Here is a 144,179-nt window from a genome sequence, read left to right on the forward strand (position 1 = left end):
TTGTTTAAATAGTCTGATCATAGCGTCCGTGCCTACATGAGTGTCTCCATGATACATTCTTGCCATTTGAGAGAGCAAGCAGTCTGGCATGACTGGTCTGCCATCAGGGTACACCCACACGTCATCTTCTGCCCTTCTTTCACAACCTGATTTTATCCAGTTTTCCTTTTCACTCACTTATACCTCATCCTGCAACTGTCTCACCTCATCCCTTGTTTCGAAAGATGAGAATATCGTAAGTTGGCAGCTGATTCCACTTGTTTCAATTTTCTTGTTTAGTGACATCTTATTTCATGCACTGTATTGAGAAACCTGGTCAGTGTTTCGATTACCAACTGCTACATAGTCATCTCCTGACTGGTGAGCAGCACACTTGACTACTGCTATATCCTTGGGCAATTGTATTGCTTCCAACAGTTCTTTCACAAATTTCCCATTTCGTATGGGGGATCCTGAAGAAGTCAGAAATCCCCTCTGCATCCAGAGCGGGCCAAAGTCATGCACAACCCCGTAACCATATTGGCTATCAGTAAATATGGTCACTTTCCAATTTTTCCCAATTTTGCATGCTTTTATTAAAGCTATCAATTCAGCTACTTGTGCAAACTTGACTCCCGGTAAACAGGATGCTACAATGATACCAGATACTTTGAAACAGGATAAGCTGCACTCAGCCTTTCATTTTCAAGTCTTAAACAAGAGCCATCAACAAATAGTTCCTGGTCTGGCTCTTTCAAAGACTCATCCTGTATGTCAAGGCGAGACTTAGTACCCATTTCAGTTACAACTAAGCAATCATGATCTACTTCATCTTTCACTGCTTCACAAAGTGAATCTGGCAATAGAGTAGCAGGGTTCACCATTGTGCACCTGATTACTGTCCCATTTTCTGCTCCCAGAATTATTCTTTCATACTTAGTCATCCCACTAGGAGTAAGTGCTGTGTTTGAGTTCTTGTTAACAGAATCTCGACTGAATGTAGAACATAGACTTTTACTGGTTATCCCATCACAATTTCTTCACTTTGTGCTAGGCTCATACATGTAGCAGCTACTGCTTTTAAGCAGCCAGGTAATGCTGAAGACACAGGATCCAGAGTGGCAAAAAAGTATGCGATTGGACGTCGACTTAACCCATGTCTTTGGGTTAGGACTGAAAGCGCACAACCTTCTCTTTCACAACAGAACAGTGCACATTTTTTTAAATAATCAGGCATACCTAAAGCAGGAGCCTCTCATAAACAATTTCGCAATTTTACAAAGGCTTCCACAATTTCATCATCCCAGACTATTGGATCCTTTACTCTCTTTCGTGTCATCTGAATCAATGGTTTCGCAAGTTAGGAAAAACCTACAATTCATTGTCGACAATATCCCACCACTCAGAAAATATTCTGATCTCTCTTTGTGTCTGTGGTAGCTGCATTTGTTTGATTATTTTCATTCTCTCAGGGGTCACTTTCCTCACTCCCCCTTTCTCTCTGGTGACGCAAGTATAACTCCTGTTCGGCAAAATTGTAATTTCTCTGGTGACACTTTATGTCCTCCCTCAGCCAAATGATTTAGCAATGCTATTGAATCAGTACCACAGTCTTCTCTGGATTTCGATGCCACAAGTAAGTCATTGATATATTGCATCAAAACTGAATCACTGGGCATAACTAACTTCTCTAACCACTTTTTTAGTAGTTGATTTAAAAATCGAGGAACTTTCTGTTCCATACCAAGATACGATCTTCAAATTTAAATGAAAAAAGATACTGGCTGTCTGGATGTAAGGGAATTAAGAAAAGGCTTGGCACAAATCAATTACGGTAAACTAGCCTGCATTCCAAGGGATCTGATAAAGAATCACTGCTGGATTTAGCACCACAGGACAACAAGGCACTACAATGTTATTAATCTTTCTCAAATCCTGCACTATCCTGTATTTTCCACTAGGCTTTTTGAGTCCTATTATAGGCGAATTACTAGGACTACTCATTATTTCTTTCAAAATGCCCTGTTTAATCATACGGTCAATTTCTGAAACCACTCCTGCTTTCACTTCAGGACTCATTTCCTATTATCTGGTATTGGGGTAAACTGCACCGTCTTTTACTGTCACTTTCACTGGGTCTACGTTTGCCATTAGCCCAATTTCTTTTCCCATGAAATCCTATACTTCTGGATTCACAGTTGTTTTCAGCTCTTCTGTTAAGTCATCTTTCGTCATCAATGAATTCTTCTCATCTATTTCTGTGCCTTGTTTAGCTAACATTATCTTGTATATAATATCTTCATCAGGGGTTTGAAGAGCAACACCATTCGCATGCAATAAATTGTACAATTAATTTTGCACAGCAAGTCTCTTCCTAATAAATTCTCTGGACTAGAATCCCACACTACGAATCTATGCATGTCTTGAAATTTCCAATATGCACTTCCATTGGTTCTGCAATTGGGGTTCTAATCTTTTGATTCGAAACATCGACTACTTGGATGGCTTATCCAGAGAGGGGTAGGTTTGGGATGTCTGCTGTTCTCACAGTAGAACAGGTAGCACCAGTATCCAACACAAAAGTGATATCATGCCTTCCACTTTCACATCAATAAATGGACCTGACTGATCTACCGGCAAGGATGCTTCAAGTACGCACTCCTCTTCCTCCCCCCTCAGGCACCGCCATTGCTTATCTTCACTTTCATTGTTATTAAGTAAAAGGTATTGTGAAATCCCTGCCAACCCAACATGTGTTGTTGAATCATCTGACTAATTTCTGGCTTCAAACCATACACAAAACGATACACAAAATGACCCATATCTGTATCTCCAATGTTCTCAAAGCCACTACACTGTTTGAACACCTGCAGCAATCATTCATAATACGAAGGAACAGACTCATTCGGCTCCTAGGTTGTTCTGTCTATCTTTACCCAATCTGTTTCTTTAGGAGGAATTTTCCCTTTCAAGAACGTAATTACTTGGTGATATTTCTTCATCACATCATCAGAGGGTGCTCCTGTTTTCACATCTCTTTGATACTCTTCACTTGGCCAATCAACTGTGATCTTACATTCTGTCCATATATCAGTGGGTACCATTATATCAAACAGACCATCCAAGTCTTTCAACAGAACTTTCAAAACCTTCACAAACCTCTCAACCTGTTTAAACCATTCAACTGGTTTCTCTCTCAATTTAGGAAAATCATTTGTAAATGACAAAATATCTTGTCAACTCCATGGAACATGAACATATCAACCACCAGTTACCTCTCTCATGCGACACAATCTTCCTACTTTTCCTGCGTCTTTTAACAGATATGCAGTAGACACTTCTTTCGCCTGTGCTTCCTCTTTTTTCCTTGTTCACCTCGTTCTCAACTCGTCAATGTCTCCCCACTTTTGCAAAACATTCATCATCTCCTTTACTTGTAACTTCTTTCCAGACACATTCATATTTTCTAAATCTTTGTCAGTAAACTCCACTCAATATGGTTTCTGCAGCACTTTTGATCTCCCTATCTCAATCCCCATTTCAGAGGCAAGTTCTGTCAATTTCTCATGAAACAATCTCACATTTCTGGTTATACTCCTGCATATAAACAACAACTCTTCCTCATTGTAAGTGTTTAATCTTTCTATTTCCACATTCCCAGCTATCATTTCTTCCAATTCTACTTTCAGTTTGTAAATATCTAATATCTTAGGGTTGAACTTTATTTTTCTATTCCCTGTGCCCCTCTCTCCAAATCTTCTGGAGTTACTGCTGTTGAACTTCTGGCTTCAGAAGATACCACTGACCTTCCATCTTTTGAACTACTGGTTGTAACTCTTTTTTGGGGTTTCACTTACTGATTCCCTTATTGGTAGATCCATTAGGGAAATTACTGAATCGCACTCACTGGCTTGATCTTCTGTTATTACAATTTTTTTCTGGGATTACTCAAGAATGTCGTTACAGCTTGTGGTTTTAGGCAATTTATTTTGTCTCCATACAATGGATCAACAGGACATATAGTTACTGGTATTGTCAATGCTTCAGGGTTCAAATTTAATTGGCCTATCTTCTGTATTAATTCCTCTCTATTTTTATTTAATGCCTCTTTTTCCCTATCTTGAAGTATCCTATTAACTGAGGTATCATGTATGATTTGTGGAATTACTGGTACACTCGGGGTTGCTTGACTTGGTCCTTCTTGATACGGTCGAGGGTTTTTAGTTAAAATGTCCTCCATTAATTCATCATCTGATTCACCATATCCTGTCAATTTTAAGTGCTTTGTTTTCTCCTTACACCTGCTCCCTGACTGGTCCTCTGCCATTAATATTGGATATAAACCTTCCGATACCATTGCTTTTCTCCATTGCTTCATCTGACCCTCATGTGACTCACGCAAATACCTAGGAAAATGACCCATATATCTTCCACTCCAGTTTTTCTCTTGTTCATATGATTCAGTCTCCCATTCTTCGAATGCCTCATACTGTGTTACCTAGGTCTCGGATCTAAATCATTCATCCGCATCCTCAAACTCTGCAAAATTCTCCCATTAAATGTACCATGTTCAGGAAGAGCTAAAACACCATCATCTTTCATATATTCTATCCAATTCTCCATCCATACACATGTACGATATCCTCTCTCCATCATCATAAATGAAGCAGGTGTTTTAGGTGGCGGAATAGGAATTCCCTCTCTAGTCAATACAGACTTATCTTTCTTAAAGAAATTCTTAATTTTCTTTATAAATGGCATTTTCTTTCTTCTCCATACATACTCGACACTCCGTACATAAAACAATATTCCACAAATCCTCAAGCTTTTCTGTCAGGGCGACTCACACTAAAAGGCAAATGTGAATCAAGTATACAAAATTTTGTCAACCAATCCAAAATCAGTTTTTATCCAATCTCCCAAACAGATTGCGGCTCACGCTCCTGATCTAACGAATGCCAGTGGGGCCTTTTCGATGTCATCAGTTCTGCTCCTTACTACTGACCCCTTGTTAGATTTGGGGGTCTCTAGTTGGCACAGGTAGGTACTTGTGACAAATAGGGACCCTTGCCTCTAGTCAGGGTAAGGGGGTACTCTCCTAAAATAACACCTGCTCACCCCCTTGGTAGCTTGGCACGAGCAGACAGGCTTATCTCAGAGGCAGTGTGTAAAGCATTTGTGAACACATACAGTAATCAAGTGACAACACCACAGATGGACACCACACAGGTTTTATATCAAAAATAAGTATTCTTTATATAGATTTACCACAAGACCACAAACAACAAAAATCCACAATACTGTACTTAAAATGGTAGAATTAGCTTAGTTCTCTTTAGTTCTTAAAATGCGACACTTTCAGTCAAGGTACCTTAAGATGTGACACGCAGGGCAGCAAAAGTGTTGCAACGATGGAAATGCTGCAAAGATCCGGTGCAAAGAAATAAAGATGGCACTTTTCCTTGATGCAACACGCTTCCTGTTGATGCAACGGCATCTGCTGCAACGTCGAATCCTCTCCCCCAGCGATGCGAGATGCTTGACACGATGCGAGCCGTGACAGGCCCTGTGAAACGCTTCCCAGTGATGGAGCGGCGGAATCTGCTGCGACATCGATCCTCTCTCCTGGCGATGCGAGTTGTTCCACAACGATGCCAGCCGCGACAGTCCCTGCGACACTCTTCCCAGTGATGCAGCGGCGTCTGATGCGACGTCGATCCTCTTCTCCAGCGATGAGTTGCGACAGGCCCTGCGACACCCTTCTCGGAGATGCGGCGGCGTCTGATGCGAAGTCGATCCTCTACTCCTGCAACACGCTTCTCGGTGATGCGGTGGCATCTGCTGCAACATCGATTCTCTCCTCCGTTGATGCGAGGCCCTTCGTGTTGTGAAGCAGCAGCGGCAGTTCTGCGGCACGCTTGTTGATCTTGAGTCACGCTTCCAGCTCCTTGCGACACGCAAGTCCCCCAAAAAGTCCAACACAACTGCAGGCACTTCAGGAGAACTCTTGAGGAGATGGTGGGTGAAGTTTGTTGTCCCTGAGACGTCAGCAGGAGGCAAGCTCTGTTTCAAGACCTTGGAGATCCTTACACAAGTTGATGAAAGTACACACAAAGTCCCTATCTCCTTTCTTTGGCAGTCAGGCAACCATTTCAGGCCAATACCCCAAGCAGCACTTCAGCCTAGGGATAGCCTCTCCTCAGTTTCTTCAGGTTCCTCTCCTCAGCAAAGGTTTCTTCTTGTTTGTCCAAAAGTGATCTAAATTCTTGGGATCAGGGTCCCAATATTTATACCCCAAAATCCTTTGTCCTCTGAGGGCAGAGGGGCCCTTGCCTAGTCCAAACCAGTTCTGGAGCACTCTGTTTACTTGACTCCTTTCCTTTCAAAGTGCAGGGCAGAGACATCAGAAGCACCACAGAAGGTGGAGAAAGCATTCTGTAGGGAAGGCACAGCCCTATTCAGGTCCCAGGTGCAACACCTCCCTCCCATCTAGATGCATATCTCTCTATTCACCACTGGGCTGACTCGTCCTGTCTCCTGGAATCCCCCAGCCCTATCACTCAAGCTCAGGGACAAGGAATACACAACCTAGCAGAGGCAGGTTTGGATAGTTAGACAAGAAAATACCTACTTTCTAAAAGTGGTATTTTCAAACACAGAATGTTAAAATCAACTTCACTAAAAGATGCATTTTATCCTTTTGAGTTCAGGCATACTAAACTCGAATTTCTACAGTGTTCCCTGAGTCAGTTAGGATTATAAAATGTAATAATCTAACTGCCCATTCTGGCCTATGGAGAACAGGAAGCCTTGCAATAGTTGAAAATGAAAATGGCTGTAATTCACTATTTGGACATGCCAGGAAACATCCTTTACAACAAAACGTTTTCCATGCAGTACCTTTACAACGCAGGAATTACAACGCAAGTCGTCACAACGACTTGCGCTGGAGGGCGCTGTAGGATAGGGAATAGTTTAATTTACTATCCAAAACCTTTCCTACTATCCACGGGGACTGGAGTTGGAATAGTAAATTAAACTATTCACCATCCAGCGCCCCCCAACGCAAGTCGTTGTAACAACTTGCGTTGTAAAACCAGCATTGTAAAGGCATGCGTGGAAAAAGCATGCGTTGTAACGACATACATCCGGACATGCCACACACCCCAGGGCTTGTCCTACATTATACTTACAATGCATTCTGCAATTGGGCCTACCATAGGGGTGTCTGATATAAAGAAAAGGGAAGGTTTAGGGACTGGCAAGTGGGTGCACGTGCTCAGTCAACATTGCAGTACCAGACTGCACACAGGCTCTGCAATAGCAGACCTGAGACACACGTTTACAGGCTGCTTCTGTGGATGGCACAACCAGTGCTGCAAGCCCACCAGCAGCATTTGGTTTAAAAGCCCTGGGCACTCCTGGTGCACTGTACTAGGGTCTGACAGGTACGCCAAACCAGCCAATCATGGAGTCACTAATCCATACATCAATTTTGCAATAGGGAGAGCATATGCACGTTAGCACTGATCAGCAGTGGTAAATTTCCCAGAGTCATAAAACCAACAAAAACAGGTCAGACAAAATACAGGAGGAAGGCAAAAAGTTCAGGGATGACCCTGGATAAAGGGCCAAGTTCAACACCCCTCCTTAACAATTTGCATCAGTCCCACACCCGCTGTTTCAACCTATCCCAGCGCGGCTCTCTGTGCCGTCAGTGCAACTCCGGCAACTGACCCTCCCTTCACAAGGTAATGTGAAAACATATTACTTTTACTCTTCCTTTAACTGAATTCCGTTAGTGACAATTTAAAAACATTTGCTACTCTGCCTGTTCCACTAAACAAAGAATAGGTTTTGACTTATTCTGGAGACTCAAAATTGCTTCTCTTTCACTGCGAGTAAAAACCTGTTTACCCTTCATTCGAGCTCAAGAGAAACTGTTACTCCTTCAGTGTTACCCTTTTTAGGTGATATTAGACCAAAGTTTCACCAGCGAACCTATCAATCATACTCAGCTTTTATAAAAAATAGTCCCTAATTTAACACTTCCAGCCCTGCGTAGCTTCTCAGAACTATTCCAACAGACGAGTAACCTCACTGCAGTATGGCTTCTATCACCACCCACTATTCATTCCCCCTGGTGATTTTTACGGACAACATAAAACGGGACATCAGCTCTTTTGTTAAACATAAATCAATAATCAATCATCAACACTTATTACCAAACTAACCAATAATAACCATAGCTCTGCTACCAGAAAAATGATCCAGTGGCTCACCAGCAAGAGGTACTCCAATACCGTATCCTCACCTGGGCCCATAAACACACTTACACACACAAACAGCCAGGCAATAACGGCTGGAGTCAAAGTTTATGATTTTATACCATTTCAAGATTAGTCACCTCTTATTCTCAACTATTCTTTCACTGATCAAAAACCTCTTTCCTTCGGTCAATGGACCATTAGTTGAACTAGTTGATGGTGAAATTACATAAAAATAATCGTCTTACCTTTATGAAATGGCCACAGAGTCTGGAAATATTTTTAAACTTCAACTAAAGTAATTTCATGTGAACCACTTACAAAGTACAGTACAGTCTCCGTCGCTCACAGGAAAATTCAATTAATCATCAAACTCATACTTTATATCTTGCAATGACTTATGCTCAGAAAGGAGAGGACAGAGAGAAAAGAACATCTGCACATTCACGGAAATAATAGTTACCTAGGATGGTGTGAAAATCAACCCCCTGGCCAAGGAGCTGGGAGGGGCCCCCCGGGAAAGTACAGGCGACAAAGGCTTCAGGACAGGAATCAGGACAGGATAGATGCCCTCTCTAACACCGACGCTTGTGTAGCACCCCTCACTGACACGCTCTTCCTCCTCGAGATTCTTCAGCGATCTTCTTCTAAATCAATTAATTTAAGCTAAATGGTTCTGCATTCGAGTGTCGTCACTCCGACAGCATCCCAATCTCATGCATTCTAACTAACTAGAGCTACCTCAATTATACCTTTTCACTCATCATGTACCACCCATTAATGTTTCAATATCGGAAAATACTAACTCTGATTGATGAGGCAAGTGGGGAGATTATCACACCAGCCTTCATTTCCATCTTAATCTATCAGTCTATTGTTCATAAATCCAACCCATTAATTATTTATTCAAAGTTTTTATTCCCAACCATCTTCACATCTTATTAGAAACAAATGTTAAATTTTCCATGCATGTCTATTCATTCAGGAGTCTTCGATGCTAGTTCCCAGGGTATGTATCTTTTGTGTCCTTGGATGGCGTTCAAGAGTCTTGTCAATCTTCCGGCTTAATCTCACTAAGCAGAGGTCAGGTGGTTAACAGACTCTGGACTCATACCAAAGGCACAAATATGCACTAATAAAAGAGTCAGAAAGACAAACTTTAATTAAATAAATCAATGGGCTCGCTGTATACCACCTATCTCTGCTCTAATCCCATTAATTTATTAATGCTTTCCCCGCATTAGCATTAGTAAAATAGCTTGTGTTATTTTCAGCAAAGCAGATACCAAGCATGTGCAACAAAAAGAACCTACAGCTGACTATATGCTGAGCACATTGTGAGAAGTTGGCCTAGTATATGATGTTCACTATTCTAGTGAGCACCTTGCACCAGTCCAATCAACCCTTATGGTGATGGTTGTAAAGTCAACCTTATAGACCAGCTATCCTAGTGGTAGCATGGACAAAAGCAGTCTTAGGCTAAACTCAAGAGGGCATGTGAAGCCAGCTGTTTTACCATATGCAAATAGTTTAATACCAAATGAAAGGACACCACACAGGTTATATATTCAAATTATATATGTATTTATTTCTAAATTAATACCCTTAACTCTTTATGAGCACAGGAGCACAAGCATATAACAAGTAACTTACTATAACATACAAAAGTTGCGCAAATATGGATAGGCCCTGGTGGCCCGCTAAACCATATACTAAAATAGTGGTATAAGAGCCACGTCACGAACAATGGTAAGGCCTAGGGCCTTGGGAATCGCTGGGGCTACACTGGACTAACAGCAGTTAGGAAGTGGGAGGCCCACGGGATGCGGGTGCAGTGTCTAAATGCACACGCGTGCACACATAGAAGTCAATGGGTGCGCAAAGTTAGAAAGTTAAAGATTTAGGAGTCTTCCGACTGGACTAGAACTAAACCACTTGAAACTAGGACACTAGGAGAGTTACTCTTTACAGGAGCACTGCAGTACTCGCGTTACCTCACCCACAGGAAGCGGGTGCATCGGTGTCAAAGTGTGTCGGGTTTCGTCTTGGAGTTCTATGAAGCATTGGAGAAAAGATGCTGCAGGCGACCAGGAGAGAAGAGTCCGGTTAGATCCAAGGGTGGATTGAGGATGAAGAGTACCTGAAAGCAGAGGGGACAGAGTCTGGGTCACTAGCCTGTGACCAGGAAGGAACCAGGAAGGAACCAGGCGATGTCGGGATGCGATCAGGTGATGTCGTGAAGCTTGTCTCCACTGCCACGTGGACCAGGAGGTGTCGATGACAACCAGGGGCTGGATACGGACTGCCCCACAAAAGCTCCCGCTGTTGGCAGTGTCGGATCTCGATTCGGAGTCAACAGGCCTTGGAAAATGCAACCCACGCAGGAATAAAAGATGGCTTCAGGATCAGACCAGCAAGGTCTGATGGGCTGCTCCTTTTCAGGGGAGCAAGGGCCAGTCTTGAGCAACCAGACCAGCATTGAAAATTCAAAGGTTCGTCGTCACAGAGGCCACTAGCCAACGGGCAAGTGACCGGACAGATGCGTCAAGCAGGAAAATGCAAAAGGGCCCCACGCAGCACTCGGTGAGTGTGGAGGGGTGATCTTAGGTGCAGTTGGTGCTCGGGGCTGGGGCTTCTCAATCCCCAATGCACAACTTCGAGGGTGCCTCAGAAGTTGCACGGAAAGCGATTCACTGGCTTTCCAAGATGGCCGGTCCCACATCTCTCGTCAGCTCCACAGGTGTCAGCTTTGCTGTGGCTGTGGATTGGGCTTTTGGATGTCTGGAAGTCTGGTTCTTGTCAGGCTCAGTGTTCAAGCTCCGGCAGGAGCAACGAAAAAGCAAACTGTTGAGCGCTTGATGGTGCCTGCTTGCACAGGGTGGTCACTCCTTGACCACAAGGGAGATTCTTCAGTCTTCTACGTTGAGAAGGATGTCGAAGGGTCCAGAGTTTCATATCAGAGTTTCAGTCAGGATTATCTAAAGTCTAAGGACACAGCTCCTACCTTTATTCCAAATCAAGGGGCTGGATTACCTGCTAGGTCCCTCCTATGGGTGGGACCCAGGAAGGGGGTGGTTACACCCCTTTTCCTTTGTCTAGTTTCACGCCTGAGCTGGGACTGGAGTGCCCCAGCACCGGTTTTGAACTGGCCTATGCATGGGACACCTTGTGTGCCCCAGGCAGTGTCTCGTTTCATTCAGCCCTCCCTGCCCCAATCCACTATCTCCTGTCTGGGGTGGTGCTAGCACCTCCCTGTGAAAGAAAACCTATTGTCCAAGCCTCCCTCACTGGAAGGGCTCCCAGCAGCAGGTGGTCAGACTTGTGTCTGTGGCAGCAGCATCCATTGTGTGATGCTGAGGCTCTGGTTACCTTTAACCGGGATTGATTGAAGTAACATGTCTTCTCCCTCTCCCTCTAGAAGGGTGGAATGCTACCCCCATCGCCAGAACTGGCGAGGGGGTAGTATTCCAAAGAGTATGACACCTTACACGACATGTTTTGATAAAGCCAAACCAAAGTTAGCAATAACCGCGAGGATTATAATGCACTTAAGAGTATATGGTATGACAATATCCTAGAACAGCTATAAGGACATTGTTCCGAAAGCTGCAGACAGGTTCAGCTTATGCTAGAGCACCATCTCACATAAAACCAAGCACTCTGCCTCCAGTATTGTTAAGGCCTGCCATAGGAGTGACTTATAGGTGCATATGTGTCCAGATATAAGGTTACGATAATTCTGTTAAGGGTGAGGGATGCACACCTAATTTTCAACACATTTCATCAAGCTTCCTATTTTTATTTTTTGATAGCGTACAGATTGGTAATGTGGCATGTCCAAATGCCACCAGGTATGACCATGGTAATTACAAATGGGACATGTTCATGCCCCACCCAAATGCACAGCTTAGTGCTGTCCTTGCGACATTCAAAATTCTGTCAGTTTTACTCCAAATTTGCATTTTTAAACTTTGACCGTTTTCTCCTCTTTGACATCATTCTTCAATCACTTATTTTAGAGTCCACGTGTGGAACGTATGCCTTTTTTTTCAAATTTCTTATATTTACTCTGTGCCCATCCGGACCTCTTGAATAAATACGATTAATACCTGGCTCATCTCAAGCAGTGTTTATTCCATAAAAACCCAATGCATTTCGGGCGACGCAGCGCCCTTCTTCGGGGGTCACTGCCGTCTGAGTTGAAAAGCCTCTCCTCTAAACCAACGGTTGCACCATGGTTGCACAATGGTGCAACCGTTGGTTTAGAGGAGAGGCTTTTCAACTCAGACGGCAGTGACCCCCGAAGAACGGCGCTGCGTCGCCCAAAATGCATTGGGTTTTTATGGAATAAACACTGCTTGAGATGAGCCAGGCATTAATCGTATTTATTGAAGAGGTCCGGATGTGCACAGAGTAAATATAAGAATTTTTTTTAAAAAGGCATACGTTCCACACGTGGATTTTAAAATAAGTGATTGAAGAATGATGTCAAAGAGGAGAAAACGGTCAAAGTTTAAAAATGCAAATTTGGGGTAAAACTGACCGAATTTTGAACGTCGCAAGGACGGCACTAAGCTGTGCATTTGGCCAGATATAAGGTTAGACATAGGAATACTATATCTAAGCAAGGGGTGATTACACGACCTTGCCCCAGCTGAGTGATCAGCCAGTTGTGTCAGTTTGGATGGCCAGCCAGGGGTGGCAAAAGATATGCTGCATCCCCTGGTAGGCCTTTGGTGCACCTATGCCCTGGGTACCTATGGTACACTGTACAGGGACTCATAAGAGTGACCCAAATCCCAATTGGTGATGTACCTAAAGTACATGGTGTGAAATTTAGAGAGAGAACAGAAGGGCTGTGGGTCTGATCAGCAGGCCCACAGTCACATTAAGTCTAAAACCAGTGAAGCAAAAAGCAAACAAATGGGGTGACCATAAGATAGCAGACCCTACTCTCCTACACACATCAATCATAAAGTCCCTTGTTAAGTGTAGTCCTGTCATCAATACAACAAAAAACCTCCATCCCAAATAAGACAGTCTGAATGAATGTACACACCACTAGTGTATATCACTCACCAGATAAGCCCTGTTCTCATCATTGGCGGTCATCAAGTCCAGAAATAAACGTGTCCAACAGAAAATAATGATAATAGTAATAAGTGCAGTGAACCTATCAATTTAAAAAGCGAGGCTGGCTGCTAAACATGCATACCAGTACAGCCAGCCTCGCTTTTTAAATTGATAGGTTGCACGAAGTTAAAGAATAAAAGTGACAGTAATGTGCATACCTATGCATTTTAACTACACTGCTTGAGACTTTCTCCTTTTTCTCACTTATTCACTGCACTTATTACTATTATCTTTTTTTTCTGTTGGACATGTTTATTTCTGGGCTTGATGACTGTCAATGATGAGAACAGGGCTTATCTGGTGAGTACCTATCAGGTATCCCGATGGTGGTTCGCCCGTGAGGGGTCATCTCGCCTACACACATCTTTTCCACATTAAATATACACTAGTGGTGTGTACATTCATTCAGACTGTCTTATTTGGGATGGAGGTTTTTTAAGTTGGCAAGTAAACGTAGTACTCTCTACCCCAACTGCATATAAGAAGGGGGAGATAATTGTAAAATTACAATATGTTGTACACGTTTGAATTTATGTAGAATTGCCTCTAAGGACCCGGTCATTGTTGTATTGATGAATATATGAGTGGAGGGCGACTCGGGTTCTGTCTGTTTTCCCTCTTTGCTCCTAATTGTGTATAAAGAATAGTCCTGTGCCAGCCCACCATGGGACCTGCTGCAGTTCAGTCACACTGGAAATCCAGAGACAAAGATCAATACAAGAGTGGAGGCAGCACCAGGGATGAAGTCACAAACTGGTCACTTAATTTCAAACATGTTCTTTATTTATCTTCATAAAAACACTCGACAACAGCCAACACGTTTCGTTTCTGTGAAAGGAACTTCCTCAGGGCAAAAAAATGTATGGATAGATTCGTAGAGTGGGCCCAGAATGTGAGCTTCCAAGCCGTCATCTTAATAGAGTCTGCTCATGCGCAAGAAATTCCCTCCAAGCGACAGCTCATCATACTGCGTAGATGCAGTATACGCATGTGCAATAAAGATTTCCCGTTAGAAGCCATTTCAGAATTTTGCTCAAGTTATTTATTAGTAAACACGTGGGCAAGCTTCTCTGTCTTTTGTGTTTCAATGTGGTGTGTATTAGTTTTACACAATACGTAATTAATATACTATTAGAAGTTAAACGAGAGGATTGCTTCTGAGCAAGTCTTTTTTCTATGAGTACTTGCTTCATCAGTACCCCACAGAAGGCATTGTAGGGACTGCTAGAACGCCCATGGTGCAGTTGTGATTGGACTCTTGTTTCCACTCCCTGGGATTCAGGGAGCCCCAATGATCTCTCCCTAGAATTCAGTTTTTTTATTATTTGTCATGCGCAAGAACATCAGAGGAATAGCTTACAAGCTGATTGTGTGCAGGAAGGGTCGGGGTGTGTGGGGGGTAATTGGGGAAACCTTAGTTGACCCTCTAAGGCAAGGAAAGGACAACTATGGCCTCCACTGTTGCCCTGTCTCAGCAACGAAGCATGTTGCAATCAGGTAACAAGTATGGCCACTCCATTGCAAGCTTCTAGAAAGAACATGGATTCTGACATCTAAATAGCAGAACAGCTGTATCTAATCAATCTTATAATTGGGGGCCCAAGGCCTGAATCCTCTGTCAATATCTAAATAAGGAGGACTTTTGTTTTAGAGACAGGGTGCAGGGTCATGGATATATGAGTGTACACTCACTGATCTGCTACATATCCAACACATGAGAGTGGCACTGGCCAACAGATGGAAACGGATATTTTGAAAAACATTTTTTACAGGTCATCTCTAATATCTTTCACTGCCTATACCCAAAAATGAATAACTGATAGCAAATATTCTGGAAATATAGCGTTCACGCTTTAAAAATGATGTATTTATATTTTGACCTATAAATGATTGAATTGAATAGGAGGGAAAGAATAACAAAGGTTTTTTTTTTCCACTGAGTTTTTTATAGAGCGAACTTGACCTGAAGCAATCAGGTATCAGAGCACTTTACACGAGCACCTGTTGCGTTACATGAGGACACATTCATCTTTAGTAGGCACGAGGAGATTAAGTGATTTGCCCAGAAACACAAGATGTTGTGTGCCGCAGCCGAGACTCGAACCTGGTTCCCCAGCTCTGAGATCGACCGCCAACAAACCTGCAGATCATACAAACAAATTTCATTGGGAGTGGCATTTAACTCATTGGCCTTCTCTGAGGAAAGTCTCTATTAAAACTAAGATGGAGGAGATGAAGTGAAATCACCAGAAGAAGGTGGTGGAGGCGGTAAAAGCATTGCTGAGTATGGAGGACTCTGAAAATGTGGGGACTGATGTGGAGATAGTAGTGGAGGCATTGATGAGAATAATAGTGGCACGGATGAATATGAAGGGTTACATGAGTAGGAAGTTGAAGTAGATGGAAGCAGTGGGGTTGATGGAGGGGCAATGATGGTAGTTGATGTGTGTGCAAAAGTTGATGAGTTGATGGAGGAATTGTTGAGAATTGGTGGCTATGGGATTGTTGATAAGGTCTTTCTGTTGCACATATTGGGGCTAAAGGTGGTGGATGGTGTGGTGGTGCAGGAGGTGGTGGAGGCACTGAGTACAGTTGACTATAAAAAATTGGCATGTTATGCTGTGGCCAAACCATGCTTGTATTTATAGATGGGGTAGAACTTTGCCTAACCAGGTGTGGTAAACAGTCTATGAAACAATGTGGCAAATTATTTTGTTCTTGCTTTATTGTAAATCCTTGCCGATAATGTGGTGGCCACATATTGGGCCTCTGGTTCTACTTGTTGGAAGGACAATCTCTTGAACATTGCAGTTTCAAACTGCCATATTGGTGTGAGGAATATGAACTGCTCTGCTGTCTAGATTAATTTTGATTCTGACACTTTATAATTTTGAAATGTTTACGCATACTAACAGTCTCTCCCCAGATTTTGCCTCATTAGCACCAGTGTAACATACAAATGCAGCAGTGAGAAAGGTGACCTGTCAAGCTTTGCAAAGGGCAGTCTACTTCTTAGCAACACAAGTTAGATTATTTGTAACTTTCGATCCGTTTGAGCTACAAATAATTTAAGTTAAAATCATCATTTTATGCGTCAGATGATGTATTATGTGGCAAATATGGCAGAGCCATAATTATGTGGAAAACATTTGCAAACTAGGATATTTTGTTATTCATCTTTAAACAGCTCTTGCGGAAAAAAGGAGAAGTGCTGATGACAGAAACTTCAAGGTTCGGAGACAAATGCTTGTGATTCCTCTTTTAAGTGAATTTGGGACATTCTATGAATGGAACACATCCCACTTTGTGAATGTATTTTAATGCCAAAAACCTTAAATTAACTTGCATATCCATTGGATCAATTAAATAACATAATAAGCTGTAACTGGTCAGTGAAATGGCAAATTCTAAAAATTGGGATGTATTATTCTTTCTGGCCACACGTTTCACTCCGCCCACTGAAAAATCCCCAGCATTCTCCACCCACAGTTCCCCTATGTTTTTCCCCCACTTCGACCACTGATCACAGGGATTATGTAGCTTTCAGGCTCATACCCAGGGCTTTAAGTGGGCCGGGTCTCGCCGGGTCTGAGCACCGGCAGGTTTTTAAAGAAGCACTTGAAACTGGTCTCTATCGGGCTCTGTTTTATGCCCTGGCACAGGCGGTCCGTTTTTTTCACACTGCAGTGACAGCAGGCACATCATGTGGCGTGCTCACACTGCTCACTTCTTACTAGTGGGGAAGTTACAGTATGACGTCATGCCAGGGGAGCGTTGGAGGGGAAATCCAGAGAGAAAATGACTCTCTTTAAAGGATTTCCCTTCTCTTTTTGAAACTCAGGAGCAGTAGCTTTGTTGTGGTGTCACCAGGGCTTTAATTGGAAGCGTTTTCAATATTATATACAAGCCATAGTTGCTGCTTATTTATCTTATGCAACTAAAAACCATTGACCAAGCCAATAGTCCTGACTTGTTGTTGATATGATGTTACTTGTTCCATCATATATCTGGATGCAATGACAGAAACAGCAAAATACAAGTCGGGCAGCACAATTTTTAGCTTAACGTGTTTTAGATACTCCCTTAATTACATTGGCCACACCCTTTGAGAGACCCCCTAGTTTTTTCATCCCACTTAAAGCCCTGCTCATACCCGAACCTTTCTTTAACGTATTTGCTGTATTGGGAAGTGTTCCCTGGTAACTAGGCTGAAGTGAAACGGAACCCAGAACGAGGACTTTAACAAGGAAAGGGCGGGTGTAAAAACATCCTGCTCACCATTACACAGCACTTTTCTCACTCAAAGTCGACTCGCTACTGGCCGCCTCAGGCAACCTAGCCTGGCAGACATTTTACACGCTCCCGCTGCCAGGTCTCAAGGCTGCGCCAGGTGCGGATCTCTTTGCCCATTCAACAGTACGGGCACGGTGGGTGTGGCCGGTGTCAGGGGCACGCGGCAATAGGGCTGGGGCGATGACAGTTTTCAAAGTTTGTTTGTAAAAGCAGAGTGGGTGCCACAAACTAAGGGACGTTGAACTCATCAGTAACGAAACAGACATTTGTATTTAAGTCAAGGCTGGTTCGGAGACAACCTGGCTCGCTTGACATCTGTCCCTGCTGCTAGCGCGCTGTTGCATCTAGCCTAAAAGGGTCATTTATTTCGCTACTGCCAGGCTGATGGAGAAAAAGACTATTCAAATTAGACCCTTAGCCCCGCCAACTCATTCGTAACCACCAGACACGTCACCACGGAGACTGTGCTGCTCTACTACGAGAGCAGGAGCAGGGAGTGTGTGTGTCTGTGAGACTGAAGGCGGCGTCTCTCCAGTTCCCGCCCAGTCTCAGCACACCACGCTCTCTCTGGGGATAAAAACCCTCTCTGGGCTGGGCACGTTACTATTAGCTGCTGCAGCACACTGCCTGCTCCGGCTCCTCTTAGAGCTAATTTCCTCTCTCCGCTAACGCCGCTCTCCTACCGCCGCCATGGTGAAAATGATAAAGAGTATGGTATGTCTTCTGCTCCATATCTTGTGTCTAGTGGGGAGGCGACGTAACAGGGTGGAACAAAAGGGCTTGTTTCTGTGTAGGGATTAAATACCGATAATTTAGCAAACCTTCTGTCGCCCTCCTCTGATTCTCTCCCCTGCGCCTCCATTCCCCCAGCAAGTCGTGCCAGGAACATTAATTACGCTGATTACTCATTCGCCTTAATTAAAATAATTTAGGTGACTTCATCGTTGTTTGGTAGCAATGTGGAACAAAAACTGTATCAAGTCAGCCAGCCGTGAATACTTTATCATGCTGACAGTGCAATTTGCTGCTTTAAGGTGTTGCAAGTTACTTAATTGCTTATCGGGGTGTTGCAAGTTACTTAATAACTTATCGGAGAACTTGTGTGTTTTTTCCCTTTCATCTAGCTGAAAACGGGTAGATGAACACGTGGAGGGTTACAACCTATCATGGATGTAGATTGGCAACTTTTAGCAATTCACAAACAAAACTCAGGTTACGCCTTGAAGAAAAAAAATGCGGAAGTAGCAGGCTTCCAGGTGTACTTCAACAGAAGTTTGTGATTTGTATTTTCACAAGAGTAGAGCAAGTATAAACATGTGCATCAACTTATGTGAACATCTGCTACTTTTTTTCTCCGCAATAAAAATACATTTCCCTGCTTTGAACTCCGTTCCCCCAAACCCTCACCAGTTTTTGGGGTGTCTGTTCCCAGCATCTCAAAGTATGTATTCCTAAACTTGCCAAGAGTATCTTTCCAGCAATTTCTAGAGTAGGAATGAATTATAATGGAGTTTGTGAATACTCACAGATGTATGTTTCTGGGTGAACTTTCAGCCGTTCCCGCGCTGGAATTCCCTCTACCTTCCCATTATTTGATAGTATCATTGTTTTATATAGAGCTTTCCATAACTTTTCGATAGGTACATTGCGACTTCCTATGCATCATTTATATACCACTTTGTAACTGCAGCAAGGCCACGACCGCTCTGGCTTTCATTGACTTCCAGGTCACCCTATGGATGGACACTGGAATTGGGGGGAGGGGAGGGGTGGTTCCCATCTTGGTCTGTTAGGTAAAATTGGGTGCAGTAGGTGAGTTTAGGAGGCAGTGTTTGGACCTGGAGGTTAAGGATTGTGTAAGTCGTCAGGGCAGCAACAAATTCAAGTACTTACCGTCTTTTCGTAAAAATTGTTATGAGAAATGGTACTCCTTGATGGAATCTTTGCAGTCCGCAGGTTTGTACCCTGTATAAGGCTATGAATGGTTGTGGAAAATAACTGGATCCTCTGTTATTTATTGTCTTGCCCAGCAAGTATGCCATTTTTAGGGCCGAGCATGCGCTAGCACATGCGTTTCACTTGTGAGACACTCTTGTATACAAAGGGCTTGCAGCCCGCCCATTGCTTACTCATGTGTTTACTTGCATGGCACTCTTTTTTTTTTTTTTTTTACAGCCTCGTAATTGTCACTGTAGGCCTAACAACATTTCCATTCAACTCAGTGGAGCAGGGACTAAGCACTGATTGATTCAACTTAATCAATGCCCGTCCGTGACTCCTGGCGTGATTGAGGTATTATTTTGTTCTTTATACCTTTTAGTGACCTGCAAACAGACAGTGTGTGTGACTGGTGAAAAGATGCCCACCAAAAATAACTAAATTGCAAAGATTTATTTTCTATAATTAACTTGCTTTTATTTTGCCAAGTCTTCTTTTCTCACTTTGCACTCCATGTTTTCTTTTGTTTTTGCCTGTGGGCGCTGTTCTCAAATAAGGATCATTTTATTCTACAGCAACGTTGTCTTTCTTATGTGTAAAATCTGAAATTGTGCTTTAATACATAATTTTACAGTACACCACTATCGACCCCACTTCATCCCATCCAAACCACTCACCCCAATTCAATCCACCACACTCCAATCCTCCCAACCCACACCTCTCCAATTCATCCCACTCTGATCTAAAACAATCTACTTCACTTCAAAACAATCTGCTCCACTCCAGTCTGCCCCACTCAATCCAAGCAATCCAAAATAATCTGCCCCGCTCCAATCCATCCCACTCAAATTTGCTCCACTCCAAGCTGCCCTGCTCCAATCCAAAGCAATCTGCCCCATTCCAATCCACCCCTTCCAGTCCAGTCCAAGTCACCTCCCCCACTCCACCCTAATGCACCCTACTCCAAACCACCCTACTCCAATCCACATCTCCCCATTTCAATATACCCCATTCCGCTCAATCCAACCCACTCTACCCAATCCAACCCACTACCGCAATGCACTCTACCCTATTCCACACTACGCCACTGCACTATACAACACTCTCTGCCATTAAACCACCGAACCATACTCCCCTCCCCTCAACTCTACAACATTCTACCCCCCCCCCTGCTCCACTCTGATACGCTACTCCCAAAAATCCAGTCTATGACACTCTACTGCCCCCATTCCACTATAGGACACTCCATGCATCTAACATTTAGCCACGCTGAACAGCAGCCATACTGGTGTACAACATGGGGGAACACATTGCCAAAGCCAATAGCACTTGTATAGGCGAGACCTGTTGGCTTTGCCAATGCTTGTTATGTTTGCAGTGTCATCTTCATTTTCTGTATGGCTGATACTTTGGATGTCTCATATGGAGCATTAACCAATCGCTTACCGAACTAAAGATCCTATGTAGTCTTCAATGGGTTAAGTCATATTTTGACAAATGGGTAAGTCTGTATTGTTTTTCTGAATTCTAGGTGATTACTGATTGTCCCTATTTACTTCCGAAAGGTGCCGCATAGTTTGCAGGATAGTATTGGGAAAGGTAGGAAGAGCTGCAATCTTCAGCTAAGGGTCATCCGTTGAGTAGAGTTTGGATCTGGATTGTAAAAAAAACAAATAAATCCTATGGCTAGACATGTGGGTGATATTAGGAGCTCTGAAAGAGGTTCTTCTAGGAACAGGTAGACTATGTATGGTACTGGTGATGTGATCCAGTCTATTCAAGTTTAGCGCTCATCTGGCGGTAGCATTCTGGATTCTCTGGAGTTTGTTGATTAGGTGCTTCGTAAGTCTCATGTCTAGCCCATTGACATTTAATAGTTGTGATAGCACTAGGGGAGTGAGGCCTGTACCCTTTCAGCGAGGGGAGTCTTGCTAGGGGACTGTCTATTGTAATGTTCTTATAGTGTTTGAGGCGCTTTGTGTCACATTGTTCGCCTGGCTTCTGAGTAAGAGTACATACACAGATTTTACTTCTGTTGATGTACTTGTGGAACAAAAGTGGGTGGTGATGGACGAAGCATCTGAACCAAGCATCTGAACCAATCAAACACTCACACCCAGTCAACAGATCTGGGTTTAATCCATCACCGTTCTTTGCCCACTCTGCCACCCAAGTTCAGACATGGCCATATGCAAATCAGTCTGACCCTGTGCCTCATGGGAACAGTCCAGCCCGAACTGCCTGGACCGGAAACAAGCTTCCGAGCACCGGTTTCTGGCATTTCAGCCGTCTTCAGCCCGGCTTGCTTGAATCCAGTGGCAAAGTGAGCAAGGGACTCACGTCTGAGCATACCCTGCCAACTTATGGCAAACAAAGTGGTACAAAAGGGGGGTGATGATGGACGGAGCATCTGAACTATCTGAACCAATCAAACACTCACACCCAGTCAACAGATCTGGGTTTCATCCGTCACTGTTCTTTAGCCCACTCTGCCACCCCAGTTCAGACATGGCCATATGCAAATCAGTCTGACCCTGTGCCTCATGGGAACAGTCCAGCCCGAACTGACAAGCCATGCCTTCCTTGGACCGGAAACAAGCTACGTAGGACCGGTTTCTGGCACGGTGAAAGGTGATGGATTTAACCCAGATCTGTTGACTGGGTGTGTTTGATTGGTTCAGGTGCTCTGTCCATCACCACCCCCTTTAGTACTGCTTTGTTTGCCATAAGTTGGCAGGGTATGCTCAGACGTGAGTCCCTTGCTCACTTTGCCACTGGATTCAAGCAAGCCTGGCTGAAGATGGCTGGAATGCCAGAAACCGGTCCTAGGAAGCTTGTTTCCGGTCCAGGGAAGGCATGGCTTGGCAGTTCGGGTTGGACTGTTCCCATGAGGTACAGGGTCAGACTGATTTGCATATGGCCATGTCTGAACTGGGTGGTAGAGTGGTCTAAAGAACGGTGATGGATTTAACCCAGATCTGTTGACTGGGTGTGGGTGTTAGATTAGGTCAGGTGCTCAGTCCATCACCACCCCTTTTTTTTATCTCCTAGAACAAGCATCCAGAAGAGCAACCCAATGTTCTTCGTCCCAATCCCTTTTGACCTGGAATTGTGCTGCCTTATACGCAATCCTGTTTTTACTGATTAATTCCCTATCTTTTGCCCTAATCGCTTCTGCAAGGGTTCTATATGCAGTGCGACACGATGAGTTGTACCAAACAGCTGCCTTATGGCATGCGGGTTTGATTGTTTTTTTGTTTGTAATGAATTTTTTTTAAGTTCAGTAAAAAGGTGCTCGTGGACTTGAACGGCTCTATAGCTGTTTTCTTCCTGCGCAGCGTCTGCCTGTAAAGTGTCTATAGCGTTGGCTACCAACCCACTCATTTGGTTCACTTGCTCTACTTTGCTGACCACTTTAGCCCATTTAAAGTGTCGTGTATCATTAGTCAATTGGGCCTCTACAAAGTCTAAGCGCACTGCCGACTCTTCTCCATAGTTAAAGTTCAGGTATCTTAGGGAGAGTAGCAGGGGGATGTGGTCACTTTCTGGTCGGTCACAGACCACCATGTCCAGTAGGCTAGACCATAGCTACTTGCTGAGCATAAAGTCTATACTACTAGCACGTTGCCCACTGATATAAGTGGCATCCCATTTGTGTCTGATCTGGTACGCCCATTGGCTGCTCTCACCCCATGTTCGAGGCAAAATACTTTTAATTGAAGTGCTGCACTGGACCACTTTTTTATTACGGGAAGATCCAGCGAAGGAATAAACCACTGTTCATCCTCTTCTACACTACTGAACATATCCTGTATGTCTAGGGGTTCGATAGTGCAATTAAAGTCGCCGGCTATTAATATAATATTCTGGCTTCTCTGGTTAATTAAAAAGGTGTCTAAAAGTGCAACCGTGTTGGAGGCCTTGCCTCCTTGCAAGCCACTGGAATAAACATTGATAAGTAGCATTTCTGGAAGACTTCCCTGATATGACCGAATGATAAGAATGTCCCTGCAGTCGATATGGATCTCCTCGGACTTGTATTGATGACACTGCCTAACCCAAGTTGTCAAACCCCCTTTTGGTCTGCCCCGCTGACCCTGTTTGGCAGCTTTGGAGAAATTTAAATATCCTGGGCGAAATACCTGATCCACGGCCCATGTCTCCTGAAAAAAGACAATATCTTGCTCTTCAATGAATGAAGACCATGCAGTGGAAGCTGTTTAGCTTACAAGCCCAGCAATGTTCCAGGAGGCCAGTTTTGGACCAGTGGTGTCACTATTTAGGTCACTATTACTTAACTGGGGGCAGAGGCCACACTTAAGCACATGGGAATTAGTCTTGTTTCCAAGATGGTTCTCTAAAGGGTCCAAGCCCCCTTTGGATACCCTAATGGTTCCAAAGGAGCCTAGGTTTGTACCCAGTGTTAACCCATTGGAGGTGTGCGGGGTGAGACATTGCTTGGGGTTGGGCCTGATACTGACTGGTTCACCCTCTCCCAAGTCTGCCATTAGTGAAAAGATCTTTGTGGAGCATAAAGACAACTCAGTCAGTCTATTTCCACCAAACTTGATAGGAACTCCAAATCTATTGTGAACAGATACGTTAGTCATAGAGACTCTGTGTGTGAGGCATGTCCCTGTAATCGCCCCTACCGAGTGTTTGGGTACATGTTTCGATAGAAAAACTCCAGTGGCAAGATACAAATACAATCCCTGCTCAAATATCTTGCACATGCCTTATCTAGGATCGTTTTCACAATTAGGGGAGACCCAAAGTTCAACACCACACAGTCTCCTCTGCTAGATTTTGGAGATTTCCCAATCCATGGAGTTCTGTGGATCATTTTAAATTCCTGAAATAGGTGGCTACCCAGCCCTGTTCGGGTGTTTAGTAAGTGGAGGGCCTTATTTCTGAGTGCTGGCCAATGTTTCTCAGAACCAGGTTGTAGGGGTGGCACATTAGTAAGTATAATAGTGTATGGCGTGGCTTCAGTTGGTAAGTTAACGAAATCTTTACCCCCAGTTGACTCCCTCGAGGGGCCCGCCTTTGCTGTTTGCTTGCAAAATGGAGGAATTTACTGGAGCGGCATGCGCTATAGTGTTTGTACTAGCTACAACGTCAGAAAGAGTCGTCTGTGTTGCATGCACTATTACCGACCCAAGTTCGTTAGGGCCACTAGAAGTCTCATTACATATATTACATTTTGGGAGAATAAGGTGTTCAATTTTATTTAGTCTTGAGTCGATATCTGTCAACTTAGTTAGTACAGGCTCAAGCATTGCTGCAAATGTTTCCTCTAGTTTGGCAAGCATACGATCTTCAAGATCACTAGCTGCCTGACACGGATGGACAATTGCCCGTTGAGCTAGAGATGCTTGTGTCTATTCCCACATGGGAGCTACTTTTGTTACCACTGGACGCCCCTCTAGTTTTTGCCATTTTATTAGCCTGATGTGGGGCTGGAGGCAAGGCACCCACTTTCCTTTTCTTTATTAGGTTAGCCTGGACTGAACGTTGCTGATGTGTACAAATCTGTCCGAGAGGGGAAGGGGTGGGGATGGGAATGCTAGGAACGTTAACTAAGGACGGTGAATCATTCACTAATGGTGTTGGGGCCATGGAAGCTACTTGCTATGTACAGTCAATAATTGGATCTGGAATTGGGGGCCAACTGGGGGACTTCAGTAGAAACTCGGCGAGGTTCTAAAGAAAGTCTCCTTTGGGTGAGCTCAATTTCGTGAATGAGAACAGACTCCGCCCGCAGGAGAAATGTGTTGCGTGTTCCCACGCCCCCAGGACCCCCTGCCCCCTTGCGGTTGCCCTTACTCATAACAGGTTGCTATCAATTCAATACAAAAGGTCAACCATTATTATAAGAAGTCCAAAAAAAAAAGAAGAAAATAAAGAAAAACCACTGACCAAGTCCTTGGCAACTCTGGGCAACCGAAGAAAGGGGGGTGGCCGTGCCCTGCCTCCTCCTGGCTTCGACGTGCGCGGACGGGCCCACCCTTGGCCCTGCTTCGCCCACACGCGTCCCACGCTGCGGGATGCCGAAGTGTTTTTAGGCACCTCCTGGTGCTTGGGTATGACGCCAGCAGTGTGCGCCAACCAGGGATGCTGGGAGGCGTAGTCCGTGCCTCGGGTGATGGTTCTAGTCAGGAGTGGCAGCGAGAACGTTGCAGTCCTCCCGGACTGATAGCGGGTGAGACCCCCACAGGGCAAGCAGCGTACAAGAAGTGTAATCCATATTCTATGCTAAAGGACACTCTATGTATATTGTTTGTTATATGCTTATTGGTATTGACTGTTAGAAGAACGTGTATTTTTATTTGGAGTGGGCAGTCACCCACTCCTAGGAGTAATGATGATGATGAAGACAGATTTATAAAAGTGCACAGATGCTACTGGCCAGTGACACTAACTTCTCAGGGTGTAACCCAAAGGCATCAACATAAACAGAGTTCAACCTCCTGGTAGCTATGGACCACAGCAAATAGGATTTACTTAGAGCAATGTGTAAAGTATTCGTGCAGTAATAAAAAAAAAAAGTCAAAATACAAAACAAAAAAAAATCAGATTAGAACAATAGAATTAAATGTGTTAATCAAAATTACACCAGAACTACGAGAATCCAATAAGGAGAAACCCAAGATATGAATTTCTAATGCTTTAAGTAAAGATAGCGCCATAAAAGCTCAAAGTGCCTATTGTCTAAGGAAGTTGTAAAATAGGACCTAGTCACAATTTCAGGCTGAACGTGATAGCGCACAGGTCAGATACACCAAGCGGGTTCACCCATGAAAGAGATACCTTCTGACTTTTTGACTTTTTTTATTTTTTAAGCAGCTCAAATTCCTCCAGCAGGCCAAGCCTGAAGATGCATCCCAGGATGGTGCATCGAAATCTGACACACTTGTCACAAGATTCTCCTGATGGTTCCTGAAGTCTCAACTTTTGTGGTTTGTAGAGCAGCTCCTCAGAGTTTCTTCTAAGGCTTCAAGAACCTCAGGGATAGCGGTTAAGGACCAGAACTCACTCATGCAACTGCCACCAGCAAAGTTAAGTCCACATATAGAAGGTACTGGGCAATGGAATACTTAAAGGCTTCTTGCAGCTAGTTGCCACACAACTGACCATTGGAGCCCACTCTTGTCCTGGGTGCAAGAGGGAGGCAGGTCCAGTCCTTCAGTGCTCCACTCGGGTTGTGTCAAGCATGGTCCAGTCCTGTTCTGATCGTTTGCACATTCAGAAAGTGTTCTGAGGAGGGCTCCTTGGAGTGCAACAATGATGGCTGGTATTAGCCAGTGGGCAAGGAGACTCCTTGATACTCCCTAACCAATGGGGAAAAAATTCCCATGGACAACACTACCCGTGTTTTCAACAGTTCCTGTTTGCCCTACTGCAAACAATCCCAGTATCCCTCACTCCTGAAATCCAAGATGGAGAAAATCTTCCCCCCTTTTGCACAGCCTGTGTTCCCACCCAGCGGTGTTTGCAAACACAACAGTGCTGGACAGAATGTGGATCAATGTCACACATTGACCCCAGTCCAAAGATCTGGGCCCAAATCCATCGTTTTTCCACTCCACACCACCCTGGGTTAGACAATGGCGATATGCAAATCAGCACTGACCCTGTGCCCCATGGGAACAGTCCAGTCCGAACTACAAAAGCCATGTCCTTCCCAGAACGGAAACAAGCATCCGAGGACCGGCCTGGTTTCGAGGTAACACCTCATCAGCCCGGCTAGCTTTATTCCAGTGGTGTGGAGTGCCTGGGACTCACGTCTGAGCATCCCCAGTACACTTAGAGCGGTACTTGCAAACACAAAAGTGATGGACAGAATGTGGATCAATGTCACACATTCACCCCAGTCCAAAGATCTGGGCCCAAATCCATCGTTTTTCCACTCCACACCACCCTGGGTTAGACAATGGCGATATGCAAATCAGCGCTGACCCTGTGCCCCATGGGAACAGTCCAGTCCGAACTACAAAAGCCATGTCCTTCCCAGAATGGAAACAAGCATCCGAGGACCGGCCCGCTTTCGAGGTAACACCTCATCAGCCCGGCTAGCTTGATTCCAGTGGTGTGGAGTGCCTGGGACTCACGTCTGAGCATCCCCAGTACACTTAGAGCGGTACTTGCAAACACAACAGTGATGGACAGAATGTGGATCAATGTCACACATCATTGTTGTGTTTGCAGTTACCGCTCTAAGTGTACTGGGGATGCTCAGACGTGAGTCCCAGGCACTCCACACCACTGGAATCAAGCTAGCCGGGCTGAAGAGAGGTGTTACCTCGAAACCGGGCCGGTCCTCGGATGCTTGTTTCCGTTCTGGGAAGGACATGGCTTTTGTAGTTCGGACTGGACTGTTCCCATGGGGCACAGGGTCAGCGCTGATTTGCATATCGCCATTGTCTAACCCAGGGTGGTGTGGAGTGGAAAAACTATGGATTTGGGCCCAGATCTTTGGACTGGGGTGAATGTGTGACATTGATCCACATTCTGTCCATCATTGTTGTGTTTGCAGTTCCCACCCAGCGGTGTGGCTTCAGAAATGAGCCACCACCTCCCTTGTGGTCACTCCAAACTGGTTCTGGGGTCATCTCTCCTCCCACTGGGTTTGGTGACAGCCTGGCTCAGCGGACAGAAGGTTGCCGTCTCAAGGTCTCGCCTTACATTTACTGTGAAAGGGCAAGCCCCCTACACAAGTTAAGTTCCTGTGTCCACCCTAACGAGTCTTCCTCCAAGGGGAAAAGACTTCACCATACACATGCAATTATTCTTGCTCTGGGAGCACTTTCACAAGTCATTAAGGTCAAGATACTGGGGAGCTAATAGACATTAGCATCCAGGGCAGGTAGGAAACATTTAACTTTCTAAAGTTACTTTTCTAAGTATGTATGAAAAAACAACTTCACTAATGAATTCGACCTTTTAATAAACGTGCAAGATAGTCTTTGAATAATTATTCTAGCCTTTACCTATTAAAGATTTGACACTTTCTAGGATTCATCTACAGCCCTGTCAGTGAAAATGGCTTTAGGGGGCTAGTCACTGGAGGGACATACCAACTTTGATTTCATACTTGTACTTTCAAATGTCATCCATCCTACCTTGTTGGCGGAAAGGTTTGCTTAGGGTTGACTTCTTACTATTTAAAAGCAGGAATTCCTTACTCTCAAAGAGTTATTTTCACAGGTTTATTTTTAGGGTGCTGCAGTCAGGCTACACATGGTGAGCCTGAAGTCATGTTTTACATGGCAACCCTGTGGATGGCACTGCAGGTGCTTAAGTCTACAGGCTAAAGACACACAAATGGACAGAATGCAGAACAAATTAAACAAACACCCCCATTCAAAAGATGGGGTTAAATCCATTGTTCTTTAGCTCACCATGCCACCCCAGTTTAGACCCAGCCATATGCAAATCAGTCTTGACCCACTCCTGATGGGAGCACTCCAGCCAGAACTGCCAAGTTGGGTCCTCCCTGGACCAGAAACAAAAATCCTGGGACCGGTTTCGGGGTATTACCCCCTCATCAGCCAGGCTAGCTTGAATCCAGTGGCACCGTGAACCCGGTACCCACATCTGTGCATAAACTGGGGTGACATGATGACCAAAAGAACGATGGATTTAACAGATCTCTTGACTAGGGTGGTGAATGTTTGATATGTTCCTGATTCCGTCCATCATTTGTCTTTTGCGTCTACAGGTGGCATTTAACTTCCAAGTCCTGAGTGTATTTCCTATTCCATAACACAACGTACTAGGGAATTGTACGCAAGTTAAGTGTCAATCGGGGATAAGGCAAATTAACCATATTAAGAGGGGGCACAGGAACATTACTTTTGTTTAGCAGGGGTAAAGTGCATGAAGTTAAAGAAAAAACATCAAAAACAGGGTCCAGAAAAAGGAAAGAAATATGGGGTAACGAAGCTGAAAAGGTGGATGTGAGACAACGGCAATCAATAATAAATAATTGAGCAGTTTCATATTTAGCTGAGTTGTATGTTTTTATTAGGTCAATTGCCTGCACTTGGACTCTTTTGACCATAGACTTCTATTTTCAGTAGAAATCCTACATTAATTCAAATGGGATATATTGATCCATGTAAACATAATTGTAACAATTATTTCATACATGTGTCTCTCATGCCCTATACCTTGTTTTATTTTACTATTTCCTGCATTCCTGTACATCCAAATTCCCTCTTTCTTCCCTTAATGCCTTTTAGAGTTCGTCATATATCTTCAAGTTTGCTAATATTCTCTTTAATGTTGATTACCTTTTTATTACTGGATGAAGTTTATTTGTGCATAGAAAGTTGTAATGTACATTTCACATGCCATAACTCTACAAATTAAGGGCTGTGTATAATTCTAACCGATCAAGTGTTTGCCCCATGTATATTCATTCATATAACAGTGAACTGTATTGCAGCTGATGAATATTTGTTTCATAGTATGTGGTTCCTGTATTTTTGTGTTTTGTTAACCTATTTACTGTATTTTCCACATTCATAGCTACAATTAGATAATCAATGGCTTGTGTTTTTTTGTTGATCATTGATATTTGTTATTTAATCATCAAAGCGACATAGGTGATTTTTAAAGATTTTACCTTTTGAAGTGTGCGGAAGAATTCTATTTAAGTTATTTTCCAATACTAGATTTTCTGACCCCGTGAAGAATGTTGGACAATTATTTTTATTGTATTTGTGAAATAAAGTAAATAACCTCATTCTGTTTCCATTTTTTTTCATCAAACCTGTTAGGCTTGGCATCCATGGCAAGTCTTCCCCTCAGTTTCTACCTTCTGACCTCCTGTTTTCCGTACTTCATTTTTGTTGGCTGTAGGAATCTGTGCTCTTTACCAGTGCTAACTAGTGCTAAAGTGCATATTCTCTGTGTTCGATCTGGGGTTCTCTAGTTGGCAATGGTATTCACCTTTGTCCAAATAGGGACCCTTACTTCGAAGTCAGGATAAGGGGATCACACTCCTTAATAACCCCTGCTCACCCCCTTGGTAGCTTGGCACGAGCAGACCGGCTTATCTCAGAGGCAGTGTGTTAAGCATTTGTGAATATACACAGTAAAAACACTACAGATGGACACAACACAGGTTTTATAAAAATAGATATTCTTTATATAGAATTAAACACAAGACCACAAACGACAAAAATCCACAATACTACTCTTAAGATTACTTAAAAGAGGATTAAAGTCTCTTGGGGCGTGGTTTAGGCGCCGACCGGGATGGCTGCGTGAGCGAGTTGCTCCGCGCCGAGTCCCGTCTTTCTCCTGGAATAGCTGGCCCCGCGCTACCTGGCAGCTGGAACTGTGCTTCGGCGGGGTCCCTGAACTAACGGGGAGCGTCTGACCCCCGTCGGCACCCTGGGCGCAGCAGGCGGACGGACCTGGCATCCTGATCGGTGCGGCCGGAGGACAAAGCCAAGATGGCGGCGCCAAGTGAGCGAGCGCTCGGAGAGCGGCGCGCTGTGGGGTGCTGAGCGATCTGAGGCGCCTGGAGGCCTTTGAGTAGCAGTGCGCTGGTGGGGGATCCCAGGAAGCGGGACCGGAGCACCGGAGAAGGACGGCGGCGCTGCCTTGGCGCGAGCGGCGCCCCTCCCCCACCTGCTCGCCCGGACGGCAGGAGAGTGAAGCCCTCACTCGCGCTGCACCGGTGGCGGCGCTGCTGACGACTGTGGCCGACCCCTCCCTGGGGATATTGACGCAGAGGCCGTGTGCTGAGGGGGCAGCTGCCCAGAGCGAGTGGACGCCCGGTTGGCCGCAGGTGGGGGTGAGGCAGTGTGTGGACCCCGCAGTGCGCTGACGCAGCGCGGATTGGTGCCGCCGGGGGCCTCAAATTGCCCGGTGGGGCGACCCCTGACTATCGGTCTTCCGTGGAGGCTCACACCCCTGGCCCCTGCACTTTGGCGACGCACTGAGGATATCGGTGGGGCTGCGTGGAGTCCGTTCTTGAGCTGGTGGTTGGCGACGGAGCGCTGGGGAAGGACCATTGGCGCCGTCTGGAGACCGGGGAGCTGCGCACCTTGTGATCTGCCATTGGACTGTGCCAGGTGGCCCTGGGAGCGGGAAGGACGGAAGGACGGCAGCAGCCGACCGTCATTAAAAGAGGCTTGGGTGGCACGTTTCCCGTCGTCAAGATGGCCGCGCAGGGGGCTGGCCTCGCTGCGCCTCATGAGCGAGGTGACGGAACGACCGGGGCCGCGGATGGCGATGTCCTAACGGAACCCTCGCCGCAGGAGATGCGGCTGAACCTCCGTCTTGATGCCATTCTGGCCGCGATCACTACCACCAAGGATGAGCTGCACCAGGATATTGCGCAGGTGGCGTCCGGGCTTGGCTTGCTGAGAGCGGACCACGCCAAGCTCTCTGACCGTGTGAAATCCAATGAACTGCTCCAGGAGCTGAAACCGGCGGTGGTCACGGCGGAGCACAAACTTGATGACGTTATCCACCGAATGGCGATTCTGGAGCGTCGAGCAGAGGACGCGGAAGGACGCAACCGCCGGAACAACGTGAGGGTGGTGGGGCTTCCAGAGAAAATTGAGAAGGATGATGCGGTGGCCTACTTGGAGGACTGGTTCCGCACGGTGGTGGCGCCGGAGGGCCTCTCCCCCTTCTTCTCCCTGGAGAGAGCGCACAGGGTGCCCGCGAGGCCTCCCCTGGAGGGCCGACCGCCTCGACCGATGGTGGCCAGACTGCTGCACTACAAGGACCGGGATCTGCTGATCCAAAGGGCGAGAGATCATGGGCCCTTCCAAGTGGACAACAGCAAGGTGACGATATTTCCGGACTATACGCAGGAGGTGCAGCGGAGCAGGGCGTCTTTTCTGTCGGTAAAGAAAGAGCTGAGAGAGGAAGGGATTCAATACTCCTTGCTTTTTCCAGCCAAGCTGCGGATCATTGTTGATGACAGAGCTCACTTTTTCCAAACACCCGATGAAGCATGGTCCTGGCTGGAACTGTATCGTGCAGGGACGGATCGAGCACACAGGCCCGCCAGGGATCGCGAGCAGCCGGTCAGGGTCAGGAAGTCGCAGCGCATCCGCTCCCGGAATAGGCGCCAACGGGCCGAGCGAGAGGCGCAAATACTGGCCGATAGACAGAGTGCGCTGGAGGCCACGGCGTCCATCACGGGCTCGCAGCGGGATGACGCCTCCAGAGGTTCGGCTTCAGAGGGTGAAGGTGTGAAGTCCGGTGATGAAGGCTCGGAGGTGGGGGGAGCTCAGGGGCCGGAGGTTACCCCACAAACATCAGATGGTATCTTTAATGGCTGAAGCTCATGGCCGCTGAACTTCTGTCAGGTCTGGACGCTCCTGACTTCTATTGGACTGCCAGGTATGGGGCTGCACTAGCAGTATGGGGCTGTGGGCGCGGGGTGGCTGCTCTGTCGTCCTGGTTCGGAGCTCCATTGTCCTCATTAGACCCTTAAGGTCTTCTGTGGTGTCGACCACAGATTAGTGTGATGTGTTGGGTGTTTGAGGTTTGGAACGGGGCGGAAGCTGGGTTATTAGGCCCTGTCCTGGGGAGGGGGGGGTTGGGAGTTACGGGGTTTGTGTTGGAGGGATTGTACAATTGCTGCGATGCGGGTCACATTTATTGGCGTGAGCCACTGTTGGGATTGATACTCTATGGGGACGTTACCTAATTTGAAATGTGTCACATGGAATGTCCGGGGTATTCGAACTATGGTTAAGCGCCACAAGGTACATGCATACTTGGTGAGGCGGGGCGTTCAGATAGCGATGCTTCAGGAGACTCACTTGACACAGCAGGAATGTGGGGCTTTACAGAGGAGGTGGCGGGGTCAGGTGTTTGGCACGACTTACTCAGCGTTTGCCAGAGGGGTATTAATATGGATCAGAGCGGGCACGCCATTCCAAGTCACGAGTCAGAGGATAGATCCGGAGGGTCGCTATGTGGTGGTGGTGGAAGGACGGCTGTGTGGTAGGGAAGTGGTGCTGTGTAACATCTATGCCCCCAACGCTGATCAAGCACACTTCTTTGAGGGTTTGTCGCGCTCACTAGCGTATTATTTGGCGGGCCCTGTATTGCTGGCGGGGGATTTTAACTCCATTTCAGATGTGCTGCTGGACAGGTCACACCCGCCTTTGGTAGACTCCCCAGTGCGCAGACTTGCGACCCACAGGCGGGACTGGCAGGAGAGGTGGGGCTTGGTGGATGTATGGAGGGCGCAGCACCCCGAAACTCGAGATTATTCCTACTTCTCAGCACTGCATGATCTGCATGTTAGACTGGATTCGGTGCTGTGTTGCGAATCTCTAGCGCAGGTGGTGGTTCACTCTGAATATTTGTCTAGAACCATTTCGGACCATAACCCACTGCTGATTTCTGTGCAATGGCAGCTGGGGAGATCGGCGGTCCCTACGTGGAGACTTCGTCCGGAGACGCTGGAGGATCCGGCGGTCTGTGACACAGTCCGACAGGGTATAGACGAATACTTCACGGTCAATGCTGGGTCGACAGCGACTAGAGCGAATGAATGGGATGCGATGAAAGTGGTGGTGAGGGGGGTGTGTATGGGGCGGTTTCTGACTGTGAGAGGAACAGTGCTGAATGACCTCGCGAAGGCGGAGGAAGTGCTGAGAGGGGTGGAACGGCTGCGACCCGAGCAATCGGAGCTGCAAGACAGCTTGTTGCGTGCTAAAGAGGCGGTGGCAACTGAAACGGAGAGACTGCGGTGCTATGACTATAAGTTGTATGCGGTGAAAGTGCATGAGGAGCGAGATAAAGTGGGCACGCTCCTTGCAAAGTTGGCTGATCCGAACCCTAGAGGTTGTCCGGTTATGAGTGTGCGACAGGAGGATGGGGAAGTGGTTTATTCGCAGTCAGCGGTCCTGGGGCGCTTTCAGTCCTACTACGCGGGTCTGTACACCAGCCACCTCGAAGTGGACGCCGCGGACATTGGCGATTATTTAGATCAGATCCCTTTGCCGGTACTGGATGAGGAGGATGCCCGGGATCTGGGGGGCCCTGTCACCCTAGCGGAAATCAGAGGGGTGATTTGTCATATGGCGCGGAACAAAACCCCTGGGGTGGATGGGTTGCCGATCGAGTTCTACGTCAAATTTATGGAAGTGCTGGCACCCAGACTGCAGGTTGTATATGCGGAGGCGAAACAATTGGGGCGGTTGCCTGACTCTATGACGGAGGCGCTGGTTGTGCCCCTGCTGAAGCCGGGCAGGGATGCTTTAGATGTTTCTTCAGGCTGACTGTAGATTATAAGATTTTGAGCCGCATCCTAGCCACCCGGCTCCTACCACTGATGACCTCTTTGGTGCATAGGGATCAAGCGGGATTCATCCCCTCTAGGAGCACTTCGATGAATGTCCGTCGGCTGATTGGGGTCATTGATAGTGCTGCCATGGCGGATCCAGGCCCGGTAGTGTTGACGGTTGATATTGAAAAGGCGTTTGATAGCTTGGAATGGGATTTTTTAGATGGCGTGCTGTTGAAGTTCGGGGTTGGGGAGGGGTTCCGGGGTTGGGGAGGGGTTCCGGGGCTGGACGAAAGTGCTCTATTCCTCGGCTAAGGCGCGGGTGCGACTGGGGACCTTGGTCTCTTCGGTTTATCCGGTCTGCAGGGGCCCGAGGCAAGGCTGCTCGCTATCTCCTCTGCTCTTTGCTCTAGCGGTGGAACCACTGGCGGCGCAGGCGAGAACGGGAGTGGTTTTCGACGGGATTGCGCAGGGACTTGACTCGCATTATATTTCGTTGTATGCCGACGACTTGTTACTGTACCTGGCGGACTCTGGAAGGGCTCTTGAAGGCGCGGTGGACATGTTGGGCAGGTTCGGGAGGCTCTCAGGCCTCAGGGTGAACTGGACTAAGACATGTGTTTCCGCTGCGGAAGACCACGCTCTGCCCGCAGCTCACGAGGCCGGTAATGTGGGAACCCTCTTGTTTTGTTTACTTAGGAGTGCGCATCTACCATGACGCGGCGGACCTCCTTGAGGGGAATGTGGGGCGCTGTATTAGGGCGCTGAAAGGCAGTATGGACTTCTGGGCCTCTCTCCCGCTGTCTGTACTGGGCCGTGTGGCGCTGTTGAAAATGGTGGCACTCCCGAGGCTCCTCTACTATTTTAGAATGCTGCCGGTGTGGATCCCGCAGGGTATCTTTCGGGAGCTGAAGATGTTGGTGACTGGCTTTCTCTGGGGCCACGGCCGCAGGCGGGTGGCATTGACCACCCTGATGAGACCCAAGTGTGAGGGAGGGATGGCCGTCCCCGACTATGAGTTATACTATCTGGCAGCGCAGCTCCAGGTCCTGACGCAGAACGTGGCCAGAGAGTTCAGGGGGCCTGAAGATGGCCGGGGGGTCGGCATTCAGAGGCATGTCTTGTCGTCTATCGTGATGCAACAGACTGGCCAGTAGGGACCTCACGATGGAGGAATGGACGCTCAGATTGTGTTGGAACAGGCACCTGAAGAGGGCTGGGAAGCGCCGGCCATACGCACCGGAGATTCCGCTGGGAATGCTCACTGCCTTACCGCATGGAGGTGATTGGTCCCAATTGTTAGAATGGGAGGATCTGGGTTTGCAGATGGTAGGAGACCTTTATGTGGACGGGACGCTGGCCCCGTTCCAAACCTTACAAGAGCAATTCGGCCTACCGAGTGGTACCTTCCTGTTGCATGCGGCGGTTGTCGTGGCCCTGCAGAGGCATTGGGGGGGTGGATTGGCTGAGCCGGAGGTGACGACGGTGTGCCAATATGTAGTGATGGCAGCGGGCACCGTGAAGGCGGTGACCTGCCTCCACAATAGGATGTTAAATGATGGTCTGGCCCCGTTGGTTGAGCTGAAGTCGCGTTGGGAGACCAGCGTCGGTAGACAGATCCCGGACTCTGTATGGGGTCAGGTCCTACACAGGACCTGGAAAGGGACGAGGAATGCGAGATTCCAACAGGTGCATTATTTTGTGCTCCATAGGGCATATTTCACCCCGGAGAGGTTACGGCCACACTTCCAGGTGCTTGATGCCATGTGCCCGCGATGTCTAGAACCTGAGGTGGATCTTGATCACATGCTGTGGGGTTGCCCGTCATTGGGACTACTGGTCTGAGGTGGGGGACCTCTTGAATGCTGTTACGGATCGGGAGGTAGACTTTGACATGGCCGCATGCCTGCTTCTTTGGTTCCCGCATACCAAAAAGACCAAGGTTACGAGCAAATTCATTGGGTTGGGACTGATACTGGCACAGCGTGAAATCACTTGGCACTGGAAGTCTAAAGAGGGGCCGTCTGTACGGAGGTGGAGGAATGAATTGGTGAAGTGGTCGAGCTGTGAGAGTGTGTTACGAATGTGCCAGGCAACTAGAACTGGCAATGAGAAGAGCTTGGAACTGGCACGGTCCTGGGAGCTGGTGGTGCAGGCATTAAGGGACTACATAACCGAAGGCGAGGACACTGATCAGTAATGTCCAGGGATTCCGTGTGGCTACTTGCTTGTCAAAGCTTCCTGATATTTGTCATCCGAGCAGGCGGGGGATGGTGGAACCCGCATTAGCAGCAGTTGAGGGGGGGGGGTTGTTCTGGGATAAAAGCAGAAACGAAGTGTTACACTTGCCCTGTGTCCCGAATAGGGCGTGCACCGAGGTACCTCCAGTGAACTGACTCGTTGAAGCGCCGCCCAGCCTCCGGGATGTGGGCCAATCGGCTGTGTATTGTATTATTATTGCACTGTATGATGGGTGCCGTTGGTGTATGGGTTGGTTTGTTGGATGTTTTTATTCCTGATTCTGCAATAAAAATATATTTAAAAAAAAAAAAAAGAGGATTAAAGTCTTAGTTCAAGTTGTTTGTAAATGCAACAAAGTTCTCAACAAAGTACCTGGATGCGTAACGCAAAGTGAACAAAAGGCTCGCAAAAGGGGAGATGCGTCGGTTCCGTGATCCGGGGGAACGGTTCCATCCTTCAATGCTTGTGCAGAGTAGGGGACTCGTCGTGAGCATTACCGGTCCAGAGGTGATGCGTAGATTCTCGGCCTGCGGGCCTGTTGCGGTGCGCAAGATGGCGATACGATCCGGTTGCGTTGAAAGAAGATGATGCGGCAATGCGATGACGCCCTGGCAGCCTTGAGACGACTCTGTACTTTGGAGCCGGCGTCAGGCCCTGTGACATGCTTCTCCGGTGATGCGATGGCGACTCTCAGGATGGCGTCGCGCTTCTCCGGTGATGCGACAGCAGACCGCTTCGATGAACCCACGCTTCCAGGGAGATGCGGCGAAGGCTCGCTTCTTTGGCGTTGCGATGATTTCAGCTGCGGCGGCGACACACTTCTCGATGCGTCACGCTTCCAGCGGCACACAAGTGACTGGAGTCAGAATTCCCAGCGAGGAAATACAGGAAGAAGCTGGAGGTGAAGTCTTTTGTCTCAAGACTTCAGCAGGACGCAAGCACAGTTCAAGCCCTTGGAGAATATTCTGTAGATGAGTCCTTTACAAAGTTCCTTCTCCTTACCCTTGGCAATGAAGTAAACCCTGCAGGCCAACCCAGCAAACGGCACACTGGTAGAGGGGCAGTCCAAACTCCTGCAGCTTCCTTGGTTCTTCTCCTTGGCAGAAAGGTTTCTTGCTCCAGAAGTGATCTAATTTCTTGGGATCAGTGTCCCAATATTTATACCCCAAAATCCTTTGTTCTATGAAGGCAGAGAGGCCTCTGCCTAGTCCAAACCAGTTCCTGAGCACTTTGTTTACATGAACCTCCTCTTCCTTTCACTGTGCAGGGCAGAGACATCAGCAGCCCCACAGGAGGTGGAGCCAGCACAGGGAAGGGGAAGTTGCTTTAACTATTTCTTGGTGCATGCTATTAGAGCATTGATGGCAGACCGAGGTAGCGTGAAGGGACACCATGCATCTGTTTCAAGTTCCCCTACACCCACATTTCACCACACTGATCCTTGCCCTGCTGGCATCAGTGCGGCCCTCTGGCATGCCTCAGACAGTACTTTTCGCGCTCATGGATGTTTGCAAGTACCAATGATCTAGACTCATAACGAACATAACGTTTTATTTCTGAATTTTATTTCAATTAAAAAAAGAGCACACATTTCCCTTTTGCAGAAGTAGACTGGTTTCACGCATCCTTTTGTGGGTATATATTCCTTTCTAAAACAAACACACAAAAAGCAAAATTTAGTTTGGGAATTACAATTCATAAAAGTGTTCTTCAAAGACATTCTTGAGCAGAGTCTGAACAAGAAAACGTTCATATTTGTATTGAATCGATATGTGGACAGTATTCTAAGACCATTGATTATTTTTCTAAGGCGATTGCTCCCACACAGCTAACAAAGTACAAATCCACACCCTGCAAATCTTAGTTCAACAAGGAAATGCTAAAAATCAGATAATTTGAGTCTGCCAAAAAGAAATACCAAATAGAGAGCAAAGTCCAAACTAAAAGCTCACACCATGTATAAACATGGAAATTTCGAAAACCGCATTCATCCAGAAGCAAATACCCCTCTCTGCCAAACTTGTTCCTCATTTAACTATGTAAACATTAGTGCAAATGCTTCAAATGAAGTGTTTTTCGTTCCTAATGAGAAATGCAACAAATGCTACTCGAATTACTCTAATCTGTTTGTGCCTAAAACATTTGGCACTTGGAGTTCCTTCCAGATACCACCACTCCAAAGATCTCACAAAGATAATCAGTCAAACTCATTCCACTTGTTGCTTGAGAGCAACTAGACCAGCCAAATCAAATTCTAACTTTCATCTGTTCACACTGTTGTGGCTTGCCTTAATCAATGCTTTGCTGTTGTAAAAAGTATTCCAATGTTACACACACATATATCTATATATCTAGCTCTATTTTAAAGATATCTAATGCATATTAATACGTTTTGGACAGTTTCACACTCGTAAGCAACCTCCAATGGCTGGGAAAAGCCATTGAAGAATGAGACCACATCCAAATGATCAAGTACGTACATGAGAACAGGGTGCTTTCATCAGCCCAATATGGGTTCAGAGAAAGTCATAACATAGAAACAGCAAGTCCTAAATCAGCCAATACTAGAGGATGATGAGGCCTGCCTTTTGGTCCTCTGTGACTTAGTCTGTGTAGAAGAGTAGGATCTGTGTCTTATGGTTACCCCTACGTTTTGCTTTTGCTTTTGTCACCGTTTTTGGCTTAGACTGGGGTCTTGGATAGCAGGATCCCAGTCAGACTATCTGCTTTCTCCCTTAAACTGCAAAAGATTTACTTTAGGTAGACTCCAGATTGGTTTCTGAGGTACCCTTATCAGTCCCTAGTATATGGTACACCATGTACCCAGGGCATAGGTACTTCAGAGGCCTCCCATGGGCTGTGGCATGTATTATGCCACACATGAGAGGCCATCCAAATTGACACGACCGGCCTGCTACTGCAGACTTGTAAGATGGTGTTTGCACCACTTACTGAGGCACCCCTATGGCAGGCCTTAACAATCCTGAAGGCAGGGTGCTGAGTGTTACGTGAGAGGGTGCCCCTGCACGAGCAGAGCTCTTCTGCAGCCTTCTGAGACCATTCTCCGGGGTTGTCTGTGATGCAGCCAGACATGTATGTTTTAGTGCATTATAACCTCGCTGTAAATGTTAACTTTAAAACAGCTGCTCAGAAACATGTCGTGTTTGATGTCAAACATCTTGGAATCATACCTCCACACCAGTTACTGATGTGGGAGGTATGATTCCACTCTTCTAGAGGGGCATATGTGGGTCACTGGTATACCCGGTACCAGCTTTCTTGACCTGGGCAGCACAAAATGGATGCTGCCCGCCACAGACATGAGTCTGCCCTCCTGCTGCTGAGCCAAGCTCACACAGAGGAAGGCATGACAATAGAAATCCTGTTACAGGGAGGTGTAACCACCTCCCAGACAGGATTTAGTGTATTGGGGTTGGGTGGGTGCACTCTCCGAGTGCCAGAAAGTTTGCGCTGGGGACACATTTGGTGTCCCTGTGCATTCTCGGCTCAAACCAGTTCTAGGAGCCATTGGCTCCTGCTCTGGCACAAAACTGGACAAAGGACATGGGTGTAGCCACCCCTCTGTCCTGCCCCTCCCACAGGAGGGTCCACAGAATCTATCCAACTCCTTCCCATGGGTATAAAGTGGGTTACCTGATCATAGGACTTTAGATTTAACTGGACAAGATTCTGCTAAGAAGAGACCAAGTACTTTGACTGCCTGCACAACGCTGCATGACTGAAGAATCTCCCTTGAAGTAAAGGATATACTCCCCTGCAAAGGCAGGTACCTAAACGCATCTACCCGGTTTGCTTCCCCAGAGGTTCTGCAGATGAAGATTTCAGCAACACAGGAGGTGGGTTCCCGAAGGTTTGTGAGGTCGATTTGCCCTCTTAGTGATTCTGAGACCAGTATCCTTTGTGGGGACGGTGCAACCAGAACCCCTGTGCACTGCGTACTTTTGCAGTTGCATATGCTAAGTGATGATTCCTGAGCCTGTGCACTTTTGCAGTTGCATATGCTAAGTGATGATTCCTGAGCCTTTGCTTTGGACTCTATGTAGTCCTGACCCCGACCAATATTTGCACTAAAGAGTTCCGGCCTACACTGTCTGGTCCTTTGCATACTTGCTTAAGGTCTCCTCACAATCCCTGGTCCGTTGGCCTGTGGGTCCTATCAAGGATCACCTTGTGAATTCTTGGGCTTACCCGATTGCTCCAGACATTTCCTGACTCTCCATTTCTTGGAAAGTCCCCTGGACCTTGCTGATCCACACCGTAACCTAATTCCTCTGACCATGTGGGTAGCAGTTGCCAAGGCTTGTTGGTGCTACAGCTGAACATCGACCCCCTCAGCTCTCGGCATCCTTCATGGGACAGCTCACCTCCGGATTCTGGTTGTCCTAGACAACTCCTGGTATCTGTGGCTGCAGAATCAAACAACCCTTCCTTGCACCTGAAGCACTCAACATCAGGGGCATTCGACTACTGAGCCCCCGGTCACTAGAAGTGACCCAGACTCTGTCCCCTCTGCTTTTAAGTTCCTCTCACCTTGAATCCAGGCTTCGATTCCACCGGACACTCTTCACCTTCCTGGCACCAGTACTTCTTTGCAGCTCTCCATTGAAAATGACAAAGGTTTCCAACTCCACTTGACACCTATACACCCGGCTCGTCTGGGATAGGTAACACGGGTACCTCGGTACTCATTGGTGGGTTGAACTTGGAACCTCCTGTCTTCCAAAGGGTTTCCTTGAAGTCCTCTTAGAAGTGTCCGTAACTTCCAATTTCCAACTATGACTTTCCCATAGTTGTACGACGCATGCGCCTGTGTTTCCTCACTGCACCCGTCCTCCGTGGGCTCCCTGTGTCACTCCTCTTTGTGGTTCCTTGGGGTCCCAGCGAATCTACGCGCTATAGGCACTGTGTCTAGTCGTTGTTATATCATTTTTTTAGTATATGGTTCGGTCTCCCCCTGGTGCCGCTGTCTGTTGTGCTATTTACGAATGTTCTTTTGATTCAGTATTGTGTGCTTTGTGCCCTAATCTAACATAGAGACTAGTAGAGAGTGTTTATATTAATAAATACATATATTTATATAAACACTGTGTGGTTCTCCTTTCGTTTAGGAGGTGATATTCTGGTAAAACAATCTGCTCTACATTACTTCAAGATTAAGCCTGAAGGCTGCTCCCCATAGCTATCGCTAGGATAGCTTTCAATAAAGGTTATCTTTGACCTCATGCCTCATAAGGGTCGTGTGGACTGGTACAAGGTGCCCAATTATTAGTGGACTGCATATACCAACCCACCTTCTCACAGTCTGCCTTCTGCGCAGCTGACGATGCCCTATTCCTAAATACCCTCTAAGGAGGAATGAATTTGAGAGATTTAGAGCTGTGTTGTATCTGACCCTTCCTGAAAGGGCACTTGCAGTTGGTAGTACTGAAGAATTGCTTATCTTGCACAGGACTAATCTTACTGAGGGTTCCACGCTCTCCTGTTCAACGTATATACAGGAAATCTTGGGCTCTTGCTTGCAGACACTGGCATGAAGCTCCACCAGTAGGCTGATGACACAACTGTGAATAAAACTTCAATCAATGATCTACATACCCTGCTGTAGGGTTTGAGGAAAATACAGGACTTGATATATACAAACTGCCTGAAAGTGAACACTCATAAACCAGAATTTGTGCTAATCTCCGACAGTCACAATAAAAAAATTAACCAGCCACTGTTTCAGGAACTAGCAGTTTGGTTAGGTTTCAGCTGGTACTGCAACAATCAGGTCCCTAGGATTCACAATGGACTGCTCTAACTCTATGCCTCTATGCGTCCTCATGTAAACAAATTGCTAAACTCTGCCAACTTCCACTTCTACAGACTAAAGAAAATAAAACTCCTTTCTAGCATTCAATAAACTCCTGCAGCCCACGTGCTCCTTATATCCAGAACTGACTTGGGCATCGGCATCTTAGCTGGTTTCCCAGTTTCTACGTTGTTACCCATTCAAAGCTGTCATCTACTCCACACCTAATTGGAGAGAGAAACCTATTTGATCTCATTGCTCTAATTTTGAGAGGGCTACACTGTCTACCAGTAGAGGCACAGATAACATTTGTTTTCTGCTGCACCTGCACAACTCTGCATTATGGTAGCCCCAGTTACTTAGAAGATCCATTGTTCTTATCAGGGGGATTGAGACAATCCTAGGAGTATGATCTCTCTTATTCTAGAACCACCTAAAACATGCTCCTCTCATGTTCTGAACAATCCTTCTCAAGTGCCACTTCAAGTTCAGATAAGGTCCCAAATCTCACTTATTCAATTCTTACCTTGGTGGTTCTGATCCTTATGTCTATTGGAGTTAACAGGGATTTCGATTTTCAAATAGGAGTCTACTATCAAGACATCAGCGTAGGCCACTGACATAAAACATTAAAATACAAATATGTAATGATGTTTAGGATTACAGCTAAATTAAATACGAAATTAACCAATTATGTGTTATTGATTACATTAAATATATTACACAACATGAGAACATGTAAAGACTTTGCACATAATTTGACTGGGATCCTCGTGTTTCACTATGTTGGACAGCTGTGACCTCTTTTCTGGTCTCCTTTATGTATGTTGTCATTTTGTATACTTTTAATCCTGAGGAAGCCAGTATAAAGCTCGAAACACATCAACGAAGGCTATAAATGTACTGATGTTTTCCATAAAAGCATAGGATTATTTGATATAAACCATTGGCTTTTGTCTAAGAAAAGAAAAAAAAATAGTAATTGGAAACTTCACAGTAATAAGTCTTGAGTGGAATAAAGATGAAGTGTTTAACTATTTTGAGTGTCTCCAAAAATATGCACTAATTTTGTGGATAAAATTGACTTTTTTTATTTTCAGCATTTCTGGATCACCCATATACCAGTTGGGTATCCTGGTACTTACATACAACAAGAGCTAGTAAAAGACTAGATTGAGAATAGACAAAACATAAATAATTTGCAAAATTGGAGAGGACTTGTTTTGTTTCTAATATTTACGAGGGGGAATTGCAAGATTTCTCTTAAATCGAAGGATAATAGCCCTCCTTGCTGAGTGGCACAAATTACAGGTACCTTTAATGTTTGGTTCAGGTTATGTATTCAAGCTCAGTTTCTACAGATTGAGTAACAACTGCTGGCACCTCAAGATAGTGTTACAGTAGCCAAGAATTAATCCATCAATTGCTTTCTTAAATGAAAAACCAGAAGAGAGATTAGATGACATCAATCTTAAGTAGAATACATAACTAACAATTAATGTGCACTGTTGAGACCATAGGAAAAGGCTTTTCAAAGGTGACACTGAGGTTATGGACTGTGGTTGCAAGTGTGCAGGAAGACCTCCGTCAAACAGCAACCAACTGTCAGACCATATTAAGGAAGCTCATCCTACAGTCAGCATCTCTTCTTAGAGTTGATTTTGAGAACAATCCCCTTCATTCAGCTAACGACTCTCGAGGCACTGCTAAAAGCTGGCCCAATTGAAGACACTGGACACACCCAGTCTCTAAATAGAATCCGCTCCACTGCGAAATACAGAGAGTGCCTTGGGGATGGTAAAGTGGTTGCTTAAATATTAAACACCGATGGGCTAACAGAGGGCCCCTGAGGAGCTCCAAATGTAGGGCAATGAAAAGAGCAAACACTGTGGAAGGAAGACTGCTTGAAAACTGCCAGAGATAAGAGGTGAGTGTAGGAAAGTGGAATCTAACTACATGGTGCCCCCCCCCCCCCATTTTATTTCCTGGTGTTTTGATGGTTTTTGACTTAGTTTGGCTGGGAACCTGCTATTCAGGTCCCCAGCCTAGCTGCTTCCTCTCTAAATTGATTCCATGTACTAGAGGTACAGTCCAGTTTGGTTACTGGGGTACACTTGTGAGTCCCAAGTATTTGGTACACTAGGTACTAAGGGCATAGGTACCCCAGAGGCTTGCCTGGGGCTGCAGCATGTATTCTGCCACTACTGGGAAGCCTTCCCAAATGCACCACAGGACTGCTACTGCAGCCTGGTTAAAATGGTGCATGCACCCCTTACTAGGACATAGGTTACCTATATGTACCTTAAATCACTGAACATATAAATCATCAGTCACCCCTATGGCAAGCCTTATGAATTCTGAAGGCAGGGTGCTTGGTTTGTGCGAGAGGGTGCCCATTCATGAGCTGGATCCCTCTGCAGCGTTCAGAGCCTATTTTCTGAGGCTGTTCTGTGATGCAGCCAGACCATATACTCTTAAGTGCATTATAACCTTGCAGTAAATGCTAACTTTGACACCAAACTTAACATGTTTCCATGCAGCCATTCCAAACACTTTGGAATCCTACCCCCCCCCTCGCCAGTCCTGGCGGTGGGGGTAGAATTCCACCCTTCTAGAGGGAGAGACATGTACACACCGGTATACCCGGTACCAAGTTTAAAGAGCCCTGACATCACAAAATGGATGCTGCAGCCACAGACACAAGTCTGGCCTCCTGCTGCGGACCAAAACTCAGGCAGGGAAGGCCTGGACAATAGGTTTCCTGTTTACAGGGAGGTGTAACCACCTCCCAGACAGGCTTTAGTGTATTGGAGCTGGGTGGGTGCACCCTGAAGTGCTTTGAAGTCTGCAATGGGGGCGCATTTGGTGTCCCTGTGCATAGCCCAGTTCAAACCGGTTGCAGGGGCTACCAGCCCCTGCTCTGGTGCAAAACTGGACAAACAAAATGTGTAGCCACCCCTCTTTCCAATCCCTCCCATAGGTGGGTCCCCAGAGTTAGTCCAACCCCTTTAACCCCCCCAACCAGTAAGGAACCCCTGGCAACAGGAATTTAGATTACACCTGGACGAAACTCTGCAGCTGAATCCTGGAACTTCAATGCTCTACTCAAGACTAGAGGATGGAAGAATCCCCCTTGGGGTCAAGGAGTGAGTCCCCTGCTTGGCAGTCACCAAAAGCGCATCTTGCCGGTCTGCATCTCCAAAGCTCCCGCTGAATGCCGACGACTTTGCAACACCAGAGGGATTTTTTGACTTCTCAGAGGCTGAGCCGAGTCCCCAGCAAAGCTGAGACCCGCAGCCCTCCTAGACACGTGCACATTTGCAAATTCATTGACCTCTTTTGAAGCTGTGTTTTGGCTTACTTGTAGCCCGAGCACCTTTTGTACCGAAGATTGTGGGCCTACACTCCACGAGTGTTCCATGAGCCTGCTTCTTGCATTTCCGCTTGAGGCCCCTTCACGATCCCTGGTCCGTTGACTGGTGGGTCCCTACGAAGGCAACTCTGATTTTCCTGGGGCTTCCCTGGTTGCTCCAGATGTGCCCTGACTTCCCACCACGTGGTTAGTCCCTTGAACCTTGCTGGTCCACACCAAATCATTTCTTTACTTGCTGCATGGGTTGCTGTTGCCAAGGCTTGTTGGTTCCAATCCAGCCACCAACACCGCAGCACTCGACATCCTTTGTGGGACAGCTCGATTCCAGATCTGGTCATCGTCGATGCATCCTGGTCCTCGTGTCTGAAGAGTTAAGCTTCACCTCTTTCACCTGAGATTTTTTGATATTCAAATCGTATCCTTCCTATCCTATTCTATTCCTCTGTCCTCTTAATTGCCATTACGTGATCGAGATGGATGAGCCCCTGAAGGCTCGAGCCAGATGCCTGGCTCTGGACCAGCTCAAGGTGCCCTTGTGGCTGCTGTCTGCCCCCTCGCCCTAACCTCGCACTAAGAGTTAAAGGCATAGCATTAACTTTAGATATGAAAGGAGAGAGTGTATGAGATATAAACACAGAAGTTGAATTGCTGGACGTAAAACCAGAAAACCTGGAATCAATCCTGGTTTCCTCACTTGAAAAAACTGAGGGAGCCAAGGCATTTTTATTTTATTTCACTTTCTCATTTTTTTCTTTGTTATTTATCACATATATGTGAACAGCTCACAATACATGAGTTGATGTTGCACACTGTACACAATCTTTTATTTGATTTAAATAAACCATAATGTTGTTCCAAGTATAAAAGCAACCTAGGCCACTAGCAGGGTGCAGATGACAAATGACTTTACTCTTGATTCACAAAAGGCATTGTTTTCAGTGTGGAGGGAGGGAGAGATGGATGTTTCTACGTTCATATTTAAAACTATCCCTTTTAATAAACACCTCAATTTAATTACTTGTAGAGCGCTAACAATCATCCAGGGTAGGATATCACGGCGCTATGATTGCTAATGTGCATGTGGCGTAGGTATGGATCCAGTTAGGTTTATTCTAATGGGGGAAGAGGAAAGATTTTAGCTGTTTCCTAAATGCCAGGTGGCATTCTGTAAGTCAGAGGGCTGTAGGTAATTCGTTCCATTTGGTAGCAGCGATGTGGGAGAAGGCACGCTCGCCCATCCTGGTTCTCTTCACCCGACAGGTTTTTGCACGAGCCAAGAATTGAGAGCGGAGGTTCCTGGTGGGAGCGTAGAATTGAATCCTATTTCTGAGGATGAGGGGACCAGTTTTGTGCAGTGCTCTATGAGTAATACACATCATTTTAAAAGTTGCTCTTTGCTTCATTGGTAACCAATGGAGATCATGCAGACAGCTCTTGGCTGAATCATATTTCCTTTTCATACAAATGGCCTTGGCCGCTGCGTTCTGCAACATTTGGAGTCTGGTGAAGAGATACTCTGCCATACCTACGAACAGGGAGTTTCCTTAGTCCAGCCTACTCATCAGGAGAGACTGGACCAGGATCTTTCTGCACTCCATGGGAAGACTCTCTTAAGCATTTTTAGTATTGCCTAGCCTTTTCCGCATATTGCAGCTACATGAGTCTTCATGGATAGGGATGTGTCTAGGGATATCCCAAGGTTCCTAGCTGTTTGTGTCGGGGCTGGCGGAGTGCCCAGGGCTTGTGGCCACCAGCTGTTGTTCCACAGCTGAGTGTGACTTTCGAACAGAAGTATCTCTGATTTGTCTGCATTGAGTTTTAGGCAATGCTGGTGCATCCATTCAGCCAATTCTGAAAGACAGTTTAGTAGCCTGTCTTTAGGGTTGTTTTTCTCATCCAGGATGACAGTGAGTTGAGTGTCTGCATAAGAACATATTTCCACACCCCACTTTCTGCCTATTCCCGCCAAGGATGACACAAAAACATTAAACCGAGTTGGGCTTAGCGAGGCCCCCTGTGGGACCCCGTATTTGATGTTCCGGCATGGGGATGAAAACTTGCCCATGCGCACTGATTGTGATCTATCCGATAGGAAGGATCGCAGCCAACATAGTGCTTTGTCCCTAATGCCCTTAGATGCTAGGGTTTCCAGAAGCAGATGGCGAGGGACGGTGTCGAAAGCCGCCGAGAGATCCAACAGTATTAGGGCAACTGTCTTCCCCTGATCTACGTGCATTCTGATGTGATCCAGCACAGCTAGGAGAGTTGTTTCCGTGCTGTTAGCCCTAAAACCCGTTTGTGTTATGTCCAGCAGATTGTTTGCTTCGAGAAAGATGGCCAGTTGCCTGTTGACCAGTTTCTCTAGGACTTTCGACAGATAGGGAAGTTGGGATATGGGTCTGTAGTTGGCCGGATGCAGTTATTTAATCTCTTGTCCCAAGAGGAAGTTCTTCCACATTAAAGAAATGCACATTTAAAAGCATTTTAAGGGACCTTTTTAAAAATGTGTTGCACAATATCTTTAAAAAAGGAAGGTGTTCATACAGGGAAGTAGTACAGAACACCTTGTTTTCTTCTTTTCCATTTCTTCAGTTGACTTGTAAATAAATGCTTTTGCATTTAAAAGCTTTGAGTGTTAGTGCTCAGTCAAATTAACAATACTGCCTCTGTTCGCTGTTCACCAGGGCATTCTTTGAGAGCCCCTGACTTAGACACTCCCCCCTCATTGCCCATCTTAACTACAACTCCCATCTCAAAGTGTCTTTATGTGCTAGAGCAATTTCAGGTTTAGAAAGTGCTTCTTAGAGGTGAACTCCTGAGTAACCTGCGTTAAGGCTAGCTCCCGACAGCTAGCCGTAGGTGCCCACAAGGCACGACCAAGCCCGCCCACCCCCCAGCAGGCCCTGTCATACCGAACACACCTCCGGTGTTATTCATGACCCATGTATGTAACCCACATGCCCTGCTTCTTCCCAACACTGCACCTTGTCCCCAGGGAGAAATCGGATAGAGCAAGAGACATGCAGAACTTGACACGTAACTTTTTAAATGCCAAGCCCAGTAACAGTAACCTGCGCACACAGGTCCTACCAGGGCAAGCATGTGGCACAATCAATGAGCTACCTTTATGGATGGCACAACCCCTGCTGCAAACCCACAGAGGAGCATTTGAGATACATGCCCTAGTATATGTCTTACCCCTTTGACAAAAGACTCGCAGCTAACTCAAATCAGCCAATCGTGTTAACGCCAATCACCAGTATGGATATAACAAGCACAGTACTTTGTCACTGAATGGCAAACGTGCTCAAAGTCCTACGGCTAGCATCCAGATCAGCGGAAAACTGGGAAGGAGAAAATCAAAGTCGAGTGAAAGCACTCTTGATGGGGCCTTTTCCAGCAGTTACTGCTTCAGCTTGCTCATCTGCAACTGTATGTGGTAATAATTCCTCCGCTTAGCCTTTAACTCTAAACAAGTTATTCATAAAAGCTTTATTTGCTGGAGGCTGCAGCTTAATTTAAGGCTTACCTGGCACTATCTGCATTTCTAAGAACTGCGTTTCAAAATTAAAAGAGCAACGCTAACACCCAAGTATTTTTCGAAAATGTGCAGTTACTTGAAATATGAACTCTGTTTGTAAGGTCTGCAAAACACACCCTGCCTTCCTCCTCCCCAAATACCTGTGGCTCATCCTCAAATTGAGTTTTCTGGCTCAACCAGTTTTCAAAAGGCCACGCCTTTCAGGCTTGAGAGTTGCTTAACCAGCAACGAACTGAAGATAACAGCTAAATTTCAGGTTGGCCTGGCCTTCTTCATTCAGATCGTTGTAAATAAGTACATTCCTTGCCTCCAACACTGACGCACCCCTTTCTTCTACGCTCTGAGGCACGACCTAATCCATGACACGTTTTGAAATATCTTCTACAACGTTGAAGAAATCACTCAAAATAACACAATTTTTTTTTTTTCAAGTTGAGGTCAAGTAAAATAAATCCTTGCTGCGAATGATTGCAATATGGCTAAGAATGTTTAAGTTCTTTTATTTCACTTTTCATGCATAGGATCTTAAACGCATGCCCAAACAGAAATGTCCAATAGCGTGCACATGGAATAGATACATTTTAACACAAAAAGCCTCACAATTGTGGTACACTGCATGCATAGGCCAATATGACAAAAGGCACAGTGCGGAATTCCAATGTGGAATGCCACTCTGCACTAAACTATAAGTGGTAAGTTCACAACGGGGTGAACCCTAAGACAACCTGACCTGGGTCAGTAAAGGTAGGTATGTATATATTGGTCAGTGTCTGTTTAGTTATAAATCAAGAATTCATCATGAGCAACCTTTACATCACAAACTTCTTTGAAAATTACTTTGGTGTAGTACAAGAAATTTATTCCAACTTTTTCAAAAATTAATATACATGGTAATGTATTTACCGGAATACCACAAGTTATGCCTCATGTAGCAAAACAATTTCTTCATTGAATCAAGCAGAGTCAGCCGGACAAAAAGGCTCAACACAATTGTTTCAAAGTAGTCCTTGTGGATTCATACAACCATATTAGAAATTCACACGTAATAATACAATGAAAAATGCGCTCAAAGTGAAGGAGAGAGGAGACAGTTTGAGAGGGATGGGTGTGATTGGGTGGTGGTGGGGACTGGGTAAAGGATGTTGTGACCATATAACAATCACAGTGATTAATGCAACCTTTCCAGACTAATTTTGTTCATTAGTTCCGTAAAACAACTTTAACATAGGGTTCAATAATGTCGAACTCATGCAGGCGAGCCGCTGTCTCAACTCCACAAATTTTTTTTGACCAGACGATCTTAAGCTATACCGAACCCTTTGGGTATCAGCGTTTATAATTTCACATTCATTTTGGTTCATTTTTCCGCCTGCCTCGCATGTGCAAAATAAACCCTCCTCAATGAAACGTTACGTTTCACTCGCTCAGGCCAATTTCACACACTCCCTTAAACTTGTTGGAGGTGGCATCTTGGGATTGGTCGGCAGGGACGAGCCCCCGGCAGGTATCCAGCGCCTGCACCTCGCGCTCCCTTCACTCGCGGTCAGGCTGTGTTGATGTTAACACCCGCGCAGATGCGGAGTCGAGGGTAAGATAATGCGATATTCACCCGCTTGGGTGGCTGCCTTAAACTGAATTCATTACTTGTCATGCACGCTCAGCTCGAGCAGTACACGTTGTACACATGGCATTTTGAGACGAGTAATAATAATATAATCTCGCCTTTCTAATACTTTACTTAGACAATGCCCACAGACCATGTCTTCCAAATTAAATAACGTGATTTTTTCATGTTGGTTTTCTTGAACCCTCAGATACCTTTCATCTGGAGGAGCGGAAACCAAGCCTTAACGGTGTGAAAGATTGGAAAGCCCCGGATGCCCTAGTAAGTCCCCTGTGGGATCACACTTTACGTATAAATGACAGGGTTAATCCCTAACCTGCCTCCTAAACCGATATCCTTCACTTTTGAATCATTTCCAGATGAATGGCCATGCCTGAGGAACCGAAATGAATCCACAAGGACTACTTTGAAACAATTGTGTTGAGCCTTTTTGTCCGGCTGACTCTGCTTGATTCAATGAAGAAATTGTTTTGCTACATGAGGCATAACTTGTGGTATTCCGGTAAATACATTACCATGTATATTAATTTTTGAAAAAGTTGGAATAAATTTCTTGTACTACACCAAAGTAATTTTCAAAGAAGTTTGTGATGTAAAGGTTGCTCATGATGAATTCTTGATTTATAACTAAACAGACACTGACCAATATATACATACCTACCTAAACTATAAGTGGGCAGGTATCCTGCACCCAGACTTCCGGAGTGTCCGAACCCTGGACCCAATTTTAACGGCCAGAATACCCTGCCAGTAAAATCGCTTTACTTGGGACTGTATTGCAGCTGGACCTATTCCTGAAACCTTTTACCAAGTCACCATAGGAACTCTCACAGCGATCGGCTGTCAACTGGGTCTTGGTAATGTTACCAAGGAACGAAGGAGTGGACAGTGGGTGCTGTGGACGTTCTGCAGTCTCACATGGAGACTACAACCCTCCGCTATGCAGTAGCATAAGTGGAGCACCCCCCCCCCCCCACCCCCCCCTTGGCCACCTTGTTTTCTGTCTCCTGAACCATATATTCAAAGCTAAAGTATCAGCCTCCACATCTCCTCAACAATGGCTCCATTTCAACTACTTTTGCCTTCGCCCATCCCCTATAATATCTAGGGCTGATTTGAGCATCTGTTTACACGAGGGCCATATCCGTGTCCAAAGTAAAGTAGATTAGAGAGTGTCAGACCATGGAATAACTTCTCAAACTAACTTCCCTATTCGAGAAAATGCGGTCAAGAATGTGCCCAGCCTGATGAGTCAATTGACAAATTGACTCCTATTTAGGGATGACATTTAGGGAATTCATAACTCCTTCCTTCACTACTGTCCTTAAAAACCTTTATTGGGCAGCCATGGATCAGAGCAGACTATACTATAGAACTATTGTTAGCCTCAGTGATCCTTTTTGTTACCCAAACATGCATCTTCTTGAAGCTTAACTAGATTCTATACCACTACATCTAGCTAAAATCTTCTATTTAAAATTCAGATTTGGTAATCTATTCCCAGCATGTTTTATGGTTAACGGTCCAGTTGCCAAACGCTTCCTCATTATTGCTGTTATTGTGGCGGGCAACCCGAGACATTTTCCGCTTTTTTGTTTCCTCTAGCTCAAAATCATGGTAAAGTGGATTATTCATATTTTTTTTAACATTGGAATGTACAGCCACTTACAGGTTGCCTTATGAATTGTGCTTTCTGGTACCTCCACTCCTGTTTTTGCCTGTCAATTTTTTTTTATTGCATGGAAAATAAGAATGAATTAAGTTTGAAATTGTAAAATTAATAGCTTTTTTGATTTAATGTAAATGCTAGTTTTTTTCCAGAATGTTGTCAATGATGTATTATACATATTGTGGCCATTTCAGCTTTTTGTCTTGTATGTATTGTGCGCAGATGTCCTCATGCCTGCTTTTTAGGTCTTGCCTAGACAGCGCATGCATGGTTCCTTTGAAACTTTTATTTATTTATTTTTTTTTTTTTCCACATTGGTCTTGGAGATCAGCGCATTGCTTACCATTGCCTGGCTTTGTCACTCATTTGCTTCTTATTGGTCAACTGCTGTAGGCTTCCTTCCTGTTTGTTATTCCCCAGGGCACATTGATTTTGACTTTCCACTTCTCATTTTCTTAGGCTCTACCTTTTTTCTTTGCACTGAGTGTCTTTTCAAAATGCCACCCCTGTGTTGCACTCACTCACCTATGTTGCTTGCCCTCTCTCCCATTTTGCTTGACCCCAACGGCCCTCCCTTCCTCTGCTGTTCCTTGCCACAACCCACCCTCCTTTCCTTGTTTCCTATTGTTGCTGCTCATTTCCAACCACCTGCAATCCTTCTGTTGCCCATTGTCTGTTGTTGCTGCTTGCCCATTCATCCAACCAGCCTCTGTCCGTTGTTGTTGCCACTGCTGCTTGCTCCCACCCACTTGCCCTCCTTCCATTGTTTGTTGTTGCCCTCTGTTGCTTGCTCCCACATATCAACCTGCCTTCCGGTGTGTCTGTTGTTGCTTACCCCCAGCCACACCTGTTGTCCATCAGCTTGCTCACAGCCCCTCTCTCCCACCATGGTTTGCATGTTTCCCCTCACCACTCCTCCGTGTTGTCTTCCCCCTCCAACCCCACAATAAACAAACGAAAAAATGCACTGTAACACAGCCAGACCTGGCTGCCTCCCAGTGGTTTGTGTTCTTGTTTTTTTTTTGTTTTTATAACTTCAGCTGTACAACATGTCTAAAATACATATTGAAAGCCCGTAGCTCGCTCCTATGCAAGACCTATTGGCTTTGCCAATACTTGTTTAGCATGGATTATATATATATATGCATTTTGTTTTCCTTGATTTTAATGCCTTACTCCTTTTCATTGAGGGTTTTATGGTTACGTTTGCTGAAATAAACAAACTATGCATTTTAAAAAATAGTTTTGTTGTACCTTCTGTGTTTTTATGTAAGCTTTTTTGCATATGCCACGCTCTTTTGAAATGAGTAATATTGTTTTCATGTTTCCAAGCCTATCCCTCTAGTACTAAATGAAATTGAACAGAAGTACGAGTCCCGCAATTGATTACATGAACAATTGATCACCGTAGGCTATGAGTGGGACCTATTGAATCGCTTCAATCTCAGCCAGCGCTTTGATGGGTCCTATAGATATAAATATGCTCTGTATTTAATTAGTCTACTACCTGTGAATTAGATTAGACTCCTTGCTGCAGAACCTATGTCCTTTTCTCAAAAAGTGCAGGACTTTGTCTGGGAGCTTTGCACAGTGCAAGTGAATGTAGCAGAACCTTCACATTGAATAGGCGCATTTCTGCTCTAGACTTTGGGGCAAAGGTATAGTTTGTAACAGCAACGGAGTACCCTTTCCACCAACATACTAGTCCGCCACCCAGATTTAAATGCTGGCAGACCTTTGGTGTAATGACAGAGGCTACTCCATCCCCCCCCCCCCCTCCCCCCCGTGGTTACACTGCTCCTTTCACACAACACCAGCTGCCCAGTCCCAGAAAGGCTGAGTAGGTCAGGCCTCCCACCTCACCTCATCTGTGTAAATTTGTTAAAACAGTATGCAGCAAAATTCAAACTCTGGTAGTAAACTGTCTTTGTATTTATTTTTTCCAGTCTTGTTTTCCCTTTTTTTAGAATTGTTACTTTTCTTTTGCAGCAAGAGTTTGACGACGAGCTTAAAAATGCGGGTTGTAAACTAGTGATTGTTGACTTCACTGCAACATGGTGTGGGCCCTGTAGAATGATCGCACCTTTGTTTGAGGTAAGGATTTGTTTAATGTGTTTTGGTGCAGTTAGTTAAGGCATCGATCTCTTTGAAGGAACAGTCTTTAATGCAACTGCTAATACCTCTGAACTATCAGAGTGCACTGACGAGGTGGTTATCTTTCAGAGCAGAGCTTGAAGAACTGCTGCTATGAAAAACAACTGAATACACTACATAGTAAACCATGGTCCTGCAAACATGGCTACTAATCAATCCGGTAAAAACGTAAATAGATGGAATTTGTACTACAGGCAGCACAGCAATGTACATTTCCAGAGCACTATATGCGCTTAACAGTGTATTTTGTATATTTAATTGACTCCTTTTTAGGTCTGGTGTTAGCCATGACCTTTTGTTTGTACTAACATATACATGATACATGGGATTCTGCAATCCTTGTATAAAAACCTGTCTCTAATTTCCCCTTTTATAAAGAAATGACACCAGAACTCAACTGTTATAACATATACAATGGAGTCCTGAAGTCACAATGCCCTCTGCCAGCGCCATCCTGTGAGGGGAAAGGCAGGTTAGATCAGAGCATAGTTAAAGGAGCTGTTTAAGGAACAAAACGAAATGTTCTTTTCTTTCATTTGCTTTGTTTTTCTAGCAGTATAGTGACGAGTAAAACGGAGATATTTTTGGCAACATGTTTATTTTTTTGCACTGCTTGGGTAATTATAGAAAATTTGTTTCTGCACGTTCCAAGCTACTGTTTTTTTCTTTCTTTTTTAAACCGACTTGTATTAAACTGATTCTAATATATTTTTTGTAACCGATATCTATCAGCTTTTTTTATGCATATAATTGAGCACCAGAGATTCTATTTTTGTTGTTAATGTTTGCAAACATCCTCTCTTTCACATGAGAGCTAGTCATCAAGTATTTAGGTAGTTTGGTGATGGCGTGACCATGTATTATAAGGAATATTATATTATAAGGAATAAAGTACCCACTGTGGTACATAATGATACTGCAAATGACTTCAGTGTTCCATAATGTTATAAAAGAACTCCGCATTCATCCTCATTCCTCTATATGGTCCTCAGTGACTTGTAATATCTTTATAATATATGGCAGGGGGTACTTTATCCCGGCCACAACAGCATGGGCAGTGGGTCAGCCCACTTTAGTAATTGGCTATCTTCATAGTACTCTACTCGTTCATAGAAGAACAAAACATCTGCCAACACCACTTCCCTTCATAGCCATGAAATTAAAATAAATGTGTGCTTTTTGAGACCAAAAAATGTTTACTTGTAGCCAATGCTTTTGTGTTTTATCATTAGTATATATTTGTGAGTATCTAGTATCTCCCCAAGAATAACATTTTCCAAAAGCTATGACAAGACAAGCATGGACAAAGTCAAAAGGCTGAAAGCAAATGCTTTGAATATTGCCTTTGCCACTGCTTGTTTTTTTGAATTCTTTGTTTTGAAGCATCTGATCTTACACCTTTAAAAATTTAAGTTTAACGTCCTTACACACCCATTTGCTGTTGAGCACAGACTCCAACCGGGAATCTATTTAGTAAAGAGGAACCTTTTTCTTTTTCCTAACAATAAAAAAACGAAATGTCATAAGTTTTGGTGTAAAACTATCCAACAGGTGCATGTTTTTTCATGCGTGCAAATACATTAAGTGGCATATATTACAATATGTTGTACATTTCTGCAGGAACTCAGCAAAAAGCACAGTGGCGTAATATTCCTGAAAGTGGATGTTGATGAAAGCGAAGTAAGTAATTTTTACAGTTATCTTTAACTATATAGCTGTTGCAGACCATGTTCCTGAGGTTGGTGATACAAAGATATATACCTCATGTTGCTTAATCATTAAGCTATTTTTGGCTTTAATATGTACTCCTTACAATAAGGTACTTCCATCTTTCGAAGTCAGTTGTAAAAAGCAGCGCTGACAGTCTTATTTCTATGGCATTGAACCACAGATAATTAGTTTTGTCATTCATAAGGCAACTGGCAAAATGAATTTGAAAAGCGCATTTTCTGAATAAATATTGTGTGTGTGTGTGTGTGTCCCCCCCCCCCTACTGGCGGTCGCCAGTAGGTATATATAGTTAGGATTTTTTCTCTATGGGTTTTTTGAAAATTCTATGTCTAATAACTTTGGCGTTTGTGGACGGAATTGGCTGAAATTTTCAGGAAAATGGCACATTTTGTTTCTGAGCAGCCCCTGAAAATTGGGGGGGGGGGTCGAGAAAAAAGGGGGGTCCCAAAACGTGTTTTTAACATTGAGTTTTCCATAGGGCGGTTGGCCTCACTTTTAGCCCGAACGGCTGAATGGATTTGCACGAAACTTGGCAAAATTGTAGGGACTGGTAGCCCGATGTGCCTTTTGTAGGTTTCAATATATGTGCTACAGTGGATTTTGAGAAATTAACGTTTAAAAAAAGATATATATCTGTAACAGCGGACCGGGCAGCGCTCCAGGACGCGTACTTTTCGCGCAACGGAGCTTTGCGAAGCGAAGCTGATTGGCTCTCCGGTGTCTGTAAACATTCCAAACAGTCCGTAGCGGCCGCCATCTTGTCTCTCGGTAGGATCGAGAGACAAGAGGAGGCCAAAGCGAAGGGGCAAATGACCATAAGGGGGCATAGTAGATCCTCGCTGACCCCCTAGGTTTGATGTGGAGGTTTTAAAAGGGCCCCGCGGGGCAAAAAAAAAAATAATAATAATAATCGAACGGCTGAATGGATTTGCACGAAACTTGGTAAAATATTAGGGACTGGTAGCCCGATGTGCCTTTGCTAGGTCTCAATATATGTGCTTCAGTGCAGTTTGAGAAATTAACGTTCAAAAACAAGATATATATCTGTAACAGCGCTCCGCTTCGCGGAGATAAAATTATATCTGTATTACCTAGCTGTTGCTAACACCAGTTAGCGACGGCTAGTAGGAGATAGCGACCATCTTGGGCCCCACTTTGCATGTGAGTGATATTTATCACTAAGGACATGCAAAGTGGGCATGCCAAGATGTTAGCGACTGGAAACAGTCGCTAACATCGCTATCTCCTATTATCAACTTTTGGAAATATTCGAGATAAGCGCGAATATCTCCAAAAAGTAACAGCTGCCCTGAGCAGTTCTTAGCCATGTTATCCAATGGGAGGTGGATAACATGGCTAAGAGCATTAGCTCGGTAATGCATGAATATCGCTGAGTTTTCAGCGATATTAATGCATTGCGGTCGTTTTTTATCGTATTTGCGATAAACCTTGATAATAGCAAGGTTTATCTGCGATAATTTCTGACGGTAAAAAAATCTTTGCAATGCATCGTTAGGGATAAATATCGCTTAACTTTGGTAATATGCCCCAACGTCTGTTAACGTTCGATTCGAAGGAAATCAGGAAGTGTTGAAAAACATTGTCTGCGCCATCTTGTCTTTTTTCAAATGCCACACTTTTGTCGTGCACGGCAGCCATTTTAGATGCCTTGACCAGACCCACTCTGTGCACGCTGTCGATCCTTAGCATGGCTCCCCACCCTCGCAAGCATCTCACCCAGGCAGTGGTCACCCCCGCTCTCTGTCTTATGCATGGGTAATAAACCTCCCCCCATCTGCGCTGCTCTTCCCTGAGAATCACACCCTGTGCCCGCCCGACACCTCCCTTTCGCCCTATTCACTACCGCACCCTCTGACACTCCTTTTCCTCTGTGTCCGATTGTCCAGGCCGGTCCTAGGCTATCAGCTAGCCCTGCAGATGTAGTTTATGGCCCCAGCTGTAAAGAATCACCCCTCTTCAAAGGAGTTATAGTAGATCAAGGCCCACACTCGATGAGATCCGTCACAGCAGAAGCGTTGCTATTATCTGAAAACCATCCTGTATTGTGATTGGGGAGGGGACCGAGCGTGAAGCGGAAGATTCCAGGGATGACTCTTTGTACATCAAAGTTTTTACAATTATGTGTCACATAAAAAATATATAGCACTCCGACAAAGTAGTAAGATTATAAAACTTTAATAATTTATAAATATATACAAGAAAAAAAAAATAGTAATAACATATAAACATTTTTAGGGAAAAACAACGAAGTAGCGGTCGGCTGTGCGAATAGTCCCAACGCAGCACAACGTCCAGATTTCCGGCGTGGGGCGTCGCGGGGGGTGGGTCATCAGTAGCAAACTGTTGTGCGAATAGTTCCAAGGCAGCAGAACGCGCCGAAATCTAGATGACACGAAAGTGATGTCTAGTAAGTTGCCACCCAGCAAATAACGGCGTGGGGCGTCGCGGGGGGTGGGTCATCAGTAGCAAACTGTTGTGCGAATAGTTCCAAGGCAGCAGAACGATGGCACCAAGGTGATGTCCAGTAAGTTGCCGCACTGGTTTTGGTATCCTACAATGCTGCTCCGAATAACGGCGTGGGGCGCCCCGGGGGAGGTGGCGTGAACGGGCCTCTCCAGGTGGAGTGTCATCTGTTGTAGTGGGGCGCCCCTTTACCGTTTCAGTTGCCATTCCGTCCGTTTTTGGTCCACTGTGTCAAAAGCCGCCATTCAGCTGAGTTGCGCCCACTCTTGCGGTGCAGCGATAGGCGGCTGTCACAGGACTCTCAAAATGGTGGCAGGCTGTTTCCTTTTTGGGCCTGGTCCACTGAAATGGCCCTGGGACACCTTGGAAATCGGACGCTTGTCTGCTAGGTCTTGGACCCCATTCTCGAAAGCGTCCCCTCCGCCTTGAGAATTCATCAAAAGTTTTGGGGGCCCTGACTCCTGCAGGCTTCTGGTGGGGAGCGGCTGCCATGATTGCTCGCGGAATGACCACGACGGAGCTACGAGATGGTGGTGCTCTCATGCGGACGCCAGTTTAGTCTGAAACATCCAGAAACAAGGTGGGGCTTTCATCGTTTGGGAAAAAAAAAAGTTTTCATCCAATGAAAAGTGTTGTTTTTAGGTCATATGATCAAGCCTTCCATCATTAGGAAACCAAAAGTAAAATGAACCAATGAAAAGTTTTATAAACAAGTCACATGACCTGTTATGCGGCATAGGGTATAAAATGTGGAGAAAATACGTTGGCACGTGAGGCGGCGTCAGTAGCGGACCGATGTGCGAATAGGCCGAAGGCAATACAACGCGCCAAGATCCGGATGGCACCGAGGTGGTGTCCAGCAAGTTGCAGCACTGGTGTGGCCATCCTACAATGCTGAAAGTCGGCGTGGGGCGCCCCGTTGGCCTGTGAGTTTGCGTCAGTAGCGGACCGATGTGCGAATAGGCCGAAGGCAGCACAACGCGCCAAGATCCGGATGGCACCGAGGTGGTGTCTAGTAAGTTGCCGCACTGGTGTGGCCATCCAACAATGCTGAAAGTCGGCGTGGGGCGCCCCGTTGGCCTGTGAGTTTGCATCAGTAGCGGACCGATGTGCGAATAGGCCGAAGGCAGCACAACGCGCCAAGATCCGGATGGCACCGAGGTGGTGTCTAGTAAGTTGTCGCACTTCTATGGCCATCCTACAATGTTGAAAGTCGGCGTGGGGCGCCCCGTTGGCCTGTGAGATGGCGTCAGTTGCGGACCGATGTGCGAATGGGGCCAAAGGCAGCGCAACAATTGATTTGAAGACACCACAAGGCGCTGAGATGCCAAGATCCGGATGGCACCGAGGTGGTGTCTAGCAAGTTGTGGCACTGGTGTGGCCATCGTACAATGGTAAAAGTCGGCGTGGGGCGCCCTGTTGGCCTGTGAGATGGTGTCAGTAGCGGACTGATGTGCGAATGGGGCCAAAGGCAGCGTAACAATATTTTTTTGTATGGAAGATACCACTAGGCGTTGAGATGCCAAGATTCGGATGGCACCGAGGTGATGTCTAGCAAGTTGCTGTACTGGTGTGGTCATCCTACAATGCTGAAACTCGGCGTGGGTCGCCCCATTAGCCTGTGAGATGGCGTCAGTAGCGGACCGATGTGCGAATAGGCCGAAGGCAGCGCAACAATATTTTATGAAGAGAAGACACCAAAAGGTGCTGACATTCCAAGATCCGGATGGCACCGAGGTGGTGTCTAGCAAGCTATGCAGTTGAGTTGTGTGCGCACTTGCGGCGAATAGGTCGAAGGCAGCATAACCATGTTTTCTGAATAGAAGACACCACAAGGCGTTGAGATTCGGTTACCACCGAGGTGATGTCTAGCAAGTTGCCGCACTGGTGTGGCCATCCTACAATACTGCTCCGAATAACGGCGTGGGGTGCCCGAAGGGGGGGGGAGCCGGCGTGAATGGGCCTTCCTAGGTGGAGGCTCGTCTGCTGTAGTGGGGCGCCCCTTTACCGTTTCAGTTGCCATTCAGCTGAGTTTCGGCTGCTCTTGATGCTACAGCGACAGGCGGCTGCAAGAGGACTCTCAAAATGGCGGCCTGTTCTTTGGATTTGGGCCTGGTCCACTAAAATGGCCCTGGGACACCTTAGAACTCGGACGCTCGATTTTTTTTTTTTCCTTTCCTGTACATGCAAAAAAAGGTAAATGCCCGGTACGTTACATGCTTCATCTGCCACGATGAACTCTCCAGAGGAACCGGAAAAAAATATAGTTGTGGTAACTATACCATGCATCGTCATATGGAGAGGTGGCACCAATTAATTATAGTGCTGCATAAAAGAGAGATTTGGAGGAGAACCTCTGACCTGCTAGTACATTCATCAGTGGCACTGAGAGCTTCAGAGGCAAGGGAAACGGTCCCAAATATTTAGAAGAACTTTGGAAAGATTAAAATGACATGTTTAGATTGTGGCAAATTAATTTCATGTGGACAGATGAGTGTTACTCTAATAAATACAGCATATGAACATCATCATAGTCGATGGTTGGTAGAGACATTTTGACTATATCCTGGACCTGCCCGTCCTCGCCCAAAATGGCGCCGGAATAAATGGGACTCGTAACTCCTTGTTGTGTACTGGTTGCAGAACCTTGAAATCACGAGATACGTATGCAGTTTTGAAGCACATGGCGGGCGGGGACGAGAATTGATTGAATATTTCGACATCCCTATTGATATTAAGTTCTGATGTGTTATTGATTACTGTACTGTTGAAAGTTCGAATTAACGTCACCCATGGTACTTGCCCGCAAATGTATATCTAGATAATTTTATTGTAACTGGCCCTGTCGTATTTTAATTATAAAATGTACGTCCACCGATTCCGTAACTGTTAGACACCTTAGTTCTTGCAACCTAATGGCCCGCCCGTTACGTTCCTCTATAGTGTAAATGTCTATTCATCATATACGATTACAGTTTGCTCCGTGGCAGGCCCACGTGGTTATAGGCTCGTATTTGTATAATGAAATTTTCACAATAAAGGTTTTTAAAAGAAAACATGGTAGTAGTATATACATTGGTAAAGTTTTTAATAATAGTGACTGTTTTAGAATCATTAAAAGGCAAGTGAAATAAAGCAGACCAATTACATGAAGGGTGAAAGGTATAATACGAAGGAACGCAGTAAAGATAAATGGTCAAGGGCTGTTGTGTTTTCTATTCCTGCAACATAAAGTGATCGATAAGAATCTCATATTCAGGCGTATCAGCGACTAAGACAGCAGGTCGACCCTCTTTTGCTCAACGGCTCCGTCATGGGACGAAGAAACGCTCTTTTTCTCAAAAAAAGAATATATTTTACTTGCAGGACAGTTGTAAAATTTCCGGGAAAGTACATTTTAGCCTGGAACATTATAACATATATTTAAGAAAAAATAATGTTCGGAAGTAATGAAAAGCGTAATTTTTAGGTCATATGACCAAGCCTTTCATCATTACAATAAGAAAATTAAAATGAACCAATGAAAAGTTTTATTAACAAGTCACATGACTTGTTATGCTTACGTTACGCGCTGCGCGCCCCGGATGACTTCCGGATGCGCTAACGCGGTGCGTCATATGACGCATTACGCGACAACGCAGGTCCAGAATATAGTCAAAATGTCTCCACCAACCAGCGGTCGGAACACAACCCCTTTCAGCAGGCTAAATAGTTCTGTTAAATGACAACAGAAGGGACAGGCAACAAGAACCATCAGTCAAAGAGGGGAGGGCTAGTTCTTCTCTACCGGGTTACATTGGGGCGCTACCGGAACTGATCGAATTGGTAGTCTACAGTGTTTCTGGATGTTTCAGACTGAAGCTGGGGTTAGCATGAGAGCAGCACCATTTCGTAGCTCCGTCGTGGCCATTCCGCAACCAATCATGGCAGCCGCTCTTTATCGTTATTTTGGGCGGGGTGGGTGGCGGAGCCGAGCTGTTTTGCAGCCATCATTGTGTGGAGTTCAGTTCATCTCACTAGTTTTGTATTTGTCATGAGGGGTTGTTCCTAATGTTTCTATTTTAGCGAGGTCAAAAAGAGATCCCATTAGTGGCCTACTGATTTTGCTCGATTCCTTTTCTTTTTTTTTTTTTTACACGATTTTTCGTTATCTGCAAAGACTAAACAGAGTATTGCGACTCTGTGTTTGTTTGCAAATAGAGAATGAACCAAAGAGAACTAATTCTAAAACAGTAAATACTTGGATAACAATCAATCAAATGGAGAGAGAAGCAGGCACGACGGATTACAACGGGGGCAAAGGCCTGCGTTAACTACCTTTCACTATCTGCAAAGAGAGAGTACTCCTAATAGAAATGAGGGGGGGGGGGGCACCATTCAAAGCAGATCAGTGTGCATAAACACGAAAATGTTTTCACTTACCACGTACTTGACATTCGACAGCTTATGATATTTGCTATTAAAAAACCATTGAAATTCACTGAAAAAACCATAGGTTATAGACCATATATAGTTAGGAATTAGCATTTACAAAACCTTGAAAATTCACTGAAAAAACCATAGGTTATAGACCATATATAAATAGGAATTAGCATTTAAAAAACCTTATTTTACTCGCACAAAACCATTGAAATTCCATATATAGTTAGTTGCACTAACTATATATTGCGCACCCGCAATCCACTGCTGATGATGTCACATATTACATCATTCATGACATCTCAAATGACATCACTGATGACATCTCAAATGACATCACTGATGACATCTCAAATGACATCCCTGATGACATCTCAAATGACATCCCTGATGACATCTCAAATGACATCACTGATGACATCTCATTTGACATCAATGGTCACATCACTGATGATATCATTCATGTGACAATACAATGCATCTCCTCACACTTTAATATAACCTGTTACACCCAGTGTTAAATACAGAATATAATGTTTTAAACCATTGACACACCAATACTAGTTACTACATACGCACTCACTGATTCCTTCGTCTACACACACATTCACTCATTCACCCATACAATCATTCATACATACAATCACTCATCTTTACAACACTATCATATGCACTCATACACCTATACAGACACTCACACTCTGCCACTGATCCATGGAGTTACTCACACACCTAGTCAGTCCTGTAAAGAATCAATCACACTTCCATTTTCTAATCTATACAGTTAAACATAGAGTACCTTACATTTTCAAACATATACTAACACATACTTACTCTCTTATACAATCATTGATACAAGAACACATTAATCTGCACAGTCAGACATCTCCCAGCCAGCCACCCACACACTCAGTCTCCCATACAAATACTTGGACAATCAATCAATAACCCATATAGTTACTCATATAGCTACTGATCAACACATGCAGCACTTTACAGAACAACAGACATATGATGCACAAATTAAGACAGTTTAGTCACTAACCCATGCACTCAGTGAGACACATTTAATCACTTACTCATTCATAAAGTCAGTCACGCACCTACTAAATCTTTTATTTAGGCACTTCTACATCTACTCATTTTTCAATATGTAAAACATATTTAAACTTTACAGAAACAGTCAATGGATGATATCATCAGTGATGTCATCAGTGATGTCATTTGAGATGTCATCAGTGATGTCACTGACCATGTCATGAATGATGTAATATGTGACATCATCAGCAGTGGATTGCGGGTGCGCAATATATAGTTAGTGCAACTAACTATATATGGAATTTCAATGGTTTTGTGTGAGTAAAATAAGGCTTTTTTAAATGCTAATTCCTAACTATATATGGTCTATAACCTATGGTTTTTTTCAGTGAATATATATATATATATATATATATATATATATATATATATATATATATATATATATATATATATATATATATATATATATATATATATATACTTTCAACCAAACCTCTTCTTCTGTTGGTCTCTTGTCATTCATATTTTTCTATCGCACACTACGGCATACGGCATGGGGCAGTGGATGGGCCCAATTCATCTATTGACCAACTTTACAGTTGGTAACGGTATTATGCTCTTTCACAAGGAGTTTACCCACAAAATAGTTCCTTTCTTTCCATGGACGTCTATAGTGGCAATGAGTGCTTTTTGAGACTTTAAGAAATTTGATTATTATTTGGGGTGGATGACTACCCACCTCAAAGGATAATCACAACCATTTTCAGGATGAGCCGTCAAAGTCGCTATACTAACCGGAGCAGACCTCCTTAACTTAGGGCAATGTGTACAGTACTAATACAGATATAAAGTCAAAATACAAAACCATAATAAATCCTAAATTACATTAGAAAAATAGAGTAACATTTTACACCAAAATGACAAATATCCAATATGGGAAGTTTTAAGTAGGAATAGCACCAAGAAGCATAAAGTGTCGATGAGTCAGTCACAGTATACCGGAATTAAAGTAAAATTTGGCGCTGACTATGTTGGAAACACCAACCAGTTTAATTGTAGTCAAGAAGTTTCCTTCTCACTTTAGTTTTTTAAGTTCCAATCTCCAACAGGAACACCTATAAACTCCTCCAGGAGCTCAGAGGAGGCCTTTAGAGACTCACAGCTTGTCATGCATAGGCTAAACTGCAGTGCCAGTCCAGGTCCAGTTGCCATTGATCAGCTGGGTAGTTGCAGGAAAAGGCCATTTGTAGGTTGTTGTGTCCCCGAAGCTTCAACAGAAGTTCAGTCTTACAAGCCTTTTTTGACCTTAGTCCAAGAGGGGGAGCAGGGCCAGTCCTTTAGGGCTCTTCGGGGCATCAAAGAGCAGGTTCAGTCCTCTTCTGATCTCACAAAGGTTCAGTAGCATTCTGAAGTGTGTTCCTGGAAGTGTCACATTTATGCCCGACATGAGCTAGTGGGTGGTAGTGACTCTGGAGCACACCCTAACCATGGGGTTGAATGTTCTTGGGGCCAAACCTATCCATATTGCACATTTTCAAGATAATAAGTCTTCTGGAATACTAAACTTGGACTCTGAGGGCTTGGAATGTATGGAGAGTACACTGTTGTAATCCTAGTGTCCTCCTTCGTCTAACCCTAAAATCCAGTGTGGGGCAGTCGCAGTACCCACAAAGCCAGATACAAAAGTCTGGTAGAACATAGCAGGGTTTTACAGCAACCAGGCAGCGGATACACAAGAATTATTTTATTTATTCAAAGTTTTATATAGCGCGAACAAGATCCTTACAGATATCTGAGCGCTTCACAGAGATAGGGGCAGCAGGAATGAACAGAGATAATGGGAGCAATATAATAGTCACTAACATAGTAGGATAATAATAACGTACAGAAAACATATCAATATACAATCCGGTAAACAAGTAATATAAGACGGCAAAAGTCATTGATCCCACTACAGAAGGGTTCAGGTAAACCTTGGATGTGTGGATGGCTTATACCAATTTCTTAGGATAGAGAACACTGGGTGGGGGCATCGGGAGGGTGATTCAATCAACCAAAGTGTATCATATATTGGTCGGTAGTAAGAGTAGCGTAGTAGTGTCACCATCATGTAGGAGTATAGTGCCAAAGGACAAGTGAACAGTGATACAAAGCGATGCAGAGTCTCTGATCCAGCACCTATAAAGTTCAGGAGATCTTGGCCAGAAGGATGGTTTTCACCTCTTTCTTGAAGAGTGCAGTGGAGGAGATAAGCCTGGTTTCAGGAGGGAGCGCATTCCAGATCCTGGGTGCCATTCCCGAGAAGGAGCGCTTGTATGTTTTCTCTTTCCGGAATCTACGGGGTTTCAGGAGTAGATTTTTTGTACTTCTATTGGATCTCGAACCTCCTGATATAGACAACTTTTGAGCGAGGTAGTTGGGTGCACGGCCGCGTGTGTCATAACTGCAATTTTTAGCTGTATTCTGGCTTCAAAAGGCAGCCATTTTAGAGACTTTAAGTCTGGGGATATATGCAAATGTTTTCTTGAGCCAGTAATGAGTCTCGCGGCAGCGTTCAAGGAGGCTCTTAGGGGTGCTGTTGTGGATAGCGGGAGTCCGCTGAGGGCCACAATTCCGTAGTCTATTCGAGGGATGACTAAAGCTTGTACAGCAGTTTGGAAGTCTTTGGCAGGGAGGAAGGGTTTAAGTTTCCTCAGTGTATTGATTTGGAAATTAGCTCCTTTTGTGGCTTTGCTGACGTGCTGCTGCATGTTGAGCTTGGCGTCGAGTGTGATGCCAAGGGATTTCGCCGAATCCACGATGGTAGGTTGGACATTGAGTGCTGTTAGGTTATTGAGCCAGGTTTGGGTGGTGGAAATTTTCGCCGGGGGTGAGATGAGTAGGAACTCAGTTTTCAGAGCATTTAGTTTGAGGTGATTATCGGTCAGCCAAGATTGATCATTTCTCTTTCCTTTCAAGTGCTCCCCCAGTGTTGTATGTAATTCCCAATGACAATTATACATTCACACAGGATTTAACACTGTAATGCCAACAAGGATGCCCATAGCTCCAGCTTTCATATTCTGTCATGTTCAAAGAAGTTATCTTATCTGTACCCATTCATGTCAGACTATTGTTAGCTCCTGGGAGGCAATTCAAACCTTTTTTACGCCAATTGAAATGCTAATTACTGGCTGGCAGAAGTGGGAGAGCAATTGCAAATTTAGCCTTCATGAACTTCAGGTGTGAAAAAAGGTAACTTTCTAGAAGTTACTTTCCCTTTTAGTATTTACTAAAATTCTAACTTCACCATTTAATTCAACGTTTAATAATTATTAAATAGTTTGCTTCTAGCTAATCCCATTCCCGAGATACTGTATTAGGATTTTTAATCTGTACTCTTGGCTTCTACATAGAACAGCTAGGCCTGCCACAGTGAAAAATAGCTGAAAGGTGCCTGTCACTGTAAGGACATGTTAACAGTACATTTCTACATGTAATACTTTTAAATACCATGACCTCCCTTGTTGGTAAAGATGCATGTATAAGGTAGGTTTCGACTTGCCAAAAGGGTTTATTTTGACAGGTAGAATTGCATTGTTTAAACTGCCACTTTCGTAACCCTGATGCTATATTTTACATTGTACTGTAATAGACGGCACAATAGGTGCTGCAGTCCGCTGGTGACTAACTTGCATGCCTAGAAACCTTTTGTAAAAAGTGCTAGGTGACTTATAGGTAAGATAAATATACCAAATAAGAATATGCCAATTGAGCGATGCTTAAAGTGGGAGCACAGGCACTTTACTGCTGGCTAGCAGATTAAAGAGAACCAAGAACTAACGCCAGAAAAATACAGAATCCTGCAAAAGGAGAACAATCTCTGCCGACCACGCAGAAAAGACCATTTTATTACAGAGACCAAATTAATATTTTTGGTTTGGAAAAATGTTGGAAAAACTGGTTGTCAGATCACCAAGATTATTGAAGATAAATGAATTTTCCATCCCTCAATCAGAATTTTGCTCTGGTTTCAGCACAGAATTAATGTTGTTAGAAGTCACAGAATTTATTAGAACCAGTATCGACCAGTGAGAAGCAGTGATCCTCTTGCTTGACCTGTCAGCTGCATTTTAATATGGTGTCCCGTGATATCCTTCTCAAGCGATTGGAGGAGGCAGGAATTTTGGAGGTGGCTGAAATCTTTTTTTTTTATTTTCCAAATAGAGTACAAGTGATCTACTTATAGCCATTCATCTCCAAAGATAGGGAAATGTGCAGCAGGGCTCGGCGCGAAGTATCAAGGGTGCAGCCGTAGGACTTTAATATTGTGTCACATGCGAGGGTGAGATCCTGCGTGGAAGCAACTCACTTCAACATTGTGACATTGCAGAAGATCATCCCTCCCTTTGATATCATATCTGGGCTATCCAGCACAGATCTGCAAGATGCCTACTTCCACATCCCCATCCAGGCAGATCACCAAAGATAATTGCATTGCTCAGTGGACAATTATTTCCAGTTCAAGATCCTCCCTTTTGTGTTCAAGTCGGCCCTGAGCATCTTAACCAAAGTCCTGGTGTCTTTACTAACTTTACTTCATCAGGAGGAGGTCTTCATTCATGTCTTCCTAGACCATTTGCTCATCCATTCCTCTACAAGATCCCAAGTAGTGCACTGTAGGAGGCTGGCTTAGTATATGATGCACACTTTTTAAGTGAAGCCCCTTACACTAATCCAAACAAACCGTATAGTGGTATTAGTGGTCCTAGACAGCCTTCGAAAGCTCCAAGTGGTAGCTGTGGAGAGCAAGCTTAGTCCAGGAGGAGTGTTGATCATCTTGTTTTTCCAGATCTTATCATGTAGTGTAGGTTAAACTAAAAAGAACCACACAATGTAGTTATAATAATGTCTAATACAGAACACTCACTAACACATTGGTATATCTCCTACCTGGAGATATCCACACAAATGTACAACAATAATTCAATTACAAAAGGTAAGTAAGCACAATGCACAGTGGTCTCCAGGGGGAGACCAAACCATATACTAAAGTGGAATGCAAACTGCGACCGAAGTCGGGACATGGACCAGGAGACTCAGAAGAGCTGGTGACCTAAGGAACCACCCAAAGTAAGTACCCAGGAACTCCATGGAGGCTGTGTGCAGAGTGGAAACACAGCCGCGTACTCAATAAAAGTTAACAAGAAATTCACGGTTGCAGTTTTTATGCAGTAAGACTCTTCCCACTGAACCCTGAGGAGACCCTGTGAAAGATAGAAGGTCCCAGTGGATACCTCAGGAACCAGGATACATACACCAGGAAAGCCGGGTGCATAGGTGCAAAGTGACATCAGAAACTGCTGTAGACCAAAATGGAGGACTTGAGTAAAGATACCGCTGGCAAAGACTGTGCGAGTCCGGTGGAGTTTGAAGGTGTATTATTGAAGAAAATAACCTGCAAGCAGAGGGGACAGAGTCTATGCCCCTTGGAGCGGACCATGAGGCATGGAAGAGCAATTCCCACCGAGGTCGCAAGATGTAGGAGTGATGACTGTGACCTTGTTGCTACAGCTGTGAGGACCAGGCGATGCTAAGGAAGACCAGGTGCTGTGCATGAGCTGTCCCATGTCAGAAGTCCAGTATCAGGGGATCGGTGTCCAGCCGGAGCACCAACAAGCCTTGGCAGCTGCAACCGGTATTGAAAACGATGAAGGAGCAATGTTGGGACCAACAAGGGCCAAGGGACTTGCTAAGTGCAGGAGAATCGGAGCAAGCGGGGAAGCCCACAGAAGCAAGAGAAGACCTGCGAGAGCACCCAGAAGCCGAAGGTACAGAAGTCGCAAGAGGACCTCTAGCAACTCACAAAAGATGAAGGGTCCACGGTGCAGAGGACGGTTTGAAGACTAAGATCTTGGCAGGAAGGCATTCTGGAGGCTGGAGCTTCTTGTAGCCCAAAGAGCTCTGGAGTGCAGAGCCACCAAGCCTTGTTGACGGCAAGTAGATGCTGTGCACAGGGGTTTGGTTGCGACAAAGGAATCTAGCCTCAAAATTGCAGAGGACCAGTCAGGCCTCGCTGGAGTTGCAGAACTACCACATGTGCTGCTGAGCCTTTCAAAGTTTGTGGAAGTAAGACACTGCAGACCGGTCAGCATCGTTGCGGTGCCTGCAGATGCAGGGGAGTAACTCCTTCACTCCAAGAGATTACTTTGGATGTCCTTGATGCCCACAGGCTTGTTGAAGATCCTGGAAGAAACAGACAGCAAAGAAGACTGGCAGAACAGCGAGACCAGGAGCAGGAAGAGTCTTCCTTGACGCAGTCTCGGTTCCAGGCAAAGTCCAATTGTCCAGATGGTCGAAGAGTGATGTGGTATCAGACTTGAGTTTTGTCTCCAATCTGAGGACCCACCCACACGTAAGCCCTTAATGACGGACGTTAAGCTATATGTATATTTTACCATCTACACATCCAAAGGTTTCTATCTCTGGATGCCAGTCCTTCATCCCACTGATTTGCTTGCCACAATATTACATTGAACATGTTTGTCAGATTTTTTTTTAATGTTTTTTCAAAACCTGGTAATTCCCTTCAGTTTTCCTTGCACAGTAACATTTCTATCCGAGCCCGAAGAGTGTGAAAGAGAGCCATACAGATGGAGGAATATTGGATCGTTGTAATGTTTGCTATCATTTATTATTAAGGATTTATAAGGCACGTCAGATAAACTGTGAGGGTCTCATGGTGCTGGAGTTGTTAGCTGCCTCGCAGAGAAAGCAGCTAAAAATGAGGCAAAAGCAGGAGAAAGGAAGAAGAAAACAGTAAAAACAAAAACGAGGCAAAAGCATGAGAAAGCACTCCAACATGGAGGAAGCAGAGATATGCAGCAGCATGGGAAGAGCTAGGCTTTCGGCCTGCTCAATGGGGTCGTGCTGTGGCCTTCCTTAAGTAGGTCTTGAGGAGGGAGGTGCACTGGGAGGTGGTGGATGGGGTAGGCTGGAGGTGGGAAGCAGGCGGGAGCTGCAAATGAGGAAAAAAGCAGTAGCTTAATTTGTAAAATATGAAGTCCAGGTGCTCAAATTGTTGTTGGAGCCATGCCGACTTTCCCCTGGCTCCACACACTTCCGCCACTGGTGCCACCCAATTATTCTATTGCTCCACCCACATCCTCACTGGCACTGTTGAAAGTCAAATGGAATACCCAATCTGAATTTCAGCAAGGGAGCCTTCCTCCAAGTAAGGTTTTGATAGGAGGTTCCCCTGCCCTGGGAACATTTAAAAAAAGATAAAATCAAAAGAGCACAATTTTGGAATAAATAAGCTAAAACGACTAAAGCATTGAAAGGGGATATGTGGGCAGCAAAGGCAGTCCTCTCTTAAGTACATCTTTGGGCCTTTGCACTTTTTTTAATGCCCATGTCCATGGGACATAAAAAAAGTAAACACTTCATAAAGTGTTAGCTGAAGCAAGGCTTAGCTCCTAATACTCTTTATTTTATTCCTATACTTCGTGGTACTCATAATAACGAACACAAAAGGCACGTTGTGATAAGATGAGCTTACAAGACTGTCTGCTCGTATTAAAACAGTAAAAGCAAATCTCAAATACTAAACGTTAACTGGATGCAAGGGTACAATCTTCAGATGAGGCTCCAATACACAGTAAGAAATCAGACGTTGTGCTGCACACACTTATTAATTCCCAAATTGGGTTGGTTACCCTGGAGAGAAAATCCTCGCCATTGTTTCTTTCTGTTAAACATTTTTAAAATATCAACAGTATTTCAATACCATTTCCAGCCTAGTGAGGCGGCCACCAAACACAAAAGCATAGTTACAGAACTGAAATCTGATTTTAAAGAAGGGGCAGGTGCGTTTCCATTCATGTCCCTCTCAAAACACTCCTGCAAATGCCAGGGAACTCCTCTACTAAAATGGCACAGGACATGTTTGAGTAAACAAAAACGTTTATGATGAGAAAGTCGGCACTTCAAATCACTGCCTAGCCAATCCCCAGGGTGCTTGAAAAGTGTTTGTGATAGCGAACAAAAGGTCACGTTCATTATCTATCTGGAAGTTACCCTTGTGCATATTAACATTACAGGAAGGGAAATGTAAAATCATAACACGGCAGACTGTAAAGAGATGCATGCGATCCAAACAAAACTTTTACTGGTTTACACGAGTATTGTTAAACTAGCATTTGATTTCAGCAGAAATAATTCTGAAGAGATTAACTGTGGGAATATCTATACACTACAGAATATATCAAGACATTTTCCTGACCGTTTTTGTCTAAAAACCTCTCCTCTTGCTCTTCTGTACTAGTATACAAGCCTGTGGATTGATTAGAAAACAGTAAATGTACACTGCAAGGCCATGCCATTCCGGCCGTCTCCCGGCCTGGGGCCGGAGCATTGCACACGGTGCCCCCGCCTGGCGCCACTGGCATAATTGCTAGGGCCTCTGACTCGGTTCAGATAATCACCAGTCACCAAATGCAAAAAAAGGAGCGTTGGTGTTTATTACTTACTGCAGTTTCTAGCTGTGACACTGCCTTATTAAGAGCCCTGCTGCGCTGCTGTTTGAAAGTGCCCGCCTCGATGTGACGACCGGTGACTGAAAAAGGTTACGCACGGCGCGCTGGCGTAGTCCACGACTACCCCAATAGAAGAACCTAATCAGTGGCCCACCGACTACACTGAGAGCAAACTGATCGGGCTCGCTGCGCGCGCTCAGCATCACTACACATCAACACTCTTAACAGAATGCTCGGTAAACTTGAGACTGTCTGTAAAAATACTGCTGTAAGGGAAATATATTTAATATACTTTGACGCATAACGTGCAGACTGCAGTGCAGTCGCGTTATTGAAGTAACTTGGCAGTGTAGACCCGGCCCTGATGAAAAGGTGCCGGTGCTAAGCACCGGAAAGCCCCGGCACAAATTAAGCCCTGGAAAAATGAGGCAGAAGCCGGAGAAACAACTCTGAAAAATGGGAGGGGTGAAAAAAGTAAAAGAAAAATGAGGGAGCAGTGCAGCAGCACAGGGAGAGTTAGGCCTGGGACCTGCTTTAGGGTCATGCTGCGGCCTCAATTAAGTAGGGTCTGGGAGGTGGGAAGGCCAGTGGGAGTTGGTGGGCAGGGCGAAGCGGGAAAACAGGCGGCAGGCAGATGTGGCAAATGAGGGGAAAAAGCATTGAGAACGCAGTAAAAAAACAAGGCAAAAGCAGAAGAAAGCACTCAGGAAAATTGGGGGAAAGGAAGGAGAAAGGAGTAAAAAGGGAGGCAAAGCATGAGAATGCACTGAGAAAAAAGGAGGGAGCAGAGCGGTGCAGCAGCTCAGGAGAGGTGGGCCTGTGGCCTGCTACAGACTGGTTACCGATTGCAGCAAGGAGGCTGGGCGAATGAGCTTCAGAATAGTGCTGAGGCCTGGGTGGCATACGCTGCTGAGGTCCTGGTACAGCTCAGCACCAAAGTTGGTGAAGGTGGGCATGCTGATTACTGGTACTTGTTGACCTGCCAACTGACTTTTTGGTAGAATAAAGTGTGTGCACTCCATCTGCAGACACAGGATTCGGTCTGCTCTGGGGAAAGTTGATAAATGCCGCTCCGGTCTTCAGATGCTGGTGCAGACTCTGGTGTGAATGGAGTTGTGGAGCAGCGGAACAGGGAGCTCTAATTACCTGAGCCTGGTGGTCAGCCATAGGGTGTGGAATGTCTAGGCAGGTACTTGCATATGGATTGTTTATGGAATTTTTTACAGGAGACAACCATTGCACGCCAACACAACCTCAACATCATCTCCTACGCAGACGACCCCCAGCTGATCCTCTCCCTCGCCAACGACCCCGCCACCGCCAAAGCCAACCTCCAGGAAGGAATGAAAGATGTCGTGGAATGGATGAAGCTCAGCCGTCTGAAACTGAACTCCGACAAGACTGAAGTCCTCATCCTCGGACCAGCTCCCTCCGCCTGGGACGACTCCTGGTGGCCCCCTGCCCTGGGCACCGCACCGAAGCCAACGGACCACGCACGCAACCTGGGCTTCATCCTGGACTCATCCCTCACGATGACCAAGCAAGTCAACGCCATCTCATCATCCTGCTTCAACACCCTGCGCATGCTCCGAAAGATCTTCCGGTGGATCCCCACTGAAACCAGGAAGACGGTCACCCAGGCCCTCGTCACCAGCTGTCTGGACTACGGGAACACCCTCTACGCTGGAACCACAGCCAAACTCCAGAAAAGACTCCAGCGCATTCGGAACGCCTCAGCACGACTCATCCTGGACATCCCTCGCCAGTCACATCTCGGCCCACCTGAAAGACCTGCACTGGCTCCCCGTCAACAAGAGGATCCCGTTCAGACTCCTCACCCACGCACACAAGGCTCTCCACGACACAGGCCCGAAGTACATCAACAGCCGACTCGCATTCTACCCACCCGCCAGCTCCGTTCCGCCAGCCTCGCCCTCTCCTCCGTCCCACGAATCCGCAAATCCACCGTCTGAAGAAGATCCTTCTCCTACCTGGCAGCCAAGACATGGAACTCCCTCCCCACCCACCTTCGGCTGACCCTGGACCATCTCCTTCAGGAAACCACTCCAGACCTGGTTGTTCGAGCAGTAGCGACCCCCCCCCCCTCAGCGCCTTGAGACCCTGACGGGTGAGTAGCGCGATATACAAATTCTATTGATTGATTGATTGAACAAGGCATAGAGGGACGCAGCACTTTGAGACTCCTGCGCCTGGCACTTTTACTCACCCTTGTGAAACTGCTCCTGCTCTAGGACCCACTGCCGCCGGCCGGATTGCCTGCGTTCCAGGTCCATGGAAGGAGAGTGGAATCTGCTCTCTCCCACCTAAGGCTCGAAGGGGACTTTTTGTTTTCGGTGGGTACAATGATCGACGTGCAGGTGGTGGTGAGTGCTTAGCAACACTAGTTTCCACAGGGCAGTGTGGGCGCCAGCAGCACGGAGGCAGTCAGGCTAGGTCCTAGTGTGTCTTGTGTTCCTTGGAACCCCCTCAATCTTCCTTTTACTCTGCCCCATTAATTGCTTTCCAAATTGAGTTTGGGGAAATTTATCTCCATCAGAACCTGCCATAAAAGGAAATTGAACCCCTTGAAAAACAAATCTAATACTATTGGAGCCCTTATAGGGCTTGCTTCCATACCAGCTTTATTGCTTCACTCATCCGGATCTAATACTAGTGTGGAAGCTGGAAACATTAATGCCTTAAGAGATCCTCATTAGATTTAAACCCTTGCTCACTACTAGCAACAACCAAGGAAGACCTGTTAAACGAACAGAGCTACTCAATTATTCTGCTCCACGAACTTTGCCAGATATTCCCCCCCCAACAGCTCTACCTATCTCTGACAATGTCTCCCATCGTTTTTACAACTCCAGCTCCATTGGCCTTGCTAGTGAATAAAATCCCAGTGCTTTTTTATTTTACGGCACTCCAGTAAACATGCTTCTTCAGTCTCCAACCAATTAATGTCTGCAGATCTCAACTTGAACATTTCTAGTAATCTTCCAAGGGAATATATTCAATACTCTGCAGCCTTCTGCTGTTTGGAACTAATTTTGCCGTCTGTCCTGAATCTACTTAAAAAAACTTCAGATAACTTGAATCATATGCTTGATATATTAACCATTATCCTTAAAGAATTACCAATAAAAGCAGAGGTCAGGTCTAATGAGAAGCATCTTGATGTCATCCCTAGTATACCTAAGGATGTTGGTATTCAAGTTGGCAGCACATGGTCAAATTTTCCGAATACAGACAATCTGGCAAGGTCTTGACATTGTATCGGACTATTTTTCTTTGGAGGATCTTTCAAAGCTCCCGAAAGAGTTGTACAGGGTGAATAATAGGGCTTCTCTAAACACTTATCTAAGAAAATGGGCAGGAGTCTCTGTGCTTGGAGGCTACCCCGTAGTATAACTAAAATGGAAACTAGGATAATGAGATTTGATGTTGCTGTACAAGCTCATAATTCAGATTGCTGTGTAGAGTTGGCTGTATCTATATGCACTGCCATTCTATCCTTATGATGGTACTTCCCATTATACTTCTCAGACAGAGGGTGTAGATGGTGTCCTTCTGCGAAATCAACCTTCTATGTTAGGGCATTTGGTGGCTACATCAGTGCACCGTTCTATTTTAGATCTGACCACTGACTCTTTTAGTCCTAATGTGACATCACGGCATCTCAGTGAGCAGACCCCTACCTGTTTCCTTCGTGCAGAACTTGAAATATAAGCGAATCCTTTGATGCTTGATTTTGTTACATTGTTTGAGGAGTTGTCTCATTTCAATTGCTCTATTTTTTCTAAAGTATATGTCCGAAACAGACCGGATAAGGAGTAAGGACATCTCTATGGTACAATTATTGAATCCCTCAACTGAAAAGCGAATTAGGGTCCCTTCTATTTCCAAAGTGATCATAAGCCTGATTTTAGAAAATTGTTATTACTTTTTTCGTTGGGGTATAGATGTAATCCCCTTTCTCCCAACAAGGAAATTGATGAGGCCTATTAAGCACACTAATCTTGATGATAATGACCCTTTAGAGAACTATAAGGGCTTTTTTAGGGGACGTGCTAAATAATGCTACGTCAACTTCGATCTCAGGTGGGTTAAACAGTAGATCTGTTACTTTATGAAGTTCTGGTAATTAGGCTCCCATTGTTTGCTTTGGGGATGATGATTTGAACAAGTGAAATTGGCAGTGGGGCACTTCACTCCAATCGCATAAGGAAGTTCAAAAATTGCCAGACGTTTTAGTAAGGGCATTAAAGTTCTTTCCTGGAGCTAAGCGAGCGGTTTCCCTAAATTACAGAAGCTTCGATTTTTAGATCCCCTGGAAGCGGATGTAATCTGTCTCCAGGAGACCAGATGTACCGGACCATTTGAGCACAATAATAATTTTGTAATAAGCTGTCCCAGGAAAGGTCGCACAAGTAGGTGTTGAAATCCTTCTTAGTACAGCGTATACCCGGTCATATAAATCTATTGTTCGTTCTTAAGATTTACTACTATGCATACTTCTTAAACTGGACGGATATTACTAGCTTGAAGTCTGATGGATATCTTCTTGCCAACCTTTATATCCCTTCAGGTCCGACTTTTGACTCATTAGTTTGTTACTTCATTTTTTTTTCAGATTGCTGAAAGAGAGAATCTCAAACTTGACAATTGTGTGGGATTTTAATGCAAAGGTTTTCATAACGCCATCCGTTTGTTTGCAGATAGGGTTAGGTAAGAAGGTTTAAATATTCCTAGTCCTACCTCTCCGCCATCATGTAGAGTAGATAATAGAGGTAAGCATAAGCAATTTTTTTTTTTTTAGGGATAATAGCTCTTATCATGAATAAAAGATTAACCACTGATATCCCTGCCCACCACACTTATACATGTGGTAAGGGTAAATCATTAAATGTTTGTTACATCTTTTCCTATGTTTAGATTTGTAACGGTACTTGATGTACTGGAGTCCCTTTGGCGTGATCATAAAATAATTTCTCTTAATATCCACTTAAAGGTCTCTGCCTTGGAATTGTAAGGGTGATACAGTGCAATTTAGTACTGTCTATGGTGAAATACACTGGAACATTTCAAGTAAAGAAAATTTAAAAGATGTCAAAGTAATACATTACAGCATAGTGTAGAAAGCGGAATACTTTTTGTGGCCTATTTTGAGAAGAATATGTGGGTTCTGGCGGTAAGCAATTAATATTAGAAAAGGCTGTATTGGGTCCATTTCAATGAATCATGATAGGATACTGTGTAGGAGAAAGAGCAAGATGAGGATTATTTATTCCACTTATATGGAGGCGTTACCCGCCCCTATCTAGAGTGGAACTTTTGAGTTTGATTCTTTTTATTTTTCCGTATGAACATTTTGCTATTAAAATCTGTTATAGGGGCTCGGTAAGGGATTGCTCCATCGAATAGACTGATCTTTGTGCGTACTCTCAGCAAAGCATCAAACGTGTTTTTCTGTCTTACTCTGCATTGCATGCTAATTTGTGGTGTTTGCTGAAACTTTTGTTTTCAAAAGATGCATTGCAACTGATGTTTAATCCCAGCGAATGAAAATTTGTTTTAAAATGTTCAATGTTTTTAGGGATTTATTGCATTTACATTGATTGTGCACTTGGCATTTTGAAAAAAAAGTGGATCTCATTCTAGGTCTATATCTTATTAAGAAAATTCGAAGTGTGCAGGAACATATCCTGACAACAAACGTTGTTTCTCTGTGCCTCCTTAGTGTGGGGATACTAGATGAATGGGTTCAGAGTACCCATAGGTAATAAACTCAGTGTAGTGCATTTTGGAAATTTGGAAAGCAGCTGCAAGCAAAATGGCAGTATAATGCACAGGTCTTTTTCTCTCCGGTATCACCCCTGGGCTGCATGGGAACCATATATTTGAAATATCCTCACCTCCATAAAGATTCTATTGCTGAGTGCCAGACTGCCCTCCCCCTAATTGGCTGGCCGGGACAACACCCTTGACAAAACAGTTGTCAGACTTCATTATCTTTTTCCCAAAGCATGGTAGCTTCCTTTAGTTCAGGGATTTCCAAAGGTTTGAGCATGGATCCAAACTCTAAACAGAGGATGTTTTGATGGGGAGGGGATTCCATTAGGGATGTTTGCAGTATTTAAAACCGGGTCGGCTTGCTTTCTAGTTAATTTACCAGTCCCTGGCACTTCGGAAAACTAGAGGCACAGGGGAGTCCACTGTGATATGGCATGCATGGATGCAACATGTGGTATTCACAATCTCGAAGTATGGATACAAAGAAAACACTAATCCTCCCTTCTCTTTGATCAGAATTCAAAAACTTCAAGCAGATGGCAAAAGTCCTACTTTCCGGTGCTCCCACACTTTGCACGATACAAATGGTCTCCCACGTGTATAGGTGGCCTACTGCACAAACGGGCGACAATTGTGACCATGCGAAGACCACATTGATAATATATTGACTTGACACTCTCACGTATTCGGCTTGTTCCTGTCAGTTACAAAAGACCCACCCACATATTTTATGCACTGTTTTAATGATAGGTGTGTGGGAACACTGGATGTTGGAGATTTGCTGTTCCCCACACGTCTGAGACTTCTTTTAAAAATATGAGGAAATCATTTTTTTTAACCAATGTTTGCCCTGTGAGGGATTTCTGCATAAGAAAAAGTGGTGGCTTCCTCACAAGCCAAACCAATCAGGAGTCCTCTAGGTGTCTAGTTTTCAGAATTGTTTTGGAATTGGTAGGTTTTCTGAGGTGATGGATGATGCTAGGCTTTCACGTGTAGCTCAGCATGTAGCCAGGTGCTGAGGAAAAAAGTTGGGTTCTAAAACAATAAGTCCAGACAGCATCCAGCATCTGGACACTGTTTTGGTTTTTTTTGTTTGTTTTTTTGTTTCTTTGAGGCTGAAGAAAAAAATCCAAACAGTGTCTTGGCTCTTTACTGGGGTACAGATGTGTGTCTTTGTACCCCAGCAAGGAACCAATCGCTGTGTAATTTTTATTAGCCTAATCAAAAATCCACAAACAGCATCTGACTCCTCCACAAACAACATCTGACTCTTTGCTAGGGCATGGACACACAGCTTCTTCCGCTCCAATGCTTCTCTTGCTCAGAGAATCTGACAGATGAAGGAGCATTCTCAAACTGAATGGGGAAGTGGCGTTTAGGCATTTACTTGGTTGGTGGTGGAAAGGAGGGTGGTGGAAAGGAGGGTGGTGGGAACAGCAGCAATGCTCTTCCCTCCAGGAGAAAAAGTAGTTTGGGGTGGTCAGCATGATAAGGGAGGAGCGGAGGGCAGTAATATCTGCCCTCAGGATTGCTCATCGCTCTACACACCAGCTGCTTCCTTGCTTGGACCAGTAAAGGGCTAGGAAATCCGTCCCATTCCAAGTTTTTGATGCAATTTGTGGCCTCCGATGCATATAAATGCAGTACCCCAGAAATGAGCACCAGGCTGGGCACCGTAGCAATCTCTATTCAACAATTTAGCAAACCAATTTCCACATGTTTTTTCCCAGCCCTCAGCCCCCGATCATTTTCCCATACATGCCAATAGACCAAATTCAGGTGGAAGATTTTTTAAAACAATTTTTTTTTGCCAAAAAAGAATTTCTTTGTCTGTCTTCCATTTGAAATTGTTTTGGGTCAATGGGAGAAATATTCTCTCAATGTTTTTTTTAAATGTTTTTATTTAAAGCTCCCACATTCCTTTTCTAAAATGTTGGCATATATGTTCCCCCCCCCCCCCCCCTCAAATTTTGACAGGCTTGACGTGAAATCTTTCACGGGAATGCAATGTGAGATAATTGTTTTAGGACTCTTAATTCCCATTGCAGGGCAAACATATGTTTGCAGAGAGATCGAAATTTAGCCCAGAATTTGTAATGTGGATCTAATTATATCATTCTCATGTAATTTGTGTTTACCATGTTTGAAGGCTTAGACCGTTTCATGACGTTTTGATGGTAAATTCCAGTATCTTCATTTTTTGTTTTTAATTTCTCCATACTATTAACTTTATTTAATTTATGCAAAGCCCTCTGCCTTGTAGGCCCTATACAAGTCTACAAATAAAAATTCAAGTTGTTTTCAGTGTCTCTTTCGTTGTTCATTTCCACCTTTTCAACAGCACTGCAAATGCACCATTGTCCACTTGCTTTAATTGTAGGATCGTGGACTATAGCCACTTGAACCGCAAGCGCTTTTTGTAAATCTGCCGGTTTACTGGTTATATACATTTATTGCCTGGTGTGATATTAGTTTCATTATATTCTATGCAAACCTTTCGAGAGAGGCACATACATGGCTGCCTGCCGTTGATAACCATCCCTGAGGTATGCATCTAGCTGCCAGCGATGTGCAAAAGTGACGTTTGGAATTTAAAACGTTGTTCTGCTATTTTTTATTTTTTTTATCACTGAAGTTCAGCGTCGGATTGGTAACTGGCAATGCCAGAGGGGCTGTTACAGGCCCGGCTCCAGGAATTTTTATTTGGGTGGGCCAAGGGTGCATTTGGGTGGGCCACTGCGGGCTCGATTTTGTGGGATATATGTCTAGGCAGACCTGCTTCAGGGCCCTCCGCTTATTAGTCTTACAAGGCCTAGTAAAACGCACTCTTTTCCAAATCTCTTTCTAAATATTATCACTCTCAAAAGTGTTTTTTCCATGTAATGTTCCTTTGATGGGAAGAGGTGGTTTCGGAGGTGGGAGTATCAGGCAAGTGACACTTCACGGGCTTCCTCAGTGGGAGCCTTCAGGAAGAATCCCTCCTCATACCTACCTCCACCTGAACCTGGACTCCCTTACAGGCTTGATTATACCCACTCCTCTCCAATGCACCTTATCTCACAGCTGACCCTGGGCCCCAACCCCATATAAGGCACCATCGGGCTCCACTTTTATTTTTCCCGGTAAAAACATTAGTAAAATCACCTTCAAACTTAAAACATTGAATATAGCAGTAAATATAATTAGCACACACTTTAAAGTTCCACAGTTGCCCTTATGACCCGACTGCTAATTAAATAAGAAAGGCCATGACGAGGCCGGCTTCAGCGCTGATGTGAAAGTCTTTTTTGGCATCGCACCTATAACCTTTTTCTCCGTAAATACCTTTTACTACCACCTTCCAACAGTGCCCCTCATCCCTCCATGGCCCCCCCTATTGACCTCCTACCTCTGATTCCCTCACTGCCATGCCACAAGTGCCCCTCAACTCTCCATAACCCCTCCCCCTTATGACCTCCTACCTCTGATTCCCTCACTGCCACCCTCCACCAGTGCCCCTTATCTCTCTATAGCCCCTCCCCCTCAGGATCCCATCCTCAGACTCCTCACTACCACCCTACAACAGTGCCCCTCATCTCTCCCTAGCTCCCCCCTCCAACCCATCCCCTCTTCCTCGGATTCCCTCACTGTCACCCTCCAACAGTAACCCTCATCGCTCCATAGCCCCTCCCACTATCTCCTCTTCGGATTCTCTCACTGCCAACCTCCACCAGTGCCTCTCCTCTCTCTGTAGCCCCTCCCCCTCATGACCTCCTCCTCAGACTCCCTTACTACCACCCACCACCAGTGCCCCTCATCTCTCCATCGCCCCCCTACCCCCATGGACCTCCTCCTCTGATTCCCTCACTGCCACCCTCCTCCAGTGCCCCTCATCTTTACGTAGCCCCTCTCTCGTATGCATTTCATTTGTTGTATAGCGCTACTCATATCAGTGTAGTGTGTGTCAGTACTTTACACCACGCACACATTATACAGAGACAATGAATCATACAAGTATGTAAATCAGTCTACAGGGAATGTCACATTATCCAATGAGGATTACAAGGTGTAGGAATCACGTCATCCATACTGGTGGGAAGTATATTTTAAAAGGGTTTGGTCTGGGGAAACACAACCTTAGGATTTAAAAAGTATTCTACGTGGGTCAGCTTTACTGATAAAAATGTATATCTGCCCAAACATACTCATTTTAGCAACATTAGAATAATGAAAGACTGAGGAAGTTCTAACAATATCACAAAACAAAAAAAGTTCTAACTATACCATTCATGTTTGTATGCAGCTCTTTGGTGACAATTCATTGGTCACTGTCCTATGTTAGGATTGTAACTTCTGAACTGCAAGTAACACAAGGATCTCTGTGACAGAGGCAGTAATCCACTGAACTTCCACATAAAATACAGTTTATCTGCATTTAAAAACTATTAACAGACAAATGATTGCTCTCCAGCAGGATCATTAATCACCAGTATTATCTGGGCATTTTGTATTGTCTTATTGTTGTCCTGCATCTGCCATGATAATGACGAACTTTTTAAATGAAGCGCACACAAAGTATGTGTCCTGCTGGTCCTGTGCAGGTTTTTAAAAGAAAAACAAACCGTTACACATTCTCTTACCTACTACTCCATTAGTCAAATTTGGTGTCAGACAGCCTGATGTGATAAGCAGCTGCAGGAGTCAGGAAAGGTGAATAGGAGTCAGGAAAGGTGAATAGGAATAAACTAACGTCTTTTCTCCTGCGGTGCATAGAAAAATATCCACGCAGAAGAACAGTAGGCAAAGGTTACCATTGTCAAAGAAAGGGTTTGTCACCTTTCACCATATGAAGATGAAGGGGTGAAACCATAAACAAAACCCTCGTTTATATGTAAATGGTCTTTTAAAGACCTGTGAAGTACTGTGTGGCTGCGATAATCTCACAAACTGTCTGTGTGTCTTTGTGCCCATGGGAAGCTGTCTCAGCCCGGGCGCACACATACATACACACAGACACCCTTTGAGGTCAATGCCGGTGCCCGTCTGCCTTCAAGCCCTCACTGCGAGGGCCAAGGCTCCTGTTTGGGTGGGCCTGGCCCACCCGGCCCACCCGCTAGAACCGGGCCTGGGCCGTTATCTGAATTCCAGCAGTGGGCTGTTTGTTTGAGCAGCCTGGGGAGCAGATTTGGGCATTTTATGCGTTGTTCGATACTGCCAGCGGCCCAGTGGGTGCCTGAGTGGCCTTTCTAGAGGTAGATGGGCATCCATTACCTCCCTTTTATCAACGGCAGAGGTCACTCCCTTTTTATGGCTGGGCCGACCCATTAATATACGCATATTTCACCAGGGTAAACTAATCTGTGCATCTTTTTTTTTTTCTTAAGAACCCCCCATGCCCCCCCCCCTTATTAAAAAAAATAATAATAATTCGCCGAAGCAGTGTTTTGCTAAAAGGAAATATGCAAATGTGGGTTTTTTTGGGGTGTGCCCTGGCCGATTTTTTTTTTTTTTCTATATCCCAATCCCACCCTGCTGAAGTTGATCATATCTGTGTGTGAGTTCAATTAAAAACTGATTCCCCCAGGGCTGATGATTTTTGGTTATGACAAAGAATGCTTCTGTTCTGAACGCTACTATGGTTGTTGTAATGGTTTTGCATTTTGCAGTATGTACTATATTTAAGCAGTGCATTTTCACATTCCTGGTTGCTTTTACATTTTGCCGGACCAGGTAAATTCCGGCACTTCAATGTTACTTGAGCTGAAAGTTATGATGTATGTTTACAACTTCCCTTACACTAACCGCTTGCAGGGACATAGAGATGAGACTGTCTGATATTATTTCGTTTTGTTTCCAACATAGGATATATCCCAAAAATATGGAATTACTGCAATGCCCACATTTATTTTCATCAAGAACGGCGAGAAGGTATGTTGTGTGGTGATTTCATTTTTTATGTTATTAAATCATTTTTCGTTCTTGTATAAATCTGATTTTAGGCAGTCAAAAAGTAGCACCCTCATACCTTGTGTATTAGGTATAAACATGTTACTTTTATGCTGTCATATGACCGTTCTCAATTCTAACATCCAGCACCCTGTAGCAGGGATGATGATTGAGAACTGGGCCATAGGGAATCTGAGGTAATGCAGATATTGAGATACTCGAAACTGGGACTGTAGGCCATGGTAGGGTTGGAGCACAGGTTTTCTCTTTCACCTCATCATTAATCCTAAACCCGCAATACAGGTTGATCGATCTTGGATGTGGGCAGAATCGTAAGGAGCTGCAGTCAATATAAAACGTTATCTGTTATCATTTCTTCTAATTCAGTTAAAGAGATTTAGTGTGACTTAAAAGGGTTTCTAATTTAGATCTTTTAGTTTTGTCAACTTTATTAAAGTATTTTCTGAGTCTCATTAACAAAGGTAAGTCAATATATTAGTCAATAATGCAATCAATATAATAATAATGAAACAAGCATGTTCCATAAAATAACTACCCTATTCTAAATAAATCAAAAATACGAGAAGGACAAAAGGTGAATTCAGATACTTTTGAAGGATTCTGATGAGGGAATCGAGCATAAGCATGAAGTTTTAGCCTGATCAGGTGGAAAGTATTTTAACCTCCAATAACTGCAGACCATGAAATAAGCTAAGATTTCCCATGTAAAGAAATCCAAGGATTTCAATGAAGAGTTTCCTCTGAGTGTCGGGGCGGTGGCAGAATGAGATGTTGCTCTCAGTCTAAGTAAAAGGATGAATGAAAATCTCAATCTGACTAAAAATTGTCTAAACGCACACTAATATAAATAAACATTTTCAATGTAGCAACATTAATATTCTTTCTTCGTCATGGTGACTAATAAGATTTCATCATACTCCTGGTGAAAGGTTTACTCCCCATCTTCTCTCCAGATTACAATCGTCTTTTAACCATGTGTCCTTAAATGTTGCGGCACATACTTTCTTGTTTTGCAAACACTTCTTCCCATCAATCATTCTCCTTGTTGTCTGCATCTTTTGAGGTGAGAACCTCACTATCAGTCGTCTAATACAAACCAGTGTCTATTCGATAGCTAACGAACAGTAGCTTCTGAAGTTGCAATGTCTGCGGCAAAGAAGAAAACATCTTGCACAATGTTTTTTTTTAATGTGAAAAACAAGCCTTTCAGTATTATATTCTTATTTATTCGTGGCATCATCAGTTATGTCCAGTTAAGAACTGATGCTTCATTTCTATGTTACAGTTCTATAAGTATGGTTGCCTACTACAAATTTAGCATTTAACACATTTCATTTTTAAATGTAAACTTTGCACATTATTTTTTTATAAATATTGTGCAAATGACTAATAGCACGGTTGAATTAGGATAGTATCGTAGAGTTGAAGGATTCAAACGGAGCTAAACAATACACCTGAAAATATCGGGGCACTCTACAAGTATACTCTAAATCATCAATTTCAAATCACAAGTATGCTGTTGACTATACTTAATTCCGCTGTAGCAGTGTAGATATCTGGCAAAACTTTTTTTTTTTTTTTTTTTATCTATCCGCTGGTCCTTTAGCTCTTAAGTCTTGCAACTTCAGATCTAGCCACCCGAAATGCTAGAGCCCACCACTTTTGTGTCACAAGGAGAGTAACTCCAGATGTCTAGAACTAATCAATGTAACCAGTGGATCTGGGACACCTGTATTCCAAGACCACATCCTGAGGAAATTGTAACATATACAATATCCATATGGGTTTGGACAGCAGTTTGCATGATTTTCCCCTTCCTCCCCAGCACCTCATTCATGTGGGCAAGGGGGCCTACACTATTCTTACTCCACACTCCCTCTTTGAGTGCATGTCCATGTTCACCAACAAAGCCCCACACTTGGGACAAACCCAGAAGGCAACATTTGTATCAAAGTGCTAAGAGGCCAAGTAATCAATAAACGCGCTCTATACACATTCCACATAACCTAACATATGAGATGATTTATTTCTTTAAAGATACGAGTTTCAAGCAGAAAGGAGTTTCGTTTGAAGTTGTGGGGGGTTGGTAATTGGTAACAATAAGTGAGTAAATTCGGAACCAATGTAATGTATTTACTGTAGCATCTGCTGCCATGTATTCCTCACCCATGGCTGAAACCAACCCTATTCTTCCCACATTGTATGTCCTTTATCAATGCTCTAAGGAAAGTACAGATACTGTGACAAGTGAATTTTCACCCTCTGCTCTATAAAAAGTTTCTAAGATCATATTTCAAAAAGAACTTAAAAGGTGCTTTGAGTGAGCGTAAAGAATAAAGATCTAATTAGCCTACCCCAAAAATCAAAGTCTAGAATGTCCATTTGATTTCTGCTTGACTTAAGTCTGATTATGACTCCAGTGCTAACGGCATCTTTGAGCTGTTTTCCTGCATTATTCCCTTACCCATTGTCATGCCCTACCATTCATCACTTGTTCAGCTTCAAGACCTATCTACTCCCATGTTTCCCATTCGTTCTCCCTGCTCCTGGTTGTATGCTAATATCTTTATTAGAGCCTGCTTACAAGTATCTCGTGATATTCAAACCCCTGCGTAAACTCCTGTTTAATCTTAGGTCAGAATTATAAGTTTGAAGGTATTTAACACATTTGAAAATTATTGGGCATGCTAAATAACTAATTCTTCATACAATTTTGGCAAATCAATCCTGCTGAAATTTAATAGTGGAAACACATATGGAATTTACCATATCATGCGGATTTTGGTGCGTTAAACACCAAAATCAGCATTTTATTCCCTATGAACTCTTAATAGGTGTTATTTATCACATCTGGTAAATAACACACCCGTGGTATCCTTATTTATCAGAGGTGATAAATAATGTCTTAGATTGTAATCAGGAAATTGATAGTGGGCAACCCAGTATACCCTTGAGGGTTTGGGCAAAGCGTATAGTAGGGTGAGAGTACCTTCAAGGGATTTTAATGAACATAGGGATTTTTGAACATTTACAAGATGCAATCGTGTGGGTTTAGTAATTTAGACCCATTAATGCTATTTATGCAACAACAGAAATGATATATGTTCAAACGCTGTTACTCATAAGTAATCAGTCAGAAGAGAGAGCAAAGGAGCAGGTGTGTATAAACAAGGGATATTTAATCTTTTTTTATTTTTCAAAACAAATTAAAAGTTGGGTACAAGATGAACAGCAAAGATGTAAAAGGGAGAATCCATTAATTCACACAGCCCTAGTTACATCAATTGCTCGAGCTTTCTACCATACACAAAATTCATTAAACAATCAGTGGTAGATAAAGCCACAGTCGACGTTTCGGTCTCTATTCGTTCGTGTAGGAGACCTTCCTCAGGACATGGGTTTCATATCTTGAGTACCCTCAATAGTGTAGTCGCATGTGTCTATCATGAAAAAATCTGGATCATAGAGTTAATTTCATAGCACTGATAACGGTACAGGAATATATCCTACTGCACTGGAGTACCCTGCTGAGTTAGTTATTTGCACAGCCGCAGGTTGTGGAAAGGGGGCCTTCGTTAACTTTGAAGGCATTGACTGCTGTATCTTGTGCTACGTGGAGACGGACTTTAATGCATTAAATCTAGAATCGACTATTTCATTGATAAAGATCTGTAGGAAAGCGTTACTACACCTTCGAAGGTGTAAGTCAGGGAATCCTTCAAAGTTAGAAACCCATGTCCTGAGGAAGGTCTCCTACACGAAAGAATAGAGACCGAAACGTCGACTGTGGCTTTATCTACCACTGATTGTTTAATGAATTTTGTGTATGGTAGAAAGCTCGAGCAATTGATGTAACTAGGGCTGTGTGAATTAATGGTTTCTCCCTTTTACGTCTTTGCTGTTCATCTTGTACCCAACTTTTTAATTTGTTTTGAAAAAGAAAAAAGATTAAATATCCCTTGTTTATACACACCTGCTCCTTTGCTCTCTTCTGACTGATTACTTATGAGTAACAGCGTTTGAACATATATCATTTCTGTTGCATAAATAGCATTAATGGGTCTAAATTACTAAACCCACACGATTGCATCTTGTAAATGTTCAAAAATCCCTATGTTCATTAAAATCCCTTGAAGGTACTCTCACCCTACTATTAGATTGTAATCTGGCCCTTAGCATCTGTGGTTTGCCCACTAAGCTTTTGTGCAAACTCATGTCACCCTATATTTTTTATTTCTGGTCCATAATGACCATCTGCCTCAACAAGTAAAAAGACATTGGTCATTTAATTATGGATGGACACATCATTCAATGTCCTCTCCTTCTTACAGTGAGTGCAGAACAGTGAAAACTGCCCCAGCTGATGCTGCCTGAACCCTATGCACTCCTGCACCGAATCACATTCATTGTAATGTATCTCTGTAAAGAGTTACCCGGTTTTATTTATCTGCTCCATTTCTTGCTCTGCATCATGGTGGATGTATTTGTTCCCTAAAGGCCAGTACAGAAAAATACATCCGGCCCAGGTATAATAACGTTTGGCGCAAAGCGGCAAGACCACTTTCTGCGTTGCCCTGCATCAGATGCAGAGAGCAGGAATGTACCATATTTACTTGGATATGGTGTATTCCTGCTCTCTTGTGTGCTGGTCACTGAGTCTTTCTTGAGCCTGCGCAGGCACCTTTACGCAGTAGTGCAAGGGTGCCTGCATTATCATCAGGATTTGTTTTGTGCAGGAAGGAACACCTTCCTGCACAAAAACCATCCTTAGAGCGAAGAAAATTCCTCTCTGTGCTGCATAGAAAGAGGAAATAACAAGGTGAAATGAACATATTTCACCTCATTACACCTTTTTGGGACGGTTTATCATTTTGATGCATTTCCAGGTTTGCAATTCTTAGTAAATCTAGGAATGTGCCAAAATCCATGGGTGGATGCATGAGAACACCCATAGTCCAACCAGGGAGCATCTGGCCAACACAAAGTAACTAAAGGCAGTGACTTGCACTGCTGTGCGTTACTCTAGATTTACTAAGCCATGCCAGTGACTTAGTAAATCTGATTTAAGTGCTTGCTTTGACCTGCTAAATGCAAGGGTAACTCTAGCCCTTGGTAAATCTAAATCCTTCTTGACTGATTTCGTTTTAAAAATAAAATGTTATGCTACATGTTGTGAAGAAGAATGGTGCCTCACTTTCTCATTTTGATATGGATATTTGTTTTTGATTTGCAGGTTGACGTGTGCACAGGAGCTGACATTAAGGCAGTTGAAAAAAAGCTAAATGCACACATGTGATCGCTCGAGATTTATGATGATTTTTCTAACCACTGTGGAGTCGTTATGATGCAAGCTTCTATTCAAGCAGGGTCGCAGCATATGACTAATGCAATAAAAAAAAAATATATTGTGTATATTGTCTTTTATACATTTTCGAATTATCATTGCCAAACTCTTCTTTGATCTGTGCAGTTCAAGTCTACGTAATTTTTAAAAACCGTTGCAAAACATGCAGTTAAATAAAAACACCTATCTTTTAGGGAACAGCTTGACATTTGAAGGGTCAAAGCTTTTCCATACAATTGGAATTAAATGCGTCCTTGTGATTGCAGATGCAATTTTTTGCTTTCAGGTATTACCTATAATACAATTGGTTCTTATATTTTATTTATCTGGGACAACCTTTCACTCGCCCAGGTTGGGAAGCATTTCAAGCACGTTCCTGCCTCAGCCCCTTTTTCCATACGTCCTAGACGTACCTCTTTACAAGGTAAAGGCCATAGCACCTAGCACCACTGAAGAAACGCAAGCCTGACCGCGAATGGGGCAGCCCTCCCATACTGAACTATACAAAACATTGAAGTATGGGATGCTTGAATCAATCTCAGACACTGATAATTACTCAAGCCAGAGCCCATCGTTATTTTGCACACATTGCAACCTCAGTTTGGACCCAGTTATATGCAAATCAGTCTTGACCCTGCTCCAATGAGAACAGTCCAGCCCAAACTTACTAAGCCAGGTCCTCCCTGAACTAGAATACAAGTTTGGGGTTACCCATGCAATGCTGTGATTCAGAGGGAATATTTGAAAAATTTGATCTTCCTTGCTTGCTGGCCTACATATTGAACTCAGCACTGAAGACAAATTCAATTGGTAGCAAATGTTCCCACAGTTCTCTATGAAAGCAGTATCCCTCTTGTATGCCTGGGCGTATAGCTTGCTCCAAAATATGTGGAAAAATCTACATTTCTGTCTTGTAAATTGACCCATTTTCGCAATGTGTGTAGCAGCTGTATATAGACTGGGCCTGGCTGCCACTGAGAAACTACTAAACCCAGAAATTTCTGAAATCTTAAAACCCAGGGGAGTCCAAGGGTGGTGGTACATGCATGGATCCCATTATGTTTTCTTACCCAGAATGACCTGCAAACCTCTGCAGGGATCCACACAATTCTACCATCACGTATACTTGCACTACTCCGGGTTAAAAAAAAAAAAACTGCACCACTAACTGCTGCTGTTCTACAGTCCGGATACCCACCTCCCATGAAGACTAACATCTCATTCAACATGTAAGCACTATTTCGAGAAGCACTTGCAGTGCTGTTAAATATTTCACTACATTTCAGTAATATACATTTGGAGAGGCTTACAGAAATGAACATATTAGACCTTAGAGGCAGGCAAGCCACTGAAAGCTCGAGCCTGAAGCCCGGCTCTGGTGTAGCTCGAGGCCCTGTTGGAACCTCGATCCTATAACGAGCAAAGCATTCCTGTGGCTTCTGCCTGCCACCCTCGCTCTAACCCCATGCAGACAGAGGTCAAAACAAGCATTAACATTTGAGGTAAAAAGGAGACCAATATCCATGAAGTGGCTGAGCTGTACAAAATTAAACAAAAAAACCTGGAAAATAATGCCATTTCACTTGTGTGCAAATTTAAAGTTGTGTGATATTAGGCACATATTTTATTTCACAACCCTTCTCCATAATCACACATGTAAGCACTTTCAAATTAGTGAGTACGGAATACCAGCTGTGCGGAAACCTATTGTGTTTGATTTAATAGACTATAACGTTGCTTTATAATAAATGGGCCCACAGAAAGGTCTGCTATAACCACTATCTAGATTCTTTTTCACTATTGGCGCTGTTGCCAGTGTGGAGACAGTCAGGAATGGTTCTAAGTTTATGTTTAAAAAAAACTATGGGGCATATTATCAGGCAGGGTGTTAAGATTATCGCCGCTTTAGCGGCAGGAAACTGCAGCTAAAGTGGCGATAATGGGCTTGATAATATGCCTTAGATAATTTCCATAGAAGCCCATGTTCACACCTGAACATGGGTTTCTATGGGAATTCACAAGGGCATATGATCAAGCCCATTATCGCCGCTTTAGCGGCAGTTTCCTGCCACCAAAGCGGCGATAATTTTAACGCTGTTTCTGGATAATATGCCCCTATCACTTTTAATAAGTACTTCCCAGTGTGGTAAGGTAATGCATTATTGTCAATGCTTCCACGTACCCTAAACGCAAAAGATCCAATTCGTACTATAGCGTCTGGTAATGATGCTGCCAGGGGCAGCTATTGAATAGATACCACCTAGGGTTTAGCAATTGGTGTAGATTGGGCTCCAGGGCGGACGCCTGGTTGGGTGGCCAGTCACCTGGGCATTTGGACAGCTAAGTAGGCGAACTACGAGGTGTACAGACATCACTGAGTGGGGAATGCCGTCATTAGGTTGTGAAATGATGAGTGAAACAGTGGATGGTAAAGGGGGTGAGTGGGAGCCTTTACGGCTGTCATGGTATCGTAGGACACTAGATTTGGCTAAGATACAAGGATATTGAAAAACAAAGGAGTATTACCCGACGTATAGGCTGGAGGTTTTTCGAAGCTGGAATAATTGTTCCTTTTCTAAAAAAACCCTCACTCACCACCTAGTGGTGACATGCTTCAACATCGGGGTCCACCCTGGTGTCCTAGCGTCACCAGGGTGTGCTTCGACACCTGTAATACAGTGGAGCAGGTTGTGAGATGTAAGTGCAAAAAAAGTGATGTTAAAAATTGTCCTAGTTTAACTTTGAAAAAGTGAATTTTATTAAAAAGCAACTGGACAATAATAAAAATAGTAAAGTGCGAGATACTGGAAGGGGAGTTACGACCTACGTATCTCTGTATGTGTTATAGTGCGTTGGTCAACATGTTTCAACCTTTAGGGAAGGTTCCCGGTATTCATCAGGACCAAGGAGAAGGACGGTATGAGTCCCCTAAAAGACTCACCCTATCCTAAATCCTTTCTGTACCTATGGCAAAATTTACCAAAGGTGGAATGCTCTCAAAAATAAGGAGCATGGACAAAAACCTGTGGGGAGAGAAAATAAATGGGCGTCAGGCGCAAAACATTCTTACTGGCCTGTTACGTCGTGCAGACTCTCAGTGCATACATACTGCATGCCACAGTAGTGTTTGGAAAGACCTCAAGAGATGAGCGTGATGATATAGTGTACGTGAACGCTTATTGTTAAAGCCAGGAGATTTTTATATATCAATGTTTATAGGTGCGTGCACATTTGCATGCAATGCTATTGTTATCGCCAGATTCCAATGGTAGGAGGAATTGCGTTGTTAGGTCGCAAATCTATTTTGATGCGCAATATTATTTCACAATGGCCACCCAGTGGTAGCACTTAATTGTAGTGCAGGCAAGGGACATACAAGACTGACAAACAGGTAACATAGAGAAGGTCACATATACTGCATGGCAGAGGCCAGGCTTACTATCTGTAGTATTGTATTGTATTGTACTTCGGCGGGCAGGGGGTAGGCACATCACGCGGTACAACGTATTCTAAGTAAAGAAATATCGTACCTGTGATTAGTATTACAAATGACGATCGATGCCGTGGAGCGGTAAAATCTGGCTGCATCGGTAAGTGTACGTGGCATCTCATATGCTCGTATCCGGATTCAGTAGGAATCTGGATTTTTACACAGTTTACTGGCGTGGCGAGAGGCCCATAACCTACTTCTACCTTCCGCTGCTCGGCTACAATTGCCGTGCGGTCCGGTGCCAGTGATAACAGGAGAGAGCTTCCGGGCGCGATCACGTGGAGCCGCGTCACCGGCTGGGCTGGGTTGAGCTACGGCAAGCCGAGTGGACCGCTAGTTACCAAGGAGATGGAACGCTGAGGCATTTGCGCATGCTTTGAAGAGTGATTGGTTTGACAAAGCAATGCGCTATAGATCAGAGGGCCAGCGCCTAGCGATATTGGACGAGGTGCTTAGAAAAATCCGATGAATTTCAAGGGACGATTCTGTGTTAATCGAAAGAGGAGGGGGGGGTTGGGGGTTGACATTGCTGTAGTAGGTAACGTCTTATTGCGCTGTAATTAGTGAACAGAGACTGGGGTGGAAATGTCACAAGGTCTCAGTTGTAGGATGAGTGTCAGGATGGGCATAATTGATTAAGGCATTGAGGCCCAGGGGATGTTGTTAATGAATCTCATCCGTGGCAAAAGGGCATATGGGTGATCAATGAGGTTAATCTGGGGCCCTAATGGATAGATGTAATTCTTAAGGGAAGACACTTTTCATTTTAGCACAGCAGCCCATGGAATGTTATCATTCAAGCCAATCTTATGGGTCGAAAGTCTATAGATCCATCGCTGCTCTTTTTCAAAGAGGCGTGATTGTGTATTGGGGCCTGGTTGCAATTGTTCAATCACTGTCCACCTCATGTCATTTGGAGTGTGGGCAGTGAGAAAGTGATCAGTCAGTTTTGTGGTATTTTTCTTGCAGCGTATCGTGCTTCTGTGCTCACAGATGCGCTGTTTTATCTTGCGGGTTGTCATTCCTACATAGGGCTTTCCACAGGTGCATGTGATCAGGTAGACAACATTGCTGCTATTGCAGTTGGTGTGGGATCTTTGTTCCCAGACCCTGCCCACTTCTAGATTTAGAGTTTTGGTGTTGTCAGTGAGGTGGCAGACACTGCAATCACCACATCGTGAGTGTCCCGTTACTGGGGGGAGGCCCCATATCTGTGTAAGAGTGGGATTGTTGTTGTGTTCCTGGGTCTGGTGTTGACCAAACTGTCTTTTAGGCTCTGCGCTCGTCTGTATGAAAACAGTGGTTTTTCCCATTTGAAGTTTCCTGAGTTTACTATGGACAAATGATTATTGATGCTTCTGCTGACTTGGTTTGAAATTGCGTTATAGGTTGTCACGCATGTCAGTGGAGTTGTTTCTTTGTTCTTTGTTGTTTCTTCCAGTAGGGCTTGTCTGGGTTGGTTCCTTGCTCTTTATTGGCACTTGTAAATGATCTTGGGTGGATAACCACGGTTCATTAATTTCGTGGTGAGATCTTCTGCCTGGCTTTTGTAGTCTGTCAGTTTGCTACAATTTCTTCGTAGACGCAGGTATTGGCCGTAAGGCAGATTTTCCCTCAGGGGTCGCGGATGGAAGCTTTCGTACTTTAACAGATTGTTTTTGGCTGTTGGTTTAAAGTAGGTTTTAGTTGCTAAAGTGTCATTTTCCCTTTGGATTTGTATGTCCAAGAAAACCATTTTCTCTTTGTCAGCACTATGGGTAAAGTGTAAATGGGGGTCGCGATTATTGAGCCCGGCTATGAACGCCATTAATGTTTCCTGTGGACCTTGCCAAATTGCTAGAACATCGTCAATATATCTTCGCCAGAATTTGATGTTTTCAAAGTAGGGGTTGTCTGGCGATAAGATATGTTTTTGCTCAAAGTCAAAAACATAGAGCCCCGCCACGCTAGGGGCGAAAACGCTGCCCATGGATGTGCCCCCTATTTGGAGGTATAGAGATCCTTCATATTCGAAAAAGTTCCTTTTCAGGGCTAGGGTAGCACATTTGATGATGAATTCTTTGGGCGTGCAGTGGTCCCAGGTGGTTTCTTCCAGTGTTTTCTTTAGTACATCAATGGTTGCTTCCTGAGGTATGTTAGTATAGAGGCTTTCAATATCAAAGCTCACTATGATGGTATTTTCCTCCATTTTGATGTTCTCTAGTAGTGTTAGTAGATTTTTCGTATCCTTTAGGTATGTGGATGTCCCTTGTACAATGGTTTTCAGGAAAAAGTCACAGAACCTCGATAGAGGTTCCAATAGTGAACCTATGCCGGATACTATTGGTCTTCCTGGGGGGGGCAGTTTGTTTTTGTGCATCTTGGGTACCACATAGAAATATGGTATTCTGGCTTCTGTTTTGCTCAGGTAGTCGGCCTCTTGTTTCGAGATGTGGCCTGCTGCTTCCGCTGTTTCCACAAGGTCTGTGATTTCTGTGCGTAGATCTTCTGTGGGATCAGTTGGGAGAGGCAGGTAGTTCTTTGTATCACCCAGTAGGCGTCTACATTCCATGTTGTAGTCTATTTTGTTCATTATTACCATACCCCCACCTTTGTCCGCTGGTTTGATCACTATTGTGTCATCTTTTTTGAGGCGGTGGGCGGTTTTTCGATTCGGACAGTGGACTGAGCCTGCTAACCAGACCTCAGTGCCTGTGCCCTTACCCTTAAACTGAAATGTGCAATACGCTTCTACCCAATTGGCTTAGCTAGCTTATCTGTAAGTCCCTAGCAAATGGTACTCAAAGCATGTAAACTAGAGACCCCCCCCCCCCTTTTTAGAGTTTGCACCCTGGGTGGGGCACAAGAAAAACAAGACTCCTAGCCCGCCATTTGCAGGCTAGGAGAGCAGTTTAACTTGCAGCCCTGACTTTGCCAGTTAAATCAATGACAAAGCCAGACTTCCCACCTGGTATATGATTAAGTAATCTCTATAAAAACGAACAATTGATGGACAGAATGCTGCACAATGTCAAACATTCACCCCTGTACAGAGATCTGAGCCTAACTCCATATTGTGTTGCTCTTCCATGCCTTTCTAGTTGAGACCCAGCCATATGCAAATAATTTTTGACCCTGTTCCCCATGGGATAATTCTAGTCCGAACTGTCAGGCCAGGTACTCCCTTGACTAGAAACCAGCATCCTGGGACCGATTCCGGGGCATCACTCCTCATCAGCCAGGCTAGCTTGACTCCAGTGGCATGGACAGCACAGGGCCCACGTCCCGTCCCACTCGGGGTGACAAATGCAAAAAGTACAATTGATGGACATAATGCTGGCGCAATGTTAAACATTCACCCCAAAACAGAGATCTGGACCTAGATCCATAGTTTTATTGCTCCCCATGCCTTTCCAGTCGAGAGCTAGTCATATGCAAATCAGTCTTGACCCTGTTCCCCATGGCAACAGTCCAGCCTGAACTGCCAGGCCAGGTCCTCCCTGGGCTGCAAACAAGCATCCTGGGACCGATTGTTGGAAATCACACCTCATCAGCCAGGCTAGCTTGAGTCCAGTGGCATGGAGAGCTCGTGAACCGTGTCTGGGCATTCACCTCCCACTCAGTGACTAATGCAAAAAGGACAACTGATGGATAGAATTCTGCATAATGCAAACATTCACCGCAGTACAGAGATATGGGCCTAAATCCATTGGTTTTTTGCTCTCTGTGCCTTTCCAGTTGAGACCCAGCCATATGCAAATCAGTCTTAACCCTGTTCCCCATGGGAACAGTCCAGCCCGAACTGCCAGGCATGGTCCTCCCTGGACTGGAAACGAGCATCCTGGGATCAGTTTTCTTGCATCACCCCTCATCAGCCAGGCTAGCTTGACTCTAGTGACATGGAGAGCACGGGACCCACGTCTGGACACGCCCGTCCCACTCGGCCTTACAAATGCAAAAAGAACAATTGATGGACCTAATGCTGCACAATATCAAACATTCACCCCAAAAGAGAGATCTGGGCCTAAATCATCATCTGGACTGGAAACAAGCATACTGGGACCGGTTTTGGGGCATCACTCCTCATCAGCAAGGCTAGCTTGACTCCAGTGGCATGAAGAGCACAGGACCCACTTCTGGGCTTACCCACCCCACTCGTGGTGACAAATACAAAAAGAACAACTGATGGACAGAATGCTGCACAATGTTAAACATTCACTGCAGTACAGAGATCTGGGCCTAAATCCATTGTTGTTTCCTCCCCGTGCCTTTCCATTTGAGATCCAGCCATATGCCAATCAGTCTTGACCCGGTTTCCCATGGTAGCAGTCCAGCCTGAACTGCCAGGTATGGTCCTCCCTGGACTGGAAACAAGCATCTTGGGACCGGTGTCCTGGCATCACCCCTCATCAGCCAGGCTAGCTTAACTCCAGTGGCATGGAGAGCACTGGACCCACATCTGGGCACGCCCGTCCCACTCTGGGTGATAAATGCAAAAAGAGCAATTGATGGACATAAACTGCACAATGTCGAACATTCACCCCAAAACAGATTTGGGCCTAAATCCATTGTTTTATTGCTCCCCATACCTTTCCAGTTGAGACCCAGCCATATGCAAATCAGATCATATTCCCCATGGGAACAGTCCAGCCCAAACTGCCAGGCTGGCCTAGCGAGTAGGACTTGGTGCAACACATCTCATGGGCAGGACATGTATTTCAAATGTTCTAGTAGGAAAATCAGTAAACTGTAGCAGAGACGTATTTCTGCGCTCCCAGGGAGAAGTGTTAACAACTCCTAAGAAAGGATACTAATGTGGCTTCCTGCATGAAGCCACACAGGTGTTGCACCTAAAGGTGAGCTTTAAATGAGCAGCTTCCTTTTGAAAAGTAATGGGTAACAATTAGGAGAATTCAAACGCAAGGAGTTGATGAAAGGAGCACCAAAACTTTTCAGACACTCATTCCCAGTTACATATCTGGGTTGAATCCATCATCGTTCTTTAGCTCACTTTGCGACCCCAATTCTGACACAGCTATATGCAAATCAGTCTTGACCCTGTGCCTCATGGGAACAGTCCAGCCCGAACTGCCAAGCCATGTCTTTCCTGGACCGGAAACCAGCATCTGGGGACCGGTTTTGGTCTAAAAGCCCTCCTCAGCCAGGCTAGCTTGAGTTCAGTGGCAAAGGTAGCAAGGGACCCATGTCTGGGCATACCTTGTCAACTTAGGGTGAACAAAGCAAATGCAAGGAGATTATGGACGGAGCACTGAAACTTTTCAGGCACTTGTCCCCATTCACAGATCTAGGTTGAATCCATCATCGTTCTTTAGCTCACTTTGCCACCCAGTTCACACACCGCTATATGCAAATCTGTTTTGACCCTGTGCCTCATGGAAACAGTCCAGCCCAAACTGCCAAGCCATGTTTTTCCTGTATCGTAAACAAGCATCCAGGGACAGGTTTCAATTAGGAGAGTGACTGCTCTATTGTTCGGGCAGACATGCTAGCACTTGGGGCAATAGAGCGGAAACCAGCTGCCAAACCAGTTTTCTAGGGGTGTGTGGCCCCTTGGTAGCCACACATCTGGGTTGGGCTAGGTAGCTCCATATGCCAGGAGACCCGTCCTTTCATGTTGGAAGTGGGCAGAATGGTGCATGCTGTGATGCCCAGATGCGCTTTGCAGGAAGGCGTCATCCAGTGGGAGGTAACCTGGTAGCCCATTGGCTTCCAAGCACATCCTACCCTGAGGGTGTTTCTAAGCTCAACTAGGCCCCTCCTACAACCCTGACCTCAGATCTCGACTGGACGAAGGAGGAAATAAGGACTGCACTGTAGAACCAGCAAAGAGTGGCTGTGCCAGCGTACACTGCACCTGATGAAACTGGTGGCTAGCAAATGAGAATGGCTATGCCCTGCTCTAGTAGAAGTCCAGTCCAGAGCACAACCAAAGCCAAGAGACTCCAAGGATCAATGAGCTGGCCCTGTGTTCACAGCACATGGACACAACAGCTGAGAAGCCTGCTTGGGCACGTTGGTAGCCCAAAGTCTTCAAACTGCAGCCAACCAGAATCAGGGTCCAGGATCCAGGATCCAATGAACATAGTTGTACCGGAGTTCTCTGAGCCCAAGAGTGTCATTGAGATGAAGCTGGGACCGTCAGAGAATGAGTTATCAACCCAGGAAGGATTGGCCTGTGACCATGAAACTTGGTGACCAGTAGTCCAGTGGTGACAGGACTTTTGACAGCACCAAGAGGACTTCGAGGGACACCGGCCCTGTGACCAGGACTGCCTCACCCTCTTTCTGGGCGAGGAGTAGTCACAGCAAGACCCCTGTTGACCGCATCGCATCCACAGCATACTTTGAGCATCTTCGGCATACTTCATCCCTTGCAACAGGAACATTTTGAACGGAAATCCCTGCAAAGGATAAAAGTGCCTGGAATTGACTGAAGACTGTTTCACCTGCTGAGGTAACTGTTTCTAAGGACCTTGCTGGTTCCCCTGACTGGCTCCCTACTGAAGTTGGTCGCCTAAAGTGAATAAACAAATTCCCACTAGCTGAAGTTTTTGGTTACATTTTTTCTAAGTATCAAGTTAATTGAATTTGCCAATGTTTTTTTGAAGGTGAGTGAAATAATCCAATTTACTATACCTTGCAAAAGTCTATCTCCAGAAGACTCTGGTGGATCTTTTGGAATGGGGCCTCAAATAATTCAAGTATTCCATCTTATCACTGTTTGTCTATTCAGTGCAACGGCTTAAGCGCAACAGGTATGCCAATACATGGGTCAGTGGTGCTGGAAAAAGCGCGGAGCCAGAATTGCTGGATTTCCAAATCCATGAGGACGTTGATGGGGAGTCAGTCATCAATCGTGGTAAAGAATTTTATCCTCAGACTTTGAAACCTTTCTGGAATTTGAAAATCTGCAGCATGACCAGGCTGTAGCCAGAGAGTGCTCCAAGAGGCCACTAACCATCGCAGAGAGGTCAAGCTGAATATAGTGTTTCTGCTGAGGGGAAGAATGTAGGAGGAGCTACTGTGAAGTCAGGCTGACCAACAATGCACCGTGGGCAAATTGGCTGGCAGGTTGGTGTCTGTCTACTGTTGCTTCCCCAGCAAAATCTTTAAATCCCAGCTTTTGGAGAAATACTATCAACACCACTACCAAGGGTCCAGGGCTTGGGTGCATCACTTGGGATGTCATGATTCACTCCAGCAGAGGTAAACAGCAGGGTTCAAGGCCTCAGGAGTGTATGTCCCTATAGCTCACACAGGAAGCCAGCCAACCAGCTCTTGGAGTCACTTCTGGTGGATCCAGGGTTCAAGGAGATTGTCCATTTTTAATTCAAGCAGCAAGGCAGTCCTTCAAGCAGCAGGGAAGTCCTCTGGTAGCAACAGGGCAGTCCTTCTGAAGTCTTCCACGGGTCTAGGAGTGTACTGAAGAGTTGTTCTAGAGGTCCAATATTTACACCAGGTGACAGCCTTTGTGTACACAGGGAACAGTATGTCCTACCCACACATCTGGTTCTGGTAGGTTTCTCCCTTCCCCTGTCAAGGCTCAAATAAGTCTCCGGTGAAAAGAGGCTAGTGTCAGGTTCCTTAGTGTGTGCTGGAGGAAATCCCTTTGAAGTGCTTGTCCCAAGCCGTTCTGGTAGCATGAACCATTCTACTCACACCTAGCCCCCTTTGTGTCACTGTCTGGGAGGAATACACAACACCCAACAGCAGAGCGATTCACAGTCATGTGTCCCAGGACACTGGGAGAAGGACCATTGGTTAGGACAAAATAAATGGCAACTTTATACTAGTGGCATTTTCAGAACTGTGACTTAAAATCTTACTTTACCATTAAGAAGCATTTAAAATTACAATTCATTTGAGTCTAAACCTCACATCTCTACCTGCTCCCAATCCAAAGTTAGCACCTATTAAATGTGATAAGGTAACCCAGTGTTAGTCAATGGGAGAGATAGGCCTTACAGGTGTAACAAGCATTTGCAACGCAAAAGTCTCGCATTTTTGAGAGTAAGAGCTACTGGTGTTGTAAATCTCAATGTCTTTTATCTATGTGTTTTGGTTTGGAGTGTAGTGGATGTATGAATAGAGAGATACAGCTGCAGAACTGCCTAGAGGACTAAGAAGGAAGGAGTTACAGACGGGACCAGAGACGCAGCTGCAGCACTGTCTAGGGGACTGAGAATGAGAAATGTCCACTTGGAACAGACGCACCTGCAGCACTGCCTAGAGGACTTAGAATGGGGGGGAGTTACTGATGGGGCCAGATAAACAGCTGGCAGCACTGTCTAGAGAACTAAGAATGTGGATTTACCACTGGGAACAGAGCGAAAGCTGCAGCACTGTCTAGATGATTTAGAATTAAGGAGTTACGGAAGGGACCTGAGAAGCAGCTAGCGGCTCTGCCCAGAGGATAAGAATGAGGAATTACCACTGTGACTGGAGACACAGCTACAGAACTGCTTGGAGGACTTAGAATGAGGGGGTTACTGACGGGATCAGAGAAGCAGCTAGCCACACTGTCTAGAGGACTAAGAATGGGAAATTACCACTGGGACCAGAGAGTCAACTAGAAGCACTGTCTAGAGGACTTAGAAAGGGGGAATTATCAATGAGATCAGAGAAGCAGCAAATCACACTGACTGGAGGATTTAGAATGAGAATTACCACTGGGAACAGAGACACATTTGCAGCACTACCTAGAGGACTGGGAACAGAGAGAAAGCTGAAGCGCGGTCTAGATGATTTAGAATGGGGGAGTTACTGACAGGACCAGCGAAGCAGCTAGCAGCACTGTCTAGAAGACTAAGAATTACTGATGAGACTAGAGAAACAGGTAGAATCACTGTTTAGAGGACTTATTACTGACAGGACCAGAGAAGCTGCTAGCAGCACTGTCTAGGGGACTAAGAATGAGGAATTACCACTGTGACCAGAGACACAACTGCAGCACTGTCCAGAGGACTCGGAATGTGAGCGTTACTGACTGGACCAGAGAAGCAGCTAGCAGCACTGCCTAGAGTACTAAGAATAAGGAATTACTGATGGGACGAGAGAAGCAGCTATCGGCACTGCCCAGAGGACTGAGAATGAGAATTACCACTGCGAACAGAGACACTGCTGCAAAGCGGCCTCGAGGACTTAAAATGTGGGAATTGCCAACAGGACCAGAGAAGCAGCTGCACAGTGTCTAGAGGACTTCAAGTGAGGAATTACCGGTGGGAGCAGAGAAGTAGCTAGCCGTACTGCCTAGAGGACTAAGAATGAGGAATTTCTACCGGATACAGAGAAGCAGCTGCAGCACTGCCTAGAGGACTTAGAATGGAAGAGTTACCAACATGACCAGAGTAGCAGCTAGCACCACTGCTTGAAAGACTTAGAATAGGTAATTACCACTGGGACCAGAGTAGCAGCACTGTCTAGAGGACTTAGAATGAGGAGTTACCGATGGTATCAGAGTAGCAGCTTGCAGCATTGGCCTCATAGTATGTCTTAGTTTTGTACCTAAAGTGATAGCCTGACCTTTAATGAGACCGCACTGCCTGAGTTAAGAACAATCAATCAATCAATCAATCAGGTCATTTGTATAGCGCACTACTCACCCGTAGGGTCTCAAGGCGCTGGGAGGGGGGGGGTGCCGCTACTGCTCGAACAGCCAGGTCTTGAGCTTCTTCCTGAAGGAGAGGTGGTCTTGGGTCAGGCGCAGATTGGTCGGAAGTGAGTTCCAGGTCTTGGCGGCCAGGTGGGAGAAGGATCTTCCTCCTGTTGTCGCTCTTCGGATGCGGGGGACGGTGGCGAGGGCGTGGTTGGTTGATCTGAGGAGGCGCTTGGGAGTGTAGAAGTTGATCCGGTTGTTGAGGTAGCTCGGGCCTTGGTCGTGTAGGGCTTTGTGCGCGTGGGTGAGGAGCCGGAAGGTGATTCTCTTGTTGACCGGGAGCCAGTGCAGATCTCTCAGGTGTCCGGAGATGTGGCTGCGTCGGGGGATGTCGAGGATGAGTCTCGCCGAGGCGTTCTGGATCCGCTGGAGTCTCTTCTGTAGTTTGGCAGTGGTTCCGGCGTAGAGGGCGTTGCCGTAGTCCAGTCGGCTGGTGACGAGGGCTTGGGTGACCGTCTTCCTCGTCTCGGTGGGGATCCACCGGAAGATCTTACGTAGCATGCGCAGGATGTTGAAGCATGACGAGGAGACGGCGTTGACTTGTCTGGTCATGGAGAGGGAGGAGTCCAGGATGAAGCCCAGGTTGCGTGCGTGGTCCGTCGGTTTGGGTGCGGTGCCCAGGGCGGGGGGCCACCAGGAGTCGTCCCAGGCGGAGGGCGTGGAGCCCAGGATGAGGACCTCCGTCTTGTCTGAGTTCAGTTTCAGGCGGCTGGTCGTCATCCATTCGGCTACGTCTCTCATCCCTTCGTGCAGGTTGGCTCTGGCGGTGGCGGGGTCGTTGGTCAGGGAGAGGATCAGCTGGGTGTCGTCGGCGTAGGAGATGATGTTCAGGTTGTGTTGGCGTGCGATGGCCGCGAGGGGGCTCATGTATACGTTGAAGAGGGTTGGGCTCAGCGAGGATCCTTGGGGTACGCCGCAGATGACTTTGGTGGCCTCTGACTTGTACGGTGGTAGGCGGACTCTTTGTGTTCTTCCGTCGAGGAAGGAGGTGATCCATTCCAGCGCCTTCTCCTGGATTCCGATGTTGCTGAGGCGCTGTACTAGGGTGCGGTGGCAGACAGTGTCGAAAGCCGCGGAGAGGTCCAGGAGGATGAGGGCCGCTGTTTCTCCGTTGTCCATCAGAGTTCGAAGGTCGTCGGTGGCGGCGATGAGGGCGGTCTCGGTGCTGTGGTTCGCTCGGAAGCCGGACTGTGAGGGGTCGAGGGATCCATTCGTCTCGAGGAAGGCGGCCAGCTGTTTGTTGACGGTCTTCTCGATGACTTTGGCCGGGAACGGGAGGAGCGAGATGGGACGGTAGTTCTTGAGGTCGGTGGGGTCTGCTGTGGGTTTCTTGAGGAGAGCGCTGAGTTCGGCGTGCTTCCAGCTCTCAGGGAAGGTGGCGGAGTCGAAGGAGGTGTTGATGATGTCCCGCAGGTGGGGTGCGAGGACAGCGTCGGCCTTGTTGAAGACGTGGTGAGGGCAGGGGTCAGTCGGAGATCCGGAGTGGATGGAGTTCATGGTGCGGATGGTGTCTTCGGTGCTGATCGGGGTCCAGGTGCGGAGGGTGGTGGATGGTGGCGTCGTTGCGGTTGTGGCTTGCGTTGGTTGGTTGTTGAAGCTGTTGTGTATGTCCGCGATCTTGTTGTGGAAGTAGGACGCGAGGGAGTTGCAGAGGTCTTGCGACGGGGTGATGTCGTTGTTTCCGGCGTTGGGGTTGGAGAGCTCTTTCACGATGTTGAAGAGTTCCTTGCAGTTGTGTGCGTTGTTGTCCAGCCGGTCCTTGTATGCATTTTTCTTGGTGGCGCGGATCAGTTGGTGGTGTTTCCGGGTGGCGAGCTTGAGGGTGGTCATGTTGTCCGTCGTTGGTTCCCTTCTCCAGGCTTTCTCGAGGGCTCGACAGTTCTTCTTGGAGCGCTTGAGTTCGTCGGTGAACCATGGTGTTTTTCTGCTGCAGGATCTGCTGGGCGGGGTCCTCAGAGGGGCGAGTTCGTCCGCGCAGTTGCTGATCCACTTCGTGAGGTTGTCGGCGGCCTGGCTGGGGTTCGCTGAGCTGGCGGGGGGGTGCTGGCTCAGGGAGGCGGTGAGCTGGTCGGCTGTGATCTTGTTCCAGCTTCTTCGAGCAACCTGTTGCTGGAGGTGGTGGATCGTCGTTCTTCTGAAGGTGAAGTGGACGCAGCTGTGGTCCGTCCAGTGGAGTCCTGTTGCGTGGCTGAAGGTGACGTCTTTGCTGGATGAGAAGACGGCGTCGAGTGTGTGTCCGGCGAGGTGGGTGGGGGTGGTCACTAGCTGCTTGAGTCCGAGGTTGTCGAGGTTGTCGAGCAGGGTGATGGTGTTGCGGTCGTTGTTGTTCTCCAGGTGGAAGTTGAGGTCCCCCAGGAGGATGTAGTCGGCGGAGGGGAGAGCGTGCGGGCTGACGAAGTCGGCGATGTCCTCGCTGAATCGTGTGCGCGGTCCCGGGGGTCGGTAGATCAGGGTGCCTCTGAGGGTGGTCTTCGGGTTGGTGTGTATCTGGAAGTGCAGGTGTTCAGCGGTGGTGAGGGTGTCGTCGGTGTTGGTCGTGATGCGGATGGTGTCTCTGTGGATGATGGCGATGCCTCCTCCGGTCTGGTTGTCGCGGTCCCTCCGGGTGATCTTGTAGCCCTCTGGGATGGCGATGGCGATGTCTGGGGCTGAGGAGGCGTTCATCCAGGTCTCGGTGATGAAGGCAACGTCGGGGGCGGTGGTGTCGAGCAGGTCCCAGAGTTCTACGGCGTGTCTGTGGACGGAGCGGGCGTTGAGCAGGATGCACTTGAGGTGGGTGCTGCTGGAGGTCGGCTTGGCGGGTGCAGGGAAGGTCCGGATGCAGGTGAACTTGCAGGCGAGGCAGCTGAAGGGTCCGTGGGTGTGCTTCGGGGCGGCTCGGTGACATCCTGGGATGTGGCCGGTGTTGAGTGCGATGAGGTCGGCGGCGCTGTAGGTTCGTCGGGTCGGCTTCCGTCGGTGGGGGCCAGGGGTCCTGGCCCTGGGCGCGGTCCAGGCGCGGACGGGCGCAGACGGGCTTACCTTTGGCGCGCCTTCGGCGCACAATCGGCGCGCCCGCTGCGCGTCAACGCTGCGCGTTCGCACGGTCGCCATTTAAGGCGAAGTGCGCGGGTGGGCGGAGCAGCTGGGAGGCGGGAGCGGGGAGGGAAACAGAAGAAAAAAGGGGCGGGGCTAAGGCGGTGGCGGGAAGCGGGAGCGGGGGGCGGCGAGATGGGCAGATGCAAAGACAAGCACAAATTCAGGCAAAAAACGGGAACAAAGGCAGTGAAACACGAAGAAAACAAGCACAGATTCGGGCAAAAACGGGGAAAAAGGCAGTGAAAACACGAAGAAAACAAGCACAAATTCGGGCAGAAACGGGGAAAAAGGCAGTGAAAACACGAAGAAAACAAGCACAAATTCGGGCAAAAACGGGGGAAAAGGCAGTGAAAACACGAAGAAAACAAGCACAAATTCGAACATCTAAGTGTGCATTTGCAAGCTGGAAAACATCTAACTTCCGTCCCTTTCACCACAAGAGACAGGCTAAAAACAGAAATGCCCTACACAAAAACCTCTGTAAATAAAATATAATTCCTGGTATTACTTTGAATTCATACTCGGATCTAGTACACAACGTGTACTTTATTATTGGTAAACGAAGGCTGGTCTGCAGAAAAACTTACCTATCTCTAGCATAGGTTCTCAAATGTTACAACCTTGCCACAAAAACTCCTCAAAGGAATGGAAGTTTTCAAGGCACTAGTGCTTACTGCCCTTGATAAAACAGTACGAAAGCAGGCTTTACAGATTAGTGCATGAGCACTTTCAGTCAAATAACAAAATAAAAGAACAACGCGACTGGCAGATAAAGAGACACTTCTATTGGCCAGTTCCCAGTGCTTCAACCAAATGATTATCACACAATCCCTCGCTAGTTGAAGGCTAGTGCAGGCTTTTAGATCACTATTCAAAGGCTTTCACTAGCTGTCTACACCAGAATATCTCATTGTCAGCATTTGTTTGGAGATCTGTGCCCATCAATGCAGACCCAGCCAGCAGAACACAGTTCCCAAGGAAACCTTCCCTGCCAGTTATTGTAACCAGCATCAGCTGTTCTACCACCGCTTCCTGACTCATTACCTCATTTCCCCTTAGAGTAAGCAATGCAAGGAACAGAATAAGAGTATGAGAGATAAAAAGAGGTGTGAGGGAAGAGGGGATAAAACAGAAGGAAAAAAGCCTAAATTAGTTGAAAAGTGTGGGGACAGAATAAAGGGGCAGGAGTAAAGAGATACAATGAAGAGACTACTAGAATACATAGAAGGAAGTGCTTATGTGAAAATAAAAAAAGAGAAAAAATAACATAGGTAAACATCACAGTTGAGTCATGTGCCCAAATACCATGCTAATACAACAGCAATCAGAACTGATTATTGTCACTGTACTGAAGTGCCACATTGATTGCCAACCCTCCTAATAAGCAGAAGCCCAAGGAGGCTCATTAAATCAACAGGAGCTTTTGTAAGCCAGCCACCTGAGGCGAGCATGGCCTTTGTACTGTGACAAGGCCCCAGGTTCTTGTCTTTGATTAAAGGTTTGCCTCATATGTGCTTGCATGCACCCTTGACTTGAGAAAATATACTTTGCTTGTATGCTTGGGTAGGCCTCCAGCGTTAGCTAATCATGGTTCCTGGTAAACAGGGCTAGCCCTGCCATATACAAGTCATTGGAAAGCCACCATGGATGGGTTATTTCAGATGGAAAACCTATATGTTTTCGCAGTGTTTTTTAAAATGTGTGTAGGGTAAAGGTGAGGGGTGAAAGCGTCAACCCCCATCACATATACACCATCCCACGCTTCCTTCACTGGGCTATTTACGATGCTGAAATAAGCTGCAATTGCCCTCTCTTTGGATGCAGCTCACTAAATAAAGGATTCAACTCTTATGGCAGGCTGTGCACACGCTCAACACCCCCTCCACCTGCCCCCATGTCCGTACATTTCCACATTGATCTTCCGATGGTACCAGCGCTGCAAGACTTCAAGATATTGTAAAAATGAAAAACAACAATCCCGATCCCCTTTAAAAGGAAACCCAAAGCCAAAGAAGATCCTACCAAAATAAAGCCCAACTGACAGTCGACATATCAAAAATTGCTAAAACAGTAACCCAGCAACTGATAAACGGTATCAGTGATGTGTATGCTTTGTGAAAGTAAGTGGGGCGGTGGGGGAAGACAATGTGCACACCGCAAATGCGGAACATGGAACAATGATTATAACATGAAAAATATCAAAGCGGGTGCCGTACTAAAACGTGAAGCATGGTGCCTGTGTACACGACAATTCAGGGGCGTAACACAGGCCCCTGCAGCCCACGCGGTGCGGGGGGCCCTAGGTCCAAGGGGCCCCCTCGGCACTGAACTCTGGCCAGGAGAGCTCCTGATTGAGGCCGGAGGGGGTCCCCCCAAGTACCGTGCAGGGAGGCCCCCTCACTTTTCGTTACGCCAGTGCGACAATTTACATAAAGAAACGCCTTAGGTGGAGTAAAGTTTAAATGGTAATGTGTTGCGGTAATACACAATGGTATCATAGGTGTTAGTGAATATGTTCCACTGCAACAATGCCTTCCTCTTAGGGTGGTCTCAGTCATACCTAAAAACAAGACTTCAACAAGCCCAATCTCCCTTAAAAGGAAGCCCACGACCAAACCAACATATTACCAAAATAGCCCAACTGCCGATTGACATCGTAAATTGAAAAAAGAGTAACTAAAGGCTAAAAAAAGACCTGTAAATGGTGCAGGAGGCAGCACTAACAGAACTGTGGCATTAAGAGGAGGCGGGAGGGAGGAATGCCATATTCAAATGCATGTCCAGAAGGACTAGTTTGCACACTTTAACCCCTTCGGGGCTAATGACGAGCTGGGCTCGTCATCGCGCTTACCTGTCCTGCGCGGATGACAAGGCCAGCTCGTCATCAGCCCCACCCTCGGGGGAAGCGCTGGCGCTCCCCCCGAGGCTCTCTGATCCTCGTTGTTTTGCTGGGGGCGGCAGTAGGGTGACCAACTGGCATTGGTGCAAATTCAGGACGGTGATTGTAAAAATTCAGGACAAAGGGTCAAAATTCAGGACACAAATTCAGGACAGGAGGTCAAAATTCAGGACAAAACTTCAGGACAATAGGTAAGTTTTACAGACACATCAGAGGTCGCGCAATAGTATATAAGTAAGCCCAGCCATTTCCAAACATATTCAACCATTTGCAAACCTATCCATCATGTATCCTTCCATCTGTCATTTCACTCATCCATCCCTTCATCCATCCTTTCACTCATCCATTATCCATCCATCCACGCTTTCATCCTATCCATCTGTACACTTATCTATCCACTCTTCATCCCATCCATCCAGCCATTTACCCTTTCACCAATCCAGCCATCCTTTCACTTACTAATCCTTCCACCCATCCACTCTTTTAGTCATCCATCCATCCTCCCTTTATCTCTCCATCAACCTTTTCACTTAGCCAACCTTCCTTCCATCCATTCATCCATCCACCCACCCATCCATCCATCCATCTACTCATCCACTCATGAATCCATTCATTGACCCTATCACTCATCCATCTATCATTTCACTCCTTCACACATCTATTCATCCTTTTGTCCATCGAGCCCTCCCTTTCACTCACTCATCCATCCTTACATCCACCCTTTCACTCATACGTCCATTCATTCACTCTTGCACTTATCAATCCATCAATCATTTCACTCATCCACCCACCCATCACCCACCAAACCATCCACCCACCCATCCATCCTTTCACCCACCCACCCACCTATCCACTCATCCATCCTTTCACCCACCCATCATTCACTCACCCACTCATCCATCCATCCTTTCACCCACCCACTCATCATCCATCCACCCACCCACTCCTCATCCATCCATCCTTTCACCCACCCACTCTCCATCCATCCATCCATCCTTTCACCCACCCACCCACTCACTCGTCATCATCCATCCATCCTTCCACTCATCCATCCATCCACCCACTCCTCATCCATCCATCCTTTCACCCACCCGCTCTCATCATCCATCCATCCATCCTTCCCCTCATTATCCATCCATCCTTCCACCCACTCATCATCCATCCATCCTTCCCCTCATCATCCATCCATCCTTCCCCGCATCATCCATCCATCCTTCCCCGCATCATCCATCCATCCTTCCCCTCATCATCCATCCATCCTTCCCCTAATTATCCATCCATCCTTCCTTCCCCTCATCATCCATCCATCCTTTCACCCATCCATCCTTTCACCCATCCATCCATCCATCCCCTCATAATCCATCCCCTCATCATCCATCCTTCCCCTCATCCATCCTTTCTTCCCCTCATCCATCTATCCTTCCCCTCATCCATCCATCCTTCCCCTCATCCATCCTTCCTTTCATCCATCATCCATCCTTCCCCTCATCATCCATCCTTCCCCTCATCATCCATCCTTCCCCTCATCATCCATCCTTCCCCTCATCATCCATCCTTCCCCTCATCCATCCATCCTTCCCCTCATCTATCCATCCTTCCCTCATCCATCCTTCCTTCCTTTCATCCATCATTCATCCTTCCCCTTATCATCCATCCTTCCCCTCATCCATCCTTTCTTCCCCTCATTCATCCATCCTTCCCCTCATCCATCCTTCCCCTCATCCATCCTTCCTTTCATCCATCATCCATCCTTCCCCTCATCATCCATCCTTCCCCTCATCATCCATCCTTCCCCTCATCCATCCTTCCCCTCATCCATCCTTTCTTCCCCTCATCCATCCATCCTTCCCCTCATCCATCCTTCCTTCCTTTCATCCATCATCCATCCTTCCCCTCATCATCCATCCTTCCCCTCATCATCCATCCTTCCCCTCATCCATCCATCCTTTCTTCCCCTCATCCATCCATCCTTCCCCTCATCCGTCCTTCCTTTCATCCATCATCCATCCATCCTTCCCATCCATTTATCCTTCCCCTCATCCACCTATCCTTCCCCTCCATCCATCCCCTCATCCATCCATCCTTCCCCTCATCCAGCTACCCTTCCACCCATACATCCAGCTATTTACATTTTCTCTCATCCATCCTTCCCCTCACTCATCAATCCATCCATCCTCTCTCATTATCCATTTATTCACTCTTTCATTCATCCATTTACCCTTTCACTAATTCATCCAGCCATCCACCCATCCCTTCACGTACTTACTCGCCCACCTTTCCATATTAATTTTGAGCTGAGACCTTTTGAGAAGAGGCCCATCAAGAACTTCACCCTCGCTGTAGCAGCCATTCCAGGAGTGGGACAGAAGCCACCCAGGGCGGAGACAGGATCCACCACAGGGGGGACAGGAGCCTTCACAGGCGGGGGGAGGGGGGGACAGGAGCCATCACTGGCGGGGGTGGGGGGGGCACAGGAGCCACCACATGGGGGACAGGAGCCATCACAGGCGGTGGAGGGGGGACAGGAGCCATCACAGGAGGAGGAACAGGATCCACCAAGGTGGGCACAGGGGTGGGCATGCAGTATTCTAGTATCATCTTGGGCTCCTCGCCCCCTCCTGCACAAGACAAGGAAACAGGCTCTCTGTCCAAAATGTCACCCCCCACTGTGATGTACAGTACTTACAGGAGATACTCTAAGAGAACTGATTTTCCTCCATACTTTGGTAATCCGTCTGGGTGTGATTGTGCCTTTTCTTTGTTTTATTACATTATAGACTGCATGTTTGAAGAATCGAGGTTTTCTTACAATTTAGTGACAGTAATTAAGCTCTGTGAAGAGAACCACATGCTGCCTCGTGTAATCTGTGTAATCAGGGCTGGTTCTAGGATGTTTGGGGCCCTGGGTAGAAATGGAATGTGTGAGGTCCCCTCTAAACTGCAGAGACGTGACCATTCAGGGTTGTTTGCATCTGAATGGATGCCCCTGCTCCTAAAGCTGCAGCCCCTACCTCTCAGTCACCTTCGAGCACCTCTTAACAGCTCATCCAGGGCTGGAGGTGTGAGGTTTGCCACCCCGCTGTGCCTCTCCAATGCTGCTGAGTATCTGATCTCTGGAACAGCATCGGAGTCAAGAGGGGAGGTGGGGGCAGGCTGTCCGGCTTTAGGGTGAGGCGACCGGTGCCCGGCTAAAATGACGGACAAATGGCGTCCGTTAAAGAATTCTTCACGGACAACGGACAGACGGCCGAAATTACGGACTGTCCGTGAAATTTACGGACGGTTGGTCACCCTAGGCGGCAGTGGAAGAGCTTCCGCTGCCGCCCCCGCCCCCCCCCCATGGTAATCCCTGATGACGTCAGCGCGCACAGCGCGCGCTGACATCATCAGGGATTCCCAGCGCTCAGGAAGCCATTTGCTTCCTGACCGCGCTGGAAGAAGGTAGGTTTCTCGAGGCTGGCGGGGGTTTGGGGGCAGCGAAGAGGCATCAGGGGAGAGGAAAGAGATTTTCCTTTCCCCTGATGTCTCTTTGCAGGGCATTTCTGCCTCACGATCGCGCACAGCGTCGCGGTTGTGCGGCGGAAATGCCCCCACTAGACACCAGGGATATACTTTTAGTTTTTAGGAAGTGACCCCTTGGGCAAGGGTCGCTTCCAGGCTGGCTGGCAATATGTTTTCGTTTTTCTGCCCCCCCTGGGGGGAAATCGGCCCGTTTTTTCGGCCGTTTTGCCCCCAGGGGGGGCAGAAATTCCCCACTAGCACCAGGGATATTGATTTTTGCCAAGATGGCGGCCATTGATTTTGTTTACGTTTTTCTGTCCCCCCTGGGGGCAAATCGGCCCGTTTTTTTTTGCCGTTTTGCCCCCAGGGGGGACATAAAATGCCCACTAGACACCAGGGATGTAATTTTAGTTTTTAGGAAGCGACCCCTTGGGCAAGGGTCGCTTCCAGGCGGGGTCTGAGTATGTTTTCGTTTTTTTCTGCCCCCCCTGGGGGGAAATCGGCCCGTTTTTCGGCCGTTTTGCCCCCAGGGGGGGCAGAAATTACCCACTAGAACCAGGGATTTTTGTTGGGGCAATGTGTTTGTTTTGGGAAGCGACCCCTTGGGTAAGGGTCGCTTCCAGGTGGACATGATTGTGTTTTTGTTTTTCTGTCCACCCTGGGGGCAAATCGGCCTGTTTTTTTTGCCGTTTTGCCCCCAGGGGGGGCGGAAAATGCCCACTAACACAAAGTTTTTAGGAAGCGACCCCTTGGGCATGTTTGCTGGTGGTGTGTGTGGGGAGTGGTACTTGGCTGGATGGTGTGCGTGGAGCGGTGCTTGGCTGGCGGTGTGTGTGGAGTGGTACTTGGCTGTCAGTGTGCACTGAGTGGTGTTTGGCTGGCGGTGTGCGTGGAGGGGTACTTGGCTATCTATGCACGGAGTGGTGCTTGGCTGGCGGTGTGTGTGGAGTGGCGCTTGGCTGGTGGTGTGTGTAGAGTGGTACTTGGCTGTCTGTGCACGGAGTGGTGCTTGGCTGGCGGTGTGTGTGGAGTGGCGCTTGGCTGGTGGTGTGCGTGGAGTGCTACTTTGCTGTCTGTGCACGGAGTGCTGCTTGGCTGGTGGTGTGTGTGGAGTGGCGCTTGGCTGGTGGTGTGCGTGGAGTGCCACTTTGCTGTCTGTGCACGGAGTGCTGCTTGGCTGGCGGTGTGTGTGGAGTGGCGCTTGGCTGGTGGTGTGCGTGGAGTGCTACTTTGCTGTCTGTGCACGGAGTGCTGCTTGGCTGGCGGTGTGTGTGGAGTGGCGCTTGGCTGGTGGTGTGCGTGGAGTGCTACTTTGCTGTCTGTGCACGGAGTGCTGCTTGGCTGGCGGTGTGTGTGGAGTGGCGCTTGGCTGGCGGTGTGTGTGGAGTGGCGCTTGGCTGGATGGTGCTTGGCTGGCGGTGAGTGGTGCTTGGCTGGTGGTGCTTGTGGAGTGGCGCTTGGCAGGTGGTGTGCGTGGAGTGCTACTTTGCTGTCTGTGCACGGAGTGGTGCTTGGCTGGCGGTGTGTGTGGAGTGGCGCTTGGCTGTTAGTGTGCGTGGAGTGCTACTTTGCTGTCTGTGCACGGAGTGCTGCTTGGCTGGCGGTGTGTGTGGAGTGGCGCTTGGCTGGTGGTGTGCGTGGAGTGCTACTTTGCTGTCTGTGCACGGAGTGCTGCTTGGCTGGCGGTGTGTGTGGAGTGGCGCTTGGCTGGTGGTGTGCGTGGAGTGCTACTTTGCTGTCTGTGCACGGAGTGCTGCTTGGCTGGCGGTGTGTGTGGAGTGGCGCTTGGCTGGTGGTGTGCATGGAGTGCTACTTTGCGGTCTGTGCACGGAGTGCTGCTTGGCTGGCGGTGTGTGTGGAGTGGCGCTTGGCTGGTGGTGTGCGTGGAGTGCTACTTTGCTGTCTGTGCACGGAGTGCTGATTGGCTGGCGGTGTGTGTGGAGTGGCGCTTGGCTGGTGGTGTGCGTGGAGTGCTACTTTGCTGTCTGTGCACGGAGTGCTGCTTGGCTGGCGGTGTGTGTGGAGTGGCGCTTGGCTGGTGGTGTGCGTGGAGTGCTACTTTGCTGTCTGCACGGAGTGCTGCTTGGCTGGCGGTGTGTGTGGAGTGCTGCTTGGCTGGCGGTGTGTGTGGAGTGGCGCTTGGCTGGTGGTGTGCGTGGAGTGGTACTTGGCTGTCTGTGCACGGAGTGGTGCTTGGCTGGCGGTGTGTGTGGAGTGGCGCTTGGCTGGTGGTGTGCGTGGAGTGCTACTTTGCTGTCTGTGCACGGAGTGCTGCTTGGCTGGCGGTGTGTGTGGAGTGGCGCTTGGCTGGTGGTGTGCGTGGAGTGCTACTTTGCTGTCTGTGCACGGAGTGCTGCTTGGCTGGCGGTGTGTGTGGAGTGGCGCTTGGCTGGTGGTGTGCGTGGAGTGCTACTTTGCTGTCTGCACGGAGTGCTGCTTGGCTGGCGGTGTGTGTGGAGTGCTGCTTGGCTGGCGGTGTGTGTGGAGTGGCGCTTGGCTGGTGGTGTGCGTGGAGTGCTACTTTGCTGTCTGTGCACGGAGTGCTGCTTGGCTGGCGGTGTGTGTGGAGTGGCGCTTGGCTGGTGGTGTGCGTGGAGTGCTACTTTGCTGTCTGTGCACGGAGTGCTGCTTGGCTGGAGGTGTGTGTTGAGTGACGCTTGGCTGGTGGTGTGCGTGGAGTGCTACTTTGCTGTCTGTGCACGGAGTGCTGCTTGGCTGGCGGTGTGTGGGGAGTGGTGTTTGGCTGGCGGTGTGTGGGGAGTGGTGTTTGGCTGGCGGTGTGTGGGGAGTGGTACTTGGCTGGATGGTGTGCGTGGAGTGGTACTTGGCTGTCGGTGTGCGCTGAGTGGGGTATGGCTGGCGGTGTGCATGGTCTGGTGCTTGGATGGTGGTGTGGGTGGACTGGAACTCTGCTGGCGGTGTGTGAGTAGTTACTTTCTGTTGGTCACTACACACACTGCTAGTTGAGTGACACTCTACGCAGTCCATCATTTTCTGTAGTTGCTATGTCAGATATGTGGGCGTGTGAAAGTGATGGGCGGCTGGCGGTGTGAATGTTTTGTATGTGTCACACGTACAAAAGGTGTATGAATGTCCTTACTGCCCCTGTGTGATATGGGTACTGGTAGTAGCAAAAGACTGACTGGCACCAAAGTGGTCAGGCACTTTAAAAAAATTCAAAAAATTATCCAGTGTCTTGATGTTAAACCTCATCTAATCTCATTTGGTCTAAGCCCTAATTGATGGCCCATCTGGCCGAATTTTAATTTGGGGGGCAAATTTGTGTGTTGTTTTTTTAATTGTTATATTGTTTGTGAAATGTGGTAGTAATTTTTTTTTCTTCTCTATTTTTGTCTTGTTCCAGGCTTTTGCTGTTTGGATTGTTGTAGGTTGCGTGTCTGTTTGCAGCTTGTGTAGTTGCTTGTGCTTGGTAAGTGAATGTATTTTGTACTACTTCTCCTTGATGTTTGTCTTTTTGAAAAAGGTTGTACTTCTAGCAGTTTGTGTGGCTCTGTGTTTTTTTTTTCAGCATTAGTGTTTGATGTGCACTTTGTTTTCTAATGTCATTTCTTTTTTTCTTTCTAGTGGGATTTCATTTCTTTTCGCTGTGTCTCAACAGAGTAGGTGCTGGTGAGTGTAGCTATATTTTGTAAGAGTGAAATTGTTTTGGATTGTATTTATCTTTTAGTGAAAGCCTTACCTTGTTTACTTCTTACTTTGCACAGTGTAGGTTGTTGTTCACTTGTGTGTGCAGTCTTCTTGCTTTGTAAGGATAATGGCTAGTCGCAGGATTACTGCTCAGCAGGTTCTTGGTTTGCTTTTTGAGTCTTCCTCGGACCATGGTTCAGAGTCTGAGTCCGATTCGGACTCCCAGGAAGCGGCAGAAGATTCAGGCAGTGAGTTTTCTCTTCGCATGGAATCATCATCATCGGATGATGACTCTTCTTCTAGTGCTGATGAAGGGCCTATGGTACAGGAGGACATTGTGTTGCCGGTAGTGGGCCAAGAGGCACCTGTGCTGCTGCCTAGGGCCGCAAGGTTTCCTTTCTTTTTACGTCGGCAAGAGGCATGTGGGCTGGAGCCTGCACCCAAAAGGCTTCACATTGCTGTGGTGCGCAAAGGGGCATCTGGTGCTTTTCGTCTTCCTGCTCGTGTAGTGCAGCAAGAGGCATCTGGGGCTGTTAGGCTTCCCATTGGTGTAGAGCGGCAAGAGGCATCTGGGCCTGCTGGGTTTCCCGGTGGTGTAGTGCAGCAAGAAGCATCTCAGGCTGCTGGGCTTCCCGTTGGTGTAGTGCAGGAAGAGCCCTCTGGGGATGCTACGTCTTCTGTTGGTGTTGTGCAGCCAGAAGTATCTGTGGCTGTTAGGCTTCCCGTTGGAGAACAGCAGCAAGATGTTTCGGTGCTGCAGGCTGGGGTGGCTGCTCCCCCCGTTGATAGGGATGGCCTCTGGGTTCCCCCTGGCTTGGTGCAGCCGGCATTGCCAGAGTTCACTGGTGTTCCTGGGTGTAGAGTGAATACAGAGAATTTTCTGCCAATTAATTTTTTTCAGTTGTTTTTTGACGATGTGTTTTTGCAAGAGATTGTTGAGCAAACCAATTTATATGCAGAACAATATTTGAGGGCCAACAGTGCCAGCCTTAAGCCCTATTGTAGAGCAATCCGGTGGACTCCCACCAATGTTGAAGAGATGAAGAAGTTTCTGGGATTAACTTTTTTGATGGGCTTGATAAGGAAGTCATCAATTACTTCATATTGGTCCACTAGTCCCTTGATGGTAACAGCTATATTTCCAGCAGTCATAAGTCGTGATCGGTATACGCTTCTTCTTCGGATGATGCATTTTGCTGATAATAGTTTAGCGTTGTCACGCGATCACCCTGATTGTGACCGTTTGTTTAAAATTCGGCCTGTCCTTGATCACTTTGTTGATCGTTTTTCTGAGATTTTTGTCCCTGGTAAAGAAATTGCAGTGGATGAGTCTTTGGTGTTGTTCAAGGGCCGCTTGGTTTTTAGGCAATACATTCCTAGTAAGAGGTCACGCTATGGAATCAAACTGTATATGCTGTGTGACAGTGAGACTGGATATGTCTACAATTTCAGGGTGTACACTGGTAAGGAGTCCCGCATTAACCCTCCTGGTTGTCCTTCTACTTTTGGAGTAACTGAGAAAATTGTGTGGGAACTAGGTAGAGGATTATTTAACAAAGGCCATCATTTATATGTAGATAACTTCTACACTGGTGTGCAGTTGTTCAAGGAGTTGGCCAAAGTGGGCACTGTTGCTTGTGGCACAATGCGCAGTAACCGTAAAGGTTTCCCAAAGGAACTTGTTTGCAAAAGGCTTGTGCGGGGACAGTCTACGGCATTGCGATGTGGGGAGCTTTTAGCTGTGAAGTATTCAGACAAGAGAGATGTGTACATGCTGACTACTATCCACGATGAAAGTACTGTACCTGTGCCTGTTTGGGGTCAGGGTGCTGAAGTGCGCAAACCTGTGTGCATTCTAGCTTACAATAAGTTCATGGGTGGTGTTGACAGAGTAGATCAGAGGTTGGAACCTTATGCTGCTCTTCAAAAGGCTTACGTTTGGTACAAGAAGTTGGCTATCCATCTGTTCCACTTGGCGTCATTTAATGCTTTCGTTGTGTACCAGAAGTCTTGTCCTGAGACGAAGATGACTTTTCTTAAGTTTCAGGAGTCTATAATAGGCAGCCTTGTACTTGTGCAGCAGGCAAGTGTTCCTAGATTTGGAGTGGTGGAGGAAGTGGCTAGATTGCAAGATCGCCACTTTCCTGAATCTATTCCTTCCACTACTGCTAGAGACTTTCCGACTAGAAGATGCAGAGTCTGTTGGCGAAGAGGCGTGCGGAAGGAGTCTCGTATATACTGTCCTGACTGTCCTTCTAAGCCTGCATTGTGTATGTCAGCTTGTTTTAAATCGTACCACACGCAAAAGAACTATTGGGAGTTTGAATGAGCTGTAAAGTGAATTGCCTGGTCTGCATTCTGTAAAACATTTTTAGTTTGTTTCAAGGATTGGCATTAGTGCAAAGTTTTTATTTTAAGAATTAGTGTTACCTGATTTGTAGGTATTTCCATTTGTTTAGTGTCATTTTCAAAAAAAGAATTCTAAATGTGTTTGTGGTGTGTGCCGGCTGGTGCTTGGCTGGCGGTGTGTGTGGAGTTGCGCTTGGCTGGCGGTGTGTGTGGAGTGGTGCTTGGCTGGCGGTGTGTGTGGAGTGGTGCTTGGCTGGCGGTGTGTGTGGAGTGGTGCTTGGCTGTCTGTGCACGGAGTGGTGCTTTGCTGGCGGTGTGTGTGGAGTGGCGCTTGGCTGGTGGTGTTCGTGGAGTGGTACTTGGCTGTCTGTGCATGGAGTGGTGTTTGGCTGATGGTGTGTGTGGAGTGGTGCTTGGCTGGCGGTGTGTGTGGAGTGGTGCTTGGCTGGCGGTGTGTGTGGAGTGGTGCTTGGCTGGCGGTGTGTGTGGAGTGGTGCTTGGCTGGCGGTGTGTCTGGAGTGGTGCTTGGCTGGCGGTGTGTGTGGAGTGGTGCTTGGCTGGCGGTGTGTGTGGAGTGCTGCTTGGCTGGCGGTGTGTGTGGAGTGGTGCTTGGCTGGCAGTGTGTGTGGAATGGTGCTTGGCTGGCAGTGTGTGTGGAGTGGCGCTTGGCTGGTGGTGTTTGTGGAGTGGTACTTGGCTGGAGGGTGTGCGTGGAGCGGTGTTTAGCTGTCTGTGCACGGAGTGGTGCTTGGCTGGCGGTGTGCGTGGAGAGGCGCTTGGCTGGTGGTGTGCGCTGAGTGTTTGGCTGGCGGTGTGCATGGTCTGGTGCTTGGCTGGTGGTGTGGGTGGACTGGCGCTCGGCTAGCGGTGTGTGAGTAGTTACTTTCTGTTGGTCACTGCACACACTGCTTGTTGAGTGACACTCCACACAGTCCATCAATTTGTGTAGTTCCAGTGTCAGAAATGTGGGCGTGTGAAAGTGATGGGCCCTTGAATGGCGCTGTTTGCTGGTGTGAGTGTTGAAATGTGATGGGTCCGCGGCTGGCGGTGTGAATGTTTTGAATGTGTCACACGTACGAAAGGTGTATGAATGGCCTGTAAAGAGGTTGGTGCCTTGACGTGGCTTTACAGCTCACGAGCTGTGAGTCAGTGGTTCAGTTTATCATACTTGCAATTATACACAGTGTATTTCATTTTTGTGAAATTACTTGCGTATACAATTGTATGTACTGAATCATCACTCACCCTCGTGCCAAATCCAACCAGTATGTGTGTGTGCTTGCGGATTAGATGGGTGTGCAGTAATAATTGTTTTTTTTCTCTTTCTGCATTAGGGTGTACCTTGTCCCATATTGTGATTGTTGTAATGTGTTGCTTTTATTCCAGATGGTGTCAGTGGTCTTGTTTGTATCAGGTATGAAAGGTGCGTGAATGGCCTGTAAAACGGTTGGTGCCTTGTCGTGGCTTTACAGCTCACGAGTTGCGAGTCACTGGTTCGGTTTTTATGCATTTATTTATTGACAGAGCATTTCATTTTTTTGAAATATCTTGTTAATAAAATTTTATATACTGAACCATCACTCGCCCTCGTGCCAAATCCAACCTGTATGTGTGTGTCTTTGAGGAATAGATAGCCGTGCTTGAATGTTTGACTTTTGAGTAACTCTGTTAAGGTGAGGTACCCTTTTACTCGGGAGAACAAGGGGAACGCTGGGTGGTAGGACATTTTTGCAGGCACGGCGATCCCACGGCAAAATTTTTGGAAAAGTGCTATTTTTACCTAATTAAGGTTTGCAAGGAGTTCTGGGTAGGAAAACATTGGGGGACCCACGCATGCCATACCTCCCTGGACTCCCCCGGGTGTCTACTTTTCAGAAATGTGTGGGTTTGGTAGGTTTCCCTAGATGGCTGTCTCGCACGGGGCCAGAAACCCAGGTAACCCCTCTTGCAAAAGCTGGAGAATTCATGTCCACCAGCTTTTGCAAGAGGGGTTACCCGGGTTTTTGGCACCGTGCGAGACAGCCATCTAGGGAAACCTACCAAACCCACACATTTCTGAAAAGTAGACACCCGGGGGCTTCCAAGGAGGTATGGCTTGCGTGGATCCTCCAACGTTCCTTTACCCAGAATCCCTTGCAAACCTCATTTTTTGCTTGGAAAAAATCATTTTTTTTCACACGTTTTAGTGTGGGAAAGCGTGGCATCACTGGGCTCACACAAATTACCTCCCACCCAGCGTTCCCCAAGGTCTCCCGATAAAAATGGTACCTCACTTGCGTGGGTAGGCATAGCGGCTGCTTTAGGAAAAGGCCCAATTCATACTTTGGAGACGAAAACATTACCTTTAGCCAAATCTTATTTTTTGAGGGGGTCACCTGAGCTTTTGGCCCGGGGCTTGGCAGGCATCTTTGGAAACTACCAAACCCAAACAGTTCTGAGAACTAGACACCCGGGGGAGTCCAGGGTGGTATGGCATGCGTGGGTCCCCCAATGTTTTCCTACCCAGAAACCCCTGCAAACCTGAAATTTTGGTCCAAAAACCAACTTTTCCATACTTTTTTGGGTGGGATCTCGCTGCCGGAACAAATGTCCTACCACCCAGCGTTTCCCTTGTTCTCCCGAGTAAAATGATACCTCACTTGTGTGGGTGGGCCAAAGGCAAGTGACTTAGGCTGGGGTGCTTAATTTGTAAAACGTAAATATGAGTAAAAACTACCTTTTTCAAAATTCATTTTTGGGGTGTTCTGCTTTGGGGCACCCACACAAGTGAGGTATCCTTTTACTCGGGAGAACAAGGGGAACGCAGGGTGGTACGACTTTTTTGCCGGCACGGCGATCCCACGCCAAAAAGTTTGGAAAAGTGCAATTTTTACCTAATTTTAAGGTTTGCAGAGAGTTCTGGGTAGGAAAACATTGGGGGACCCATGCATGCCATACCTCCCTGGACTCCCCCGGGTGTCTAGTTTTCAGAACTGTTTGGGTTTGCTACTTTGCAAAGAATACCACCGAGCCCCGGGCCACAAATTCAGATCCCCCTCCCCCAAAATCAAGGTAGTTTTGCAATAAGGTAATGTAAATTCACCACCGTACGATTTGAACCGTTTCCTGTTGCAGCCACTATGTCTACCCACGCAAGTGAGGTACCGTTTTTTTCGGGAGACCTGGGGGCACGCTGGGTGGGTGGAAATTTGTTGATCCACGCAGATTCCAGAACTTTCCACCACAGAAATGTGAGGAAAATGTGTTTTTTTGGTCACATTTTTATGTTTTCAAGGAGTTCTGGGTAGGAAAACATTGGGGGACCCACGCATGCCATACCTCCCTGGACTCCCCCGGGTGTCTACTTTTCAGAAATGTGTGGGTTTGGTAGGTTTCCCTAGATGGCTGTCTCGCACGTGGCCAGAAACCCAGGTAGCCCCTCTTGCAAAAGCTGGAGAATTCATGTCCACCAGCTTTTGCAAGAGGGGTTACCCGGGTTTTTGGCCCCGTGCGAGACAGCCATCTAGGGAAACCTACCAAACCCACACATTTCTGAAAAGTAGACACCCGGGGGCTTCCAAGGAGGTATGGCTTGCGTGGATCCTCCAACGTTCCTTTACCCAGAATCCCTTGCAAACCTCATTTTTTGCTTGGAAAAAATCATTTTTTTTCACACGTTTTAGTGTGGGAAAGCGTGGCATCACTGGGCTCACACAAATTACCTCCCACCCAGCGTTCCCCAAGGTCTCCCGATAAAAATGGTACCTCACTTGCGTGGGTAGGCATAGCGGCTGCTTTAGGAAAAGGCCCAATTCATACTGTGGAGACGAAAACATTACCTTTAGCCAAATAATCTTATTTTTTGAGGGGGTCACCTGAGCTTTTGGCCCGGGGCTTGGCAGGCATCTTTGGAAACTACCAAACCCAAACAGTTCTGAGAACTAGACACCCGGGGGAGTCCAGGGTGGTATGGCATGCATGGGTCCCCCAATGTTTTCCTACCCAGAAACCCCTGCAAACCTGAAATTTTGGTCCAAAAACCAACTTTTCCATACTTTTTTGGGTGGGATCTCGCTGCCGGAACAAATGTCCTACCACCCAGCGTTTCCCTTGTTCTCCCGAGTAAAATGATACCTCACTTGTGTGGGTGGGCCAAAGGCAAGTGACTTAGGCTGGGGTGCTTCATTTGTAAAACGTAAATATGAGTAAAAACTACTTTTTTCAAAATTCATTTTTGGGGTGTTCTGCTTTGGGGCACCCACACAAGTGAGGTATCCTTTTACTCGGGAGAACAAGGGGAACGCAGGGTGGTACGACTTTTTTGCCGGCACGGCGATCCCACGCCAAAAAGTTTGGAAAAGTGCAATTTTTACCTAATTTTAAGGTTTGCAGAGAGTTCTGGGTAGGAAAACATTGGGGGACCCATGCATGCCATACCTCCCTGGACTCCCCCGGGTGTCTAGTTTTCAGAACTGTTTGGGTTTGCTACTTTGCAAAGAATACCACCGAGCCCCGGGCCACAAATTCAGATCCCCCCCCCCAAAATCAAGGTAGTTTTGCAATAAGGTAATGTAAATTCACCACCGTACGATTTGAACCGTTTCCTGTTGCAGCCACTATGTCTACCCACGCAAGTGAGGTACCATTTTTTTTGGGAGACCTGGGGGCACGCTGGGTGAGTGGAAATTTGTTGATCCACGCAGATTCCAGAACTTTCCACCACAGAAATGTGAGGAAAATGTGTTTTTTTGGTCAAATATTTATGTTTTCAAGGGATTCTGGGTACCAAACCTGGGGGTAGGCAGACGAGTCACCCCATCCTGAATTCCCCTGGGTGTCTAGTTTTCAAAAATGTATAGGTTTGCTAGGTTTCCTTAGGTGCTGGCAGAGCTACGGCGCAAAAACAAAAGGTAGTCTTTTTGTCCGAATCGTGCAAAATTTCACTGGGAAATTGAGGTGCGACCATGCTGCGTTTTGCGCTGTTTCATGTCGCAGCCACTATGCCTACCCACGCAAGTGAGGTACCATTTTTTTCGGGAGACCTAGGGGCACGCTGGATGGGTGGAAATTTGTTGATCCACGCAGATTCCAGAACTTTCCACCACAGAAATGTGAGGAAAATGTGTTTTTTTGGTCACATTTTTATGTTTGTAAGGGATTCTGGGTAACAAAACCTGGGGGTAGGCAGACGAGTCACCCCATCCTGAATTGCCCTGGGTGTCTAGTTTTCAGAAATGTATAGGTTTGCTAGTTTTCCCTAGGTGCTGGCAGAGCTACGGCGCAAAAACAAAAGGTAGTCTTTTTGTCCGAATCGTGCTAAATTTCACTGGGAAATTGAGGTGCGACCATGCTGCGTTTTGCGCTGTTTTATGTCGCAGCCACTATGCCTACCCACGCAAGTGAGGTACCATTTTTTTCGGGAGACCTCGGGGCACGCTGGGTGAGTGGAAATTTGTTGATCCACGCAGATTCCAGAACTTTCCACCACAGAAATGTGAGGAAAATGTGTTTTTTTGGTCAAATATTTATGTTTTCAAGGGATTCTGGGTAACAAAACCTGGGGGTAGGCAGACGAGTCACCCCATCCTGAATTCCCCTGGGTGTCTAGTTTTCAAAAATGTATAGGTTTGCTAGGTTTCCTTAGGTGCTGGCAGAGCTACGGCGCAAAAACAAAAGGTAGTCTTTTTGTCCGAATCGTGCAAAATTTCACTGGGAAATTGAGGTGCGACCATGCTGCGTTTTGCGCGGTTTCATGTCGCAGCCACTATGCCTACCCACGCAAGTGAGGTACCATTTTTTTTGGGAGACCTGGGGGCACACTGGGTGCATGGAAATTTGTTGATCCACGCAGATTCCAGAACTTTCCACCACAGAAATGTGAGGAAAATGTGTTTTTTTGGTCAAATATTTTTGTTTGAAAAGGATTCTGGGTAACAAAACCTGGGGGTAGGCAGACGAGTCACCCCGTCCTGAATTGCCCTGGGTGTCTAGTTTTCAGAAATGTATAGGTTTGCTAGGTTTCCCTAGGTGCTGGCAGAGCTACGGCGCAAAAACAAAAGGTAGTCTTTTTGTCCGAATCGTGCTAAATTTCACTGGGAAATTGAGGTGCGACCATGCTGCGTTTTGCGCTGTTTCATGTCGCAGCCACTATGCCTACCCATGCAAGTGAGGTACCATTTTTTTCGGGAGACCTGGGGGCACACTGGATGGATGGAAATTTGTTGATCCACGCAGATTCCAGAACTTTCCACCACAGAAATGTGAGGAAAATGTGTTTTTTTGGTCAAATGTTTTTGTTTGAAAGGGATTCTGGGTAACAAAACCTGGGGGTAGGCAGACGAGTCACCCCATCCTGAATTGCCCTGGGTGTCTAGTTTTCAGAAATGTATAGGTTTGCTAGGTTTCCCTAGGTGCTGGCAGAGCTACGGCGCAAAAACAAAAGGTAGTCTTTTTGTCCGAATCGTGCTAAATTTCACTGGGAAATTGAGGTGCGACCATGCTGCGTTTTGCGCTGTTTTATGTCGCAGCCACTATGCCTACCCACGCAAGTGAGGTACCGTTTTTTTCGGGAGACCTGGGGGCACGCTGGGTGAGTGGAAATTTGTTGATCCACGCAGATTCCAGAACTTTCCACCACAGAAATGTGAGGAAAATGTGTTTTTTTGGTCACATTTTTATGTTTTCAAGGGATTCTGGGTAACAAAACCAGGGGGTAGGCAGACGAGTCACCCCATCCTGAATTACCCTGGGTGTCTAGTTTTCAAAAATGTATAGGTTTGCTAGGTTTCCCTAGGTGCTGGCAGAGCTACGGCGCAAAAACAAAAGGTAGTCTTTTTGTCCGAATCGTGCTAAATTTCACTGGGAAATTGAGGTGCGACCATGCTGCGTTTTGCGCTGTTTTATGTCGCAGCCACTATGCCTACCCACGCAAGTGAGGTACCATTTTTTTCGGGAGACCTGGGGGCACGCTGGGTGAGTGGAAATTTGTTGATCCACGCAGATTCCAGAACTTTCCACCACAGAAATGTGAGGAAAATGTGTTTTTTGGTCAAATATTTATGTTTTCAAGGGATTCTGGGTAACAAAACCTGGGGGTAGGCAGACGAGTCACCCCATCCTGAATTCCCCTGGGTGTCTAGTTTTCAAAAATGTATAGGTTTGCTAGGTTTCCTTAGGTGCTGGCAGAGCTATGGCGCAAAAACAAAAGGTAGTCTTTTTGTCCGAATCGTGCAAAATTTCACTGGGAAATTGAGGTGCAACCATGCTGCGTTTTGCGCTGTTTCATGTCGCAGCCACTATGCCTACCCACGCAAGTGAGGTACCATTTTTTTCAGGAGACCTGGGGGCACGCTGGGTGGGTGGAAATTTGTTGAACCACGCAGATTCCAGAACTTTCCACCACAGAAATGTGAGGAAAATGTGTTTTTTTGGTCACATTTTTATGTTTGTAAGGGATTCTGGGTAACAAAACCTGGGGGTAGGCAGACGAGTCACCCCATCCTAAATTGCCCTGGGTGTCTAGTTTTCAGAAATGTATAGGTTTGCTAGTTTTCCTTAGGTGCTGGCAGAGCTACGGCGCAAAAACAAAAGGTAGTCTTTTTGTCCGAATCGTGCAAAATTTCACTGGGAAATTGAGGTGCGACCATGCTGCGTTTTGCGCTGTTTCATGTCGCAGCCACTATGCCTACCCACGCAAGTGAGGTACCATTTTTTTCGGGAGACCTGGGGGCACGCTGGGTGGGTGGAAATTTGTTGATCCACGCAGATTCCAGAACTTTCCACCAGAGAAATGTGAGGAAAATGTGTTTTTTTGGTCACATTTTTATGTTTGTAAGGGATTCTGGGTAACAAAACCTGGGGGTAGGCAGACGAGTCACCCCATCCTGAATTGCCCTGGGTGTCTAGTTTTCAGAAATGTATAGGTTTGCTAGTTTTCCCTAGGTGCTGGTAGAGCTACGGCGCAAAAACAAAAGGTAGTCTTTTTGTCCGAATCGTGCAAAATTTCACTGGGAAATTGAGGTGCGACCATGCTGCGTTTTGCGCTGTTTCATGTCGCAGCCACTATGCCTACCCACGCAAGTGAGGTACCATTTTTTTCGGGAGACCTGGGGGCACGCTGGGTGGGTGGAAATTTGTTGATCTACGCAGATTCTAGAACTTTCCACCACAGAAATGTGAGGAAAATGTGTTTTTTTGGTCAAATTGTTTTGTTTGAAAGGGATTCTGGGTAACAAAACCTGGGGGTAGGCAGACGAGTCACCCCATCCTGAATTGCCCTGGGTGTCTAGTTTTCAGAAATGTATAGGTTTGCTAGGTTTCCCTAGGTGCTGGCAGAGCTACGGCGTAAAAACAAAAGGTAGTCTTTTTGTCCGAATCGTGCTAAATTTCACTGGGAAATTGAGGTGCGACCATGCTGCGTTTTGCGCTGTTTCATGTCGCAGCCACTATGCCTACCCACGCAAGTGAGGTACCATTTTTTTCGGGAGACCTGGGGGCACACTGGGTGCATGGAAATTTGTTGATCCACGCAGATTCCAGAACTTTCCACCACAGAAATGTGAGGAAAATGTGTTTTTTTGGTCAAATTTGTTTGTTTGAAAAGGATTCTGGGTACCAAAACCTGGGGGTAGGCAGACGAGTCACCCCATCCTGAATTGCCCTGGGTGTCTAGTTTTCAGAAATGTATAGGTTTGCTAGGTTTCCCTAGGTGCTGGCAGAGCTACGGCGCAAAAACAAAAGGTAGTCTTTTTGTCCGAATCGTGCTAAATTTCACTGGGAAATTGAGATGCGACCATGCTGCGTTTTGCGCGGTTTCATGTCGCAGCCACTATGCCTACCCACGCAAGTGAGGTACCATTTTTTTCGGGAGACCTAGGGGCACGCTGGGTGGGTGGAAATTTGTTGATCCACGCAGATTCCAGAACTTTCCACCACAGAAATGTGAGGAAAATGTGTTTTTTTGGTCAAATATTTATGTTTGCAAGGGATTCTGGGTAACAAAACCTGGGGGTAGGCAGACGAGTCACCCCATCCTGAATTGCCCTGGGTGTCTAGTTTTCAAAAATGTATAGGTTTGCTAGGTTTCCCTAGGTGCTGGTTGAGCTACGGCTCAAAAACAAAAGGTAGTCTCTTTGTCCAAAGAGCTTAAGATTTCACTGGGAAATTGAGGAGCGACCACGTTGCATTTTGTGCCGTTTCCCGTCGTAGGCACAAGGCCGACCCACACAAGTGAGGTACCATTGTTTTTGGGAGACCTGGGGGCACGCTGGGTGGGTGGAAATTTGTTGATCCACGCAGATTCCAGAACTTTCCACCACAGAAATGTGAGGAAAATGTGTTTTTTTTGTCAAAATCTGAGCTTTGCAAGGGATTCTGGGTAACAAAACCTGGTGGTAGGCAGTCGAGTCATCCCATCCTGAATTCCCCTGGGTGTCTACTTTTCAAAAATGTATAGGTTTGCTAGGTTTCCTAGGTGCCGGAAGAACTAGGGTGCAAAAACTACAGGTAGGCACTTTGCCAAAAAAGGGTCAATTTGTAACTGCAAAATTTAGGTGTGACCACGTTGCATTTTGCGCCGTTTCCTGTCGCAGGCACAAGGCCGACCCACACAAGTGAGGTACCGTTTTTATCGGGACACTTGGGGTAATTCAAATTTGTAAATCAACTGTTATTACCAATTGAGCTTTCTTGCATTTCTCCCTTTGAATGAAAGATATTGTGTAGAAAAAAAAACTTTATGAAAAATGACCAATAATTCTCATGCTAGTATGAGTATTCCCAACTTTGAAAATGTGCAATTATATACTGTTTCTGAACTCTATAATTTGTACCCAATTCATACATACATAGGTGTCTTTCATGCAGATTATTCCATGTGTACATTTTCCAAAACAAAGTGCACTATACCCAGTAAATGAAAAAATACCATTGCAAGTTGCTGCTCAGTTTTTGGATCTGGGTTCGTCGGGTTCTTGGTGAAACTACAAGTCCCATATATCCCCACAACCAGGAAGGTCTAACGGATGTAACGGTATATTGCTTTCCAAGAGCTGTCAAAATTAGAGAAAGTTATAGGTAAAAACGTTGAGACAAAAGGCCGTTGTTTTCAACAAATTTTCAAATATTCCAATATCTAACTGTTAGTTTCTATAACGAAACCTTCATGGATTTAGACAAATGACCCCTTTCTGAATTCAGAATTTTGTCTATTTTTCGGAAATGTAAAGCTTTCCAGGATCCATTATTGCTTTCAAACTCATTTCTACCATTAACTGGAAGGAGGTGGAAAGCTCTAAAAATAGCAAAAATAGGCTATGTCCCAGAAAAATGCCAAAACTGAGTGAAAAATTTCGGTTCTCTGACAAAACACTGTCATTCCCTAAAAGCTGAGAAAATGGAGAATTCAGCCCCACAAACCCTTTTTTGATACCATATTCAGGGAAAAAGCCAGAGGCTTTCATTTGCAGCCCGTTTTTCCCATTTTTCTGAAAAAAACAAACAAAACACTATATTTTGGTTAATTTCTGGGACCCCTCCAAGGGAATCCACAAACCCTGGGCGCCTTTAGAATCCCCATGATGTTGGAAGAAAAGGACGCAAATTTGGCGCGGATCCCTTATGTGGTCAAAAAGTTACAAGGGCCTAAGCGCGCACTACCCCAAAACACCAAAAAAAGCCTTAGCACAGGAGGGGGAAAAGGCCTAGCAGCGAAGGGGTTAAAGAGAATACCCTAGACCATGGGTACTCACAAACTTTCTCTCGGGGCCAAATTTACACTGTGGTTTGTGTCCGAGGGCCGCCCAGTGGGAGCGGGGTCAGTGGGGGAGGGGGCGGGACTAGAGCAACAAAAAAAACTGACCATGAGGTTGATCACTGGTCCCTGCAGCGGACACCTTCATCCACTGAGCCACCAGACCTGGCATACACACATCTCTCTCTCTCTCGCTCTCTTTCTCTCTCTGTCTCCCTCCCTCCCTCTCTTACTCTCCCTTACTCTGTCCCCCTCCCTCTGTCCCCCTCCCTCTGTCTCCCTCCCTCTGTCTCTCTTTCCCTCTCTCACTCCCTCACTCTGTCTCCCTTTCCCTCTCTCACTCCCTCACTCTGTCACTCCCTTTCCCTCCGTCCCTTTCCCTCCGTCCCTTTCCCTCTCTCACTCCCTCACTCTGTCTCCCTTTCCCTCTCACTCCCTCACTCTGTCTCTCTTTCTCTACCTCACTCCCTCACTCTGTCTCCCTTTCCCTCTCTCACTCCCTCACTCTGTCACTCCCTTTCCCTCCGTCCCTTTCCCTCTCTCCCTCCCTCACTCTGTCACTCCCTTTCTCTTCCTCCCTTTCCCTCTCTCACTCCCTCACTCTGTCTCCCTTTCCCTCTCACTCCCTCACTCTGTCTCTCTTTCTCTACCTCACTCCCTTTCTCTCCCTCCCTTTCCCTCCATCCCTTACCCTCCCTTTCCCTGCATCCATTTCACTCTCTCACTCCCTCATTCTGTCTCCCTTTCCCTCCCTCACTCTGTCTCCCTTTCCCTCCCTCGGTCTCCCTTTCCCTCCCTTACTCCCTCACTCTGTCACTCCCTCTCCCTCCCTCACTCTGTCTCCCTTTCCCTCCCTCACTCTGTCTCCCTTTCCCTCCCTCACTCTGTCTCCCTTACCCTCCCTCGCTCTGTCTCCCTTTCCCTCCCTCGCTCTGTCTCCCTTTCCCTCCCTCACTCTGTCTCCCTTTCCCTCCCTCACTCTGTCTCCCTTTCCCTCCCTCGCTCTGTCTCCCTTTCCCTCCCTTACTCCCTCACTCTGTCACTCCCTTTCCCTCCCTCACTCTGTCCCCTTTCCCTCCCTTACTCCCTCACTCTGTCACTCCCTTTCCCTCCCTCACTCTGTCTCCCTTTATCTCCCTCACTCCCTCACTCTGTCTCCCTTTCCCTCCCTCACTCTGTCTCCCTTTCCCTCACTCTGTCTCCCTTTCCCTCCCTCACTCTGTCTCCCTTTCCCTCCCTCGCTCTCTCCCTTTCCCTCCCTCGCTCTGTCTCCCTTTCCCTCCCTTACTCCCTCACTCTGTCACTCCCTTTCCCTCCCTCACTCCCTCACTCTGTCTCCCTTTCCCTCCCTTACTCCCTCACTCTGTCACTCCCTTTCCCTCCCTCACTCTGTCTCCCTTTCCCTCCCTCAGCCGGTCTCCCTTTCCCTCCCTCACTCCCTCACTGTCACTCCCTTTCCCTCCCTCCCCCTCCCTTTCCCTTTCTCCCTCCCTTTCCCTCCTGCCCTTTCCCTCTCTCACTCCCTCACCCGATCTCCCTTTCCATCCCTCACTCCCTCACTGTCACTCCCTTTCCCTCCCTCACTCTGTCTCCCTTGCCCTCCCTTACCCTCCCTTTCACTTCCACCCAGGGCACAAGTCCTAAAAAAAGAAGTTGGGGGACGCTGACGTCAAAACAGGAAGTGATGTCACAAAAGGTGGCTTGCACCATCAGATTCATTGCCTCATCTCGCTCACCCCTTAGATGCGATTGCATCAGAGAAGCCAGCGCGTGAGCAGCGTTCTGAATGAGCTCCAATCTCACCCCAGAGAGGCCAAATAGTGAATGTGCTGCTCCATTTGCTCCAGTTATCGAGCTCCCGGTAAAACAAGTGGGGGGACGCCGTCCACCCGCGTGGTACCTCGACTTGAGCCCTGCTTCCACCCTCCCTTTTCCTCCTTCCCTCTCTTACTCCCTCACCCGTTCTCACTTTCCCTTCCTCACTGAGTCTCCTTTTCTTTCCGTCTCCCTCCCTCTCCCTCTGTCATCTCACCCTGCCTCTGTGTCAGCCCGGGCTGAGACAGCTTCGGAGCGCACACATAGCAGCACTGAGCACATTAACAGGTCTTTAAAAGACCATTAGCATGTTAATGAGGCTGTGTTGTTCACCTCTTAGCGCCCCTGCAGCTCCACTCCAATTATGGCAGGAATTCCCCGGCCGGCCCCCACAGAGCAGCAGAGTCTCGGAGCGCTGCTGTAACTTAGTTTGCAGACACTCTTTAAAAAAAAAAAAAATTAAACACTGGTATGATGTGTGCAAGGTCCGCGGGCCGCCAGGGAAGGCTTGCCGGGCCGCCACTGGCCCGCGGGCCGTACTATGAGTACCCCTGCCCTAGACCATCAATTCAAGGGTTCTTATTGCTTTATTTAGCTTATTTTAAAATATTTAGATTAGCAAAGCAAATAAATATTTTTTCATGTCTTAGAAAAGAAACCTTCCATTTACAGAACACCACATTTACAAAAACACATTCATACACAATGTTATATTCCACTTAAAAACTAAAAAATTATCTTGTGAGTTTCGGGGATTGTGTATATATTGTGCCTTAAGGAATGTAGTAATACTTTTTTCCTCTTGTGTAGGCAACATTGTTTTGAAGATATAACCCCCGGTTTCTTGGCCTAGGCAGGACAATTAACAACGTCTAGTTAAGAATCTAACGTCCGCTTGGTGCCTTATGTAAAAACCAGGACTGGTGTTGTACTTTCAATGTTAATGTTATTGCACACGATTGTCTAAGTCTGTTTCACTTGTCATTTATGTCTTTGAATGTTTTCGTTTTTAAGTGGAATATAACATTGTGTATAAATGTCATACATTTTAATATGGCATTCCTCCCTCCCGCCTCCTCTTAATGGACACACTCTTTTCTCTAGTTACTTACAGTGGTCCAGTCCAGGAGGTTTTAGGACCCGAGCCTTCTTTGTTCTCAATATTAAAATGTAAGCAGCTATGTCGCCGAAGCTGAACACAGGCAAACATTAACAGAGCAAGAAACCTTGGAAATGGTAGTACCCAAAAGAACAGATAGAGAACCATAGCTTAGTGATATAGTACTTAGGGGCATATTGTCAAGAAACGGCGTTAAAATTATTGCCGCTTTAGTGGCAGGAAACTACCGCTAAAGCGGTGATAATTTTAATGCCTTTCTTGATAATATGCCCCTTAGTCCCTAGACCGTGGGAGGGACGGAAGAGAAAAAGGATGGACAAAGACACCGGACTGACCAATAGCAAGCAAGGATTTTTAAGAGACACTGCCATAGACAAATAAAAAGCAATGGCAAGCAATAAGCAGAGTTTAACTCCACAAACCATATCCAAGCAACAGTGCAAGTGTCTTGGCTCGACCTAAAAATGACTTTAGGAGTTTTCCACTACCAGCACCTGTAAAACCTAAACACAGACCCTACTTTTCAAATCCAATGCACCCTTTAGTATGAGCTTTTGGGCCTCCCTGAGGGGTGACACATGTATGAAAAAGGAAAGTTTTGGCCCAGCAAAAGGTGTAAAACTGCCCTACAGGCTGCAATGGTAGGTCTGAGACATGGTCTAAAGTATCATGTTAGGAGGTGGCACAATTAGTGCTACAGGCCCTAGAGCACCATTCAATTGACAGGCCCTGTGTATATGTAGCACTTCATACTATGGGCTTATAAGTAAATGTCATTTGCCAAATAGGGGAAGGTCAGCTTTTACATAATTTAGGGAGAGAGGACAATCACTTTGCACTGGTTAGCAGCGGTAAAGTGTGCTAGGTCCTAATGCCAACACCAAGGATTTCCGGTCTATCACATGCACACTCGCTTTCCAGGTAGATTCCCCTTTCTAGAAAATTGTTTTACTCATACTCCCGTCCGCGCCTGGACCGCCCCCAGCACCAGAAACCCTGGACCACACGCACGCCGCGACACCAGACTCCGATACGACGCCAACACCCTCCAAGCTCTCAACACCAGCCGAGACCACCGCTGCTTCCAGGCCGCCCCGAAACGCACCCACGGACCCTTCTTCTGCCACACCTGCAACTTTGCCTGCGACAGAACAGCCAAAACTCCAAGGACCAGACCCAACCACATTCGCTGCATACTCCTCAACACCCGCTCCGCACGCAAACTCACTGGCGAGCTCTGGGACCTGCTCGACACCGCCACCTCAGACGTTGCCTTCCTGACACAGACCTGGTGGAACGACTCGTCTGCTCCCGACATCGCCATAGCCATCCCGAACGGCTACAAGATCACCTGCAGAGATCGCACCAACGGAATTGGAGGAGGCTTAGCCATCGTCCACAAGTCGACCCTCCAGGTCCACACCGACGACACCCTCAACACCACCGAACACCTACACTTCTGTATTCACACCGACCTCACCCTCAGAGGAACACTCATCTACAGACCCCGGGCTCTGTTCAGCGACTCCATCGCCGACCTCGCCAGCACCCACGCACTCGCCTCCACGGACTACATCCTCCTCTGGGACCTGAACTTCCACCTCGAGAACAACACCAACACCAACTCCGCCACCCTGATCGACAACCTCAGCCTCAAACAACTCATCACCGAACCCACCCTCGCCGCCGGCCACACGCTTGACCCCGTCTTCTCCACAAGCACCCACGTCACCTTCAACCACACCACAGAACTCCACTGGACCGACCACCGCTGTATCCATTTCACCTTCAAGAAACCAACTACGCACCACTGCACCCAACAGCTGCCTCACCGCTGCTGGAACAAAGTCACCGAAGTCCAGCTGACCTCCACCCTCCACCCTCGCCCAGAACCCACCCACTGACCCCACCGATCCAGACGCCGGCGCCCTCAACCTCAGACAATGGGTCGACGACTGAGCAAACACCCTCGTCCCGCTCAAAAAACCCTTCCACAACCACACCAGCAAAAAAGCCACCTGGTTCACCGAAGAGCTCCAGACCTCCAAACATGCATGCCGGAAACTGGAGAAGAAACGGCTCCACAATCGCACACCTGACAGCCACGCTGCCCACAAGGACGCACCTGCAGACATCACCAACTCATCAGAACAGCCAAGAGATCCTCCTTCAAAGCCCGCCTGGACAACAACGCACAAGACAGAAAAGAGCAATTCTGCATAGTGAAGGAACTCTCCAACCCCAGCGCCAACACCATTGACATCCCGCCCTCGCAAGATCTGTGCGACTTGTAGTGTAGTTCCTATATTCCCAACAGGCTCTGCGCATTGGAATAATATACTCAGCAGTGTAGACGTAGGACTGAGGTCGACTAGGTCTCTACTGACTATATTAGACTTAAGTTTTTGCCAGCTAGCTCAGAGGTCACTAGAAACTTTCTCGAATAAACGATGAGGAGTTTAACCTCACTGGATAGACAAGAAGGGATAAGCTTCTGACAACCATATAACATGACAGCTTTGCTCCCTCAGAATAAGAGTGTATCTCTAGAGTCGTGTGAAAACAATAGACAGCTATTTCACTCAATCAAGTGTGCATACTTAGTTTCACCAGAGTGCAGAGAAAAGAGAGACGGGCGTTTTCAATAAAAGATGTTATATATTGAGCAGCCTTCTTTCTCATACAAGAGAAATGAATTGCCACAATTGCAATACTTAGCATAAAGTAAAGTGCGTACAGTAAAAGGAGGATTAAGAAATAATACTGTTAAAGCATTGATATGGTTTCTTAGCCATAAGATACTTTAAAATAGATAAAATATATACATACTTATATACATTGACTAACGCACTCAACTGGTGCTTCTAAATACGCCTACCCCGGTGTACCTGACCTAAGCCTAATACGTGGGAAGGAGTAAGTAATTAGCAGTTTTAAGTAAGTTTGTTTTGCCAAGAATCTGACTCAAGAATTCTCTCTAAGGTTTTAGTCAGCTCCGTACCTGGGTATTAGAAAGCAGGAGGTCTTGTATCTCTCTCTCAGGACTCGATATCCCACACAGGTGTAAAGTGGTAGAGGCAAGATCTCGAATGGCAGAGGATATTCTAATTCATATTTTAGATTTTTTAATTTCCGGATCAAAATAGTATTTCACGTCTTCTGCAGCAAGAGAATTTTCCCATTCGATCCATTTTGGATATAATGCCACGTTAGTCAAATTGCATGGGCTTGTTAATGCCTCAAAGGCTGATTCTCCTGTTAAAACAGTTATTCTTTTGCCTTGTGCTTGGGCTCTTTCTTTTGCTACAGCAGTTTGAACCGCATTTACATTCTATTTCTTTTCACTGTAACATGTGTGTGTGTAAGGCAATTTCCATGATGACTTAATGTACCCTTTACCCAACCTTTCATACTGGCCCGCTGGTATATACTCTTGGCAGTATTTAAATTTGAAACTTGTTATCGGAATTGTAATTATTCCGTGTATTATCCATTCAATGACCGGTCTTTCTGACATTGTCAATGGTAATCTCTCGAGTTTTTCAATGCTCAGAATCATATAGTCTGCTCCTTTTTGTGCCAAACTGATTTGTGTATCAGTAAGGTTAAAGATAGAGAATAATGACGTTGTGTTGATTAAACGCCACGGCAAGTAGCCTGAACGCAGATTTTGCAACGTCCAGCCAAGCTGTACAATAGAACGTAATTGGGACTGACCGTGTTGTAACATTAGTAAGTCCTGCTCTATGATATCAATAGCAGAGGATACAATACTGTCCAGTGAATATATTCTGGAGGACAGAGTCATTAACCCATTGTCCACAACAGAAAATGATTTTTCCAAATTAATACGATCAATTTCTCGTATTTTTTCTGCTGTTTTTTATTTGCATCACTTTCCAAGCTTCGTTGTAAGTAGCGTATATACCGGCCACTATGAAACGTTTTTGACGCTGTTTGCGTGGTCCCATTATGAAATCACGCAAGTCAGCACCGTCTTTAAGTAAAGTCAAGTGTTGCTTAATTTCAGCCAGTGTGGATGTCTGTAGCCATTCGAGGCAGAGTTTCCCTACACTGTATGTTGTAACTATCCCTGGATGTTGTCTCTGGGAGTATCTTGGGTCTGGCCTGGTCATTTTTAACCCCTGTGTTTTGTTCAGGAATCTATTTTGACAGTTATTTGTGTCTGTGGGCCAGATCAACCATTTTTTCCAATCAGGATGTGTTCTGTTTTGGTTAAAAATATGGGATACGTCTATCTCAATATCTGTAGTGCTATTACTGTCAGGTGTTGACTTTGGAATAGACAGTTTATTTAAGTCTTTAATTTTGGCTAGGCCAAGACAGGTTGTCTGTTGAATTGTGTCATTCAAGAATATAATTTGTTCTGGGATCATGCAGGCTCGACATAATGCTTCTAAACCTTGGATCTGCCAATCTTTGGTACCCCAGATGGTTTTTGTTTCAATGTTGTTTTTCCAGAAATCAAAACCAAATGTAGTCATTTTTTCATAAAATGTTTCTGAATAGATCAATTTAGTATTTGTCAGCATTGTTTTCATTCCTGTCTTATTTAACATTTTGAAATAAAACGTTTCTGCATCACTTGTGTTAAACCCTGAGAAGTATGGGAATTTCTCATAAAATGTTTTTGAACTACCTTTCGGTGGAGTTGCACAATGTTCCCATTGATTATAATTAAAAACATTTCTAGGCTGAGAAGATTTATGCAAATAATGATGTGCAAAGTGATTATAACAATACATTTCTTCATAATTTGATGAACCCTGTAAGTAATCATGTTCTGTAAATGTTGCTGACATTACTAAATCTGACATCATATCATTAATACTTTCAAAGTCCCAATCATCAGAGAATGTACTAGGTTTTGCAAAGTCACTTAATGAAACCTTGAACTGATGTGGATATTTCAAGAGCTCGACCGGGCCATAGATTTCGTAATCCGTTTTGTCCCATGCTTCCCCACCGGGTGTTGGATTGGCTGTGACATTCACTGATGATAGTTCTCTTTTCTCGATGTGTGATGACTTGTGAGGCTTTAGGACCAAGTTGATGTTCTGACTTGCTGTGTCCATTGTACTGTATTTTCCTTCAATGAATTTTCCCAAACAAAGAACCATGATGAGCCAAAGCAGGAGGAAAAGTACACCTAACACAATCCAAAATTCAATCCATGGAGAAATCAGATAGGTTTCTTTGAGTTGATGTTGAAGTTCAGTTATTTTGTCTTTAAAAGTTTTTGTTGTTGGCGTTTCTTCAGGCTCGCTTGGATCTTCAGAAAAGTTATTGAAATTGATGAAGTAGCCAGATGCAGTTCTGTCAATCATTGGAATTGCTTCCCGATTATCGTTTGCTCTTGGATTTTTCTTTGTTTCATTAGCATAGTCTGAGGCTACATCGTTGTAGACTTCTTTCTTGACGAACTGTTGCAATTTGGGTTTCAAGAGGCACAAGTTCCATGGCATTGTTGCATAGTCCTTTTTTATTCACTGCAGGTTTATCAAATGTGATTAGTCTCTCAGTTTGAACCTCTTGTATTGTAACAAGTTTTGGTATTCTGCTACATCTTGGGAGTCCACTGGGCCTACTACTTATTATTGGCCACATGATTGTGGTTTTACCAGGTTGATGGATACAACTCGGTTCTCCTTTTTACCAGCAAAGGGCGGTAGTACAACTGATCTCGTTCCGCTGACAGCTAAGACAGGTACTGCTTTTCTGTAAGAAGGCCCAAATTTCTTCTTCACCACGATCTTCTCTCTGACCAGATCCCCAATTTTTGGAATCCAGACAGGCCTTGCTGGGACAGGTGGTTTTTCTTCACTGGCTGTTGGCTGCTGTTTCAACTTTATGTTGCTCAGGTCTTTTCTTGTTTCATTTAAGTCCTGTAAAATAGCCAAACGATCTTTGATATCAAAGCATTTTTCTTCTACCACTGAAGTCTGACTATCTAAGTCCTGAATATGCATTCTAGTCCCGAAAATAGTTTGTACGGACTGAAACCTTTTAGAGAATTTCTTGGCAGATTATTAAGACTACGTTGGACACTTGTTAAATGTTGGACCCAACCATCACCCGAACCTAATACCCTCGCCGTTATAGATTGCTTTATGTCCCGTTTTTTTCTTTCCACAATCCCATTTCCCTCAGGATGGAAGGGACAAGAGTACCGCAATGCAATGCCCATGCTGGTCATGGCCTCCTTATAAGCTCGAGAGCTAAAAGCAGGACCCTGGTCAGAATGTAGCATGCCAATTGCGTATGTGCCGATATGGACTCGCAAATCTTTTATAACAGTTCTGGCATCAGCCGAGCGCTGGTGTCTACATTTTAAGTGAATCTGGTCTTAAACATAAATGGGACGCATTTCTCCTATTGGATTTCTGCGTATAGATAGCTTTATGCTTTCTAAAAGAAGGGTCCTGGTAATACTCCGGCTGGTTTGCCACTGCGATCTCTGTTGCAGTTTTGACAGCCCCTTGCAAATTTGTAGTTATGCAGGCTCATCCCCGGCCACCAGTATTCTGATTGTAATTCTTTCAGAGATGTCAAGATTTCCTGGTGCCTCAGACCTAGTCCCATATGTGCTTCTTGAATCAAGAAGATTCTCCTGTTCGTGTTTGGAATCACTCTATCCCCCACTCCAGGGATTCGAGCAAAAGGAATGGAGTTTGCATCTATTACATATGTATAATTGAGTGGATAGTTCAGGGGTAGTGCTGCACAGTTGCCTTGTAAAGACGTTTTTACCGCCAGCATGGTTTCCCCGTCTATGTATTTTTCGGAACGCTTTTTTGTGGCTACGGAAGCCGGATTGGTTGCTTCCGCTGTGGCTGTGTCAGCCAATGAATTTCCTCCAACGTGAACACCATCACGCTGATGACTCAGTGTATGTATCACGTGAGTCTTTTGTAGTTCCTTCTGCAAAGGAACTATCTGTTCCCAAAGCGTTTTATGCTTGATTGTGCCACCTTTTGCATCTTTGAAACCGTTTTGAACCCAGTTCTGCAAGTCATTATTGTAAGAATTGACGCAGTAATGTGAATCGCACACTAATAGTGTGGGGAATTCGCGATCTGCAATATCGAGCGCCATCTTTAAAGCTAGCAGTTCAGTTCGTTGATCCGAACTATCTTTTACAGATTGAGTCATAGTTACCAATGGTCTCAATTTTCATTTGTGCCACCGGCATTTAACAACCGCGCACGCAGCACTGTAATTGTGTTTACCCCCAACTGCGGGTTGTGCTGATCCGTCTGTATATAGTACACAGGCGTAAAGTGGTAGAGGCAAGATCTCGAATGGCAGAGGATATTCTAATTCATATTTTAGATTTTTTAATTATTTCATTTCCGGGTCAAAATAGTATTTCACGTCTTCTGCAGCAAGAGAATTTTCCCATTCGATCCATTTTGGATCTAATGCCACGTTAGTCAAATTGCGTGGGCTTGTTAATGCCTCAAAGGCTGATTCTCCTGTTAAAACAGTTATTCTTTTGCCTTGTGCTTGGGCTCTTTCTTTTGCTACAGCAGTTTGAACCGCATTTACAATGTTTTCCGTAAGACTGAATGTTTTTTCAGCTTGTGTGTACAAGTGTGATTTGTAAGCTATTGGTACCGTTTCTCCCTCATTAGAGGTCAGGTACGTGAATCTGCATCTTCCTGGAATGACTCGGATTACAAGGTTGCGTGTGTTTTCGCGTGTTTGTAATTTTGTTTTAGCTAACATGTCTGCTTGCAATGATCTTAAAATTTCTGTGTGTTTTTGAGTCCAATTGATTGGTTTGAAATCAGGTTTTATTAATTCATAGAGAGGTTTAACCCTCTCTGCATAATTTAGAATGTATGTTCTTCCGAAATTCAGGAAACCTAGTATTGATTGTAAGTTCTTCAGCATTTTTGGTGCTTGGAGGACTGCGCATTTCTCTAAGAAATTGTCCGCTAGGCTTTTGCCTTCACTTGATAATTCATATCCTAAAAACAGGACTGTAAGATGGGCAATTCTTGACTTTTTAAAGTTGAATTTGTAACCCTCAGCTTCAAACCCATGTATTATGGTGTTTACTCTTTTCAAGTGAGTCTCCAAGTCATCATCTGTGAGATAGATGTCATCGACATAAGATAATGCTTCATCATCATATATTTGTAGTAACTCTGTTACTCTTGCTGAGAATAATCCTGGCTATTCTTGAATCCCTGTGGGAGTCGACAGAAAAATTTCTGAGACCCCATTATTGAGAAAGCGGTCAAATACCTGCTTTCAGGTGCTATGTTTTGACAAAAGAATCCATTAGAGATGTCTAATGTCGTTTTGTACTTTTTGCGCACAAAGTTATTCATTAGTGCCGCACTGTGTGGGTTTTGTACTGCAAATGTCTTGCAACATGAGTTAAGGTGTCTGTAGTCCAAAACTAGATGATATGAATCGTCTGGTTTGGAGACAGGAAACAAAGGATTGTTCATTTGTGAGGTGCATGTTTCAATCACTGCTTGGTATTCAAGTTGATCTAAGATCTCCCTGACTTGCTTTTTAGCTTCTTGTTTAATTGGGTACTGCCTTTGTGCAGTGGGTTGACATTTTAACTGGATTTTGTGAGGAGGAGAGTCCTCATCCCATCCTACATGATTTTTGTATAATGCAGGTGCTTGGGCTACTGCCCATTTTCTTGCATATGTATATTTTCTATGAATTGGAATATGATTTGAGAAGGCAGGCATAATCATTTCTTCGCCATGAGGGCACTCCCTGACAAACTCTGGTGGCCAGTCTTTCTCAGCTAAAAGGATGTCATAGCCTTTTGAAAGATTATCCCAAAAGAGACCCCTTACTTTCCTAGTCTTATCTCCCTCTATACGCAGTGTTATTTCGTATATTTTATGAGGTTTGCTAACTCTGGTATCTGCAGTTTCCACCTGAATGTATTCATTTGTGTCCACTGTCTCCAGATGATTCATCAGGATCTTGCGAGCTATGGTCACTTCTGCTGCGCTGTCTAGCATTGTCTGGGCCCACTCTCCGTTTTTCAGTTGTGTCCTCAGTATCCTCGGCATGTTTGATTATTTTAATACTGGCTACATTCTTTCTTGGAAATTGTAACTTTTTACTTTGTTGAGCAGGTTCTTTGTCTTTGGACTTGACGTGCTCTTCCCTGTGTTCTGACCGTCCTCTTCTTTCCAATTTCTGCGAGGAAGTCTGAAAAGATCGAGAGGGACGTGTATCAATATCTTGATATCTATCAGGTTTTTTCAAATTATCCCTATTTCTAAGGTTGTATCTTTTCTCAGAGGGCTCCCTCTGGGGAGACTAGTGTCCTTGGTCCGGAGATCTTTCTCTCCGCCGAGGAGACCTTCCTCTGGACTGGAATCTTTTTTCTTTGGGAGTGGATTGTTTATTTCCTTCCCAGTTCTTTTTTGGAGTGTTTGGATTATTTTTAATAAATATCTTTTCAGGATTTTCAGTTAGTTGGGGTTTTACTGGTTTCCTACCCAAACTATCTCTGCCTAGTTCTTCATAGGATTTTTCTATGATTCTGGCAAGTTCAATTGGTTGGTCTGCTATGTCTGTTTCTTTCAATTTCTGGCCGATCGCCACAGATGCTGCTTCTCCTTTTATGTTGGCTAATAATATAGCCGAGACCTGCTTGAAGGCTTTCAGTAGTTTCATACCCAGAGTTAAAGCAGGTTCTGGACCGTATTCATTTTGAATCTGTCTTAGCACATCTGGTATTACCGCCATGGACGGAACACCATGTGTTTTTGTGTAAATGGAAGCAAAGACTGTGCCCAAGTGTCACAGTCCTCCACATGTGGTGCGATCCCCATTGGAAGACAGATAGTCAGAATTCTGTGTTTCTCAGTTGGGGTAGTATCCGGAAATACTGCCTCTATTTGAGTAATTTTTAGTGCTAACCAGAATGGAATTTGTTACCGTTTTGCGGGTGTTTTACCAAGACATGATTGTATGTTCTGTGGTGTAATTTTGTTTGTGTTCCCCTGATGAGGGGTCAGCTGTGGAATGTTAATAGCTGGTTGAACTGTTGTAGTGCGCATTACATATTGGACTAGTTGTCTATGTATTTTAATCAGTTGTTTTAGCTGGGCTAAATGTTCTGGTACTGACATTTTTTCTATGTCGGGATGTGGTGTGTAGCTGGCTAGAACAGGCCACGTTGCTCCTGGTCTACCTAGTGGACCGAGCCGGGTGATGTGATTGTGATGTTTTAGGGCGCCTTTAAACCAGAGCAGGTGCTCTTGGTATTTTAATGGGATTTCAACCTCCTCGAAAGGGGTGTATTCATCCGGTGGTTCCTCTATTTTGTAATAGTGGAAGTCGTGTGTGACAGCGTTTGCTGCTGGAAAGTTTATCCTTGAATAGAATACCTCTGTCTGCCGATATTCATGGGCCTCAATTACGAATACGATTATTCCACCTCTCGGTGTTAGTCCGTTTTCTATAAGTTTAAGAGTTCTAGTTTTCCTTATGTTGACCGGAATGAGTATAACACTCGGGTCATTTTCTTGGAGACTTGTGTCATCTGCTAGGAGTCGAGCTGCTATTCTAGCTGCCTCCCTTTCGTCTTCACTTTCTGACATTTTTACTGACAGAAAGGTTTTTGTTGCAGATCAAGTTTCAAGGAAACAAAGGTTAGGTGCACAATATTTTGGAACACTGTATCCTTCAATGTTGACTAAACCAAAAACTATACATAGGAATCTATTCCTACTAAATTCCGGCGGATTTTAACCTTTTATCCACTCTAGACGTCTTTTGGAGTATTTACGGGAAAAGGGGTCTGTGTGAAAAAGCACGACTGAGTTACTCTAACGTCTTGCGTTAGATTTATCGCCTTACCAAACGTTGGGCGCCATGTAGTGTAGTTCCTATATTCCCAATAGGCTCTGCGCATTGGAATAATATACTCAGCAGTGTAGACGTAGGACTGAGGTCGACTAGGTCTCTACTGACTATATTAGACTTAAGTTTTTGCCAGCTAGCTCAGAGGTCACTAGGAACTTTCTCGAATAAACGAGGAGGAGTTTAACCTCCCTGGATAGACAAGAAGGGATTAGCTTCTGACAACCATATAACATGACAACTTTGCTCCCTCAGAATAAGAGTGTATCTCTAGAGTTGTGTGAAAACAATAGACAGCTATTTCACTCAGTCAAGTGTGCATACTTAGTTTCACCAGAGTGCAGAGAAAAGAGAGACAGGCGTTTTCAATAAAAGATGTTATTTATTGAGCAGTCTTCTTTCTCATACAAGAGAAATGAATTGCCACAATTACAATACTTATCAT

General features: G+C 45.8%; 1 protein-coding gene across 1 annotated transcript; it reads left to right on the forward strand.

Moving 5' to 3' along the window:
- Positions 1-18,228: 18,228 nt before the first annotated feature.
- On the forward strand, positions 18,229-90,641 carry LOC144818889 (thioredoxin-like). The gene is made up of 5 exons (XM_078676722.1): positions 18,229-18,386; positions 55,134-55,238; positions 56,919-56,978; positions 85,127-85,192; positions 90,465-90,641. Exons 1-5 carry the CDS (start codon positions 18,363-18,365, stop codon positions 90,525-90,527), a joined length of 318 nt encoding a protein of 105 aa, XP_078532848.1. The 5' UTR covers positions 18,229-18,362; the 3' UTR covers positions 90,528-90,641.
- The last annotated feature ends 53,538 nt before the right edge of the window (positions 90,642-144,179 follow it).

Source organism: Lissotriton helveticus, chromosome 2_1 (assembly GCF_964261635.1).
Source record: "Lissotriton helveticus chromosome 2_1, aLisHel1.1, whole genome shotgun sequence".
Lineage (NCBI taxonomy): Eukaryota > Metazoa > Chordata > Amphibia > Caudata > Salamandridae > Lissotriton > Lissotriton helveticus.

Bases quoted from the DNA above. Each gene is read 5' to 3' on its own strand.
- LOC144818889 (XM_078676722.1), top strand. From the start codon at position 18,363: ATGGTGAAAATGATAAAGAGTATG. The intron at 56,979-85,126 runs GTAAGTAATTTT...TTTCCAACATAG, and splicing joins TGGATGTTGATGAAAGCGAA to GATATATCCCAAAAATATGG. The intron at 85,193-90,464 runs GTATGTTGTGTG...TTTGATTTGCAG, and splicing joins TCATCAAGAACGGCGAGAAG to GTTGACGTGTGCACAGGAGC.